Source organism: Ziziphus jujuba, chromosome 3, assembly GCF_031755915.1.
Source record: "Ziziphus jujuba cultivar Dongzao chromosome 3, ASM3175591v1".
Lineage (NCBI taxonomy): Eukaryota > Viridiplantae > Streptophyta > Magnoliopsida > Rosales > Rhamnaceae > Ziziphus > Ziziphus jujuba.
The window spans coordinates 21,553,363-21,690,888 of NC_083381.1; the positions used below are offsets into that span (position 1 = coordinate 21,553,363).

Below are 137,526 nucleotides of genomic sequence, written 5' to 3' on the forward strand. Positions count from 1 at the left end.
AATTTATATGAAAAAAAAATTATTATATCTAATTAAGGTTGTACATTTATATATTTATATATACAGGCAAAATATGGAAAATTTGTTGTGTACATCCACAAATTATATTAATATATAACTTTAAAAATAGCTTAAAATTAACTTAAAACATAGTATGCCATAAATAACAATTAATTAAAAATAAATATATTTTAATGGTACGCATAAGACAATTGAATTTTTTTGTCAACCCATAAATTACATTAATATATTGTTTCCAAAACCAATAATCCTGATTACAACTAAATATACAAATAAATATATTACTTCTATAGAAATGGTGAATATAACTATATATATATGAAGTGGCTGGACCATTTTTAGAATGTTTTTTTTTTATTGGAATATTTATTTGATTAATTACTTCTATAAAAAGTAATTATTATTTGTATTTGAATGAAGTGGCTAAATTTCTAATTTAATTGGAAGAATTACTTAAAAACCTTTTCGATTGATAAATTTTTTTCACATTCATCCATCTTTTTTGGATATGAAATGTAGTAATAAGGATAATTCACAATGTAGTAACATTAAGCTACCATCAATTATGGTTGGTAATTCATGAAAAGAACTTTGGAAAACTATTTTAATGGTTTTTAACTGATCTTGGTTGTTTTTTTTTTTAAGAACAGAGGTTTTTTTAAGAAAAAAAGAAACAGTAACAAAGCAACCAAACGGGCTTGTATATATCAAATACAAAATATTTATTACAAGCAAAAGGAACCAAAGGAACCAGATTTCAACAATTCCAATCATAGCCATGCAATATCAATTATAAGAAATAAATCCAAAATCTCAACATTTTATCAAATCTGTCAATCATATACATACTGTAATTACTTATTGTGAGAAGATGTCAATCATATACATACTTTAATTACTTATTCAATTCAACCAAATCAAAATCACTACTGCAATGATAAATCTCCAATAGATGTCAACGAGGAATAGATAGTGGTGGCTCCTATGTTTCAACCCAAGCAAACTGTAGTACATTATATATATATATATAAAAAAATAGTTCTAGATTTAATTAGTAGATTGTAGGACAATATTTCTATGTTTTGTTTCCGCTTCTCCAAGTGTAATTGTCATGTAATAGGTAATAATATAAACACATTCTACATTTGCCAAAAATTTATCACAATGGTAATTGTTATTTTACCTGTTCCTAAAAAGGCTTCAAGATTAAAGGTTTGAAAACAATTTTTTTTTTTTTTTCCCTAGAGATATGTTTTTGTTATAATAGTTTTCGACTGGATGATATCGGACAACAGTAAATTCCCAATTACATGTAATCCATATGAAAATTAATAAAAGATTGGATTGAATACATCTAGTATAAGAGAGTGGATAAATAGAAACAAATAGGAGAGTGATGGGCATGGACAAGGGAATTGAATAGAGGCTAAAAAACCGAAAAAAAAAAGGCAGCAATGCCCATATCCATCCCCAAAGCTGGATGGCAATAAGCCAAAACCAGCAATGGGATAAAAGAAAATGCAAATTAAGAGTGAAGACTCTCCATTTCATGTTTATCTTTAAGCCATGCTATGAAAGACTACAGCTCATAGCATGGATTTGATTCAAAGAGAAAAGAAAGTGAGAGACTGAGATGTCACATTAACTAGCCCCAATTTATGCACCAATTTACAACAAAATGAAGAAAAAAGAAGCAGACGAAGACAGATCGAAGAAGAAGAAGAAGAAAAAGAGTGTAGATGAAGAAGAAGAAGAAGAAGAAGCATGGAGAAGAAGAAGAAGAAAATTTTTTTTCCTAGAAATATATAATGCCAGATAGAAGAAGAAGATGAAATAAAATTGCAAAAAAAAAAGATATATGCCAGATCGAAGAAAAGGAATATGAGCAAATCTAAATCCTAAAAAAGAAATAAAATGAAAAACAAAAAAGAAGTAGACGAACAATGAAAAGAGGAAGAAGAAGAAGAAGGAAAACTCACGGATTTAAGAAGAAAAACACTACCCACGAGCTTGATCTGACCAAAGATATACAGGAGACACCAACAAGAGCATTCGATGAGTTTCGAACAGAAACTTAACCCAAGGGAGGGACAGGTCAACTTAATCCTCCTATAGACGTATTATTCTATTAGCGGTTAAGTTATTCACTTTTTTATTTACCTCTACCAAATACCAAATTGGGATACAATCCTATTCAAACCGATAAAACAAACACGCCCTACATGGTCAGGTTGGTCCTGATAATAGCATAGCTCTATATATATATATATATATATATATAAAATAAAAATCAATGTAAAATTTCCCACTTCAATCTTTGTTTTTCTTCCTTTCATTCGCTGTAGGAGTATAGGAGGAGAATTATTGGAAATGGAAGGGAGCTCATCCAAAGCAAGAATAACCAACCGTTTACAGGCCGTTAAGTGCTACTCCGGCAAGTCTTACAGTCAGATAGCGAAAGAAACCGGGCTCACAAACGTCTATGTAGCCCAGCTTCTTAGACGCCAAGCCCAGCTCAAGCCCGAAACCGCTCCCAAACTCCGAGCTTCATTGCCGGACCTCACTGATGAACTCGTCGACGAGATGTTGAAGCCTCCATTGAGGTCTTACGATCCCAATTTGATCCAAGAACCCTCTGTTTACAGGTGGGTCTTCTTCGTTTTCTGTTCCGAATTTGTTCTCTGATTTATTTTATTGAATTTATTTAGCAGTTTTTGTCAAATGGGTTTCTTTTAGTTCTTTACTTTGTCTCTTTCATTAAGTTAATTTGTGTGATTATGGTGATTCTCAAATGTTAATGTTAACAGTAATGGACTAAGAATCTCTTTTGTTAATTTAGATGACAACCTACTTTTGAATTTTGATGAATTCTGCTGTTTAGTTGGTTGTCTTCCAGTTTTGCTGATTGCTGCCAATTTTTGTAGGTTGAATGAAGCTGTTATGCATTTTGGTGAGAGCATCAAGGAAATTATCAATGAGGACTTTGGCGATGGCATGTACGTTTCAGTTCATGTACAAGATTTCCTGAATATATAACTAGAACTTTCACTTACCACTTTGAATTTGCATGCCAGTTTGTGATGGACTTTGCTTAGATTGCTTTGTACAGAAACAGTTTAGAGGTCTCGTGGGCATTGGTGTTGGTTTGTTGTTAGTTATGATCGAAAAATTGATGGATTTTGCTTTAGGATAGTGCCCTAGAAGGTGTAATGACGGGTTATATTGGTGAATTATGACCACCATTTTGTTTTTACTTAAGAATTGTGCGATACTTGTACTACTGTTAGGGTCAAAAATAAAGAATATAGTAGTCTTTGTAACTGTATCACCCTTGCTTTTTAAAATGCGAAGATAATCAAAACACCACCTTTAATCAGATAATGTCACTTTGCTGTCAGTAAAACATAAATTAATTGTACTAGAAAAGGATGAAGTTCAAGCAATTTGTTTTGTTTTGTCTTTTTTGTTTTTTAATTCAGCTTGTTCTCTGTCTTGTTTGTTATGTTCATGTTCAGCATGTCAGCTATAGATTTCTACTGCTCAGTCGACAAAGTCAAAGGTGCAGATGGGAAAGATCGTGTGGTTGTGACGTTTGATGGGAAATATTTGCCATATACTGAGCAGGTCAGTTGCCAATTTACTGCTTTTATTCTAATTGTAAGATGTTGAAAAATGTTTTAGTTAAGATTAAAGTTATTTTAGCCATGAACTGCAGCAAGGTGTAGTGATTAACAATGTAAACCAATTGCTCTGGTCTTAGAAAATCAGCTTGGTTTGTCTCCGTCAAATCAATTCGGACTTGGCAAATTAACGTGTTGTTAAATTTCCAACTTTGATTTTTGCCTAACATTTTCCATTTTGTTTTGGACAGAAATTGGAGCACATGGTTTCAAGGTTGCCAGGAAGTCAGTGAACAGCCTCATGCCCGGCAGTTGTTGTAAACTTCTTTTCCGTTTTATCAATGAACTCTCTACATTTTTACCTAATCTATGTGACAAGGATTCGTGCACAACATTTATAGGTCTATTGTTATAGTATCTTATAATATTTATATTTCCTTTTTCACTTTGAAGAGAACAATAACACACATCATTTGTAATGTGTGGCTATATCTGAAATAAGCTGTTCACCTGTGAATACTGCTATGCTCTTAGTTACAAATATAATAATAGCTAGGGAATTTATTCCCATCTTCAACTGAGCCAATTTAGCAAGTTTGGCATTAGCGAGCGGTGGTTTCTATAGGACAGATTGTTAAACCGGTATTATTAAGAATATAATTGTTAGAAATAAAAAATTACAAGAAGAAAAGATTATATTTGGCCTGTGGCTATGTTGTACAGAAATAACTACATGTCCATCGACATTGAGATGATTTATTCGAAAGCAAATGGATGAATCACTGAAACATTTTCTTGGAATAATCTTATATGCTGCCTCAGTTAGATGAACTTCATCCCAGAAAACATACAAATTCCTCTCACTGCAAGGATTTTCATATGGAATACATTGTCCTCCATTTTGTTTGATTACACAACATGGGTGTGTTGAATTCTTTAACCCTACAATCAAAGAATTCCGAGTTTTATACTGTTTGTATGAGCAAAGTCTATAGCATGCATTTTTAAATATTGTTTGGAGAAAAAAAGCCTTACCAAATCTGGTAGGATTTTCCACCATGTCGTATAGAAGCCTATAAGTTAGTGCAAGATAGAATGTCAACCCCTTTAGTGAGTTGGTCAAATCCATCAGCTTGAAATAAAGCTTGCCATTGAACATAGTCACCATTGAATTCACCACTTCTACACACTTATCATCTGGTTTCATCTTACTCACCACCAATGGGGTACAGCCAAGAGGGCCGATTTCAAACATTAGTATCTTCCTAGCCCCCAAATTGTATAGATTCTGCACAGTAATGCATCACAAACCAAGAACTTGTCAATGTTTTTCATGTTTACTTTAAACATTAGAAATGTGATTATCTTTCAATATTTCAAAATAAAACAGCATCCCTTGTTTGGCCATGTATTTCAAATTTTTTCTTTTCTTTTCGAGTTTCAAAACAACATTGTTGTTTAGAACATACAATTCTGTGTTTTTGAAATCAGAAACAGCTTTTTTGTATAAGGCAGAAGAACTTCTGCATACCTTCAATTGCTTTTCCAGATTGGATATGAGTAAGTTGGCAAATTCATCCCCATTGTATCTACCAGTTGCATTGTTATATTTTTTGTTAAGGTAATTGCCCAAATAGTCATTGCTGCCAATAAGAATTGCAAAAACTGAGTCAAGCACATATTGAGAAATCTCAGCTGTGTTTTTGAAGTGCTGTGGTAAGTACTCTTCCACAGTTTCTTTGAACAACATGATCTGTTTATCCAAGCTCATAGTCCCCTCCTGCAAAGATGACAATAAATCTGGCCTTATAATGAAGTTCTTAGATGATTATCATTGCTTGAAGTTCTTAGATGATTATCATTGCTTGAAGTTCTTAGATGATTATCACTGCTTTTCCTTTTTCAGACAATTTTGCTGCACTTTTTTATTTTATGCATTCAAGATTCAACATACCATTGAAACTTTTTTTCTCCTCCCCTAACAAAAAATGGTGGAAGGGATCAACCAATTCTAGCTATATTGCTGGGATTTTACTGAAACCATGGATATGAACTAGGAAACAAAGCACATATCAGAAGACAGATGTTGGCCATAATCTATTGTTGTAGAACTTGTTTGTTTCCAACAAAGATGCACATCTTCTAATTTGAAGAGGTATTTCACATAAGCTCCTATGCAATTAGGTTAACTAATAATACTGATTATCTTCCTTAACATGGAAAACCAGTTGCATTTATTGACCGCAAAGATGCATGTTGTGATCAACAAACTACAAACAGAATCTCAAGATACATGCTTTGAATGAAAAAAACACTTGAAGATTATGAAAAAGTCTTCCTTAAATGCTTCCAAGTTTTCATTCTAAATCCATCATGCTAAATTTTAAAAGAACAAAATGGAATGATTGTGTTAGAGAAGGTTTAAATGGATTCTTACCAATTCACTTCCCGTATCAGGAAGAATTCCAGCGGTGGCAGATGCATAGTTGAAGCCTTCTGTGATTTTAATTTTCTTGTCATCTCTAACGACTGAGTACGGAGTGGAGAGAGACAGGTTTAGATGCAAACCTGCCATTTCCAATATAACATATTAGAATTGTACCTGCATTAGACCAATAAACTCATGAAGATCAAATTTTTTTCCCTTTTTTTTTTTTTTTTTTTTTTTTTGGGTTTCCCTTACTCAAGAAATCTGCAATAGTACGGCCATTTGTGTATCTGCCAGAAGCTGGTACAGGAAAATCAATCCCATAAGGCAAATAATTAGCTTTAATGAAGGAATGGTCACTGTATTTATTTCCACAATCAAATATGGAATCTCCAAAAACGAACAGAGCAGGCACTTTCTCAGCAATATATGCCAACTGAGCCTCAGATTTCACCGAGACAATCAAATGAAAACAGAGAAATTGAAGGTATAGGGAAAGGGAGGACATTGATGTCTCTTCCCAATCTCTGGTTTTTGATCCTTTGATGAATGTAGGTTTAAAGTGACTTGTTTTGTCAATACAGTCATGGTAAAAAGTTTGTTTGGGAAGCAAGAAACCTTTTTCTTTTTCTGTTTCTAAGGCTAGTTATATTCGGATGGCAAAGGAAGAAACATATTTAAATGGGTAATGGAATAACAAACACAATGCTAATGTTGATTTTTTTTTTTTTTTCATTGGCCTAAAGAAAGGGGAAAAAAAAAGAAAAAGAAACAAAAAAAGAACAAAATCGTGTAATGGAATAACAGTTTTAAGACATATATTTTTTTAAAACAAATTTAAGACATATATATGATCTGTCAGAGAGACAAAGACAACAGATTGCTTTTGACATTTTCAAAGGTTTGCTAGAAATGGTTTTGGTAGTTTTCCCAAGTTGCTTAGAAATTACCTTTTCTACCGTGACCTTGCCCATATTTGACAGCCTTTATACCAATAATAATAATAATAACAAACAAACATAATATTAAGCGTCTCAGAAAAATTGATAGAATATAAAAAATATTGTTATATTTCAAAAAAAAAAAAAAAAAAAAGAATATTGTAATTTTGGCAAAATGACACGTGGAGTGTATATAGTTGAGTGTAATCCTCCCAAATAAACATCAAACGTATCTAAATACACCTTTCTACTTTTACAATCCCATACACCAAAGATAAAAGGAGTCCAAATTGTCATTTCTTAATGATATCACAATACAATTTTATCTTTTAGTTTTAAAAATATCATTAATTTTATTATATTTTAAAAAAAATTATATATTTTTTATTCATTATATGCTTTTTATTTTCAAAAGCCAAACTCTTAAAAATATGTTCAAATCATTCTTTATTATGACTTCTTAAAACAAAGAATGTGTACGGCTTTTAAATATAAAAAATTAAAATATATTTTTTATATTGAATATTATATAATTGAATCTAATATTAAAAAAAATTCTGTCATTATTATATTTTAATTACATTTTATTGCTTCATTCTATTGACATTTAACATCTCTTTGAATTATTAATAATGGAAAAAAAATAAGTAAAAAAAATTAAAAATAAACATAACAATAAATAACAACATAAAAATAAAAAGCATAATACACCCCTTTGTAGGGGGCGTTAATTGTAATTATTGCAACATCATGGATGGAGATGTGATATTCCATTGCCAACCCAACTACCCGAGAAAACTCTCTGGGCCGCTTCCACCGTACTAAAATCCACTGTTGCCTCCAAATCTACTGGCATAAATCAGCACCGTCCATCTCTTCGATTCCATAGAGGTTTAACCCTAAAGTCCATCTTGTCTCTCTTCTTCTTCTTCCTTGATCTTGGTTTATTTTTTATTTTTTATTTTTCCAATGTTATTTTTTATTTATTTTTATATTCCTATATATAAACCGATTGTTTACTTTTCGTGTCACATTTTCTTTCCAAAAAAAAAAAGAAAAAAAAAAGCAGTATTTGTTTGAGAAATTTATAAGCTGGGTTTGTTTGTTTTTTGTTTCTTTATTAATAACATTGTTATTGCTATAGCTGGGATGAAAAAGAAGGTGAAAGAGAGTGTGAAAGATAGGACTTTGTGAACTACTTGAAAAATGGAACTTTTTTTTTTTCAAATAACAAAAAAAAAAAAAAAAGCAAACTTCTGAAGTTCAATTATTTTTGCATGTGTAAAACCCTCTTTTTTGGTTCTAAAGTTTTGATTTTTCTTTTTTCTGAATTTTTTTTTATTTATCTTTATTTCAAAAAAAAAAAAAAAAAAAAAACAGAGTGTAATGGGTTTTTTTTGAGGTTGCTAAAATTTGCATTTTTGTTTTCCAGAAGAAGGAAAAATCTTTTTTATTTTGTTTTTTTGTTTTGTGGGTCTTCCTAGATACTTAGTGACATTCTGCATAATGTCTCATATTGTAGTAAAGTAATGGTTAAAGTGATTAGATTGTGACAAGGAGTTCAAAAGGGTTATGCTTGTGGTGGTTTTTATTAGATTTGCAGTTTGTATATGCTGTGTTGACATTTATTCATTGATTTTGTTAGTTGTTTAGCTGTGATGGAATGGAAGTGGCTTTTGTATACTCTTTGGAATGTAATTTATTTACTTACAAAAGATTTTGTTACTCTGGTGAAAGCCTGAAGCTAAAAAACCACTCTCTTAGAAGGGTAATTCAGCCTGAATTTTCAAATCCTGTTGGTGAGAGTACACTTCTATGGCGAAAGTGAACTCAAATCCTAGTAAAGCAGAAAACACTGCTAAATTATCTAATCAAAAGAAACGAAAGAGGTACCAACCTGGTTCTCTTAGACGGTCCGACCGGATTATGAACTTGCCTTCCGGCAACCAGGAAATACAACCTGTGGTTGAAGCGATAACTGTAATCGAAAGTGATAACGAAGATGAGGAACATACTAGTGTGGGAGATGAAGTACCTGAACTTAACAATGCTAATGTAGAGGAAGAACAACCAGAGCCAGCCTTAAACAATAAGAGTGTGGAAGAAAAAATTGACTATATTGCACAGCTATTGGAATCCCAACAAAATGTTAAAGTTAAGGTAATTGTTCCCCTCACATTTTCAAGATGCATGTATTGCCTTCACCCTTTTCTAATCATCAGCTTTTATCATTTGTGAATTGTAGTATCAATCTAGTTAGCTGACTCTTTTACATTAATTTTGTAATTAGGAGGAGTGCTTCCCAAGTGCCAGCCCAAATATGACATACAAAAGCTTGTATGTAGATGCTCAAAATAAGGTAGTTTCGTTTATTTTTATGTACCTTTTAGCGCCTTTCTGAGTATTGAAATGTTAAATCTTCCGGTATGCAGATTAAGGCTTTGACAAATGAGAACCATGAGCTTTCTCTGAAGTTGGAAGTTGCTCTTGCAAAACTTGAAGTGGTATGTTTCATGATACTTGTATTTTAATTATGCGGATTTCAATGGTTTGCTTCATTTATTCTTTTAATATTTGGATCGATGATTTCATTATCCATTCAAAATTACTTTTCTCCTTTTTTTTGGTTGTAGTATGAGAAAGGAAGTTCTGTTTTTTCTGAACTGATGGAGAAGATGAAGGATGTTATCGTTATGTCAAGTTTGATGAAAGCTACTGAAACAGCAGTCAACATATCATCTGAAGCAATACGCAAGGCTCTTTCTGCTCAGGGTGTTGTTCGAAAACCTGAAACTTCGGCTAAGAAAAATAAGAAGAAATGACGGAACCGAAGTTCATCTGATTGTCTACTTATTGTAAAAGTGTACCATGTAATATCTTCAATGTTAGAATGTGTTCTTTTAGTTATAACCTAGGCTTTTTTAGTTCTCTTTTCATAATCACTAAGTTTGCATGATCAAGATGATGTACCATTATTGCTTCTTGTTACCAGGAAGCGACTCTTGATCCAAATCATATTCATATCAGTTTGCACCATGAAAATTTGGGGTATTTTGCTACTTCATTATAACAGTTTGCGGCAATCAGATTTGCATTTTCATTTTCTAGCCTGGATTTCTTAGTCAGCAGTGCCTCCAATGGAAGCTTCACCTTTGAGGTAAAAAACAAAGACCAAAGGTAATAACATCCTTCTGATGTGGTTCTCACATGGCAGCAAATGTGGCAAAAATGAAGCAAATAAACCAGGAGCTACAAATCCCTCCAAGAGTTCCCCAGAAAACACGAATAAAAAAAAAAATTATTTTCTACATTGGTTTTGTTTTCATCGATATTTGTATAAACAATATTAATATTTTAAAAGCATACATATTGAATAAATAACTAAGAACTATAACATTTAAACCCCCAAAAAAAAAAAAAAAAAAAAAGGAAAAAGAATAACTCTTCACAAAACATGATAAATATGAGCAAAATAAGAAATACGATAGCCAAATTTGAGCAAGGAAAAAACATGGAAGAAAAAAAAAATCTAATGATTACCATATATGTGGAAGTGAAGAAGTATTGGAGTTTATGATCTGGGTTTTCCTCTCTGAGCTTTTCCCTGACCTCTGGTCCAGATCTTCTCCAAGATTTATATGCTTCTCACTTATCCTTGGTCTGGGTTTTATCTATCAACATCTTCCATTTGTGTGCTCACTCTTCTACTTCATCAATATATGACCACAACTCCTTAATTGAACAAGAGACTGAAAACATATATTCACTTTTAAGCCAAAGCTGTAAAACTTCAAAGGCTCACTGAGATGCAAAATTTGCCCTTGTCGATAATATTGTAACATCCCAATTATTCTAATGCCAAGTTATGCATTTCCACCAACTAAACAAGTTGTCCAGTTTTCCTTCAAATAAAAAGAAAGGAATTTTCCAGCTCCTCCAGATGCCAAAGCTTAATGAAAGAATGATGAGAAAAGATTGTCCAAAGTTTCAAAAATGAAATTGGACTTGTAAATAGCAACCAAAAAAAAAAAAAAAAAAAAAAAAAGAGAGAAGAAAAGAAAAAAAAAAAAAAAGCAGATTTCATTAAACAATATTTCAAAATCAAAACTGATGGAATTCTTATGACCACTGCCACATAAGTTGAATACCCATTCTAGGAAAATAAAACACAAAAGTATTTTGTCTCAAGTCCTAATTACCAATTTGGTTTCTTTGGAAAGTGTCTTTAAAAGCAAATTTTCCTGAAGAAAAAACATTTAAACCGCTCAAGTTTCTTCCAACTAATAAGAGGAGTTGGCGTTAGTGACAGTTCAATTCAATGTATCCTTATAGGGAAATATGTATGATATAAAAAATATATATATATATATATATATTTCAATAAAATAAGGAGGCAATCATATATTGGGTAAATTAGTAACTTGACATTGAAGTGGGTTTTTATAGAACTTACCACTCGACACAAAGTGCTAAGCCCAGTTGTAACCTCTAGGCCCCAACTAGAGCCCCAAATAGAAAAGGGCCTCGAATCCAACCCAAAATGACAACAATAAATACCCCTTTATGTCCCCAAAACCCTTCCAAATCTCATGATCGTGTTATCTTCTTCATCCCCAAAAACCCTCGTTCCTCTTCCTCACCTTCACTCACACTCCGCTCCACCAATGGCTCAAACCCTAGCTCGAGCCATAGCCACAGCCACGGCGCGTAAGCCAATGGCCTCAATCTTTCTCTCCAAGCGTCTTTTCTCCTCCACCACCACCACCTCCATTACCAAGCCTCCATCTGTCCCATCTCTTCTCTTCGGCCGTCGATCTGTAGCTCCTCTATACCACGCCGTCCAGTCACTTCCCAGTCCCACAACCCGGTTCACAACGATCCGATGCCGGGTCAACCGGTCCGGAAGCTACTCGCCGCTTAACTCCGACTCCAACTTCAGCGACAGGCCACCTACTGAGATGGCCCCTTTGTTTCCCGGATGCGATTACCAGCACTGGCTCATCGTCATGGACAAGCCCGGTGGCGAAGGTGCTACCAAAGACCAGATGATTAAGTGCTACATTGAAACCCTTGCTAAAGTTGTTGGGAGGTAATTTTTTTTTTTTTTTTTGGGGAACTCTCTGGAAATGGGGACTTTTGGAATTTTGGTTATCTGGGTCATTATTTTTGTTTGTTTTATTTTCTGGGTTCTGAAAAATTTGTGATTTTTTTTGGATGTCTGATTTATTGTTTTTGCGAAATGGTTGGGATTTTGTAATGGTTTTCTATGAAAAGTATGAACTGTGTGTTTTGTTATGGTGTTGTTTCAGCGAGGAGGAAGCTATTAAGAAGATTTACAATGTGTCATGCGAAAGGTATTTCGGTTTCGGTTGCGAGATAGATGAAGAGACTTCAAATAAGCTCGAAAGTATGTGTGATAGAGTTTAGTTCAGTTGGGCTTCTATAATTTTCCTGTGTTATCGATTATATTTATATATAATTAATGTTATTCTCTTCTTAATAGACATCCCGGGTGTTTTGTTTGTGCTTCCTGATTCCTACGTTGACCCTGAATACAAAGACTATGGTGGTAAGTTTTTATGCTTGCATAGTTTTATTTTAATTTCTTCCCGTTAGTCTTTTTTCTGGTTATTTTATTTTATTGTTTTGAAGTTAAGTTTTTGTAGTATTACTGGTGCTGATGGTTTTGCTAATTAGTTTTCATTATGTTCTTAGTCCATCTTGGCAAAGCTGAAGAGTCTTACGGACAATGTTTAGTTTTGAATGCTAATGGACTTATATCAAATGTCTCTCTTAACTGTTCTGTGCTTTGAATAATTGGTGGAGTTGCAGATCAGTAGAGATGAAACATTGTAAATTATTTTTCGAGTGCATGTTTTGGTTTGTATTTATCTTTACATTTGTATATCGTATGGAGTTCCTTATCTTGCTTTTATTGATGTTATTACCCGAGAGCAGCAGTTCTGGGAAGCTTGAGACTTTTATACTGTTTAGAGGATTGATTTGTTGTTCATTTAAGGATATTCAGTGATAAAGTACCATAAGTGAGTGTGTAAAATTTGTATTGGTAAAGAATCTAATGTTAGTGATGATTCACTTAATTAGTTTGAACATGTTCCTCGTCCATCTTGGCAAAGCTAAGAGTCTTAGGGGCAATGTTTAGCTTTGAATGCTAATGGACTTATATTGAATGTCTCTCTTAACTGTTCTGTGCTTTAAATAATTGGTGGAGTTGCAGATCAGTGGAGATGAAACATTAATTGTAGCTGCTTGCAGAATTGAGTGCAAGTGAAAGTGCATTCTGTTTGTGTTTGTTTTAGATTAAACTTCCATCTTCCTTATGAATTTAATTAAGTTTACGAAACTGAAATTTCAGCTTTCATAATGTTGTTTCGAGTTGTTTATTTATACTGCCCTGTAAAAAAAGGTAAAAACATATCCTGACAATTGACAATTTATCATTTGTGATTTTTTTTTCCTTCTCATCCTAGTCCATCTTGACAAAGCTATCAGCCTAGAATAGGCAATTTCTAGCTTTGAATGCTAATGGACATAGATAAATTCACCCATCCTGTTTCTGTTACTTCTTGTAATTTCGTGGAGTTGCGGAAGTATTAGAGGATACATTGGTTTTTATTCGTCCTCCCACAGGGCGTTTAGGTTGTCACAATAAGAACAGAATGTATCTTATAGTCCGATGCCGAAGTTACTTCTTATGTTTGAAGTTGTCAACTTCACTCCCTAATTGAGGAGGCCTGGCCAATCCCTGACTTAAAAATGGATTGTAGTCTCTAATTTAGCTTGAAAAGTTACATTGGAAAACCTGTTAATCATGCCCAATTTGATCTTTGCCGTACATTCTTTTATTGTTGCAGCTGAGTTGTTTGTGAACGGACAAATTGTTCAAAGGTCACCAGAAAGGCAGAGGAGGGTGGAACCGCAGCCGCAGAGAGCTCAGGACAGACCAAGATACAATGATAGAACTAGATATGTGAGGAGGAGGGAAAATGTGCAGTAAATTGGCAATTGGGAAAAGATTATCTATGTAGATATTTTTTCGGAAGAACATTTATGGTTTTGTCCTAGAACTCATAGTTGGACTTTGTAACCGTGAAATATATGAACCTAGAATTATTAAATTCCTAAGGTTTGTATTAGTTTGGTTACCCAGAAGAAGACTGTGTATTTGCTTAATGACACAAATTGAACGCTTCTTTATATTTATATTTGCCAGTAATTACCATTTCATCAGTAAGTGTTGGTTCATTTTACCAGTGGTAAAAACTACTATTTATTTGGGCAATTAGTTCATTTTATCAATGATAAAAATTATGGTTTTCTCGAGTTCAATCCCCCCAAACCCAATATTAACCCAAAAAAAAAAAATAATAATAATAATAATAAAAATCAACTGAAAAATAAAAGAAATGGGACTATAATTTTCAACTCAAAAATAAAAAATCAGTGTGTTATAACTTTTTATAAATTTTCTTTTTTGGTAAATCTGTGTGTTATAACTTGTTAATAAGAATTTCTATGACGAAGAAAAAACTCTCTTTAACAGAAGTGACATAATATTACCCAAAAAGAAAAAAAAAAGAAGGAAATAACATAAATTTTACATTAGAAAAAAAATTAAAAGACAAAAAGAAAAAAAGAAAAAAAGAAAAAAAAAAGCGGGTACAAGTGTCAAAATATTGGATAGGATGCATAGAGGAGATGATCGAGTGAGGGTTGCCTGAAATCGAATTAGTGCTTTTGGTTCACTGCACACACAGATAATAGTGGTACAGAGATAGACGAGGGTTTCTAGGTTTTCCCAAAATTCCCAAACCCAATTCCTAATTATTTTTATTATATTTTTTTGAAAGTCGCCCACTTTCACTTTCACACTAATCACTTCACTTCCGCTTTCCTTGGGTCCTTTCTTCCTGCTATATTTTCTTCGTTCGTCTGCGAAAGGTACAACCCTCATCTGCTTCAACCTAATGGGAACATAAAAAAGATTGTTCTTTTTCTATGAATTATTGCTTTCCGTGGCTTTTTTTTTGTTTAGCTGATATTAGATTTTACTGGGTTTTTAGTGGTTGGTCTCTCTTTATTGAGGGGTTTGTGGGGATGACTGGGTTTTATGCTGTGGTTGGTAGAGATTGATTCTGAATTTTTTTTTTTTTTCCTGGTTATATCTCAAGAGTGATTGTTAATTTTGTATCTTTTTAAGTTCTAGTGAATGAGAGATTGGACAAACATGTTGTATTATGCCCATCTATTATTGGTAGTTGTAGTTTATGTGAATTTAATACATTTATTGCTTTGATATTCAAAATCAAATGTTTCTTTTAATTTTATTTATTTTTTACATGGATGCAGAGATAGTTGCTTTAGAAACATCCTGAAAGCAGTCAATGCAACAACTCGCTTGTAGGAGAGGTTTATCTTAGTTAGATGTTCTTGATTCTGTATTGGGGCATCATAATATTGTTGGTGGTGGTGCAGTGAGTAGCAAGATGAACACATATAGCCGGCATAAAGAGAAGAATGGAAAAAGTAGCAGGGTTTCAGTGCCTGAGAATGATGAAGGAAGTGCTGCTCGAACAAGGCCTTTCAGCTTTGAAGAGATTATGCTTAGGAGGAAGAACAAGAACTTAACAGAAAATGTCAATGAGGGAGCTCTTGGAGGAGAAATTAGGTCAAGGGAAGACATCGTTGAGCATGTTTCTCGTGGATTTGAGTCTGAAAGAGACTACGGACACCTTAAAGATTCTTCCCCCATTGCTGAAAAGTATCCATCAGAAGAACCAGTGAAACAAAGTTCCAGAAACGAAGAGAAGAATACTTCCTTGAATGCTAATTCTAGAGGTGATTTTGATAGAGGGAAAGATAGTGGAAGTCATGGCATGGAAATCAAAGTGAAGGCAAGACTAAAAAGTATTGTAAATGAGGTTAAAGGAGGGTTAAATGACAGTCAAATATATGATAGGAGAAAAAATGAAGTAAATTCTAGAAAGGAAGAGAAGAATACTGGGTTAAATGACAATCAAATATATGATAGGAGAAAAAATGAAGTAAATTCTAGAAAGATAGAGAAGAATACTAACATAAAAGCTAAATATGAGGATGATTTTCATAAAGGGAAAGATAGCCGGAGTGGTGAGTTGGAAACCAAATTGAAGTCTAGACCGCACAAGATGGATAGTAAAGTCAAAGGAGGCAAATATGACAGAGAAACTTTTGGTAGGGGGAAATATGATAAGCTTTCAGCTAATAGTATCCCAAATAAAGCTGAAAAGAGGCATTCAAAGGATATGTCTGTAAAGGAGAGTCATGCTGACCAAAGTAAAGGTAATTCTGAAAGAGAAAGAAAGAGAAAATATGAAAACGGAGATGATGAGAAAGCTAAAGGCAGAATTTCTGCTAAGAAACATGATCCAGGTAGGCATCATGACTCAGATATTTCAGAGAGAAAGGATAGGAGAGAATGGTCAAAACTACATGTTGAAGAATCTAGGCTGAAAAGAAGACGGTCTAGGAGTAAAGAACATGAGGATAGAAATAGAAGGTCGACATCTCACTCCCCAAGGGCAAACAAGCATACATCTTCTTATAGGGGGGAGCATAAACAGCTTCCTACACATTCCCTGAAGGATAGGTCTGGAAGACTGCATTCTGACGTTGACAGGAGTAGAGTGTCAAATAATGGCTCAAGTAGTCAATATCTTCGAAACGATGACTTTGCAAGTGGAATTGGTGGCTACTCCCCGAGGAAGAGGAGAACTGAAGCTGCTGCTAGGACTCCTCCACCAGCTAGTCATTTGCCAGAGAAGAAAAGTGCCAAGTGGGATCTCCCACCTGCAGCAACTGACAACACATTATCTTCTTCAGTTCCTTCTAGTTTTGAGTCATCAGTCAATACTGTGTCCTCAAATGCACCTCAGTTGGCTAGTGCTATTCCTGTTACATCTACCACTATGAAGCCTATGTCTGGGGTTTTTGCCAATGCTTTATCAACTAAAAAGTTTGCCTCCTTTGACTCTGTTCAACTAACACAAGCTACCCGGCCTATGAGAAGGCTTTATGTCGAAAATGTACCTTCTTCGATATCTGAGAAAGCTTTAGTGGAATATATTAATGGTCTTTTGTTGTCATCAGGTGTTAATCATGTCCAAGGAACCCAACCATGCATTAGCTGTATTGTAAGTGTGTAGTTTTATGACCATGTACATTTTATGCTTCTCATTTATATAAGTGCAATTTCATATAGGTTTATGGATGCTTTACCTATGTACACTGCAGATTAACAATGAGAAGGGGCAAGCTCTTCTGGAGTTTCTTACACCTGAAGATGCCTCAGCAGCTCTTTCTTTTGATTGTAGTTCTATTTCTGGTTCCACTCTAAAACTTAGACGCCCGAAGGACTTTGTTGATGTGGCAGTAAGAATAATAACCTTTTGTTCTTATTTTTGTTACTGCCTTACTGTTTTTATTTGCTTGTTTGATTTTATCTCTGTGACATAGAATCTAGAAGGCATATGATCTTTGGATTGGATGTTCATTTAAGGTGAAATTTAGTTGGTCCATAATATCTCCACTGCTTGTTTGTTAATAATGCAATTGGTGTTTCCTATTTTTTTGATTTTGTTTATCTATTTAATTTTAATGACTTTTGGCTGATCATATGAACGTATAAGCTGTACAGGAGTTGACTTAAATATCTTTCTGCATGTTTATTTTTTGATTAGTCGAAGAACATTCTGTTTTAAGACTGTGGTCATCATTATAATGAGTTAAAACTCTGCGAATTTTCCAAACAGCCAAGTTCATCTGTAATTGATTTTCAGTATTAGCACTGGGATTTCTTGCTGTAGCATCACGAGCTTTCTGTTAAAGATGGAATGTTATATTGTATTGATATGTTAGATTTTTTTCTGACTGTCATGTTCAAATCTTTTAAATAGGGAGTTTGTGTTGGGTGTGTCGTAATTCACATTCAGGACGGTGATGAAGCTGACTCCTAATATGACGATTTTCAGGTGTAGTGACAAGTTTGATGTGCTTGCAGCTTTCTTCTTTTTTTTTTTTTTTTTTTTTTTTGGTCTTTTGGCGTTGGTTTTGACCATAGCTCTAGGCTATTAAACAAATGCCATACAGTTTTTGCTTTATTTAATTTTCAACTTTTAGGTTGCACGTGATGTCATGCTGTTAGGTTACCTAATAATAAATCTCTGTGGTATAGGATACTATCTGTTGCTTGAATTTTCTCTATGGCAGACCGTAAAATGTGAATAAGACTTACGTATTAGGGCCCGTTGTGTGCTGATATTTTCTTCTTACTCATAACGATTAGCATATAGTTGCAGTTACTTGTGTTTGTACATGTGGCTATTGTCTTTAATGCAATGCTTGTACACCAACTAACCACCTTGAGAGGGTTTTTGGTTTTTTTGGATGATCGCCTAGAGAGTTTTTGAACGATGAGTTTATAGCTAATAATGGATGAACTGCATTTATCCTTTTAGATATTTCCTTTGCGAAACTTTCTTACCTAGCCCTTAAGACATTGACTTTTATTTAGCTTCCTTAAGAAGGCGAAACATAATTTATAACTTTCAGTATTTTTTTAAGGCTGTTAATATTCTATTATATGAAGCTTATAGTTTGTTGAAGATGTTCTTAACTTTTAACGTGATTTTTGTTGTGGAAGTGTGAAGTTGATTTGTAGGTGTGCAAAATTTTAAATCATATAATTGCTGTCCACTTGCTGGCTTGTGTCTATACTGCTTCTAATTGATATTGGTTTGTTTCAATGAAATATCCCATACCATAGTTTATCAGTCATTAAAAAAATGTGTGCTCAGTCCTTTATTGATGAAAACATCGAGTCGAAGCTGGTTTTATTTATTTATTTTTTATTTTTATTTTTTCCGGCTTTTGGTTTTTAAGTGTGTAGGAAGCAAGTTGCATCACAATGTTTAATGCTAAGAAAATGTATCGATGATCTCATTGTACTGAGACTCTATTTAGGTTATTAAAAATCTAGAACTTTAATGAGGAGATATTTCATAATAAATGAGACATAACCTAGGTTCTTCTTTTTAAGTGGTTCAAGTGTGGTGTATGGAGTTAAAGTAGAATCCTTGGTCTTGAAGATTGAATCAATTGATGATATTTGAAATTGTGGTGTGTTCAATTAGGATGCTTAAATGATAACACTGCTAATTTTTATAGACTTCTGTATTTATGCTACTTTTATAAGAATCATATAATGAATGTTAAGACTTTTTAATTGAAAACAAGTAAAATTATAAGCTCGATTTCATGAAAACGTCTATAGGTTGATTTCCCATGATCTGGTTATGTTGTCCTAGACTGTAAGCAGAAGCTATTTTTGGCTGAATCTAGTAATTTCTAGTAGTGCTTTGCAGTTTTCTGAGGTATGTTGTGGTTACCATCCATGTAGCAGGTTTTCAGACAGTTGCTATTTTCATGCAGACTGGTGACCCAGATAAATCAATGACTGCAGTTGATACCATAAGTAATGTCGTGAAGGACTCACCTAACAAGGTATGTAAGCAAAAGCAACGTAATAATTGTAATACGTTTATTGTTGGAATTTAGATAACTAAATCTTAGTGTAAATATTTCTTGGCCTTAATTGCTTCTTTTTCTTAGAATTTTCTTTCATGCCCTTGCCTGCATGCTCTGGTATTCCTTTTTATAGTGTTGCACATCTTTAGTCATGAAATTTAGAGACTCAATGGGAATGAAGTTTCCAGTTTCCAGATGGAGCATGCCAGCTTTCCTTAGTTTTATACCTATGTTTTTGCAGTAACTAGGTGCTATCAATATTTGACTTTTGTAATTGGTGAATAAAGTCGTTTCCTGAGATTGATAGGTGGGACTTATTGTTCTCTTTGTGTGGATGTGTATAATATTATAATTATACTAAACCAAGTGTCTTTTCCATCATCATCACTATTTCCAGTATTGTGAAAGCATTTAAAAACTGAAATGTTGTTGGTTAACATAATAGTGCTGTATGTCATCTTGTCTGTTTGACTCTGTATTTGATGCTTGTGATCCATTACTTTTGTCGGTTGATGTGCTGTTTCTGTGTTTCTACAGGTTTTCATTGGTGGAATTTCAAAGTCTCTTTCATCAAAAATGGTAATATGTAATCTGATATATTTACAGTTTGTGATGCATTCCTTTCCCAACCAAAACCTGTATCTTCTTGATTTACTATTACCTCATTTCATCTATCTGAACATGACTATTTCTTTTTGCTTCTTTTCCAGCTTTTGGAGATTGTTAGTGCCTTTGGACCTTTGAAAGCATACCACTTTGAGATCAATGAAGATTTGAATGAACCATGTGCTTTTCTAGAGGTAGTTAAGCATGTTATAGTTCCACTTTGACATTTGTTTCTTGAAAAATCTGTGCAGGATGAAATCATTTATGTTTCTTTATCATCCCCTTTCTTTCTGGCATATGTTTTTCCTGGTCGAAATCATCTTGTTCATGCTGATAGTTTGTAATGCTATTTGTGAATTGTACCACTCCTAGTGTTTCTAATAATAGTATGTTTATTACATTTCAGAAACGTGTTCTAGCTAATCTATTCCCCATTGTACTTTTCTTTAGGTTTAGGCATATTGTCTTTACCTGTCTGGCTTTGACCAAAGCCAGATTTATCAATTTCCTTTTTCTCTGTGTTCAATGCTTGTAAATCAATTTTTTAACCTCATAACCTTAATGTTTTAATGCCTTCTATACACTATGTCAGTATGCGGATCAATCAGTTACCGTCAAAGCTTGTGCGGGTCTAAATGGAATGAAGTTGGGGGGCAAAGTGTTGACTGTTCTTCAGGCAGTTCATGGTGCAGCATCCTTGGTACAACTATATGTCATTCCTTAACAATTTTGAAATGAGATTCGTTGACAGCAATGCACCATTTTTTTTTATTTAGTGTTTCATTTTTAACCTTGTTTACTTCAAATGCAACATTTGATAGGAAAATACTGCTGGAAGTTCACTGTATAAGATCCCAGAGCATGCAAAGCCACTTCTTATGCAGCCTACCCAGATTATAAAGCTCAAAAATGTGGTATGTCCATTGTGGTTTTGTCATACATGTATGTGTAATTTGTGCGTGCGTGCGTGCGTGTGTGTGTGTGTGTGTGTGTGTGTGTGTGTGTGTGTGGTAATTCTTAAAAATGAAAAATCTTGCCACTAAAATGGATATTTTTCAAACCTAATCATCGGAAGATTTTTCACATGGTCATAGAAGGGTGGAGTATAAATAAAGAGAAGTTAACGGATAATACCAGCTGACAAATGGAAAAAAGGACTGTTGTGGCTAGTATCTTGGTTCAAACATATAAATTTCTACATCGGTTCAATTTAATTATCATTTTACTGATCTTTATATAAAATGTGGATTAGTTCAATGTAGAAGATCTCTCTTCACTGTCTGAACAAGAAGTTGAAGACATTGTTGAAGACATAAGATTGGAATGTTCCAGGTCCCAGAAAATTCTCCTTTTTCATTTTTCCATTTGTCTGTTGAAATGAATTGGAAATATATGTTTAATCCATCCGAATATGCAGGTTTGGGACTGTTAAATCTGTTAATGTTGTAAGAAAAGGAAATAGTCAAATTACGACATCAGGAGCATGTGAAATCATCAAGAATACAGAAACTACAGGGTTGGAGCAAAACTCAGGGTGTGAGATAAAAAATGTAGAGACAGACACTTTTGAAGCGCATAGGAATGGTGAGGTCAGTGGAAGTGACTCAGTAGATAACCTAAACAATGTCGAACTTAAAGAAGACGGTGTGGCAACAGGTGAAGATGATAAACCTGCCGACTGCATGAACACATCTAGTAGCATTCATGAAGAACTTTCCAACCGGTTGAACAGCCCAAAAGAGGTGTTGGAATGCTCCAATGACAAGGTTGCTGACACCATTTCGACGGATGACATTGGCTCGGAAAACAAGTTAGTGGTTGAAGAAGAGTCGTGTTTGGAGGAGGAAGTTGATGGTAAGGAGCAAAAACATGGTGGTCAATTGGATGGTAGTGTGGGAGCAGAATCACATGAAATGGGGAAGGTTGACATGGAGGATGATGATAGTGATGTGGGAAGTGTTTTTGTGGAATTTGGAAGAGTAGAAGCCTCTTGCACAGCAGCACATTGTTTGAATGGACGGCTTTATGATGACAGGATTGTAACTGTGGATTATGTTGCTCCTGATTATTACAGGAAAAGGTTTCCTAAATAAGCATCTTCGAGTCGTTGAGAGTAACTCTAGGTTATGTGTCCTTGGGCCAGAACCAAAAAAAAAAAAAAAAAAAAAAAAAAAAAATCTTTTTTTATGAAATAGTATTTTTACATAGGACTAATAATTAAATAGTATTATTTGTATGGCTACTATTAATTAATTTATATTAACACTATTTTTTAATTTAAATTACTCTTGCGTTTGATTTAAATATTGTTGAGGATGTTGTTTGACTCGGAAAATCTTACTTTATTTAAACGGACTTCTCTAATTTGGCATTTTTAAAAAAAAAAAAAAAATAGATATATATATATATATATAAAGACGGTGACATTGAAAGCTTTGACGTTTAGATAAATGATTTGCATAAATAATGGGGTGGCCGTGCAGATATACTTCGTTGGTGTGTATAGAGTATATCTGGAATGCGAAAAGAATGTCAAACGTGACACTGTTTATGAATTGGGTTGGGTCCTTCCATAAGCCCACTCGAAAGAAAATGAAGCCTAGTATATAGCTTAAATCAACATTGGTAGGTTGCACAGGCCCATTCTAAAGAAAGAGAGGCCCAGTAAGTAGCCCAAATCCAGACCTCAAACCCAATAACCCACACCAAACCCAAAAAAGCAGACCAAAACAAGAGGCTTCAAAGGAAACTTTTAAGATCATTATCTATTTGTGTTTTGAGAAACAGATAAGCAGAGGGAAGCAAAAAGCAAATGGCAGCATCGGCAACACTGGGAGTGTTTTTGGGAAACACGTCCAGCTTCCGAAAATCGGAGTCATGTAATAAACTCTGTCTCAAAAGAAATGCGGTCGCGGAGCTAGGATTCGTTACTTCGCAGCTCAGTGGCCTCAAAATCTCCTCCGACTTCTCCTATGAACCGGCCAGACCCATTGTTACTTCCTTCAAACCCGCTTTTCAACCTGTTGCCCGTAAATTCTTCCTCCTTTTTTGTCTTTTTTCTTTTTTGGATTCTTTATTTTTTGTGTTTTCAAATTCTGGGTTCTGTTTGGTTTTTGGAAAGGTTGAGCCAAATTCGGTGAAATTTTGACTGTCTTTGTTGATAAAAAATTTTAGCGGCATTTTATTATCCAGGAACCAAATGGTAGTTTTGATCATGGGTCATGGGTGTGAATCTGTTGCTCAGTTTCTTCTGTTGATTAATTTTTCTTGCATAGCTTTATAGCCCATCAAAAACAATGTAGCTAATCCTTAAAAAAAGGTGTGGGATTTGAGATTTGTATATATGAATGTTTTTTCGTAATTATGTATTAGATAGAGTTTGGTTTTTATTGTCTTTAAAGTCTTTAAATTCAAAGAAAGTTTTTTAATCCTAATGTTAGAAAGCTTCAGGGATGAAATTAATTAGTTGGGCAATGTTCTTAAGGTATGAAAATCAGTGTTCCCTGGTTAACTATAAAACTCAAAAATGATTATTTCCATTATCAGTTTTAGAGAGAATGATAGGAGATAGTGGATACAAATTTTTCATTTCGTTTTTTATGAAGTATTCTGATCTTCTACAGTCGGGAGGAGTTAATATCCTTGATGAAACTAAAAGTGATAGTCTTGGTTGTTATCTATGTTTATTTGGGAGAAAATTGTTATATGTGTTACAGCAGTTTTCTTTATCTTTCATTGGAGGTTGTGTTTGGAGCATTGTCATAACTTCATCCTTATAGCAATATTTTTGTTTAAACAAGGAAGCGGAGCAAATATGTACTTTTCATCTTAATTCTATTACTATGTTTCGGTGATTAAACTATAATATGTATTTGCTTCCTCTCTCTGTGATTGTTGTTGTTCATTTTCTTTAACTATGGCTTAGACCCTCTTGGCTTCCCTTTGTCACTGTACTAGGCATATCATTTTCAGAAAATCTAAGCAATTTGCTCATTGCAATAAATTTATAGCATAAATCTAGTGATAAGAAGATTTCTAATCGGTTGTTTTCGAAAGCTCATAAAATAGGAGCTAGATTACTCTACAGTTACCAACTAAGGGAAGGTGGAAAAAGCAAGGGGGTGGAACATGAGAGTGAAGAATATCATTTAGAAAAGAAGTTTAATCACTTTGGAATATGCAAAACAATAAATCATATAGTGTGTATTATCATGGCTAGAAAGGTATTGTCCTCCTTCATGTAGGCTATTGAATTGTCCTTTTCATTCAGCCTCAAATAGATAGTGTGTTATCAAGGATGTTGTTAGCAAGTAGAAAGAATACCTACGCGGTATTTATATTACCAATTGTAGATGGTGTATTATGTATCATTGTTAACAAGTATTTCTCATAAGACTGTAATATATTAGTCAATCATAGGCAGTTGATTTAGCTCTTGATTTTGCATACCTTTTTCAGGCAGAATTTGTCCCTTCACTGGGAAGAAAGCAAACAAGGCAAATAAGGTATCTTTCTCAAACCACAAGACAAAGAAGTTGCAGTTTGTGAACTTACAGTACAAAAAGGTTTGGTGGGAAGCTGGGAAACGCTATGTCAAACTCCGATTGTCGACCAAGGCATTAAAGACCATAGAGAAAAATGGACTGGATGCTGTTGCCAAAAAAGCTGGCATAGATCTTAGGAAAGAATGATGCAAATGCTTTGATTATCTACTCCTTTCGTTTCTGTTCAAAAAGGCATGCCTGATCTCTGTATTTTAATCAATTTGGCTTCTATGCAGTTGAATCATTTTAGTTTACATGTTACAGCCTAAAGTTGTGTATAACCCTTTCGGCCATATGTTTGTGATTGAGGGATTCATGATTTAACTAACATGTGTCTACCTTCTTCTTTGAGGATGACCAAAACAGGGAATGTGAAGAATGGAACAAAATTACACAAACAATGACCGACTTTCTGCAAACATGGTAGTACTTCTGTTCTTCATTATGAAGGCATTTTTTGCTATACATGGAAATTGCACAAGTACTTTCTACGTAAAAAATAAAAAAATAAAAAACATTTTCCAATTTAGAACCCCATTGGGATAAAGGATAGCACTAAGATATCCATTTCAGAGTTACTGGGACACCCATTACATATTTTTCTTTAACTCTGGAGTGGCTGCAATTATAAAAATATCAATGCTGACAAACAATTAAATTGTATGATTTCAAATACTAGAATCTCATAGTTTTTTTTAATGCATTTATAAGCAAAGAAATATAAACTATTACTGGTCTTATGGAACACAATTAATAAATAAACTCTTACGGCTTCCTGATACAATTACCCTCATGGAAACATGAGTCCCATGCTAAACACTTTAGCACATCATTTTTTGTTTTCAAAAGATATAAAATATATAATATACTCCTTACATATTCATAGAAAATTAAATACTAATGAGTATAATTTTTCATTTAAGATAATATTTAATATAAAAAGAATATAATATAAAATGCTTAATGGAAGCTAAGCCAATGGTTCGTTTCGAGTATGGGAGTTCGAGCTCTTATACGTTTTGTACTTCGGCACCCACTTTTCTTTCTCAAAACATCGTCGTATTGGCTCTCTCCGAATCGCCGGCGTCGATCTCACTGCACCGGCAGTTAACGGTAATCTCTCTCTGTCCCTCTAACTTGTTAGGAGGAGAATATGAAGGTTTGAATTTTTTTTATTTTTATTTTTTCTTTTGTTGGTGGGTTTAAGTGGGGTTTTACAGAACAATGAAAGGCTGGGCTTTGACGATTAAGAAAACTGTGAAATTTTAGAGTTTTGGGTCTGATGAGTAAAATGGCAGGCTTTTCGCATTGCTTTGTTAATGCATTTAACTTGGAGTTTGAGCATCAATCGTTGGTCCATGGTTTGCTGTTCCTGGCCATTAATGGCAAAATAAAAAATAAAAAGAGCAAAACGCTATTTTTATTTTCTTGAGCTGAATCAATGCCAATGAGTTTAGTAAACAGTTTGGCTGCATAAATTATTTAGTTATTACTGGAATAGATTGTTGGATGAAGGACTGGTTTTTTGTGTTTGGATTGGCACTACATAGCAAATCTGAGTCAGACATATATGCAAAAAGTTTATTTGGTTATTTTCATTTTTCATGAACAATGTATGGTCGAATAATCTTTTTATTTTTATTTTAAATGGTTTTTACAAATGCAATTGTATACAGTGATTTTGTACCCTAATGTCTGAGATATTAGCTAATCCAGGTAATTTGTAGAAATGGTGATGGAAGGCAAGGATGCAACCAATGTAGATAGAAATGCACAACAACTAGATGGGTCATCTGCTGCATCTGTTGATGATCCACATGCGATTGTTGTGTCTATGCATGCTAGTCTTGTACCAATTCCACCTCTGCTTAATCAACCCCCAAATTGGTGTTGAATATTACTTAATATAGCAGTGCTGAGGGTAATACTTACATAATTTTTCTTTTTGTTTTTTTTTTTTTTCTTATGTGGCATACTATCAGGTTTAAATGCTGCAGAGGAGGGTGCGTCAAGTAATAGTGACAACCAAGGACATGGTAAGGAATCTCAGAGCTACAATGACAGGAACAAGGAAATTCTTGATCTAGAAGTTATTTTATCTTTTGCATTTTTCTTTTCCTACTCAACTGATACATCATGAATTCAGTGTTTTTTTTTTTTTTTTTTTTTTTTTTTTTTTTTTTTTTTTTTTTGGGCTTTTGCAGCAGCATCATGACAACTGTAATCATGAAACCTGAAACTATAATAACCCCTGAAGCTGTCTGCCTTCTTAAGGTCCTCTTTCAACAGAGAATTAATGGGCACTGGACAACACTTGCCAAATACCCTGATACTGAATTAGATACACTGTTTGAACGTATCAAAGATTTGGGATTTGAATACACTTGTTCTAAGGAGGATTTATGTATAGTGATTTGAACATACTGTCTTTGTCTGGTATACTGATTGGATGAGCCAGATTAGAGAGGTATACAACTGCCAGAGAACATTATATTTATAGCCCGGAGAACATACCTCCAGCTGTGTGGAGACAGTTGGTTGATCAAGAGTGGAATGCAGCAAGATAGTTCCAACTGTCTTTTACTTTCACTTATCTGAAAAACTTTCGAGTGTTGTGCCGAAAGAGAAGTAGAAGCTAACTTTTGTCTCATTGATTATTCTGGAAGGCTCAATGTTTAGAAAAATGATGTGAACTGGGGCGTGAAGAAGGCAAAGAGAATCCATGTATGTCATATAATTGAAACTTACTTTTGAAGGAACAAAAAATTTCATTGAATTCCATTGCCTCAAGTCAACGCTCTGCACTAAATGAGTTGCCTCCTGACGTGATTATAGAATCTAGCGAGTGTAGCAACCATGATTGTCTGAGGCTGAGAGAAAATGTGGACCGGATAGCAGGAGAGATGAGTGAGCTTCGTTAGAAGATGATTAAGGTGCAGGATGATGTGTTTCAATTCATGTCCGGGCCACAACCATTACCTACTGAAAATCCACCAGTCATGGTATACTTTGCTTTAGCTTTGACTATTTGCTTGCCTTGTTTATTTAAATTGCATTATTATTTAATAAAAAATTGGTGGCTAATTTGCGAATCAAATGAAAATGTGGTAAATGGGTTTATGAATATGTGTGGCTGAGAGATCTTAAGGTGTTCCTTTGTTCGCAAAATTATTTGCCATTTCTCATTTTGTATATGGTCTTATATTTTGTACCCAATTTGGAAAAGTAAAGAGATGTAGGGCATGACATAAACAAGGATTTAGGAAAGGAGAGGACTGATGCTGGTATATAAACTGTGGTTTACATTATTTAGGGACCATATGAACTTTTTGTATATTCTTCTTTTAATATATACTTTAATTAGGAATTTATTTTATTATTGTTATATATTTTTTTTTGGTAAAACCTTCATTGGGAATATAAATGTGTTCACTCGTGAAATTTCAAAATTACAAAATGCAACTCTCAATGTTTATACTGCTCTTTGTTGGATGATTTATTTTGTATTGTCTTATGGACAGACACATGTGATAACAAGTTTTTCTCATGTTTTTAACGCGAAAAGATTGCTACACATTAAAAATAGTTCTCTTGCTACAAATCCTTGAAAAGTATATTGACAGTCTTCCTCCTCATTTCTTATCGATATTTTAGCATTGAAAAATTCACTCCAAAAGCATATCATGAAACTAATAAAATTCTGAATACTATACATCATTAAAAGCTGAACAAGTATAGAAACAAAGTTAAAAAGAGTAGAAAAACTGAATACATTTTCAAGTAGCCCAAAAAAAAAAAAAAAGACATTTTGCTATTCTCTTTCTTCCCTTTTTTGTGTCACAAAACTATATAAACGCTGAAAGAGTATACACTGACAAAAAAACACCTTATAAACTATCATACAAGAGGGTTTTACAAAAAGTATGCAGGTAAGAGTTAATCATCTGAAAGGTTCAATGGGTTCAGATTCTTCAAGAAGAGCTGCAGCCTCAAAGCATTCAATAGCTTCCAGCGCTGAAGCCCCTTCATCAGCTTTATAAATAAGTCCAAGATTGTACCAAGCACAAGAATTTGTCCGGTCAATTCGAAGTGCATCCATGAGAAAGCTTCTCACAACTGGCAATGATTGACCACCAAGCTGTCTGAGAATGCAGCCAGTGGATACCAAGCTTGGTACATGGGTAGGTTCAACATCTAATGCCTTTCTGAATGATTTTAGAGCTTCTTGATGGAGACCCTTGGCTTCATAGAGCAATCCTAGCAAAAGTTACAAGTTTTAAATCCCTCGAATGAGTGATTTAGACTTCATCTTGGATTATTTTTTATCGCTTAAAAATCATCTATGTAGCAAAAAATTGTGTAACCTTGCATTTATGAGAGTAAAATGTAAATGACATAAGGACACCACATATAATATTCTAAATCCTGTAGTTTTCTTAGACTAGAAATGCTTCTTTTAATGGTTATTGGACGCAATTCCTTATGCTGTTGAAAAGCCATCTTAATCTTCAACAAGCAAGGAAGCAATATTATTCATAAGCTTTGGAAGAATTGAGATTATTTATCTTTGTGAACTAATGAGTATTTGGAATAAGTATGAAACAGGGATATACCTGCGCAGTGCCATCTAGAAGCAGAGTGAGGATTGATAGCCTGGGATTTTGAAAGACAAACTTCAGCATCCCGCCATTGGGACAATCTTGTGTATAAACTAGCTAAATCATGCCATGTTTCCATTTCCAAACTTCTGTCATGGTTTCTGGTATTCTGTGAACATGTATGAAAAAGAAATTAAAATATCCTTCCATTTACAGAAGTAAATCTTGATATCTTTGTTCCACATGTTCAATTCTTCTAACACATTCAACCGGAAGAAAAGATCTAATGTGATTGCCAATCAAGCACATACCTTTAGAAGTCTCTTCTCGACACCTGCACTTTTACTTTTATTCCGAACTTGGAGAACTGCAAGAAGATGAGTGTATGTTTCTATGGCTTTCTTTATCTGGCCCTGCGCAATCTGGAGTTTTGCTTTGGTTCTCAATAGCTCTCCTTGATCCCATTTTCCAGTTTGATCTAAAGCAGCATTAATTACGGTCTCAGCATCAACAAAACGTTTTTGAGCTGACAATATACGTGCCAAAAGAGTGTACCCTTTTACACTGGATCCAGCCTCAATTTGTAAAAGCTGGTTTGCATAATTAAGTGCAATATCCAATTTCCTTTGCTCGGCATGTTCAAGACACAGATGAAACACAATGTATGGATTTCTCTCCTCCATTGTTCTTTCAGCAATTTCTAATGCCTGAAGTGCTTCAGATTGCTTCCGAACCCTCTCAGAATCAGAAGCAGATGATCTGGACTTAGCTGACAGTAGAGTACCAAGTAAGCAATTTGAAATGCTTACCATCTGACTACATTTTCCATCCATTTTTGAAAGTGCTTTGCAAGCATGATCAATTCCTTCATCAATATAAACTAAATTCTCGCTGCAAATCTTAGAAGCCAGTAATAGTTCCGGGATGCAGTCTGTACTCTGTTGATGATTATTCAATATGTTTCTCAGAAGATTCAAAGCAACCAAATGGTTACCTTCTCCATAATAACACAAAGCTGGAGTACAAAATCTTTCTTTTCTTTCAATAGTTCCTGGAGGCAACTCTTCAACCTGATGAGCTAATGCCATTAGTTCACCCGAAATAGATAATGCATAAGACAGGTGATCGATAATTGATGGGTCCCATGGAATTTTTCCCCTAACAAATTTTCTAAGTATAACCAGAAGCAGCAGGATTGCCTCTTCTAAATTGTTTCTTGGCACAAAAGAGCCATCCAACTGTGAACGAAGATTTGGAGGGCTTGCATCACAACCACTGTACAGAAGAAAAACTGCAAATTCCTTTTGAATCTTTGTAGCAGCTTCAGTGTCAAGATTCCAATGATAGAGGAGGGCTCGTCGATATGATAAGACGGCTTCATTCAAGGAACCAGAAAGTTTCCACAGCTCTGGAAGCAACTCAACTGCTTTGGTTAGAGTCTCTTGTAATTTACAATCCGAAGCAAAGCTTTCAGGCAACCCATCAGGTAATGCAGATTCAACAGTGTCCAAAATAACTTTACATGATTGAGCAGCTTCTGCGAAAGTTGGTCAAGAAAGGAGATTGGCCAGGTGGTGATGATTAAACTAAGTGTTCTATCACATAAGCTTAAATATTTGGACATTTAGTTTAAGTGAGAAATAAAGTCAGAGCTTTCATAAGATGACAAATCAATTTCGCAAACCGAAAAAAATACTAGAACAAAATCTTTCAATGTTACATTAAAATCTGACGTTAAAGGCTCCATACATGGAATGCAAAGTAGAAAACAGAGCAGGGAATACCTCCATACCGTCCAAGACCTTGCAATGATTTTGCTTTGAGAAAAATAGCTTCAAGGAGTAAACTAACAGCATGCATGGACATAGGCGGAACAGCATCACTTTGCGAACGGCGTCTATTATTATTTTCGCATTTTCTAGAAACGGACAGTTTCATCTTTGGAGTCACAGCTGCAATGTCTATTCCTTCAAATACATGAAGAGCAGCTTCTATGTTACCTTTCTGATACTCAAGCCTTCCTAGTAAAGCTCTTGCTTCCTGTTAAAGCAAAAGGTTACTAAGCTCCATCATTCTCATTAATTAAAGCCAATAATATTGTAAACTAAAAGTGACATTCCATATTTAGTCACTACCTGTGTCACAGCCTTAGAAGTTTCACTACCAACCAAGAAAATATTCCAACATATAGAATTAGAATTATAGAATTAGTCACTCAAGAAATGTCTCTACCACAAAAAACTTACAGGTAAAAAAACTACATATAATAAAATGATGAAATTCAAATTTGTTTAACTTTTGTTTAATAGAATCTGACATAGAAGAGTATAAACAAAAAGGAAAAAAAGAAAGACAAAAGTAAGGAAAGCAAAAAAGTTCAGATGCAAAAAACAAACCTCATAGTTGAGATAACCACTTTCACGAAGAGAAGACTCAGCTTCTTCAATATTGCTATTATCCATTTTTACTTCAACCTCACCTGCTCTAGATGAATACCCACTCGCTGAGTAGTCCCGAGTTGCGAGTGAGTCCGAAGAATGAGCTATTTCATCTGCTTTTAGTTGTTCACCTGAACGTATACACTTCATCATCTTGCTAAATCTTCCTCTAATTCCAAATACCTTCTTGTTCATCCAATTCTTAGTTCTCATTCCGGATCATCCAGATTCTTCTGTGTGTTAATATCAATCACATAAATATAGGAAAAAGAAAATTTAAAACAAAAAAATCAGAGCTGCCAAAATCACACATAATATAGGCAATAATATTATATTAGCTTCAAGATCATGAATAGAAATACTAGTACCTAACTTAGCCATTGAATTATAACTTTATAAGAGCATAAGATTCAGGACAATTGAAATACTGGGAAAAAAAATTTAAATAAAACCTTCCTAACTCATACATGTGAAACAGCTTGAGCAGATTCAACCTCCAAATTCAAAATTCCAGGTTCTAAGTTTTAAGAAGGAAAACCTACCAATGTTTTCAGCAAGCCCACATCATAAACTCAAGAAAATCCACCAAATTTAACGCACAGAACTCCCAATTTGATCACCATAAGATGGGAAAAAGTGAAAAACAAAAGAAGGAAAGTTCATAAAGACAGAAAATTTCAAATACATCCAGACGAAAAAAATAAAAGTTCAGTACAAATTGGACCTTAGTACAGGGTTAAAAAAAAGAAAAAAGAAAAAAGAAAAAAGAGAACCACTTTTGGAACTAATAGTTGAAGAACAAGCAAAACCCATTTACAGAAAAACAACAACAAATTAAATCAAAAATTTTTTTGAATGAAAGTACCTTTTGATCCTCATAAAGAATTGACCGAGCCCACAAAACATCAAGTCCAACTTTGCATATATCTCTCTAAAACATCCAAAGAAAAATAAAAAAGTTGCTTTTTTTTTTTTCTATCTTGCTAGCTAAGAATCCAAAGCTCCAACACCATTTGATTCTAACTTTTTCTCCATATGTACCTGTTTTTTTCCCAAAATGTAGCTTGTAGTTCAATACTAGCATTCAAACAGTTCTCGAACTCAAAGCATTTTTTTTTTTTTAAAAAAAATTTTGGGTTTGCAATAAATTATGAAATCTAACACTCTGATGCTCTTTCTTTTCAACGGTGTGAACACAGAGAAAGATTTCGTACTCCGAGTATGGTATGGGGGAAATGAATATACTATAACAAATTAAGTATTTGTTATTATTTTATAATTTCAATATTTTCCCGGGACCCATTTAAGATATTTGCACCTCTCTTCCTTCTCTCTGGTCAACTGCCGGCCACATCACTCTCTCTCTCTCTCTCTCTCTCTCTTCCTGTTCTTCTTCTTCTTCTTCTTCTTCTTCTTCTCCTCTCTTTCTCTCTCTCTCTCTCTCTCTCTCTCTCTCCAGGAGCATAAGCATGTTTAGAAAGTGGATTATGATATGATGGAGTCCTATTCCTTTTGTGCCTTTGTATATTCAATTACCTGCCAAATATGCTTGTTCTTTTTTCGGCGGTGGAGTGTAATCATGAATTAACCCACTGCCAAATTTTTTCCTTCCTTTTTTATTTATTTTTTTATTTTTAAGTTAATAATACATGGGTTCTTCTCAAAAAAAAAGAAAAAAAAAAGAGAAGAAAAGTTAACGTATGGATTATTATTAGCTCTCTTAGCCTTTAAACTATGTTTATAGTTGCAATTTAATCTTTATTTTATTTTAATTTTCTTTTACATTTTAACTTTTAATGTATTTTGATTTTTGAATTTTTGATATACTTTAATTTTTAATTTTTTTAACAATTTTAAAAAAATGCAGTGTATTTATTTATTTTATTTGTTCTGTACTGAAATAAAGGTACAGTGTACTTGGTACTTACACAAAATGAAAGAGTCTCGTAGAGTTGTTGTAATTTTGTTTTTTTCTTGTGTACTGCATATTTTAAAAATGTTAAAAAAATAGATTGAAAATAGCTTTCACGACCAAACTACAACCAAAATAAAATTACGAACTAAAATGCAAAAAATAAAAATAAAAAATTATAAAGATAAAAATGCAATTATGATCACAATTCAGGTTTTAACAAAGTCTTTAATATATACTACTGTTTCTTTCATTAAATAGATTATAGAACAGCAAATGGATTGACCCACAAGTTTTTTTATTATTATTATTTTTTTTTTTTATGTGAAAACTCAACTTTTCGTTTGATCGAAAAGAGAGAGAACTCTGTTTGTCGGTCGAATAAGTTAAATACTTTATTTTTATTATTTAATGTTTTTAATTGTAATATTTTTAAGATGTAATTGTTGGGATACTTAAGAAAAATTCAATTGTTGCAGCTTTGACTATGATGGTATTGACCTTTTTAACTCACATTAAAAAATTTCACCTACCCCCTTAACTGTGTACAATCTTCAGCTCCACGGCTGCATCGCGCTACTTACTCAAATTGAATGGTGGGACCCATTTTTAGGGCCCACCTACATATAATTACGGTGCATAGTTCTTGACTTACATTCATCCTTTAATACTTTTGAAGTTAAACATAGTGTTTTTTTTTTTTTTTTTTTAATTATTATAATTTAATAATCACAAGTAATTCTAATTTAAAAGGCTTCAACCTACAATCTTAAAGGAGGTGAGTATGAGGGCATATCCACACACAAACATATATATATATATATATATATATTTTTTACTAACCTAAAATTGAATGATAATAAATAAAATTTTAAAAGAATATATATATATATATATATATATATTTTAGGTTGATGAAAATAAAATACCAAAATTTCCCCTTTTATTTTCTGTACATATGTGCTGAAACAAGAAAAGAAGTTGGCCTTTAAAGGGGGGGGAAAAAAAAATCCTTGCTTTTATCTTCTTAAATTATAAAATGTGAAATGGTGACCTAATTTTCTTGTCAACTTATATTAAAAGTAGAAAATATATTAAAATTTTATTAAGTTAACGACCATTAATCCTAAAACTTAAAAATACTAGAAAGTGGGTTAATATAAATATATATATATATATGTCAATATTCCCTCTCACTTATAAATCATTTTAACTTTAAAAATGTTAATTATTTTTTAATGAGTGATAATGTGTATTTTAATCTAACTATCTATGATTTTAAGCTTTGAAATAATTGCTAAATTATCATATATTCTAAAAATTTAAACTATTAAAGATGAGTTTATTGTGTATATGGTACATAGCTATGTGAATAAAGTTTACCCATCAAAAAACAAAAAAAATAAAAAAATTTCAGCTAGGAGCTTCCAAAAATTAAGAGCCTCGTAGGAATAAGGTTTCTATTTAAATATCTTCAGTATAGTAAAATTTTTAAGATAAATAATTTTTACAAATTTACAATGGTGCACTAGTATGATTATTTATATAAATGGCCAGTGCTATAAGACATTATGAGTCTATGATAATCTTAAAATTAATATATATAAAAAATATTAATCATCTATTTCCTTGTGAATATTATTATTATTATTATTATTATTATTATTATTATTATTATTATTATTTTGCTGGAAAGGGATAGTTTTATAAACCAAAAAAACCACATATACAACCTGCAGAGGAGTTGGCTGAGGCCTCACTCCTGGCTTGCAAAAAAGGAAAAGGAACAGGGAAGAGTGTGCAAAGACAAAAAGCCACTGTGCCATTGTTGATGGCCCAGTTACTGACAAAATGAGCTAGAAAATTCTTATCCCTAGGTATTCAAAGCAGATGAGCTTCCTGAAACTCACCCTTAAGGTGGATGATATCCGATAAAATGCCAGCTGCTGCCCAGTGGCATGTTTGGTCACCCTGGGAGTTGATATTTGTGACAATGTTTCTGGCATCAGATTCACACCAAATATGTGTCCAACCTTCTTCTTTAGCTAGTTTCAATCCCTGCAATATACCAAAAGCTTCAGCTACTTCCGGCAAGTCTGAGAAGCACTTTACAGCTTGAATCTTCAGAATTTCCTTCTGCTGGTTTCTTGCAACAATTCCAATCATGCTCTCACCACCCTTGACTGCCGCATCAGTGTTTATCCTGATACATTGAGAAGGAGATTGTTGTCCTGTAGGAAAGTTTAGGCTCGAGATTGGGAACTCCATAGAATGCTTGCAAGCAGCATTTCTAGTTTCTTGGAATCTGGTTCGCATCTTGTCCATTGTGACTTGCAAGGAAAAGGTTGTATTTTCAAAGACTGCTTGATTTCTAATCTTCGAAATTTCGTCCAGCACAAGGGTTGCATATAAGAAAAATTCTTCCCTGTCATTGTTATGCACTGGAAGGACACCTTTAGGGTCGAATAGTAAGGCTAGCGTTTCCTCAAGGGGCATGTCTACGAGGTGGTCCCATTTGATGCTCCATGGAGTAGCAAACCAGATGGCCCTTGCAGTTTGACAATGGAAAAAGATGTAGTTATCCGTTTCCATACATCCGCAACCATGAATGCAATTGCTTTCAGGGATTTCGAAGTTTCGTTCTAATAATTTCCTTGTGGATATTTAATGTGAGGATTATCTTTTGGTGACTTTTCCCCCCCTTTTAATCAGATATTTTTTTGGTGAATGAATGTAAGAAATATTGGGACAAGTTATAATACGAGAATTAAATGCTCACTCTTACAGAGAGTACTACAGATATAATTTCAATTGGTCTATCACATTAATTATTATAGATATACTTAAACGTAAAAAGCTTTTATGAGCAGTGAGCCATGTGATTCAAGAAAAAAATATATATTCCAATCACGGTACGACCATATTAATTTTCTAATTAACAACCATTTCGAATTCAAATCTCCGCAAATTATAATATAAAAAAATAGAAAATAAACCTTCAAAATTTATCAATAGCAAATTGATTTTCCAAAAATATCCATTATTGTATTTTCTTTTAGTAGGAAATAAGTTTGAGTTAAATAAATTACGTTAAAAAAATTTATGGATAAGTAAATTTTGATAATGCACCAAAAGAAAAGAGAATTTGTTCCCATGGTTTGAGGAGGGAAAAATGTAGATTTTTTTTTTTTTTTCATGTTTGTTTATATTTTGTATTTTTTTTTTTAACAAATAGAGCATCATAATTCATAATTGGTCATATGGAAGGTTATAGTTAAGTTTTTTGGCTAAATGTTATAGTTAAGTTACTAACTAGTCAAACATATAGCTATATATTAGTTGGAATTCACAGCAACAGCATGCAAGGTTAAATAAAATGGAAAATGGAGAAACTTTCATTATGGTGCAACTTAGTAAATAGATTTTATTACCCAAAAAAAAAAGAACTAGTAAATAGATTTTGGATCACTCATTAATTAGATCATGAGGTAGCTAGCTATAAGTACATAGGCAGGAGTTACAGTACAAATTTAACTTCACCCCAACTCCCTCTCCCTAGTTTCCCATCGATCCAAACAAATTAACAAAAAAACACATAAACACATTGAATTCAATTTAGTGCATGTTTTCTTCAAATTCAGGAATCCTTACTACAAATGCCTGATTTCAAAGACCTAATTTTCAACAACATTTTTCATTATTATTATTTTTTTTAATCTAACTTTATCCTTGCTTTCTTCCAGCATGCATCTCATGGTGACATTGACCACTGCCAACGTACAACGTACGTGAAGCCCTTCTTAGTACTTTAGTGGCGTCCTCCTATGCCACCACCGCCGCCGCCACCACCACCGAATCCACCACCTCCGCCTGCCCCTCCACCGAATCCACCTCCAAATCCTCCCCCTGAACCTCCTCCTCCTCCTATGCCACCACCTTTTCCAAAACCACCGCCAAAGCCGCCTCCGCCTCCGCCTCCTTTTCCAATTCCACCACCAAATCCACCCCCTTTTCCAAAACCCCCACCAGCTCCGCCTCCAAGGCCACCACCTTTTCCAATGCCACCACCAATACCACCACCTTTTCCAATGCCGCCACCAAGACCACCACCCTTTCCAATGCCACCACCAAGGCCACCACCCTTACCATAGCCACCACCAAGACCACCACCCTTTCCAATGCCACCACCTAGGCCGCCGCCCTTTCCATAACCGCCACCAAGGCCGCCACCCTTTCCAATTCCTCCTCCAAGTCCACCACCCTTACCATGGCCACCACCAAGGCCGCCACCCTTACCATAGCCGCCACCAAGGCCGCCGCCCTTTCCAATTCCGCCTCCAAGTCCACCACCCTTACCGTGGCCACCGCCCTTTCCAAAACCACCTCCAACGCCACCACCCTTTCCAATGCCACCTCCAAGGCCGCCGCCCTTTCCATAGCCTCCACCAGCACCGCCTCCTAGACCACCTCCATGGCCAATGCCGCCACCAGCACCAGCACCACCTCCTACTCCGCCTCCATGGCCAATGCCTCCACCAATTCCACCACCCTTTCCAAAGCCACCACCAGCACCACCACCAAAACCTCCACCACCGCCACCTCCAAACCCGCCACCACCACCACCACCGGCTCCACCACCTCCACCAACACCACCTCCATATCCACCACCAGCTCCACCTCCGAACCCTGCTCCACCGCCACTTCCACCCCCAAATCCGCCACCAAAACCACCTCCCTTCCCGATACCTTTGAACTTCTCCTCTTCGTCATTTTTCACCAAATCTCTGCCTGCCACACTCACAACAAGAACTTGAAAGCAGACCAAAGATAGCAGAGCAACTCTCCATGTGTCACAACCCATTTTGGAGATTTTTTTTCTTTTTTTTTCTTTTTTTTTCTTTTTTTTTAACTTGATCTTCGTTGATGAGAAGCTAATGGCAATAAGGGTAGGTATTTATATCGAAGCAAAAATAATATACATCTCTTGCTTTTGCATTCATTAGGGTTCAACGACTACCTGCTTGCCACATTTAATGTATGAATGAAACCCCACAATTTATCACCAAACGTTTGGTGCAAGTTGTTTCTTATGGCTATAGGACTTCTTGTTTCACAGAAAAAAGATGAAAAAAAATAAAAATAAATCCCTAAACATGCAATTCATTAATATTGCAACACTTTTCATTCACATGGTTCTTCATATATATAGTACATCAAAGTTGTACATGAATAATATATATATATATATATTCACCGCCTAGCTACCAGCTAGCTTTCCTCTAGACAATTATTCAATAAAAGAATACCTAATTCGTCATGGTACAAAAGCTTATTAGTTATTACATATATATATATATGGCTTATATAAAGTGTATATTCATAGTCAATTTCTGTGTACATGTTATTATATATACAAATATATATTCATGTAAAATAAAAAGAGTATTATATATAAAGTTTTTCATATCACATACATAGTACATTGTAAATTTCGATTACTTGGTTACAAGGAATCAGTGTTAGGGAAATTAAAGAGAACAAAATAACATGTAAAAACATTTATTGTCATGTATTTTGGATAAGCAGCTAGTGACTTTCCGCAAGATGGACCATGCCTTGCATATATATATATATATATATATATGTAAGCTAGATGAGCTACCAAAATGCTGTATGAGGACCACAGTGATAATAGACACTACTTTTCGGAATAGTATTATCAGCAGTGTAGTGAGAAAATATAGAATAAACTATATATATATATATATATATATATATATTCGGACTTTTTCTGTTGAAAGGTATCTATGACATATGCGTCTCTTATGTCAGGCAGGAAACGAAGAGACACACATAGAAGTTGTTGCTGTAACAAATGCAGTAATTTCCATTCCCATATATGCAAACAAACTTTTTTTTTTTTAATGCATAATTCATCAATTTGCTATCATCTTGTACTCAATATCTTCAGGATGAAATCTCACTTTATCAAATTTTAAGCAATTTCATTCATTATTTAATGTATCATCTTTTTTTCAGTTTCTGTTTTAGTAGATAAATGATTTTATCGTGATTTATAGGGAAAGATGTATACATATAGGTCCTGTCTCTATCATTCAGTTAATCTGATGATATTTTATATGATCAAAACCTCCTTTATAAGCATTTGGAATATCACTTTAACAATTGAGATTTAAAAATGTATTAAAAATTTGAATCGGTGGTAAACTACTAAACTCCTTTGTTGGCAAAGTAAACCTCGTATGCAATCATATATACCACTAAGATATACTACTAATGCATTTTTAAATGCTGGTTTGTGAAACAATACAAGGGTTATTGTTAATGAAAATCATGTTGATCTATGTGATTATATTTATATATGTAAATGTATATATATTCCGACTTTAATAAAGTCTATATGCACGTTCCACTAATTTGGATCGTCAATCTTTCGGTAAAAAAGCTAATAATCTATTATGTGCATTCTCTCTCTTTATTAAAATCAAAGTATCTTAATGTAATTAGGATTATATATGTTGCATGTCTAGTACCTATTTATATATGATTTATGAAATATTTCATCCTAAATTATATGCATTCAAATGCCAATTGAATAGCATAAGCTGTCTAACATCACTCGGAAAAATAAAATTATACATATATATATATATATATATGCAAATTAAGGTCCACCACTTACTGCACACACATCGGACTTAAGAACTGAGATATCTATATACACATATATATGCTTCTGACATCTTAGAATGACAGTAGTTTCTTTGATGTTTCTAATGCCCAATGGTACCATGTCACTGCAAGATCTTGAATATTTATACGCACAATAGAGTACGTTATTTTACTCACAAATTCTGTCGGCACATGCACAATGTCTATTATCAATAGCTAGCTAGCATAAAAATAATTAAATCCAAATCTTTATGATCAGGAATTATGGTATATATGGGTCCAACCCCTACCTACAGATCAAGAAAATAGATCATGACACTTGATCTTTAGGGACTTATTCATGAACCTTTTTCAAAGAAAGTGGGGTTAATTCTTGAACCGTGCCATGTGCTAGGTAGATGAAGAATTTATTGAGAATGTTGAAATAAAAAATTGTTTCATTTTTCAGGGGATTAAAAAGCCTTCTATATATATATATACAGTTTTTGTAAGAAAATGTAATTAAGATCTACATATTCATAATGTACATGTATATATATATATATACATATAATATAATTTACATTCTTTTGTTGGGATTTTGTTATTGATTTTTCTCATAGTGTATACATCCGCGAAAATAATCATTGATGTGGAAGATAACTATATATATTGACAGTTTATTTTAAGGGATATGCTTAAAAGAAGTGGGCTCTGCCAATGATCGAGAAAAGGAAAAAAGTTGATTTTCTTGGCTTTATCAGTTTGGATCAACAAGTTATAAAGCTCTTGCTTTATTAAATTATATATGATCATCATCACTATTATCAGCATATGTAAGAAGTTTTTTTGTTTTTCCTAAATATGGCCTTGTCAAGAAACAGAGATGTTGCTCAAGAAAAAACAACAACAAAAAAAAAGCCAAAGAGAGATTGTTTGTTAGCTATTAGTTTGGAAGCTAGCACAAGTATTAATAGCTAAAACTTTTAGAATTAATATTAATTTAATATAGTATTAGAGTTTATAATTCTAAAAACTATTTAAAATTTTAAAATTAATATTAATTTAATATAGTATTAAAACTCACAAAGTTCAGTTTACACTACTATTACATTATCATATATTTAAAAGATTGTCATTTGATATAGCTTTATATACATAATAAATTAAAAAGAACATGCAAGAGCTTTTTCTCATACAGAAGGTCTCATTCATGCTGCCATAACTTAATTACATAACAAAAGGTATTAATGACACAATTCCCGCAACACAACATGCATAAGTCCCGGTCATCCTAAAAATTATTTGTTTCCAAAACTAATTAAAAGCAAATACAGATAATGAAAGAAAAATGCTATCTAATATCCATTTCACTAATTTCAATGAGATATATATATATATATATATATATAGAGAGAGAGAGAGAGAGAGAGGTTAGTTACAATGATCATTTCTCCGCTCCATAAATGGCGTTTCATATCAAATAACTGTGTTACTTAATGTCGTAGCTTCCCATCAAATTTTAGTAAACTTTTTACGTTATATGCTTATGCCGCAATTTAATTAGATAACATTATGTATTCACATTTACATAGATTTTTATTTTTAAAAAAATCTAAAAAATAAATAAATCCAATTAATTATAGTCAATGAGAAGATAGAGAGCTGGAAGTACCAGAGGGACAATTTTCTTATGCCTATCGACAATGGATTTACCAGTCTCAACTTGATCAATTTCCAGCTAGGCTAGCTAGCCTATATAATCATGATGAAATGATCGATGGGAAACTTTGTTCCTCTTATAGTTTTATTTATTTATATTTATTTTGTTTCTTGAATGAATGAAATGAATTGAGAATTTATGGTTTCAATTTAAGCCCACTACAAAATCACAGAAAAAAAAAAAAAAAAAAAAAAAAAGAAACCTACAAGTAGGGCCAAAAATAATTCACCACTAATAATTGATCATCCTAGCTAGGTAGTCTTTCAGCTCGAAAATGGCTCATTGTCTTATTTATTTGTTTTTTATTACGGCTCATTAATTACGTTAGTTAGCATAATAATTATGTGGATTGTACAATTAAAAGGTCTTGCTGGCCTATTAATTTGCCATGTAAATGACATTCGAGAAAAAAAAATACTTTTTTTTTTAACAAAATATTTGAGAAAAATACTTTAAAAAGCGAAACGTGATCGAATTTTGGTACATGAGACTTTTTTTTTTTTTTTGGATACATGAGGCTTGGTACTTATTTATTTATTTATGTAGGCAATTATCTTCGATAAACGGACCAATAATTATAAAATCGATCTGCTATTTCGAATTTCCCAAATTTACCAAAAAAAAGAAAAAAGAAAAAGAAATTCCCAAATTAAATTAATTATCCTAGTTGGATATTCAAGTTGGTTATTTAGAGCGAAAAATGTAATACTTTTATATTAATATGGTCATTGTACATTTGGGTTGGGGTTGAATAATCTCAAGACAAGTGTGTATGTATCAACTATTCTATAAAATGATAATATACATTTAAACATTTCACAAACAAATTGATATAAAATTTTTAAAAAAAAAAAAAAAAAAACCCATAAACTCGTACAATGTACTTATAAACTTTTTAAATACAACCTAATTTTTTTTGAGAGATAACACAACCTAATTAATTTAATTAAAATAAAAATAATGTGGAATGGGGAACAAGAAACCACAGGAAAAAAGATTTAGCAAAATGTGCTTTTAATTGCTTTTTGTGACATGAACAGAAAAAAAAATTAAAAAAAAAAACAAATTTGTAAAGAACAAAAATTGACATATGAAAGAAATTTTGAGTTTGGGCTCTGATTTGGAACATGCAAGTTGTAATACTTAACTTGGGCCTTCTAAACATCTGGCCCAGAGGCCTTATCCTTTAACTCGAAACCCAAATGGAAGTGCCGATCAACAAGTGAGGTGGGCCAGTGGCTCGGCCCATCTTGCCATGAAAATAATGTATATTATCTTCTTCTTCTTTTTTTTTTTTTTTTTTCTGAATGTATATTATCTATGTTTTCTTATACTAATCCATAATTATTTATTATCTTTCTTTTTTGTTATGATCTTGGAAGTAGGAGAATTCAAACTAGAAAATTAAGTTGTTTCCGCAAGAACTATATTATTTTTGGACATCATCGTATATATTTCCGTTGAATTTTAATTATTCAGTAGGAAAATGATAGAGAAATGGACTAGTTGGCCCCCAAAAAAAAAAACAGTTTGTGATGGAGCAAAAGCTGAAGAATAACAATAATAAATTATATCATAGGGCCAAAATCTAAAAACTAGTAATAAAAAAATGCAGCTTCCAGATTTTAGTTTACAGTTTTATACAAATAAGTAAAATGCTCAAATTTTTTATTTTTTTTCTACTTCATGAAGCTCTTATATGATTAATAAATAATAAAAGTTAGCACAAACAGCCAAATAAATTTGATAATTCAATAAGCTCATCCTAACCACTAACAAATTGAATTGTGGATTAATAGTGAAGATTTTCACCTAATTAAATCTCTGACTATTGACTAGGTTATAATTAATATTCTAATCTTACTAATTCAATTAAATACTTTTCCAAGCCATGGGTAAAAATTTTAATTGAAAGCATATAACTGAGAGGGTCCACTATTCCAAAAGTGGTCAAATAATCGTAAATATGGATAATAATAGTTGTTTTGGCCTTTGTGGGGGTCCCTACAACTTTTTGTAGGTCCCCATATTTCCATATGCGGATTCCTTAGCCACACAGTAAATCCACCAATTGCAGAACAATTTCAATGGGGCAATTAACATGGACCTACTTTTTCAAAACATAAATACATAACAAGACACATCAAGATGCTCGATGATTTAGCCTGTTTAATTTCCTTTCTAAAATACTAGCTCAGCCACAGTTTGTCCAAGTACAATTTGTTAAGAATCCTAAGTTTGCCTAGCTATACACTTTAAAATTAATATTTTCTTTTTTCTTTTTTCTTTTTTCTTTTTTCTTTTTTTAGTTTTAAAAGTCAAAAAAGTTATTGTTCTTAGTTATGAATAAATTTTTGTTTTTAAATTCATATGTAGCTTTTAGTGTATCGACAACAAAATTGTATTAAGTCTCAAAATTTATCTCTTTAATTATTTCCTAATTATAAGATGGCAAATATTATAAGTTATTACTTATTACATGTAAGTCATGTATCGAAGTAGTAATGCATAATTAATTATTTGGAGAAACTGAAATATGAAATCGATCTATAGCATCTTGGAAGAATAAAACTTCTTTGGAATTTTAAAATTTAGAAAAAGCAATTAAAATAACTAAAAGTAATGTATATATTTGGTATTTAAGAAGATACAAAAATGAATCTTTTTGTATGAATTCCCATTAAGTCAATTGATAAGTAGAGACCAAAGACATGAATCTGACTTTCTTTCGTAGTTTCCATTGTCTACTTCTTCCACTGTTTTGCAGCTAATTAATAATCTAATAAAACTTATCAAATTAATCAAAGTATTTGTATATATTCCTTGTTGGATGAAAAATTATGCTTTGGAACTCCATAGTTTGATAAGAAATTAAGGAAAAACTATATATGTACATGATTTATTTTTTCTTGAATTTATTATTGGTTACCTTCCATCAGCAACCAAAGAGAGTTAGCAGACCAACCATCAAACTTTTGCCTAGCCTGCTCAAAATCTTATAGAGATATGTTATCAGAAAAAAAATAAAAATAAAAATTAATTAAATCTAGTGTCTAATATTGGTGATATGAGCTAGCAAGCTAGATGAAAAAGTGACAAGTAGGTTTGCTATGATCATCACCTTTTAAAAGACCACTATACCAATTCTATATTATGACACACAGATGTACCTTGAAAAATCAAAGATTACTTTCTTGTACTAATATTTATAACTTAGCCAATTAAGTTGATGTCTCTTTGAGACTTTTTTTTTTTTTTTTTTTTTTTTTAGTTCCTTTTCATTTATTTTGGTCAAACATTCATCACAATTGATTTGATATGATTTCCCTCCTCTATCATGCAAAATTTTCAGCACCAGAGATAATTAAAATGCCAAAATATTCTTGGCAAAAGCAAAAGCCTTGCTTGTTTAAAAATATGGAAGCTTTGCCCTATGATTCTTTTCTTGAGCCATTCAAGTTTTAACACTCTAAATTTACATAGGCATAATATTTCCTCCTCCTAATCTTTCAACTCAATATTTGTCAGTTCCAATATAATTAAAATTATATCTAAAATTATAAATTGAAATTCATAAAAAAAAAATCAATTTTAAATTGAAATAAATTACTTAAAGATTAGCTGAGGCAAAATTTTCTCTTATAAATTATAATTGGTTCCATTATTTTTATAGAGGTATATATTCCTACCATTAGGGAAATGTCAAAATTAGTAGGAATTTGAAATTTTTTAAAAAAATTAAATTTTTATGTGTTTGGATGATTTTTATAAAGAGAAAATCCAGAATCCTATAGAAAAATAAATCTCAAAATATAGAAAAATAGAGTGGAAAAAATATGCTATTTTAAAATTCTTTTGGAAATTAATTTTATATATTTTATTAAAAATAATATTATTTTCAATTTTAAAGCATAAATTAATTAAATATTTGTAAGTTCTAAATATTTTAATATTAACCAAACACTTTAAAAAATAATTCCTAGAAAATAGATTTATAAAAAATTTATTTCTGAGAAATTATTTCTCGGCAATTAATTTCCTTTAAATTAAGAGACTATCCTTTTACTTTTGTCATCGTCTTTGTATTGGCCAAACAGAAGACTTAAAAAATAAAAAAAATTTGCATAATCCCTCTCCAAATTAAACAGAGAACCAATTGAATAGGTTATTGTATATGATATACAAAGCAGACCTATCGTCATCTCAAAGGACAATAAGATAAAATATTTAATAAAAATCAAAGGGACAATTTAGATAAAATAAATAATATATATCCATTGATCTTCAACCTATCTGCAGCCATAAAATATGAGAAATATAATATGTTATCAAGAAAAATTTTGCTGCAATATCGTCTCTATTCGTAATTGTCTTGTGGACAAATGTCTTCCTCGTGCTATAGAAATAGAAATGTTTGATGTTTCCAAGCGGAAAAGGCAAAAGAATATTGGTGGGCTTTAGAAGAAACCTGGGACCCCTTCAACGACGAATTAATTCAAGATATGTCATGCTATATCTATATATATATATATATATAGATATTAAATTATTATGAAATTTTTATTCGATTTGAAATGAAATGAGGTGATAGATGATATGAATAATACCTAATGAATTTGAAATTAGAAGTTAATGAAAATTGGGAATGCAGCAATATTAATTATCCATTTTAATGTGAAAGGTAGTTCCTAATAGATTAAATCTAATATATAGTTTTAGATCTTGAGCTCCAATGAGCTTGGGTTTTACTAAGCCAAACAGAAAAATACCAGCTAGGGTTTCCACTACATGTTATGTATATAAAAACAAATGCTGTCAACTCTACTTTCCACATGTTGATCCACTATCAAACTTATAACAAATTTTGTCAACCCTACTTTCCCCGTGTTTATCCACCATCAAACTTCTAACGTGTATAAATGAGCTTCAAGTTTACCAAAAATAAAAATAAAAATGCATAGATGTGCTTCGATATCTCGTTTTGTTTTTTTCAATTTAACAATCACTAGATTTATAGTAGTAGTAGTAGTAGTTGTTGTTGTTGTAAGATAAATGAGATTTTTATTCAAATCAAAATTTCAATACTAGATTTAGAGGTAGGTAAAATCATTTAGCCAAGCCTATGAATACTATTGCGGGAATAAAGATTATGATCTAGGATATGGAATCCTTTTTTTTTTTTTTTTTTTCAAACAGGGGATTATTTTATTCTATTTTATTTTTTGGTAATAAATTAGGGGTCAATTGGAAGTCAAAAGGGACTACATGTTTAAAAGGGATCATGACCTCAAGAATCCAATTGCTGTTTAGAGAATAGAATATATAGCTACATTAATTATATATATATATATATTCTAGACGTAACTCTAAAAACTGTTTCAGCCAAAAAAAAAAAAAAAAAAACTCTAAAAACTGTTTTGCATACGCAATATGCTCTTTTGTAATTTTGATTTAGAACAGTATTCTTTCAATCAAAAGTTGTTCATGATTTTTACTTTAATTCTATACTTCTCATTTTGTAGATACTTTTCTTGACTCATGGGTAAGGATCAAATCATGCAGCATGACCCAAATAGATCTTCTATGTGAGAAACCATATTTGCCCTTTCAGGATATGAAGTTTTCTTCTTTTCTTTTTTTTATTTATTTATTTTTAAATAAGTTCTTGGAGTTACTCGAACTTAAAATTGTATATATAAAAGATTGTGAACATTACCATTTAGGCTGCACTGCAAGGAATTCTAAGCATCTAGTGGAATGGTTTTTATCTTTGCCAATGATATTTTGAAAATATAGAGATATTTTTACAGACCTTTTTACCTGAACGAAGCATCTCGATCCATTATATATGTTTCTGAAGACATATAATATAGAACTAGGTTTTCAATAAAATGCTCATTTGCCATAAGAATGACACGTTTAAAAGAAGAAGAAGAAGAAGAAGAAGCGAATATTTGCTTATCCACAGTTGGATGAATCATAAAAGTAAATGGAAAACGTTTCGAAGTTGATGGTTTTATTCTATATATCTACCTGCTTGATTTCAATGATTTGGACGGGTGCCTTTCAATAAGTTAATTCAAGTCAACAAGAAATATCAAAATTTAGGAATTTCTTTTTATTAAAATGATCTAAATTCAACTTCGATCAGTTTCTAGCTACTTTGTAATATTGTTTTTATTATTTTGGTTTATTTGTAACGTAAAAAAAAAGAAGAAGCAAATATTAGATGGTAGTATAATTCATAATGGTCGATATTAGTTGTAATTAAACATTTTGTCTTATCACCGTGGCTCATAGCTATAGTGCAAGTAAATTAATCATATATATACCAAAAAAAAAAAAAAACGTATTGATATATATACTAAAGAAATTATTTACGCAAAAATAGCAATTCTTCTAGCTAGGTTCAAAGTAGATCCATTTTTTATTATATTCTAAAAAATACTTTATCGGGGCTAGCTGTGCATGTGAATCTGGAGAACTACAATCTTATCGGACAGCCCACACAATTGATGGTCACAGCAATAAAGAAATAATAATAAAATAAAATAAATTTTGCAACTTTATTTTTTTGTTTACTTATTTCGTTTAGTCACTGCGTTTTTCATGTGTCATTCTTGCTTCTTTACTTCAAATTCTCAGGAAAAAAATTTAGAGTAACGTTTTACCATTAGGTATCACAAATTAATTAATAAAAATCTCTTCCAAATAATTTTTAAAATCATACTCGTAGATGAAGTAAAATTAAGAATACACTTTTAAATTTTGAATTTGATCAGCTTTATATTAAATTTCATAATTTTTAATTCATAATATATTTGGTCCTTTAAAAAAAAATTAAAATCAAAGTCAATTTGTTTTTTAATCCATGTCCAAATGAGTTATAAGAATATCTTCAAGGATTTTTTGAATTACAATCTATATTGTATAAAATTTATTGATATGGGACTTATTTGATAGATATTTAATTTTAGAATAGACCTTTAACCATTCTATTCAATGATATATATATATATATATATATTTTAAATAAAATAAATAATTGATAATATTTATCTTTTTTTTAATTTAAAAAATAATATGTTTTAATAAATATTATTTATTAAATCATACCATCATAAATAACTAATTTTTTAATAATATCTAAGTCATTGGTTTTTTTTTTTAAGTAAATGTTGATATTTATGATTTATGATGTAACAGATATAATGAACAGTTAAAGATATTCTCGAAGGATTCAAAAAAACCAAAAAAAAAAAAAAAAAAATCTTGAGAGGAGGGGGGGGGGGGAATCAATCCCTGTTCTTAATTTTTGGGGTGTGGGAAGAAGGTTTGGTGGGGTCCACAGTCCATGTCAGCAATTCACATTCCAGATTCCAAGATTGCGTGGCATGCAGTGGTTGGTGATTGCAGATAGTGTAAGTGTCAGAGGAACCATGCTCTGATTCCTCCCTCAGTCCTCCCTCCCGATCAGTTGATCAAAGTACAGTTACTACAGTTGCCTAGTCAAACAGACAAAATGAGTCAAAACCCACGACACTCAAACAAGTCCAACATATCTGCTTCGCTGCAACTCGCGTGCAAAAAGAAGGTGGACAGCAACACGTGTCAGATTATAAGGCAGCAGAATATGGGCAACATTGGCCTCGTCATTTGCGCCATGATCAACGTACCTGTCTTCTCCATTTGATTCTCGCCACGTATCCACACAGAACATGGCGTACCAAACACCACGATAGTCACTATCTATAAATTTATTTTTTTATTATTTTCTGTCATTGGATATTTTTTTTAAAACAAATTTTCATGGTCATATATATCAATATATAAAACATTATAATACAATAAATGTTTTTTTTTTTTTTTTTTTTTGCTAAATGTTTTGCACGTTAGAGAACAATTCATAGTTGTATAAAAATTGTAATATCCATAAAATGTGGTTGAGTTAAAAAAATGAAAACTCGAAGCAATGTTTCACTTAATTTTCGGTACAAATGGAAATATTATTTTTTATGGAAAGAAGTATAATTTTTTTCTTTGGACTTAAGAAATATTATTATTTGAGGACATAAAAAATGAACACGTGAAATTGTAAATGCAAATGATACAACTAAAAATACTAATAATTACCATTATAGTATTATTATTATTTTTTTTCTTTTGGTAGAATAAGGGCTAAAAGCCAAAAGCTAAGAGCAAATTAACTATGTCTATGATAATCCATTAAGATTCCAATTTCTAAAAAAAATATGCTATAAAATGTTTAAATTTTATCTTTATTTTTTATTTTTTGTCAGAAAATCTCATCTTTATTGAAATGGAGGAATAATTATTATTTCATTTTTGAAAAATAAGTAACTATCTTTTAAAATTGAGGAATAATCATTTAGTCTACTTGAATAAAAGATCTATCAAATATAAGTGTAACAAATTTTAGAAAATAGTTATTTTCATTCCTTCTACAATTTTTTTTTTTTTTTTTTTTTTTTGGCGCTACCGTCCGCTTGGACACGGGACATAACAAGAATGGCTATTGCCACTTTAACTGCGACCTTGGCCACTCCTTCTACATAGTTTCTATACCAAGCATTCTAGAAATCTAATTATGTGCTAATCTTCTCCATTATAACAACAACAACAACAACAACAACAAAGAAAAAAGATTGTTGAAATGCATGTGGATAATCGAAACTTAAATTGAAGGCATAGCTAAAGCATTTGTCATATCAATGTATTGTTTTTTAAATTGTATTAATTTATTTGAATTCCCACGTTCTAACATTTGATGTAGCTCTTATTCAAACTAAAAAAAATAACAAAAAATGGACCACATCAGCTGTAGCTCTATAAACATTTTGTATATGTAATAGTAATAGGGATTATCGTTTATATATATATATATATATATTTTTTTTTTTTCTTTTTAAAATAGTAGTTTGCATTTTACTGATAAAAAAACAATGTCTTAAAAAGAAAAGAAGAAAATAGTTGCTTATTAATTTATGAACATAAAGGATGTTTCGGGAAGTAAATGTCAGAAAAAACAATTCACTAGGAACAAGTCGGCTTTTGAAATATAAAGTTAGCCCAATGTGAAGTTCCTTACATCCATGCTTTTGAGGATCTTGAGGTTGTCGATTTGAATCCTACTGTCCTTCGTTTTAGTTTATGAAATATTGTAATTTTGTTTAAAAAAATAAAAAAAAAAATTCTCAAAATTCTTGAAAAATCTCACATGTTTTCTATATCACCAAAACAATATTAAGCTTCAAAGGCTGGTATGGAAAATTGTTGATGATTTTTTAGCAGGATTGTTCTAGTCTAAGTATTCCTTTATATTTATGATTTTGAACAACAATTTTTAGTTTTATATATAGATTTAAAAAAAAAAAAAAAACTAGTTAGAACTGAAATATATGGTCAAATTTTGAATTGGTTTTGAAATTTAGACAGGTAAGATAGAATAGTCTCCATCAGTTGGGACCAGACTGGTTTTCCAAAAACGATGCCTAACATGTTATACGCGTGGTCTTAGCATGTGATTGGTATGCGTTTCCAGAACGGGGTCTGCCCAACTGTTTCATTTTTTTCTTTTTTCTTTTTCCTTTCCACTTAAATTGGATTATTATTATTATTTTTTTTTTTTTTAGTTTCTTAACCAAATTTAGATCCATTCTCAAATAATATATATAGGAAAATTACTGAAATATTTCCCATCTTTAAACAATTATTTTTGTCATTATGTTTTTCCTAGGTTACTAATTACTATTTTTTACATGAAAATACATTGTCGTCTATAGATTTCTATTTAATTTTCACTAGTTATATTCCAATATCCAAATATTATTTGAACTATATATTATTCCACTGATTTAAAAGAAGAAACGCAAAAAACTGTTTTTAGACATAATGGGAACCATAGACAAAAGTAAGTGAGACCTAATATACCCAAAAAAAAAAAAAAAAAAAAAAGAGTAGTTTTTTTTATTCGATTCATGAGAGAATCATATATATGAACATTTATAACTTCGTAATCACAATTTTCTTCTTCAATTCCAATACTTCTTTGTCATATTTTTTTTCAGTCACAGATATTAATTGGTCAGTTTCCAAAGGAATCAATATAATTGCCACATGAATAATGATAGACATAGTTTTTAAGGACAACAACTCTTTGGGTCCCTCCCAAAAATATTAATAGATCATTCTATTTATTACTTACAAACCATGTATTTCAAAAAATATATATAATTGATTTATCATCCAAATCAAACTCGATTAATAATAAATTTTAATATTAATTAATTAAAATTTCAAATTAATATATAGAATCTATATTCAATCATTGATAAATATAATTTTTCTCTCATTACATACAAGTATCTAATACTTTTTCTTTTTTTTCTTTGGGTCCCTCCCAAAAATATTAATAGATCATTCTATTTATTACTTACAAACCATGTATTTCAAAAAATATATATAATTGATTTATCAACCAAATCAAACTCGATTAATAATAAATTTTAATATTAATTAATTAAAATTTCAAATTAATATATAGAATCTATATTCAATCATTGATAAATATAATTTTTCTCTCATTACATACAAGTATCTAATACTTTTTTTTTTTTTTTTGAAATAGTTAGTAATCCAGGGAATTTGATGAGAACTATTTTTATAAATGAATTGTTCTAATTAGCCCCCCCCCCCCCCCAAAAAAAAAAATCGTCAACATTTAAAAATCACTTAATTGAATTTTTTTCCAAATGGCATAATTATTGATACACAGATGTGACAATTAATTTGTGTTCATAATTTTATGGTCAAGTTAATGATCTTCTTTCTTTAAAAAAAAAAACAAAAAAAAAAAAGGTTGGTCGAAAATGATAATAAAAAAATTATCTTAAAAAAGTCCCATTGATCCCGGATTCAATTGTAGCATGCAAGCATTGGAACAACAATTGATAATGACTAATTACAAATCATTTAAGTACAGGTATGTTAATTAAAATTGTCAATATATATATATTATAACAACATTTTAATTTAACCAATCATATCCTCGTCTACTTAAAAATAAAAAATAAAAAATTAGATTGTCCATGAAAGCACATTTGCAAATATCAATAGGGATTTCTTTTAGTAAATTATTTTGAGTAGTAGTGTAAATATTTAACACCGAAGCAGCATTATAACTTATATTTTGATTATTTTTTTTGTTATAATTTTTATTTAGTTCTGATAGTTGAGCATCTGTGTCCATAAAAATATAAGTTTGAATTACACATAATACAGTGAAATTTCGAATAGATTATAAATTAGGTACTTTATTAAAAAAAATGTCATAAATTTTTTTTTTTAAAAAACTCTTATTTACCACACATAATTAAGTTAGAGAGAAACAGGAAAAAAAGAAAAAAAGAAAGAAACATTTAACCCTTCAGGCTCTTGCATTCAAAATATAATATGATTTAACCTTTAGTTAATTAAATTTGGCGGTTGCACCTCGACTCATTGGTTTTACTGTCGATAAACAATCCAATAGATTGACAGGTTCACGAGCCCAAATAATTATTTTAATGGCACTCAAAAAATAATATATATAAACAATGTGATCCATAATTCGGCCTTAGCCAAAACATAAATATATAAATATTTTGCCTCAACCTTCTCTCTCTTTTTTTTTTAAAAAAAATTATTTATTTATTTATTTATTATTATTATTATTATTATTATTGATAATGTGATTTTGCCTCTAATTTTTGCTTAATTCAAATCTAAATAAAATTTGGCTGAAATAAAAAGAATAAATATTGATGAATCACCTCAGATCGATTATTGGGCTCACCTTACATTTGTTTTCCACCTTTTTTTTTCCAAAAAAAAAAAAAATTAAATATGTGTAAAAGTAGAACTTTTGAAACTATTGATTCCCTTTAACTTTTCTTAGAGACGAATAATCCATTTTCTTTATTGCTTCAACCTATCAGATATTAACATTTTTTTCCCATTTGTAGCAGACAGTGAAATTATAACAAAGAGGAAAATTATGTAGCTTATTGAAATTTCGTTTTCTTTTGGGTTTTTGAAGACTGCACCTCACAAAATTAATCAAATAGTTACATAGTTCGAATTGTTTTTAAATTTAAAAAAAAAAAAAATGGGGACTCCGAAATGACCGTTCACGTCCATGTCGGATGCCCACCTAAAAGATAAGCATCAGAGGCTATTATGGTAATTCCATGTTTCACATAAATAACAATCGCAACATTCAAAGATCAAAAGGAAATTACTAAAAGGTCGTGATACAGTACGGCAGGTTTCCAAATTTTGGTTAAATTTTCGAATGGCATGTTCTTTGTTGGATAATTAAATTGAAAGTTACAATTTATCCTTCAACAATATTCTAAATTTGATCCAATGAGTCTAACACGGAACAACAAGAAGTAGTAGCAAAGTTCATTTTTTCTTTTTTTAGACAGAGATGGAGTTCGAATCCCCTGTTTTCAAAATTAAAAAAATAAAATAAAATTTGGACCAATAGTTATATTGTTTCACTAAATAGTTAAGGTAAATTGAAATAGAAACAAAGTTTACATTTAAGGGGCAATTGTAATTTCAAGAACTAGGAATAGTTACAAGAAGGAGTGCAAAATAGGAGGGTCTATTTTGAAATTTACCCTAAAGTTATTTTAGTTCTTCTATAGGTATTAATCGTTTAGTTAAATTACAAATATAATTTTAATATTAAAGACATTATATAAACGACCCATAGAGAAATTGAAAATATTTATTTAATACAAAATTTTATTATTCGATATGAGAATACACAATTTATATAAAATGGGAATTTTTTTTTTTAAAAAGAACAAATAAAAAAGGGCATACTTTTTATATAAACAAAAAAGTTTCAACCTATGAGAACCTTAAGAGTGTCACTTAAGTCTTCTATTCTTGACATTGTCATTACAATATGGTTTTTCCAATAAATAGAAAATTTCTCAATTGAATTCCAACTAGATTCACATGTGATGTTTTTTTGGAAGAATTTATTAAAAACTAGATGATTCACTTGTTTTAGTTTATTAGTTTTATAATAAAAGAAATTTTATTTTTGGATTTAAAAATTATATATATATATATATTCATATATGTTACTGTAACTGTAAATAAATCTGGTATTACGTAATAATGACAACTATTTACAATAATTTATCCTATCTAATAATTATAAATCACTAACCTCATCAAATGTTGGACAAATTGCCCCCTAATTAACATTTTCGTGTATATATATATATATATATATGTAGCTCATATCACACCTATTGTATGAAAATATCTGAAAGAGTAGTTCAGAATCCGCTCAAAAATAATCCTCCTACCCTCCCTTTCTTCTGTAAAAGGTGAAATGGGGTACCTCCCAAGGCCAAAAAAGAAAGGGCAATTATGTAATTCCACAAAAGGAATGGCATTGAAGAAATTTAAGTGATTAAGATGGGCGGAATAAAAGGAAGATCAGATATAAATGAGAGAACCACGCCGCTCAGTCATTTCTTTTTCTTTGCTCTCTATATATTCATTTTCTGTGTGTATCTCTCTCTCTTTCTCTCTCTCTTCTCTTCTCCGACCCCATCTATCTACATCTCTGCGAGAAATTTCTTCAATCTGAACCCCTCTCTCACCCTCTCTTTTCTCTATCCCACTCCTCCGGCGCAGCCTCTTCCACTGCCGTCCGTAGACCGGATCGGTCACAGGCGAGTTTTGCCGGCGACCGGTTTCTGGATCCCGATTTCACATATTCGACCTAACCCCCCCATCCCCAATCCCACACATCCCAACCTTTCTTTTTTATTTTTTATTTTCTTTTATTTTTTATTTTTTAAAATTTCTGTGTCTCTCTTTTGTGTCGTGTGTTTTTTTAAAAACGTCCTTTTTGCGAATTTACTTTTTTAGCCCTACCAAATTCGGTTGGAATATATAATTTTTTTTTTTAACTGTTCTACTTACGTACTGTACCAGCAGAAGGTTATTCTCAATTTTTTACCCACCCCCACCTTCCATTTTCATCTCTATTATCGATGAACCTGATTTGACAGTTTTATCCCCGATAAAAGGACGATTTTACCCTCACGAAAACAAAAGTCCATAATTACGTTCTTATCCCTCCTTCCTCAGGTTGAAAACATTTTTTGTGGTGCTGACGTGGCATGAATTTAAGGCCTTAAGATGAGTAATCATCCGCGTCGGATTTTGACACCTGGAGCCTCAACCTCAAGAAAGCGAAAAGAAAGAGAGGCCCACTATTCCTTAAAACCGTCGATTCAATCGGCTTCATCGGCCGCCGCCGCCAAGGAGCCGGCGGCGTCGAATCGGCTTCTAGCCGGCTACATGGCCTACGAATTCCTAACAAAAGGGACGCTGCTGGGTCAGAAGTTCGATCCGGGTCGGGCCGAAGCGGTGCCGGTGGGTAGCCACGGCGGCGGAGAATGGAGGAAGACGACGACGACAAAAATGGAAGTGAAGACGGAGGCAAGCTTGAGCATGAAGAAGGAGCACGAGAGTTACGGTGAGGTGGCGAGCATACTGAAGGCGGACGGGGTCCATATACCGGGGATTGTCAACCCTACGCAACTGGCTCGGTGGATTCAGATGTAGACATGCGAGGAGGGCGTGTTTGTACGTAAACCCACACACACACATACACACACACAAAAATGGGTATGGTGTGAAGAAAGAAAGATTAGAAAGATGAGAGAGAGAGAGAGAGAGAGAGAGAGGGGGGGGGGTTTGGGTTTTGTGGGGTTAATGGAAATGGAGACGTGGCATTCTCCTATTGGGTTGTGGGTTTCACCACCCTCACCAGAGAAAGTTCTTTAACCTCTCTCCCTCTCTCTCGATCTCTCGAGAAGCCAAACCCAACAATACTGAGTTGATGCATGAAAGCTCACTCATAACCCCGACCCTCTTCTTTTATTTTTAATTTTCCCCCTTTTTTTTTTTTTTTTTTTTTTTTCTATTAGAATGCTTTTCCGTCACTTTCTCGGGAATGTTACATACCAGCTATGGTTCTCTCTCTTTCTCTCTCTCTATCTGTGAATGTGAATCTGCTTTGTGTTTTGTGTTAACGATTTCAAGAATCACCAAAATGCATGCATTATTTTCGGTTTTTTGGTATTCCAATGCTAGCTGTTTGTTGTTTATGATGATGATGATGTGCATGTATGTTTGTGCGTGAGGATATATGGCGGTGGTGATTTCAGGTTTAAGCATGATGCATGCATGGATATCTATCTATCTAGCTATCTATCTATATATATATATATATATATATATAATATGTATATGGATAATATTGTTTCTCAGTTTATTTGTCTTTGTTGAGTTTGTCTATACATAATGTATGCATATATAAAGAATTGTACTGCGGCAGCCTAGCTTATAGTAGGGGATGACAATCCGACCATATACAATAATAATGATAATGATAACGCGATGATCAAATGGTTGTATAGTGAACGGACTCAATATATATGAGGCCGTCTCTGGTGTGCGGACGCGGACCTGCAATATATACTATCACATAGAATCAACTGTCACGGGCCGAATGGTGGGCATGTGTGCTTGAGACTTTTTGAGTGTGTGTATGAGATGTTTTGCGTGTGACTAAGAAACTGCATGCGTCTTACCATTATATACTTTGGACTAGTTTATGCTATGATGAGATATAATATCCACACGTAATTCAAATATATACTACTTAAAGAGTTATGTGTTCTTTGTTTTTCGTTTTGTTTATGCTCAATATATATATGTTTATATATTCATGCTGCTTTCTGTCGAGGATAATCCGTTTTGTTTGTTCCATTGAGAACTGTACAATGATAATTACTATTGGTTTTAGCTTTAAGATCTTTGGGTATGATAAGGTCTTGAATAACATGTCCGAAAAAAGAAAAACGCATTAGTTATCTAGTTTTTTATTTTATTTATTTATTTTGTGCTTTTAGAAAGACTTAGATATTAGCGGAATGACCAATATTTCAACACGTTAAAACGACGGATGAAGAATTTTATAAGCATGCTTTAAGGTTTTTCAAAATCAGGCTTTATCTAATATTTTCATAATTTTATGGTGAGGAAGGTTCGCATGAAAACTGCAGTATTAGTGACGATTTTTCATAGTATTAACGATGGTTTTTTAGAAAATCGTCATTAATACTATGAAAAACTATCACCAATACTGTGGTTTGCATAAGGACTGTCCGTACCAGACGGACGGTATATATATATATATATAGGAATAGTTCTATGGTGTGGATCGGTCCGCATCTAAACCGATGTTTTTTGAAACAAAGCGTGACTTTTGCTGTGTATACTATATACATACACATTAAAAGTCAATGTTGCATGCAGATTGGTCCATACAATATAATTTTTCTCTCTATATATATATATATATATATTTACTATAATAAGATGATTTTTAAGTTGAAATGTGTATCTAATTAGTTCTTTTTTTTCTTCCTCCATTTACGGGGATATACTAGCTACATAGTATATTAATTTTCTAATCCTAATTAGGATAAGCTTTTGGTTTTGGTATAATTATTTCAATCTTTTTGGAGAAACAACCAAAGAATAAATACCGTACATATATATTTTTTTTGGTGATCACCAGTGAGACGGTGAATCAACGGTTTAATAATTCCAAAAGTACCTAAAAAAAAATATATTATTAGTTTCGAAAAAACTATAAATCAAAATGAGGTTGGGAAATTTCGGTGCTCTCTCTTCCTCTTCCTATTTTGGAAACGGACAAATTTGGTAACTTCCATTCTGTAGTGTGTGACGGGGCTATAATAATTTAGAAAAACTCAAGCGCACTACGTCGTTTTACGTACTTATTTACCCAAATACCCTTACTATCTTTTTTATTTGACAATAATGCCATCGTTGTGCCAACATTACATATATATTTATATATATATATCTTTATATATTTTCTTGTACGGATTAAAAGTTATTTGTTTTCTAGTAAAATATTCGATGAATAGAGCTTCATGCGTGGTAGGCAATAAATTTTTTTATTAATTTAATTTTTTTAAAATAATATATCTACTACTATGTTATCGATAATACATTAACAATTATTGCTCATCCCCTTGCTTCCACAGGGTTAAAAGAAACCCCTCTTTTATCAGTATCCTTGAGAGTACCAAATGCACTCTTTTCCATTTCTGGTAAAAAAAAAAAATTACAAAAAGAGCAAACAAGGTGGGGTATGTTTGTAATTTTAGATATTGAGCTGCTTTATTTGTCAAGGGTCCCACAGCTTTACTTTTCATTTTTTAATGAAGGTGATTTTTCACCAACTTTTTTTTTTCCTTTTTTTTTTTTGGGCATCTTCTCGAGAAAAACTGTTGTGGAAGTTAATAGGAAAAAAAAAATTTAATATATATATATATATATTTTTTGTTGGGGTCGTTAAAACTATTGTATTATTGTTTGCTAAATTCTAAAATCCAACAATATATGTTTGTCCCAACTCCAACAAACACGTTATCTATGGCTTTTACTGCCACCCTATTGATTTCCTTTATCATTTCACTATGTCATCAATTTTGACATTATTTCTATTGCAAAACAAATTTCGTTTTAAATGGTCGGTGTAGTTTATTTTTTTCCCCCACAAATAAACTCAATTTTATCCCAATTACTTGAGAAGAAGAAGTATCAAGTAACAAACTATGTTTCCTAGAAAGAAAAAATAAAAAATAAAAAAATTGAGCTGGTAAATAATTTATCTAATTTGAATTGGATTATTTGCATCTCATAAACAATTTTTAAGCACCACATAAAGGTAGCGACTGGTGACGAACGGTGAGGTTGAAGCACCAAAAAAGTGCTTTAGTTTGTCATGTGGAGGATGTTCAAAATTGTTACTTCATTCCCTTCTTGATTATAAAGGGATAATGTACAGCTATTAATGTTTTTTTTTTTTTTTTTTTTTTTTGTGATATACATATTAATGTTGATTATAATTAACAAAAGTTACATGTTTCCATTTGGAAAAAAAAGAAAATAAAAAATTTAGAGCATCAAGCTGATCCAAAGAGAGAAAAAAGTCATAACCACTATTAACTTTCTCCAACTCTGTATTTATTATTGCTTCATAAATAATCCCTATTTATTCAATTTTTTCTTTTACCTATTGTAATAATATCAATAATAATAATTGTTATTATTATTATCATTATGATTAGGCTCTCTTTTGTCCTGTAAAGAAGCGAAAGATTCTATACCAAAAAGGGATTCTATGACAGCTACATGAACCCATAACCAAGCCCATCTGTAGCTTAATTATGATTGGAGCTCCATAACTGGTAAAGCCACTCTAATTAGCTAATCTATGACTCCCTCCTACTTCTTTACCAGTTAGTGGGTTTCTTGTGAAATTTTATTCTGCGGTAACAAAATTTTAATGAACCAAATTAACCAATATTTTCCCCCCTAATTTATATATTCCTCTTTTCTTTGTCACTTTCCTTTTCTATAATTCGGAGTTGGGGTAAATTCCATGCCCTTACAACAATAAGTGACATTAATGAACTTATTATTATTCTTATTATTATTTTCTAGAGCTTTGAGAAAAACAAATAATCTGGATTGAGGTTGAAACAAGTCAATATAACATTTGGAGCCACCACAGTCCCTGAGGAGAACCAAAAAGGGATGTTACTTTGCTCCATCGGAAAAATTCAGTCAATTAATTAACGTAAATATTCCTAAGTTTACCATTTAATTAAGGTTTTGATGGTTCTTTGGAAACTTTACTAATATTACTAATTAAAGTCTAGAATTATATATAATTTTGTTATTTCAGACAATGAGTCAAGTACTTCAAATATGGAAATATGAGGATCTGTTTGACCATCTATTTTGAAAATAGTTTTCTGTTCTGTTCTGTAGAACAGAAAACTGTTTTTAAAATAAAAAATTATCTATTTAGCCATCAATTTTTAAAAACAGTTTTAGAAAACAAATGGGAAAAAAAAATTTAGAAAATAATAAAATGATGTTTTCACATGTTTTGAAAATAATAAAACACATATTATTTTAATTTGTTTTATTTATCATTTTTTTTTAGTCTGAGTTTCTCTATCTTACAGAGAGAAAGTTGTAGAGAAAAAATATTATTTTAATTTTTTTGAATATCTTAGAGAGAGAAAATTGTATAGAGAAAAATAGAATATTATATCTTGATAAATGTATCTAATTAAATTTTTTTATTTTCTTATTTTATCTTTTTTTTTTAATATAACAACTTAAAAAAAAAACTATTCCTCTTTTTTTATTTTTAATCTTTTGTAAGTTACATCAATTATTTTTTATTTTCCTTTCTTTCGTTGTATACCTACTAGTTTTTTATTTTTTATTTTTTTTTATCTTACTTCTTTTATCATTTTTTTGGGACAAATATTTTTTATATCAATTATTTATTTTTCTATTTTGTTTTTTTTCCTGATTTTTTGTTTTTGTTGCCTTATCAAATATTCTCTCTCTCTCTCTCTCTCTCTCTCTCTCTTCTATTTAGTTCTTTTTCCTAATTTTTCATTTTTCTTTTATTCCATTATTTTTTTTCTTATTTTCCATTTCTATCAGTTTTTTTTTTCAATTTTTACTTTTTCTTTCTCATTGTTTTTCTGTTTTTCATAAGTTATTCTTTTTTTTTTTTTTTTGCTTATCTCTATTTTTTATTTCCCCTTATCTCTCATTGTATTTATTTTTTTTTCCTTTTTATTATTTATTTTGTTTTTACCTTTTTCTCTGCAACAATGTCAAGAAGGTCTAAATATGTGGCTTGACTATGTTGGTAATATATAAAAGTTAGTAATTTTATTATTATGCTAATATGAGATTTTATGGATGTTTATAATTGGAAATATTATGTTAGACATGTAGAATTTAATTTTTTAATTAATGAAACTATAATCTTCATTTTTATTTCCTATTATTTCGTTCATATCCTTCGAAATAATTTCATCTACATCTCCTATAATAGTCCCAGTTATAATTTTCAAAATCTAAAAGGTCAAATTGAAATTAATGCAAACATGTGAGTTTAGATGAAATATTCCCAAAAATATATATTGCTATAAATATTATATATAATGTTAATCAATTAACAATAATTAAAAAAAAAAGTTCAACAGAAAATAAATATTACATTATATTTTGATATATATTTTATATATATAATTCATTAATATGTGAATGCATTAATATATATATATATATATATTATAGCTATATATATTATATATAAAGGTTCCTTGTATGTAAAAAAACAAAAAAAATAAAAATAAAAAAGTTCATTTTATGTTAAAAAAAAATAAAAAAAAGTAGAAAAAATGAAAACTTAAAAAAAACAAAATAAAAATTGTTTAGCCAAACATCTTTTTTGTTTTTTAGTTTGAAAATTGTTTTCAAGTATTAATGGCCAAACGCTCATTGTTTCATTAAACAGTAAAAAATAATTTTCTATTCTCTATTTTAAAAACAATGTTTCGAAAACAGAAAACAGAAAACATGACCAAACAGGTCCTAAGTAATTTTCTCGGATCTGAAAAGTCAAGCCCATCTCTGTTACATAAGGTGAAATATTCATAATCACAATGATCAAAATCAATTTGAATTTGCTATGCATGCATTATGAAATTTGTATTTTTCTTGCATAATGCACTAAAGATTGGCACTCTCGTGATTTAATTGTTGGACAGATTAATGTAATTATGAAACTATGGATTAGTATATATGTGGACTATGTAAGGTTATAGAAGCTTAATGGGTTTGATGGATATGGACATATATACGACGTCCATGGATAGGTAGAGTGGAAGTACTTTGAGACAATTAGAAGCATCCAATTCCTCTATTATTCATTGCAATTTTCCTTCGTCCTTTTCAATCTCTTTTTCAGCATCTTTCTTTATAGCTGCTTTTTTACTTGGAATCTAGGAAAAAAATCTGTCCCCAAAATTCCATATATTAATCTACTTTAAAAGATTTAAAATTTCTAATGGTTTTTGTAATTTCACTCACATGCCTAAAAGGAAACTTAAATTTAAAGCAATCTTTCTCTCTACCTCATATTCAGAGAGCCACACGCTTAAGTCTCATTTTGGGACAACACTATTTGGTTTATTCTATCGTACAAGTTTTATTCAGACATATATACTTTTGCATCATTTACAATTAAAAAAAAAAAAAACTTATATTAGTATAGAGCACAATACATACATATATATATATATATGTACGTATGTATGTATATTGTGCATGCTTTTTCTCAAAAGAGAGTACAAGTATAATTGTTTTCTAATCTGTTTCTACATGTGGAAGAAGAATTTTTTTTTCTTTTTTTATTTTTTTCCTTTTATATCTATCCAAACAGTTTTTATTTTTTTCCTTTTATATCTATCCAAACAGTTTTTTTTTTTTTTTTTCTGGGGATAAATTATCTATCCAAACAGTTCTTCTTAGAAGGGCAGGAAAATTATAACTGTGCAAGAAAAGACATATAATTTATCACTTGATGCTTTGCAAGAATGCAATAGAGATAGCCACCAAATAGCAATTACACAAATTTGGAGAAGTTCAAATATTGTTATGGGTGTTTTTAGAAAAGGGCTTGTTTGTATTTGATCATTTGAAAGAAAATGAAATGCAGTAATCATTGAATTTGGAAAGACTTTAAGCATTTTTTTTAAGATAATAAATTATATTGGATTGAATTGTACTATTTTAAATCTTTATTGACGTAAACTTTTACTATTTCTAGGATCCAAAACGAAGAGAAAATCTTGCATGCAGCGGTGGTACCAGATCAGCTGGTACCACTTCAACTCCTTTCATGCCACGTTTTAAAAGTATCATATCTGATCAATTTATCATCGCATTATCATCTTAATTAATTTTTTTAAGGATGAAATCTTTTTGCACGCGCCGGTTTATCTTCCTCACCCTTCCCTTCCAGGACTTACAGATCTCATTTATCTGCACATTTCAGCCTAAGCTGCAAATCCTTTAAAAGAATTAAAAGTTAAAAAAAATAAAGAAAAATAGTATTATTAATCTTCTTTGGTGTGCCTTTGTTTGATTGTTTGTCTTTTTTTTTTTTTTCCCATAAAAAAGGCTTCACTTTTCTATCTTTTTATTACCATTTTTTGTTTTTATGAAGCTTCACAGCTTAACTTTCTCTATCTCTCTCTCTGTATTTCTCTATCTTTTCTGTTCCTCATTTTTTTTTTTTGGCTTTTTTAAAGTTTATATTAAAAAAAAAAAAAAAGCGCAAAAAGAAAGGGTTTGGTTGAGGTTTAGATCTAGTGAAGCTAAAGTTGTTTGAAGCCATGGAGACATCCAATCTGTATTCGTTTTTTGGCCTCTCAGATTTAGATAAACAAAATCCATTTTCTTTTTTGTCCTTTTCATTTGAGCTTTGTTTTTGGAACCTTTGGTTGAATATTGTATTTTCTTAGTTTTTTTGTTCTTCAAAAACCTACCATTACCATAAGCCCCTAACAATTTGGTGTTCTTCAATTTCTTAAGAAATCGACCAGGAGAGGAAGAGAGATCTATAAAAGATGTTAGCTGTAGGAGCCATACGGATGGAAGAAAGAAGTAGTAAAGCACGTGCAAAAGTTGTACATTTTCCAAAAAAAAAATTAATTGAGCTGATGAACAGGTATGACATGGCATTTTCTTACATATGGCATAAAATTATTTGAAGTGGTACTAAGTGAGCTGGTACCGCCGCTGCATGCAAGATTTTCTCCAAAACGAGGCCAAGAAGTCAGGGCAAATTGTCGGCCTAGATGACTTGTTTCGATTAATTGTCGTCTTGTGCTCTTTTGCTATGGAGCGATCACCCAGCTGGCCAGCTCTGGTGGTGTCACTTATCACGCCGCTTACATGTTTGATTGAAATTCTGTGAACAATTTATTGTAAATCTGTACCTGTTATATATTTTGCTAGACTTTAAAAATAAAAGCTTTTGGATTAAAAAAAAAAAAATGTGATTGGTTACATAGTAAATCAAAATATTTCGTTGACTTTGACTTGTATGTTGACTTTTTTCGGATAATAAATATACATGGACTCGTTCTCAGTTAAAAAAATAAATAAAAAAAGATAAAGTAATTATTATAATTGTTAATAATAATTACAGTGGATCTTATGAATTATTATTATGATAAGAAAGGGTTGCCATCAGCTGGGGTAGTTAAAGCTCATAACCATTGAAAGCTTCTAGGGCAGTGGTCCAAATCCAGTGGAGGTCCTATCACAGTCTTTATTAGCAAGATGCACAGTCTCAAAACTGGGGAAGGTTATCCAACTCAAAGTCTCATATGGAGAAATTGATATATCTATATATATATATATATATATATAGTCACGTTTGGTATGTATTTTCATATACTATCCAACGATTTATACCATGAGATGATCTGTTATCTGACAGATTTTGTACTAAAAGTACATCTGGTTCCTTTTATTTATTTATTATTTTTAGTTAGTTTATTTATTTATTTATTTATTTTTAATCTTTTGAGAAGGAAAAATGAAGTTTGAAACAGTCACTTGGGGTCGATATGGATTGATCGCTGCATGGTGGGTGGAAATGGGCTGCGTTCTAATTGTAAATTGAGTGTCACTGTGTCAGGTGGATATAACTGCATATATACATACATATATATATAAATAGAATAATATTTATTATATTTTTCCATTTTTCATTCATATTGTCAAAACCCACTTGGTCCTCCAATTGGTTTGTATGTTTTGAAGATAAACTAAGATATTGAACACTTGGATCCATCATAGTGGTATTTTGTACATGTTGTTCGAATATGTGCTTAATCTTCTCTATTTTATTCTTTAATTAAGTCAACGAAAATCGTAATGGAAACTCGCTGGAAATTAATACATATTTTAAACAATTAGGAAAAGAAAAGAAAATATAATAATGTCGGTCATTGAATTAATTGTATGAATAATAAAGGGATTTCAATAGAAAAGGACAATTTATGATGTCGTTCGGCTAATTGGTTTTTAGTTTCCGTTTTTTATTTTTATTTCTTTTATGTAATCGTATGCAATTTGTTTATGCTAAATATTGATTAGTGATAGCTAGAGTTGATTAGACATCACATCTAAAAATTTTAAAGAAATAAAAAAAAAAATTCAAAAAACCAACATAATTTAAAATTATGTTCAATTTTATTTTTTTCTTCTTTAATTTTATAATTATTTTAGATGCCTAACAAATTCTAACTTCCACTAATCAATATTTGATATAAACAAATTACATACAATTGGTAGAGAAAAATAAAAAAACAAAAACTAATCTAACTATGTTAGCAAATGAAATTTTAATGCCTTATATTTTGTTTTTGATTTGTTAAACCTAAATGTTTTAATATTAGTTAAAATTTATTTGATGTCTGAATTTAAAGGTTAAAAAAAAAAAAAAACAAATATACCAAATCAAATACTATTTTAAACTCTTTTGCTTCCCCTTCCCCTTCCCCTTTCTTCTTAAAGGAGTGTGTCGATCTTTCGTTTTTGTTATTATTATTTTCCTTCAATTTTATAATGATTTGAGATGTTAAACTCTAATATCTACTAATACTTACAAATATTTAAAATAAAAAAAATTATATACAATAAGATCGAAAGAACCAAAAAAACAAAAATAAAACCTAATAAGATACGAAACAATTTCAATATAACCATGAAGATTAGTTAGAAGCTGAAGCTGTATAAAACAATTTATCCAATTGCTGTAATGCTGTCTACATTAATTTCTATTACAAATATGTATTATAATATATATATATACTTAAGTAAGCAATAAGACGATCGTGATGGATCTTAGCCAAAAACAGTTGATCATGATGTATGTAGACCTTTTGTATTTTTTTTTTTTAGTAGAACATTAACAGGAGCCAACAGCAACATTAATGTCAAACGAAAAGTCTCATCAGTTTCCGAGATCTTTCTTTCTTCTTTTTTCTCAACCAAAAAATAAATTTTTTTCCTTTTTTAATTTTTCTAATACTTTCTTTCATTTTCTATTCGTCTCATACACCGAAATATCATAATGATCTCTACAATATTACGTATATACATCAAAATTATTTGTTCATTTCGTTATTCAATACTAAAATTTTCCCTGATTTATATAATGTATTTGTGATACACAATTAAATAAATGAGATCTATTGGCGGTATGTGGCTGAAAAATCTCTTTTTTTTTTTTTTTTTCTTTTCCCTTAAGCTTTATGTCTAAAAACGAAAAAAATCAAATAAAGGTTTAGTTGCACCAATAGAGCTCTTGTACAATTGGGGTTGTTGCATTTCGATCTTTATGCTTCAAAGTTGGCCAGAGTACCGTCCGAACTTTCATAAATATGTAATAGTTAACATATTTGTTTTTTATTGTTAAGAGTCACATGCCACTCATAAGAGTAAGGAGAAGAGGGGGCAATATTGTCATTTAACTTTGTTTTTGGAACCAATGCCACATCAATTATGTCCAAAGTTACAAATTGTTCTTTAAAGCCAAAAAAAGAGAAAAAAAAAAAAAACAATTGATACTCTCAAAACAAATTTTCAATCCTTAGAAAATTTTGAAATCCCTAGAAATTTTTTTAAAGCTCCAAAAAGTTGTCTCCAAAAAAATTTTATGAAGCTTCGTAAAAATTGGAGAAGTTCTAGACAATTTTTTCATGTCCTAAAAAATTATGGAGATTTACAAAATTTCAATAAGCCTAAAAAAATATGAACATAGATATTTTTCAAAGCCTTAAAAAAAAAAGAAAAAAAAAAAACTAGAGGCTCCTAAATAAACAATAAAAAAAATTTGGAGGTCCTAGAAAAGTTTTTTTAAGATCTAAAAATATTCAAAAAGAAATATTAGAAAAATCTTTAAAGGACGTTATCAAATTTATACTGTAGTACAAAAAATATTTTGTGGCTTATCAAATTTTTCTTGACCCTTCATTATATTTTCTATGGTTTAGAAAAATCTTTTTGAGACTTTTTGAATTTTTTTGGAACTTGTTTTTTCTTTTCGGCTTCTTAAAATTTTCTGAAGTATCTAAAACATTTATGAGTCCCTAAAAATATTTATGAAGTTTAAAAAGCTTTTTAAGGCTTCTTAAATTATTTAAAGCCTTCAGACTTTTCAGGGGCTTTATAAATTTTTTTGGAGCATTTGAATTTTTATGGGACTTAAAATTTTTTTTTTAAGGACTTCTTGAATTTTTCTATTTGAAATATTTTTTTTTTGATTTCCAGTGTTTTTCTTGGGCATGAAAATGTTTTTGTGATATTTCTCAAATCTTTTATGCCCTGTTTGGATAATGGTAAATTTAATAGAAATTTATTTTTTTTTTTGAAAAGATGATGATTTTATTTTGTTTAGATATTTATTATGAAGTAGAAAGATAGAAAAATTGTTCCATTTATAATAATGTCAGTTTGAGAATATGAGACAAAATAGTTTTTAAATTTTTATAAAATACATATTTACCTTTAATGTATTATATAATATTAAATTTAATTACTTACAAATTTTAACTTTTCTATTACTTATCAAATATAAAGGGCAATTTGCATCTTGGGAATATTTTATGAATATTGATGTAAACATTTTTTAACATGAGAATATCGTCCTTCTTACCACTAGCCATGTGAGTGGGATATGGTATACAAACAAGAAACGGTGTTAACTATATTTAATTATGATGCATGTTTTTGAAAATTTAGAAGGTATTACTGTCAATTTTAAAACATAGAAGGCAAAATGCATCAACTACAAGAGCTTAGGAGAAAATCGGTATAAATTAGCTTTAAATAAATGATGAGGTTCACATAATTAAAAATATATATATATATATATATATATTTTATATATATGGATTATATAGGAATTGGAATTTTGGTCATCATTATCCGATAAAAATATCTTCCAATAATGTGAAATCTTAATACTTCCAATGAAAAAAAATAACATTTTCTAGGACTATTATTATTAGTATTATTAAAAATAATTTTTTTTTTATTTTTAGAAAAAGAGATACTCTTCTAGAAAAAAAAGAAAAAAAAGGTCCCGTATAAAATCTCAGGTGGTATGTAGATCGGTATGAATACGCAGAATAAATAATAAGAAGTGACGAAACAGAAAACTGATCGTTCGTATAAGTCAAATTAGGACTTGGGAGTTAGATTTCACATCGAAGGGTTTCTTTCTTTGTGATACCCATTTATCATTAAGCCAGTAGTCTATCTTCCATATAACCAAATTTTTGGGGCCACATTTATGGTTGAAGCAAGTTGAAGATGGGTAGTTGAATGTGTTTTAATTTCAAAGAAAAAATAAATTATTCAATCATGCATCCCATTTGTATATATTTTAGTATTCTCACACACACCCCCCTCAAATTTAAACATCCATAAATGATTAATTTACAGTTCACTTCCTGCCAATAGAATTGAGACTTGAATTGGTAATCAATTTATGGATGTGTACTATTTTTGTTTTTTAAATATTTTTCATCATATGTATTATAATTGCTCTATATTTTCATAAATTATATAAATTTTCATGTTATTTTTGTTGTAGATCTCTCTTTTGTGTGCGTTGTTTTTAAATATTTCATAGAAATACAATCAATTAAACTATAATATATGCATTTTGTAAACTCAATTTTAAGAAATTTTTAACAAAATAAACTGCAAATGGTTGTTTTTGTAATTTTGAAAAATATAAAATCATTTACGCAAATTTTGTATTCTCTGATTTTGACGTCGGCTGGTTAGACAAATATGAGTCCCTGCATTCCATTTATCTTGAAACCAAGAAAGAGTTTTCAGATTTCTACCAAAAAAAGAAAGATTTTGCAGATTCTCTATCTAATTAAGAGCTGGTGTGGTGTGGGTACTACTGTAAATGCATATTGGTCCTCAACTAAGTAAAATGTGACACATGGGTGGCCCATATTATGGAAAGTGTAGTCCATTTTCAATGTTGGTTTTATTAGGTCCTTGTGTTTTTAACTTTAATTAATTATTATTATTGTTTTTGTTTCGGTAGTTGATGATCCATCTTTTTTTCGCAATATGCATCATTCACGAGACTTCTTCACTCTTCTCTTTGCACAAATGAATGTATTGTACATGTTTTAACATGTCAACAAAAAAATTTATATCATTGATTTGGTGTTGGTGGATATTATAGGTGTTCAATCATGTTTAATAATTAAGGACCTTTAGTAATAAATTAATCATATGCTGAAAAATGTGCTATTTCCTTCTTTAATTTTTGGAGATTTGATTTTGTTGCAGTTGAAATATGGTTGGAATATGGTTGATTAAATCCATATCTATCTAATTATTTAAGACAATATATTTAATTAAATACAAGGTGTTAAAACTTGAAATTTTTATTTTTATTTTTGGAATAATAAGAAAATAATTGTTTAATTTAATGTTCTCGGCAGATCTAGAGGTAAATCCACAGGTTTTTCTGGACAATGATTTAATCCCTATATCCCTAATATATATAATATAAAAATTAAAACTAAATTATGTGTTTGTGTAATATTTAAGGAGTTTTTTTTAGTTAATAATCACTTTTTAAGGAGTTAGAATAATTGCTTATTCTTTATTAAATAATGTTGAATAATAGGGGTATGCAAAAGAAATTGATTAATCAACTAAACATGTCAATTCAATCTAATGTGTGGATCGATTATTTTATAATAGGATTGAATAAATTTCAAAATTCAAAATTGATAGTTATTTCGGTTTGAATCAATTTCAAAAGCCAAAAACCAATTAAATCGACTAAAATCAAACCAATTAAAAATGTAAATAATTAATAATAATAATAATAATAATAAGTAAATTATTATTATTTTTATTTTATTTAATATTTATATTGATTTAAATTTTTTAATTAAAAAATTAGTTGTATATATTATTTTAACTATTTTTTAAAATTTATTCTATTCTAAAAATAAATATTTTTATTTTTCAAATTGTTAGGAGATTTTAATAAATTTTTTTTAGCTATTTTACATAAGTAAAAAAGACCATAATTTAAAGTTTCAACTCCCTAATATTTAAAATTTTAAAATCAAAAGTTTACAAGTCGAAATCCAAACCCAATTCTAAACTGACCATCATCGGATTAGATCAAATTAGATTTTATATCGAAATTGGTTTATATTATTGGATTGAAAATTTTCAACAAGTTAGTAATTGGATCTGATTAGTTATTGCCAAAATATGTTAGTTTTCAATCGATGAACACCCTATTGAATAAATGCTTTTTGTTTATTGAATAATGTTAAAGATTCCAACGAATTTACTAACATTTATATTAAATTATATTTATCTCTTTAATGATTTATTTATTTAGAAAAAATGAACATTGCAAGGATTTAAAGAACCATAAATATATTTTTAAATTTCATATTTTGAAACGATTCAGTGATTTATAAAAAAAGTCTTCAATCTAATATGAGTTTGTTTTATGTATCATTTTAATCTAATGAACTAATTAAGTCATCTTATATGCATGAGATGAATGTGGTACAATACTAAATAAGGTTCAAAAGTAAAATGCATAGAAATTTTAAAAATCCAGTGTGATTTCCACACCAAAGATGACTGTACTAGAAAATAATATTGCCATTTATGTTTTGCAAATCACAAATTCTACCTATAGCCTACAATAAAATAATCCAGATAGTCCATTAAAATCACAACTATATATATATATATATAACTAATTCATAAGAAATTCATGTACATGGCTCATTTATGTGAAAGGCGTCGGGAAGAATTCCGTTTCTAGAAAAAGGGCAAAGAAACTTAAAATCCAAAGATAAGAGATTAATTGATGACCAAAACCCAGAAAAACTGGTAACAAGAAAAACAAACATCGAGATCGTTCCACACTCACCATGTACCCAGATAATAGGCAAATATTGTCTCAACTCTCAACCACATGGTTAAAGAAAAAAAGAAACCCATCTCAACCATACAAAGAAACTACTCTACCATTATGAGCGTGCAAAATCGGGTGGGTTTTTAATTTAACTTTCAATTGCTTATGATAGGATTAGGTTAGCAACAGTTTTAATTGCCGTGTGAGTGGGACAATCTAAATTGTGACTTTTAGAATTGGCACGCATTCTTGAGCCTCCATGACTTGCTCTATTAAAGTTACGTGGTGGAATTAGTACATAGTTATTGTTATTATTATTATTATTATTTGATAGTGGAAGTGTGTGGAATCAAATTTGGGATATGGTTCTTCGATTTTTTTTTTTTTGGGGGTAATATGGGATGGTTCATCTACCGTTTCTTTGTCCCTGCAAGGAAATTAAGATAGTTATATTATGATTATTATTAGTATTATTAGAGGTTAATGGAGACGGAGAAGCACGTAGTTGTTATATATGTAGTTTTTCTTTTTTTCTTTTTTTCTTTTTTTTTTAAGTCAAAGGACGCGGAAAAGACAATGGAACAGTAAAATATGTATAAAATTAATTTGATTTTATTTCTTCATAGTATCTAGTGGAATTGGGATCCTTCCAGTATCCCATGGGTCCTAATTTCTTTTATAAATGCTATATGGCCCTTTCAAAAAAATTATAATAATAAAAAATAAATAAATGCTATATGGCTGTGACTTTGATTATTATTATAATAGGACTCCAAGCAACTCTCTCTCTCTCTCTTTCTCTCTCTCAGTTCTTTATTTCCACCCTATAAAAGGACTCCTTCAGTCCTTCTTCAAGGTATAGTTGCTTGTGTACTCGAGGAGAGAGCCAGAGAGAGAGAGAAAAAAAAAAAAATGGCAAGAGAATGGCATCCATTGTTGAAAGGAAGAGGAGAAAGCAAATACAGTCATGGGTTTTCCAAAGCAGAAATGAGGTCAATGCAAAGTATATGTGAAGCTGTATTGCCTCCTCTGCCTTTCAATTCTAATTTGGAAGGGAAAGAAGAGCAACCCAGCAAAGCCCTTCAATTCTTCTACAAAGCTTCTGGGGCTCAATCTCCAACCCCAGATGAGGTAAATTTTTAATTTTAATTTAATTTTATTGTTATTTTTTTCTTAAGTTTGTTTTGGGGATTGGCTATTCCAGTAGCAAAGTTCATTGGCCATTCCGGTAGCAAAGTTCATCTTCTCTAATTTTGATGACAAAGTTTCCCTTTTCTCAGCTAGAAATTCTTAGTTTGAAGAGGGGGTGAGGGGGGGTGGAGGAGGAAAAAAGAAAAAAAAGAAGAAGAAAAACTGTAGCTATATATTCAATTAAGAAAACCATTATTAATTAAAATTAATGTACGTTATGATCATGCCACTTATTTTGACTTTAATCTTTGGTGGGTCTTATACCCTTTTATTTTATTTTATTTTTATTAGAAAAGAAAAGAAACTATTGGACGTGCATGTATCTTATCTTACTATGACACCAGCAACACATTGACCAAATGAATTAGCTTTTATTATTATTATTATTTTTGTATTATTTAAAAAAAAAATCGAGGGGACGTTATTATTAAATTACCGTGTTTAATAAATGAATAATGCAGGTTGCACAACTGGTGGCGAAGAGGGGCTTAAAAGAAGCACTAATATTGGTGAGAGTGGTTCTATGGATACTCTCCACCAGATTGGGAACCTTACTTCTTTGTGGCTCTCTTTGTTTTGGTGAAAAATGGCCTTTCATTAACAACTTTTCAAGCATGTCTTTGGAGAAAAGAGAGAAAGTGATTCAAAAGTGGTTTAAGCACAAGTTTCTTACACCTATTAGGCTTGCTTTTGTTTATATCCAACTCCTTTGTCTCTATGTCTTCTTCTCCAAGGTAATCTCTCCCTCTCTCTCTCTCTCTCTCTCATTATTATTTTTTAATTATTATTATTATTTTTTTATTTGTCATCTTCTCAATTTGATTTGATGAGTTGGTTTACATGTCAGATAATGAACTTAAATATTAGTGTGTACAGGCTTCTTTGATTAATCAAGTTCAGATTCTATATTAATTTCTATAAGCTTCTTTGACTAATCAAGTTCAAATTCTATATTAATTTCTATGGGCTTCTTTGACTAATCGAGTTCAGATTCTACATATTAAGCATGCTAATTTACTCTCTCTCTCTCTTTTTTTTTTTTTTTTTTTTTGGTTAGTTAAGCATGCTGATTTCAATTTATCGGAACTAAAGTTTTTTTAACTGATAGGTTTAACAACTGTGTCACACAATTATTATTAAATTATATTAAATTTTAAATTACAAAATACTAAAATATATATTTTAAAACTAGTTTTAAAATAAATGTTTTAGTATTTTGTAATTTAAAATTTGATATTGTTTAATGTTATTTAGGTAACCTACATCATTTTCTTTTTTGAAAAATAATAGGTATCAAAGTGTAACATTTTAAAATAATTTTAATATTTTACATTGTAGCATATTATTGTTTGAAAATTAAAATAGTTTAATAGCAATCATGTAAGACGTAATTAAATTCTATAGTCAAAAGTCAAGTAAAGCTTAATTTATAAAAAAATAAAAAATGGAGAGTTTAATTGCCAAGTTAAAAGGATGAGCACGTAAATCGCAAAAATTTAAAAATTGAAACTAGTAAAATACAGTTAACCTATTAACTATGTCATTAAGTAATCCAAAACTAGTGAAGAAGTAATTTTTAATAAAACTGATCAACCAATTATACCGGGTTTTCATAAACTAGCAAATGGAAGATAACATACAAACAATTATGGGAGGTTGAAACATCATCATCCTCATTAATAGTAAATACTATTTCATCTATTTTATATCTTTTTTAGTCTTTGTACTATGCATCTTTTCTTTAATGTTGAACAATGTACAAGTTATGGTTCAATGAACTGATCAATATAGCCCAGCTAATTGAGTCTGTAGCTACCTCCTCTGGTGTTACATAACATATGTACCATGTACAATCTTTTGGCCTTGAATCAACTTCTGTACTAAAACCAACCCAATTCACACAAAAACAATACCATTTATTTCCCACCCCACAACTTATTGCTCAACCTATTTCATCGACTTGTCAAAATTTGGTAGTAAATAGCCTTTCTTTTTTTTCTTTTTTTTTTTTTTTTTTGGTTTTTTTCCTAACTATGAAAAGCCTGGTTGAAGTTATATATCAGAATCATTTTTCATAATTTTATTCTAGAGAAAAAAAAAAAAAGAAGATTCCTTCTTTCCATTTAAAACGAAATGAAAATTGTTAGGTGGAAAGGAATTCTTTACCCATCAAACTTGGGTTACTTATGATTAATCTCTAGGAATGCAACGATGTGTACTTTTGAGCAATATCCCATTTATATTCTTTTTTAGTAATCAAGTTAAACAAAATTTAAAATTTTAAGACCATTTTTAGAAAGGTTTATATCTCTCTACTTTTGGAATTTAATATTGCGTATGGAAGTGAAGTATTGAGATTAAGAAATGAAAAGGAAAAATCTACCGTCTAATGACCAATATGCCCTCTTCCCCTTCTTCAGACACCAGAAAGTAGAATTCTAACCTTTACTATACATTTTACATCTCATTGGCATATCAAGAATCTTACCATTTTCCAATGTTTCTTTCTCCTTATGCAATTACAATAGAAATAGGATTCAAATTCACTGAAACTGAAATCTTTTTATTACTTAATTTTTGGACCTAATTTTGTATGAATAAATGCTAACAATGACCATAATGTACAAATTATTTGTTAACCAAACAAGTTTTTGTGCAAATTTTACCAGGTGGATGAAAATGGAGAAAACCCAGCATGGGAAGCCATTGGATACAAAGTAGACAAAGAAGAAACAATATTGCCAGAAGTCCACCATGAGAGACCACTTGAAAAGGGAATCATAGAAACAATGTACGAAACAGATTCAACCCTTTTAGAATCTCTAACTCAGAAAGGTCTAAGAGCCACAAAAGATTCAAACCAAAACCTTTACAAGATTGAATGTGATGTTGTGGTGGTTGGTTCTGGTTGTGGTGGAGGTGTTGCAGCAGCAAACCTAGCAAGCTCAGGCCAGAGAGTGATTGTTCTTGAGAAAGGAAACTATTTCACTCCTTCAGATTACTCTTCCTTAGAAGGCCCTTCAAGTGATCAACTATATGAATGTGGTGGTGTTTTTGCAACCCAAGATGGGAAAGTGTTCTTAATGGCTGGTTCCACAGTTGGTGGAGGCTCTGCTGTTAACTGGTCGGCTTCTATACGAACGCCCGAATCTGTACTTAAAGAATGGAGTAAGGAACATAAGCTTCCTATGTTTGGGAACTCTGAATATGTCTCTGCTATGGACTCTGTGTGTACGAGAATTGGTGTCACAGAAAAATGTGTAAAAGAGGGATTCCAAAATCAAGTTCTTCGAAAAGGTTGCGAAAACCTTGGTGTCGGTGTTGAGTACGCGCCACGAAACTCTTCCGAGTCTCATTACTGTGGTTCCTGCGGTTATGGCTGCAGAAGAGGTGATAAGAAAGGTACTGATTCAACATGGCTGGTTGATGCTGTTGAAAATGGTGCTGTGATCTTAACGGGATGCAAAGCCGAGAAGTTCATATTGGAGAAGAACAAGCATGGAAGTAGGAGAAACAAGAAGTGCTTGGGAGTGATAGCAGTGACTCTAAACAATAACATCACAAATAGACTTAAAATTGAGGCCAAAGTGACAATCTCTGCTTGTGGAGCTCTATTGACACCTCCATTGATGATCTCTAGCGGATTGAAGAATCCCAACATTGGTAGGAATCTTCATCTTCATCCTGTTCTAATGGCATGGGGATACTTTCCTGAATCAAACTCGGAATTCCAAGGCAAAATCTTCGAGGGTGGTATCATCACCTCGGTTCACAAGGTGGTGTCAGGAGAAGACTCAGAGGTACAAGCGATCATAGAAACACCTGCATTGGGGCCTGCGGCGTTTTCCATTTTACATCCTTGGACTTCTGGACATGACATCAAGGATAGAATGCTCAAGTACTCAAGAACCGCGCATTTTATAACGATCATCCGGGACAAAGGGTCCGGAGAAGTGAAGGTTGAAGGCAGGGTTAGCTATGAGTTGGATGAATCGGATCGAGAGAAATTGAAGGCCGGGTTGAGACAGGGGCTGAGGATACTGATTGCAGCAGGAGCTGTTGAAGTTGGAACACATAGAAGTGACGGGCAGAGATTGAAATGCCAAGGGGTTGGAGAGAAGGAAATTGAGGAGTTTTTGGACACAGTTTATGCAGTTGGAGGTCCACAATCAATGAAGGAGAAATGGGTGAACTATTGCACCGCTCATCAAATGGGAAGCTGCAGGATGGGGTGGAATGAAGAAGAAGGCGCGGTGGATGAGAATGGCGAGAGCTGGGAAGCTGAAGGCCTGTTTGTTTGCGATGCTAGTGTTCTTCCTACTGCTGTTGGTGTCAATCCCATGATCACCATCCAATCAACTGCCTACTGTCTTTCTAAGAAAATTGCGGAGTCTTTGAGAAGTTGATGTAATTGTGTAAAGCTAAACAAATTATTGATTTTACTTGTATTGTTTTTACTTATATATACGTGTGCATGCCGCGGAAATACACAATATATGTACATATAATCCGCAGGTTTCAAAATCTTAATGGTAGTTTTAAAATAAGTATCCGCATGTAATAGTGTGTCCTAAATAATATATATATATATATATATAAAGTGTATTTAGTGTGTCCTAAATAATATATATATATATATATATATAACGTGTATTTAGTGAATGATCCATAGCATTTCTTTCAAACAAACAATATTGATTCTTTGTGCATAATATTATGAATCATGTATGAAGAAAAGTGAGAAGACAAAGAAATGGCTATATAGAAAAAAGATGTACATGATACATTTCCATGAGCAAACCCATGATGGAATTTTGCAAATGTACAGAACAGAGAATGTCTTTGGAAAGGCCCTTTCTTTGTTACAATTGGCACCTTACACCATTGATATTTTGAATTTCATATGTTATGATGTGAGGGGTCATAGCAAAATGTGAATCCCCTCTTTTACTTTTGCCCCTATATCAGCTTTTCTTGGGGGTGTTTTGTTGTACTTATAGAATAACAATTCTCAGTCATCAGAGTCTGTCTCTCGGAATGGTAAAGGAACATTCTTCACTGCTCTGAAATTTCCCACATTGTTTAGATGCTCATTCTCTAACCTGTTTAATGCAAAAGAAGAAGAAGAAGAAGAAGAAGACTGAGCTTTCCTTATCCATTAACAGCAACAAGATTATTACTTATCAAGCATCTAGTTTTTATAGTTTTCGGTCAAATAGTTTCGATATAATTGCAGCAATGAGAAATCTTCTGTCATTTTATTATGGCTTTTACTGATTTGGAGATAAAAAAAAAAAAAAAAAAAAAGAGAAATAGAGTTTCTAGTATGATGTGAGACTGAAAAAAGGACCTGTAAAAATTCCAATGGCCTCGACGGATTACTTCCAAAGAAGCCAAAAGAAAATCAATCAACCGGGACTCAACAGCTCCAATTCTATGGAACCGCATCACTGTTTCCACCCAAGCAACTCTTAGAACTGCATTCAAGGCCTACAAAATCCATTTTTCACTATTATGTCACAACTTGTTATCCAAATTGGGATACACAAAGTCATAATCAGAAACAGAGAAAATGATTGTGGATACTTACAATGGAAATATAATATATACTTTTGCTCTTTAGAATCAGATCATCTCTAAGCCATAGGTTTTTGGATTTTGGGTTGAAAAGACCCCAATCCTTGACAAAATCCCAATATAATTGATAAACTGTAGCTACCACAGAAGTGATCAAGACTATAGAAAACCATAAATGGTTGTTCTGCCTGGCATAAGTTAACCTGGCACCGGCTGCCACCATGGCAGAAACATACTTCCCCATGTTAGCCAAATGGTTTGGATCACATTCATCGAACCATCGTCTGGCACACTGCAATTGCATTGAAATATTACATATTAATTGCAATACAGAAACTAGGCTTTTGCACTTTGCAAAGTCCAAAAATTTTGTTCATTATTTGTTTAGAATTTGTGGATTCAAGCTTAAGTAAATCAATTCTTGATTGAAATGTTGTTGAACAACTAATAAAAATGTATGTATATTTATATATATGTGGTAATCTGCAAAACAATTGAGGGATGTAACCTGCATGGCACGCCAGTAATACGGCAAAAATGAGATAACATAGGCAAGTTCTCTGAAAACCCTTCCCTTTTGGCAGGTTTCGTATCGGTGAGTTCTAAAATTGCCAGCAAGGAAGTAGCAGGCTGTGGATTCCATGTGCCTCAGCAAGGGAATCTATGGACAGAAAGACATTTGGTCATTGTCGTTTACTAGTCAAAGTTTCACCGTGAATCCATGAAGTACAGAAGCTGAATCTTTTGCTTTCACTAGACCATAACATAAGAGTACTAAGCAGGCACAGAGTAATTACCTGGCTAGTAAGTTGGTCAGCCATAAAAAAGTCCACCATCAAAACCTGCATTAGATCCACAAAAGAAAAAAAAAAAAAAAAAAAAAAAAAAAAAAAAAAAGGACTTTTAGTGCTAGTTTTAGGATATAGGTTACAAAATTCATCTGCCATGGTGGAAAAGGGATAGAAAAAGCAAAATGTACCTTATAAAATGGTGAGCATACTATGTTACGAATCACACGAATGAAACAATATCGTGTTGGGCGATAGAAGATGTCAAATGGGCATATAAGCAGGGCTATAAAAACCTGAAAATGCAACTCAAAGTTAAGAAAATTGCTGTAACTCCTATATTTCAAGTAATGCAAGGTAAACTACAGTATTCTCTCCCTCGCAAAACAATAAGAAACTTTAAACCTTATTACGTATCCAAACTTTTAATATTAATAATGGAAGTAGTAATAAGACTAACCAGAACAAGAATTCCAGGAATGGCATCAACTTGGCTTGGTGAAAAACCACTGGCTCTCAAGATAAGATGGACAACCATTGCCCCAACTACAGCAGTCATAAAAGTTGTACATACCAGGAAGGCATCGCGGTACTTGAGAGAAGAACTTGGTGAGAATTCGAATATGAAGTTATAGTTTATCCTTGTATTCTTCCACATAAAAAGATTGCATCCATACATGAACAAGTGCAAGCTTAGCAAGGCAAACACACTGTACAAATTCCAAAAAACCCACCCTAATTAGCTAATGAATTAGGCTATCTTAAGATTAAAAAAACTGAAATTTTGGCTTAGTTGTATTTGTATTAAGGGACAAAGTAAAAAACACATGATAATTCAGTTTAGAATGCAAGACTGAATTGGGCCAGACTATTTTGTATCCCAAGCATTAAAAATATGGGGTAAAATTTGAGATGGGAATTGGAGACAAAATGGAAAGAGTACCTGAAAACAGGGTAGACAGTTTCCATGTAGGCAACTTCTGTGCTGGGTGAGAAAATACCAGACAAATGTGCTAGTATTGCGTATACACTAAACAATGATACAAAACAACCTGTAAACAACCCTGCAAAGAGAAAAAAAGAAAAAAAAAGAAAAAAAAGAAAAAAAAAATTATAATAAATAAAATAAAATAAACAGAAAATTATTTAAAAAAAAAAAGGTTCATCAAATAGTGACTCAACTTTATACTAAAATATTGGCCTCATTCTTTTGAGGGCCCCAAAAACCCAACTTCATGGTCATTGAACACTCAACCTTTTAGAAACCCACTGTTTCAAATTAGTGGCCAGTAGGTTATAACCATTAAATGGAAAATAAAGAAATAAACATACTGGGTTAGTCATGGTTTTGCAACGACTAATCACATCATGTTGCAATTGCAAAATCTCTAACTGATACTTTTAACAGGAAAAAGAAAAAAGAAGGGGTTTTCGGTAATTATATTGTTTTACTTTTTGTCGCCATATTGTGGCAAAATTAATGCCTTTTGTAGCAGTTTTTATCAGTCAGTCACTATGAGTCTATGAGTACTATAACCATTTTGGAAGTATTAAAAGGTAGAAAGTAGTCCCGTGGGGACAACAATCTAAGACAATTATTCCTAATTTGAATCCTCAGGTTTTTAATATTAAAATAAATAAAAAATTAGAACTTAGGAAGTGTGATTTGAATTTGGTGATTTATGGAGAGAGAGAAAGAGAGAGATATTACCAACAAAGAAGGTGACCATGTGAGACTCTTTGTTCTGTTGGGGTCTCAAGAACTTCATTGCCTTTTTCCTGTCGTTGTTGGCGAAGTGCTGTGTGAATATGGACTCCACTTCGTCCATTAGTCTTACAACCTTTTCAGAATCAAAATATAAATAATAACTTAACCAATATATATATATATATATATATATATTCACCAATATGTATATAAATAATAAACATAACCCCTACTATAGAAAAAGTAAATCCCACAAAAACCAATTTTGAGAAAAAGACAATTATGGTATACCCTGTAGTTAATTCTTTTTCTATAGACCTAAAATTTCTGTAAACTTTCACAAGATTTTTGTTTTGCTAATTAAAAGACTAGTGCATAGGTGAGAAATCAGTATGAGATAGACCTTGCTTTTATTTACAACCGAGAACTAGCATGATTTTAATAAATATGATCAGTTTGCATTTCAAAATTCAACGATTTTCAGATTATAGACTTTTTTTTTTTTTTTTCCCCCACAATATTTCCTACTAAATCTGCTTTTCGTACACAAGCTCAAGACATGAAAGCTTAACAATTTTTTAGAACTAATTACCTTATCAGAACTAATGAAGTATGCTCCCTTCACTACTTTTAGATAACTTGCTGATGCCTGCTGGTTAGACACCTGTTTTTAGCAAAAAGAAAAAAAAATGACAAACCCGTTAGTCTAACTAGCTCAAGGTAATCTTAATTTTTTTTGTTGATTGGAAGGTTATCTTAATTGTGCATATAGTAAAAATGGATGTTCATATAACATTCAATTTTCTTCTCTTAGAGTTTATACTATAAAATTCAAGTCGTGTCCTTGTAAGTTAAAAGAAAAAAATTAAAAAAAAAAAAAAGAAGGATGAAATTTCCAAACTCATGGAAAAGTTAGAGAACGATACTTGAGATGTCCAAAAGGTTCCAAATACTCCATTTAAGAAATGGGTCATGAGGCAGACGGTTTGCATACGCAGTTTAGGCATCTCCTTTTTTAGGAATTGATGAAAAATAAAACATAGTTTGTTAGGGTTTTCACACTATCCATGTGACAACATATATTTTTAAGTAACAAGATTTTCTGAGGTCCTGCCAATTTTCCTGGAAAGTGCAAGCATTTCTTGGAAAACAGTTAAGACCCTTTTCATGTTTATATGAGACCCTTGATTTTGATGTCACCCAATATACATATGAACAGGATTGGCACCCAAGAGGGAAACGGTCGCTTAGCAAAATTGTTGCTTAAAAAAAGTGACCAAAATATCTTTTGCAATTCCTCTTTCATCTATCCTTCTATTTCATGTGAAAATGGACAACAAAAAATATTTGTATTTTGCTCAAATTAATCTTAAAAATTTCATGACCAAGTTTACTTACCTTGTCGAACTTCTTTAGTATCTTTGTAAATGCCACCATATTCAATGAGCTGCAAAAAATTATATATAGCTAATTAGATTAATTATAACTAGTTCATGAATTTAGAGAAATTAAACATGTTCATAGAAAGATAGCAACTAAAAAAGAAAAAAAGAGGGGAAAAAAAAAAAAACCTTCGAACAAAATTCTAATTATATCTACACACCTTTTTTTTTTTTGGTTGCTTTTTTTTGTTCCTAATAAGATAGTTTGGTAATAAATTCATACCCTCTTGCATATATGTAAAATCTTAGTTTCACTAATTAGATAAAAATAAATAAATAAATGAATTTTTGATTCTCCCCTTATGTTATATGTCTATTACTTGCTGTTCAGGATTTTTTTTTTTTTTTTAGTTACTCAACTTATTTAAATAAAGTTATGATGGATATATATAACCCGTGTTTTGCAGTTACAGGGTGATGATGCAAAGTATATATAGCTGAAATTTATATTTTTCCTCTCCCTGCAATTAAAAATACGGATGACACAATTAACAATCATATTGAAAATTGGAATTTTTTTTTAAAGAAAAATATTTTTCTTGAAAAGATGTATTAAAAGCTCGTAGATATTTTTAGAACACATGCGTATTTCTCAAAATATTTTTGTCCAGAATCTTAAAAGGATCTAAATAGTGGTCCATTGTCATGGAAAGTGTAGGTGGACATTCCTTTCAAAAAACAATCGATTTAACCAACTTTCATAGATATTAAATTGTTCTAGATCTGAAAATAATTTTTGTTGGTCCAAAAATCGAATTACGTATAATTTTGCAAATAAAAATTAATAATATATTCCAAGGAAAATGTTTTAAAACAAAAGAAAAAGAAAAAAAAAAACCCATTAAACTAGGTGTTATTAAAAATTGTATGCTAAACTCAAAATATTGAAATAGTAATGATAAATTTAAAGAAAAATTAAATGGAGCAATAAATAACCTGTAGGTCTTGATTAAATTAAGGCCTTTGTAGAGCTCAACAAAAGCTCCTCTAATCATCTTCTCAGCACACTGAATCTTTTTCTTGTTGATAAATTCACCATGGCCATCTTTCTTAGGATTGTTAATTAAATCTTCCCAAAGCATTGAAGTAACAGCTGAGATTGTTCTTGTTGGTGTTGTTGCTGGAATATCAATCCTCATTGCCATCTTTGGCTTGCCTTTCTTTGTCTTCCCCATTGTTGCTGCATTTATGAAACTCAATCCATTTCTCTCCAATGCTGCTATTGCTTCCTCTGTTTGTGATGTTTCTGTTGGTGGACTCTCACTTAGCTCTGCTGGACTCTCTGCTTTAATTATAATTTACAATTATCATCTAATTACTTAATTGTATTAATCATCCTTGGATTTTCATCTCCATATATATAATAATTAGTATATAATAGATTTTCCGTAAAAATTATAACATGTTCAAAAACAAATATCTTTCATGTAAACTAATTTGTGCAATCTAAAAAAATTAATTAGACAAATAACAACTTTTAACATTTTTCTACTTTAGTACTATTTTTAATATAAAATGGGAATATATTTCCAATATATCAAAATTAAGAAAAGAATCATTTTCCAGCTTATTTCAAATGATATATTGACCTAACAAATATTATTGTTGACATCAAAATATCTTTGAATATAAAATGGAAGATAATTCCTTAAAACATCAAATTTATATTATATAATTTTGCTATGATCAGCTTTACTCTAAATTTATATTGGATGTTTGACATATATCCTACAGATATAATCAGAAGCCAGGCACCAGACAACGCTGTCCATCGTAACAAGGAAATATACATACATACATACATACATATATATATATATATATAGATATAATATAAGTACTAGTTCCTTTATAAATTGCAATTAATTAAAGTGTGGGAAGAAGGCAGCTGTCAATTTTTATAGATTTTCTCCATCAATTTCTGTTCACACAAACAAGAAGATATTTCCTTTTTTGGTAGTGAGCAAGAAGATATATGTAAACCCCCTAGTAGATGATATAATAGTTTGAAAGCATTTACATCTGCGGCGAAATTGCACTTTCTCAAGCTTGACTTTTTGAGACTTTAAAGCATATTAGTGGCAGGCACAGACCGCATGAAATCTCCTTCACGCGTAGGTTAACCAAAAATGAAAATGATCTTCATCATCTCCACATATATTATCTTTATCTATCTAACCTAAACTCTGACAAAGTAGAGTTTATCAATTTGGATCCATCAAAATACATGACAAAGTTGGAAAAGCAAAACAAAAATTATTTACTTATTATTATTATTATTATTTTTTAAAAGCAAAAGAAATGGACAAAAGGGAAGTGGAAGATATAGAAAAAACTAGTTAAACAAAAATGTTTTAGGTATACTTTGTAAAAAATTGGTTGATTATAATTAAGTATTACCCAAATTGTGCAATTTTTATCTTTCCATTTATGGATAATACCTGAATATGCCCAAATTGCTTTTTTCTCCATAGCTCTTAAATAAAATCAGCGTCATATATTGGATATTATTGTTTTTCGTTGATCCCTAATTATCATGTGCCATGTCTCATAACTCTAAATTGAGTTATGATGATGCCCAAGCTACCAAATCCTTGAATCATATATTTACCATATCCAACAGAGACCCGGAAATTTATACTATTATTATTTAAAATTTTAAACTGAATTTGTTAAAATTTTTATAAAAAAAAAAGATATAATACTGATCATCAAAGTTCATCACGATGTGAAAACTTAAATTATAATATTATATCCACCAATCAATTCCATATACACAGAGCAGCAACAGAGACAGGGGGGTTTGACCAAAAAATATAATAAAATATATTTTTTATTTTTTATTTTTATCGAAAGCCGCAGACTCTTGCAACGACCAATGACATCATCCAAATAATTATAAAAAAAAAAACAAAAAAAACAAAAATCATCTTGTTGACTATAACATCTTCAGATTCAAGAATAATTGACCATATCATACCTAAATAGAAAATAGTAAACACTTTTTTTTTTTTTTCTAATTTTATTTTTATGTTTTAATGAAATGGAAAGGAAAAGTTAATTACCAGAATAGTCAGAGGTCCTAGGGGAAGATGACCATGAGCAAGGAACACTACCGGAGTTGATCTTCGCCGGAGAATTCTTCCATCGCCGGTCGTTAAGAATCTGCTTCAAGTCCAGCAATATCTGAAGCTGCTTGTTTAGAATCTCTCCTCTCTCAAGAAACTCACTCTCTTTGGTTATGTAAAATTGGTTCACTTTGTTAAGCTCCTCATCCAATCTCTCAAAAAACACCCTTACCTATACAAATTAATCAAGTTCACAAATAAGGTTTAGTTTAATATAATATATATATATATATATACAGAGCATATAATTATATGTATAAATATATAATACATATCATATGTACCCCATCTTCCTCAGAAAATAATTGAGCAAGCTCTGTTTCATAAATTGATCCTTCTTCTCCATTTGCCATGATTTTACTCTTTACCTGTTTCAAAATCGACAAATATAAAGTGAACAAAATTTAAAAAAAAAAAAAAAAAGAAAACTGATGTATATTCATTGGAATTGCTTTCTTTGTTTTTTAGTGTCTTTTTCATTTGGTACTGTTATATTTCTGATCACGATGGCTTCGTGACACAATAAGTTTATGTACAACCGTTTCTAATTATTTGGCTTTCGTAAAGGAATAAGAAAACCCTTTTTCTTAAAAAGTTGAATGAAAATTAAAAACCATGAAAAAAGAAGCACTATAACTTGCACATTATTTTCCGGGCTAGCTAGTGCTTTTTCTTATATTATTTTGATGAAAACAACCTTTTCACTTTTTATCTTTCATTCATTTATTTATTGTTCTCTCTAAAAAAAGATAAAATAAACCCATTAATTAGATCCAAACAAAATTTGCAGGCAAAAGATCTTCAAAGAGAAAACAAATTTAAATATAAACCGAAAGTCCTCTGTGGGTCAATTGCCAAATGTCCAATGTCAAAATGATCCACTTTCCCCTTTTTTTATTTGGGATTTCTTTGTGGCACTGAAAGCTTCCAATGGCCATTTCATGAAAAGAAAAACTAGTTCAAGTGCGTTATTTGATCACTATCTTTATTTCTGGGCCATAGAAATATATATATCCATATATATATATATATATATTTGACTATCTATAATATAAAACAGAGGCAAAGTGGGAACAAATATGGGATCCACGCAGCAAAGAGCTCTTAAAAAATAAATCATTCACGGCTCAAATGATTGTAATGAAGGATACATATACAAGAAATCACAACTTCATCTTCATTAAAGTGGAGCTTAAATATGGGTGACACCGGGACCCAATTTAGATTCTGAACTAACGGCAGCAATTTTACCAAAATTAAAAGACCAATTTGGACACAAAGAACAAGGCCAGAACAGAGAAAACAGAGACTTGCACGTAAGAAAAACCTTATTATGAGGAAAAAAAATTTAATTAATAAAGAGAGTAACAGTAAAAAAAATATATATATATATATACCATGATTCTTGTATCACCAAAGCAAAATTCGCAAACTTTTTTTTTTTCTTTTGTTTTTTTTGCCGGAAAATGACATCACTCTCCTTCAAATATTATCACACACGCACACACCCACAAAAAATGACAAAATCCAAAAAGTCGGCTCTTTTATTCATTTTTGTTGAAAAAAAAGAAAAGAAAAAGAAAGTAGCTTCAACTACGAAAAAAAGTTTCACAAGTTTTCAGACTCAGCTTAGTCGCCGGTGACTTAAGAAAGTTGCCGGAATATGCAGAATAAGTTTAACCAATATAGAAAAAGTACCCGGAAGTTCAAAATCTCATTAACACGTATGCAAACATAATATTTATGAAAAAAAATTATACGTAGACACACACGTAAATTCATACGTGTGTGTGTGTATGTGTGTTTGTGACGCATTACCGATTAATATAACGTAAATGTTGACCAAAAATTAGGCACTGTAACAAAACTGTAAACAGGTGGTCCAATTTTTGATAACAAAACATAAATGCCTATGAAAAAACTGAACGATTTTTGCCTACTATAGCAGAGTTGTATATAAATACCTTAATTATCTCAGTTGTGGTAGCCGATGAATGGAAAAGCTTGTCGGAAACATTTTTGGCAAGAGAGCTAATGGGGTCGAAAATGGAGAACCCAAAGTCTGTGCTAGAGCAACCTTGGGGATGGTTTTTGGGAATATTAATCCTTGAAAGTTTGATCTTCTTGATGTATTTCTTGAGTTGCCAGTAGTTCACGAAAGCTTCCTTCCATTCTGGTATTAACTGAGCTTCTAGCTCCTTTGAGAACTTCACCATTTTTATTCTTTTTTCTTTTTTGAAAAGCTTTGTGTGAAGCTAAAGGAAAGCCAAGAAGAAGAAGAGGGAGCTTGGAGGAGTTTCAGAGGGATTGGAGAGGTTTATATATATATATATATAGAGAGAGAGAGAGAGAGAGAGAGAGAGAAGAAATTGAGGGTGGCTAAAGGAGAGAGATACGCGTTTTAAATAAAAATGAAAGCTAGGATTTTTGCTTTTTTACACACAAACAAAAAAACAAAAATTAAAATAATATAATAGTGGTGATATTGAAATTATACATGAGATGGGGGATGTTTTTGAAAATGTGGAGTTTCCTTGTCACAGTTTGCAAGAAAATTTATTAAATTCAACTTGGGAGATCAGTGTTTACAAGCACAAATATTACTAGTTGGAAAAAAAAAAAAAAAATAATTAAAAAGATGTATTCACATATTTTTAGAAAAGGATTATTGTAATAATTTGACTTCTAAGAATGTCCCAATTCAAAACTCACGTGTGAGTTTTTTTTTTTTTGTTTTTTGGAATAATTTACTTACAAATTATTCAAAAATTTTCTTTTACATAATTTAAATTCATATTCTTATAGACACAAATTGATATATTATACTACTGGAACTATCTATTTTGTCAAGTCACATGTGAGTTGGTGACCGTTATTTTCTTTATAGAAAATTATTATTGTTAATTAAATGTCTTATTACAGTTGATTAAAAAAAAAAGGACCCCCACCATGTTTAAAAAACACTGCATATTAAGAATTAATTTTGCCAAATCATTTTCAACATTCTTTATTAAGATTTTTTAAAAGTTGAGAAAAACAAGTTTACAAGGGGATTGGTATATATCCGAAACTTTGTCTGGACCAGTTTTTCATATGTTTCCCAATCATATGAGATTATATGTTTATATATAATATTTCCGCCAAAACATAGGTATGCAAATAATATGATTACCATTTGAGTATCGAATTTATTTAATTTTATGTTTATTTTTTTCTTCCAATAATTCATGTTTCGGCATCTAAAATTGATTAAATGAGATTAATTGATTAAAGAAAACCATTTCCTTCCCACATCTCAGTTAATCTCCTAACTATTATCTGTCAGAAAAAAAAGAGGAAAATCAAAATGAAAAGATTAATTAATAACCTTTTTGTACAATTAATTAGCCATGTGATTGGCTTCTTATAACTAAATTGTTTCATAAATATTTCTCTACATGGATTAATTTTGAATTTGGATTATCTTAGCATAACTTATTAGATTTACATTTATATATATATATATATATATATATATATATATATATATATATATATATATATATATAATATTGTATTCGATTAAAATTTTAGTTAACTTTTACTGCAATTAAAAGCTAGGTGTAATCAATAAAAAATTTTGAAAACTTATAAAAATGTATTTAATAATGATTTAAATTTTTTTTTAACAAGTCAATAAAAACCATAGGCTATTCAATCTAAATTTTTAGAAATCTTAAAAAGATACATAAAAGATATAAAGTATTTAAATTGTTAATAACTTGTATAAACCTCAATAAATCATGAATTTTAGTTGACTTTTTAAATCAAATATGGAAATTTATGGGTCAAAATTCTCTACACATTTATTTGGAAACTTTTAAAGACTTTTGAAAAGTTCGGAATGACAGAATATTTTTTAAAGCCCTTCCTCGTCCCTCTCCTTCTCCTCCTGTCTCTACCCCTCTCTTTACCATATGCAAAATATATAAAATAAAAATTTCTCCATTTTTTTAATAAGAATCACATTCTCTTTTTCAATTCATCATTTTTATTTTATTTTAATTTTTTTTTATATCTATGGGCTTGACTTTAAAATATTGTTTAATACAAAATACAACAATTGATTTTTAAAAAATATATATATATACAGTATACCAAAATGAAATAAACTTGTGGTTTTCTTGAGAAAATAATTTTTTTTTTGGCTTAATACCAACAGTAAAATATATCATATATTTTTACTTTTAATAATAAAAAAAATTATAAAACCATTAAGAATTTTCACAATTATTTTTTGTAAATAAATTTACTTCTTAGGTGACGCATTACTTTTTATTCTCTTAAAAATATTTTTATTGACATGGAAAATATAATTTTGTTCTTATAAAGTCTATTATATTTAAAAATTAGTGAAAATCTATTAAAATATTTTAAAATGAAAATTTATAAAAATATATAAGTCATTAACAATTCTATAAAAATCTATATAAATCATTTATAATTCTATCAACTTTCTAAAAGATCTATAAAAGTTAACAAAATTCTTTTAAAATCCAAATTGAATATATTAGATTATACAAAAATTAACGTCACATATCTTTATACTTTAATGATATTAATAAATTAATTAAAAATTACGAATTATTATGTTGGTTAATACAATTGATTTTTACCTCAAAAATGAAAAGTTAAAACTTTTTATGGGCGAAAGGGCCTTTTAACAATACAATTAATGTGGAAAGCATTGGGGTTTTTAACTTTTAGGCTACCAAACAAAGGAAGAAGAGAAAAGGCCTATGCGATCTTCGCTTCTTATTACGCGCCGGCCCTGCATGGCTGCAACCAATCACATTTCTTCAAGCCCAGCCCTTTTGCTCACTTGCTTTTTTTATTTATTTTTTTAAAGTAATTCATAAATAAATAAAAACATCTAAATTGGAAATGCCGAAAGAATATATGAAAAAGGAGAGATCCACCAGCTTAATTTTGTTTTTCTTTGTATATTGATTGTAAAATTAAGATTCAAACTTTGAGACACAGCTGGGGTCAACACGGAAAGAGAGGGTTAAAAAGGTGATGTAATAATGTCGTCCATTATCCATCTGTCAATGGACCATCACTGTAACACATTAATTGATTAGGGTTTTTTCGATAAATAGACACCTTACAACTCCATTTTAGAAAAATAGTAAAATTTTTTTTTTTAAAAAAAACTAGCCACCTTGAGACAAAAATACTCTTGATAAAATTGAAAATTACGCAAAAAGTTTTTTTTTTTACCATTTCCTTTCTTCCTCTACACAGCCGTTCGTAGGGTTTCTATATAGCCATTCGTGGGGTTTCTCTAAGGTCACTCTTTGCATCTCATCGCCTCTCACTCTCATTTTTTTGTATTTTCTCATATCTCAAACTAAAATCAGGTAAAAATTTTATCTTTTTTCTTATTAGATGAAAATAAAGAAATATGTGTTTTTTTGTTTTTTCTCTTTCTTTTTTTTCTTGTAAGTTTTATTAGTATAGGGTTTTTTAAGCTTTTTATTTGATATGGGTATGCAAGAAATTAATTTATGAGATGTTATATGTGATTTTAAAGATACTTAGGTGGCATATGGTTTGAAAATGGGAGAAATTTTGTGTAAAACTAAAAAATCGCAAAAAACAGTAAAAAAGGAGGAAATTTGGCGAAAAAGATGAACTTCCGTCAATTTCCTCCAGTTTGTCAGTTTTCGCAAAATTTCCGCCAATTTTCCTTTTTTCCGCCAGTTTTCCGCCAATTTTCCGCCATTTTTCTGCCAGTTCGTGGAAAATGGCGCTGCTTCTAAAGGAAAAGGGAAAATGGCGCTACTGGTGTGCTTCTAAAGGGAAAAGAAAAATGGCGCTGCTTCTAAAGGGAAAGGAAAAATGGCGCTGCTGGTGTGCTTCTAAAGGGAAAGAGAAAAGGCGCTGTTGGTGTGTTTTTTGCTTGAAGTCAAAATGGCGCTGCTGGTGTGTTTCTAAAGGGAAATGGAAAGCTTTGTTTTTATGCCCTAGTTCTGTTTCGAAAGGAAAAGGGGATGGAGGAAAAAAAAAAAAAAACCAAAAACAACAAACTAAAACAAAGTTGCATTTCGGTAGAGAAAATAGACCCAAAAAAAAAGTACAAAAGGGTATTTTGGTCCTGATGTACTAAAATGTGGTTATTTTTAAAAAAAAATTTTTTTTTTGCTATTTTTCTAAAATGAAGTTGTAAAGTGGTTATTTTTCGAAAAAACCCAATTGATTGATTATTCCCATTTTAATATATCTAGGCACCGATTTGTTTCTGAAGTGTTTATATGTTTTAATTAGCATAAACAATGATAAATTTCAAAGTAGCTCAATGCATTCCTTTTGTTTTGTTTTGTTTTTTTTTTTTTTTGGGGAATAACTATAGTTTTATATTTTGGAGATTTACAATATAGTTCTCCCATATATATATATATATATATATATATTTTCCCTATTCTAGCTTTTTTCTTTTTCTTTTTTTTGGGTTTCAGTATTGTACAATTTTTTATATTTTGTAAACTAATATAGACTCCATATTTCATTTGTATTTCAATGTGTGTTTTATTAGTGTTGTTGAGCTAAAATATTTCGCAAAATATTAAAAAGTGCTTTTTACATAAAATAAAAAAAAATAAAAATAAGCACTCTAGGTGCTTCTAAGGAAAGCATTAAGGTTAAATACTTCTTCAAATAAGTGCTTTTAGGATGGTAAAATAATAGGCATTTGAATGCATTAATTAAAATATAAAAATATCGAATACAAATTTTTAAAGTGCTTTTTATTGTATATAATCAAGCATTTACCATTTATTTTATGAAGCATTTATTAATAAAAGTACTACAAAAAATAAATGCTATAAAAATAAGTATTTACAAAAAAACACTTCCAATCACACAACATTTTAATGTTATTTTTTAGTTAAAATACATTACTTAATTTTTTATCCTCAAATTGGCAATTTTAATATTTTTTTTTTCTTCATCATGCAAAACAGCTCATTCACTATTTTATCACCATAAAAGTGGGTTGTTTGACCATCAAAATATTATTAGTTAGGTCATTTTTAAAAGCTTATTCATCTGAAAAGAGCTGATTGTGGTCTTACTAGCTATAAGCCATTATATATCTATGCTGAAATTTTATATAATAATTGTTATAACTTTTTAATACATGTTATGCATATATATATATATATATATATATGTAAGTTAATTAATGTCAAGAACAAAACCTACGCCGTGAATTTCTTGTCATTTCTTTTCATTGTTAGTGGATATCCAAAAGGGGATTATACCTTAATGGTATAAAGTATCAATTTCAGGGAATATTCCCAGATAAAGAAATGTAATAAGAAAGCACATATGGGTTAAGCTAATAAGGAAATAAACTAAACTAACATGGTATAAAATTAGAACCTTGCACATATATATGACATATGCATGCACGTCCGACTCATTATCGCAATTAAATATATATATATATATATATATAGAGTAAGGAATTCTGTTTAGTGCTAACTCTCATCCTCCACAAATTGGCATTCATAAGTGGTAAAATTAACATTTAGAAAAGACCAATCATACGTAGACAACTTTGAGCTTAGTGAAACGGTTGGTTGGTGTTCTAAACTTTGAACGTATATAAATATAATTAATTTCTTATTATTGAAAATTATATATATTCAGGCCTACATATACATCTAGTGTAAATGTTGTGTGGTAACATATGGAGTGGTAGTGTTTGATTTTTCCATTGCTTTCAGATTAATGGTCGGTTTCTTCGTTCGGCCGACAACTTTTTGTGGTCGCTGGCCTGGCGCGGCGCCGCGGCGTGCTGCTGCTGCTTGGTGATTAATAACTTCTCGAGGCAAGTGGTCGGTGCGAAGAAAGAAACCCATAAACGGAATTTCAGTACAATATGTTTCTAGTTTAAATAATTATGTTAAAGATCCAGAGTTCGAATTTAAAATAAACCAAGCTACCAAATTTGGCCTTTGGGCTATGAAATTTTGCATGCCGTAAGTGACTAAAGTAATGGTAAAATTACAAGGTCATAATTCATGAAAGTTAGCTTGAAAAGATTAAGGACCAATTGAATCAACCTGCCAGGTATGATAAAATATGTTACAGCCAATTGTATTGATGGGATCAATGTGAAGTAATTTTTTTTGTTTGGATTACAATAATTTATAATCTAAAGAAAATAGAAGATGTAGCGTTTTAAACACAATATTTTATAATATAGATATTAGAGATTTACCATTAAATCAATTTCACTTGACTAATTAGAAGTAATTAAGTTTGTTTATTTAAATTTGGTGTGGATCAAAGAAATTATAATTTTTATTTTGTATTTTTTAATTTTTATATTAAAAATGTGAGGATTTGAATTTGGGAACTTAGTTATTATTTAAGATATATATAGTGATATAGGATTAATTTAATCAAAATTTTCTAATGTCTGGCTGAACAGTTTATGATTTAATATTCAGACTATGAAACAATGAATTATTGTTAAGATCAACTGCAACATTATTACTGAAATAGGTCCCGAGGAATCTCAAGTAGTCTTAATATATTCTAGTGGAACAAAAAGTTGCTTTTGAAGAAAAACCATAAACATCTCTAGGGAATGATGTTGATATCGGGAAAGTTCAAACTATAGAAAGAAATTTCTGAGTTTCATTTGATCATAAATAATTATTACACTATAAGAAAAACAAGTTTAGTGGGAAGTCCGATTCCCACTCAACCATAATCAAGCTTATGATTGCCTTTGGGTAGATCCATAATTCCTAGAACATTTGAACATTTCAATTCCTTCCTCAAAGAGAGAAATGGCTACTAAAAGCCAAGCAACCCAGTAAAAAACTTCTTGAATTTATATAATTTGTTCAATTAATTTAAAACTTTTTTTCATGTGAAGGTGTTGGATTTGGTCGCACAGCATGCAAAAAATACTTTCAAACTCAATCTCTTAATGGCTGCATGTCAACATATTGATGCTGGTGTTGGAAATTAGGCATCCGACAACTCAAACTTGTAAATCTACAGCTGGTTATTAGGTTTAATTTTCACCAAACATAGTGTATTTAAGAAAAAAACTCTTTTTTAATTCTTTTGATTGGCCGTTTCCAAATGATAGTGGGAAAAATTGGAATCCACTTGCACATCCAAAGCCTTTTTTTCATATTTGGAAGTAACATGGATTAAATTTGTAATTAGAGAGATCTAAGTTAGTTAATAGAAACTAATTGATCAAGTACTTTAATTATTAGTTAAGTTTTTATGAATCTGGCGCTCTCTTTTTTCCTTACTTACCATCTAATGTTAGAAAAGAACTTGTGTAGAATTGATTATTATACCGATATATGATGTAACGGATCATTTATGAACGAACATTTACTATTAGTTTAGCAGCTAAGGCCAATATACTTTCTTTTGACATGGCAATGTTTAGATCATTGAGTTAATAGACATTGTATGGGGTTACATAATATCCCCACCGTTGTATCCAAGTTTTTCTCCTAATGTTGGTGGCTCAATCTTTTCGTGCGTTGAAACACGTATATAGATTCTCTGCCAGTGCGTTGAAACACGTGTATAGATTCTCTGCCAGAATACACACTGAGTTTTTAGTTTGCCAATTGGGAAAACTTTGGGGGCTCTAGGACTGTAGGGAAGTTGTATTGAATAGGGCAAGAGACAAAGACACTAGTTTTGGTGGGTTTTGTTGATTTAATGGGTATGGAGCAAATTTATCCAATATTTTTCTTTTATTATTTTTATCCGAGTGTGTATGACGTTGGAACATTGTAAAACCCCCTTTTTGTGTTCCTCCACTAAGTTGAAGTCCACAGACAGTTTTATTTAACATAATGGGGGACTAAACTGGTTACCCTTTGGCCCAAAGAAAATAGCTTTGGGGCTTTCACAAGGCCAAAAGTTGCCAATCACCAATATTGTATTGGGATAGTGCCTTTTAACGGGTTTTTCCCATAAATAACCACCTTACAACTCCATTTTAGAAAAATAGTAAAAAATTTTTTTTTTTAAAAACTAGCCACCTTGGGACAAAAATACCCTTGATAAAATTGAAAATTACACAAAAGCTTTCCTTTCTTCTACACAGCCGTTCGTTCGTGGGGGTGGAGTTTATACAAAACTGTTCGTGGGGTTTCTCTAAACTCTTTGCATCTCATCGCCTCTCACTTTCATTTTTTTGTATTTTCTCAGATCTCAAACTAAAATCAGGTAAAAATTTTATCTTTTTTCTTATTAGATGAAAGTAAGGAAATATGTATTTTTTTTGTTTTTTCTCTTTCTATTTTTTCTTGTAAGTTTTATTAGTTTAGGATTTTTTAAGCTTTTTATTTGATATGGGTATGCAAGAAATTGATTTATGAGATGTTCTATGTGATTTTAAAGATACTTTAGGTGGCATATGGTTTGAAAATGGAAGAAATTTTGTGTAAAACTGAAAAATCGCGAAAAACAGTAAAAACGGAGGAAATTTGGCGAAAAAGATGAATTTCCGCCAATTTCCTCCAGTTTGTCAGTTTTCGTAAATTTCCGCCAATTTTCCACCAATTTTCCGCCAGTTTTCCTCCAGTAGGAAAAAGCTATATTTGGCCCGAAAAAAAAAACAGAATCAACTTTTTTAATACAGTTAATATGTTTGTTTAATATTATTCAAAATTTTATATATTTATTGATTTAGTTTAACGTTATTCATTTAATTTTGTAGTCAAATGGAAGATGATGACATTGTAATTGCGGTTTTATACAATGGAACATTGGTACAAAATGATAGTGGTGATTGGGAATATCGAAATGGTAAAAATGTAATGGTTTCCGTCGGCAAGAGATACACAAAATCAGAGTTAGAGGATGAGATTTTCAATTCTATTGAGATAGATCGAAATGAATATTTGCTAAAGCTAAAATGGATATATGGACGATGTGCAGAAAAGTTGGATCCTACAGAAATACGATGTGATAGGGATGTGAAATGCTTTCTTCAAGAAGTGAGGAATGGAGGGATGACAATGATGCGGCCTCCATTGTATGTTGAGGTGATTTCAAAAGTTGAACATGTATGTAGAAATGTTCATCAAACAGCATTTGCTTCGGATAGTGGGAGTAATCTTCATTCTTTTTCTTGTCCTCCAATTGGCGGTCGTCTACCACAAGCTTCCGGTACTGAACCAATTCAGGCTACATCTCAGGAAATTATGGTTCAAGAAACTCAGTTTAGAGATCAAGTTGATGTTCGTGGGGGGGCCTGGACATCATTTAACATTCACGAAGGAGTTGATGTTGGAGGTGACTATGCTGAACGGTTTCCTAACGACGAGGAGTATGAGCAGTTGCATCATATTGATCATGATGAGAATTACAATGCAGCAGGGGATGATGTTGGTCATAATGATGTAGATTTTGATCATGAGTTGCCGGATAATGATAATGATATGCATCCTGAAATGAACAATGAAGGAGTTGATGATGTTAGGGTTCATCGTGCTACAAGTGACCACATATCATCGAGCAACAGAAGTGGTTCTATGGCCATATTTTCGTCAAAGTTCACTGGCTGTGAGAGCATAGTAGTTGGACAATTATTTCGCAACAAACGTGACCTACAGAATATATCCTTTGGCTTTCGGCATTGGAGATGGAGAGAACGAGCAAGCATATACATGGTTTTTCCAAAACCTGAAGGATGCCATCGGAGATTTTCCAGATTTGGTGTTTGTGAGTGATAGACACCCCGCTATTGAAAGGGCATTACGCAAAGTTTTTCCCAATGCATACCATGCGTTGTGCACGTACCATATAAGCAGAAATATTAAAGCAAATGGACATGCGAAAGATGAATCAATAATACAATGTTTCATGCTCGCAGCTAGTGCATATTTGGTTGAAGATTTTGAGTTTTATATGGGGCAAATTGAGGCAAAAAACAGTAGAGCTGCCCAGTACATTCGATCATGTGACCCTACAAGGTGGGCACGTTCTCTTTGTCCATGTAGAAGGTACACTATCATGACCACCAATATTGCAGAAAGCTTGAATGGCATTCTGCTAGATGCTAGAGAGATGCCAATAGTAGCATTAATAGAGCACATACGGGATTTACTGCAAAGGTGGTTTTATGAGCGACGTACTGCAGGTGCAAAATTGACAAAGCCTGTGACTGACTATATGGAAGAGCAACTCAAACTACGAAATTTGGAGTCCATCGGACTACGTGTGAAAGCCATTAATATGCATGAATTTCTTGTGGAAGGTGGGAGTTTGAGGGGTACAGTTAATCTCCAATAAAAAACATGCTCATGCAAAGTCTTCGATCTTGATCAATATCCTTGTGATCATTGTATTGCCGCTTGCAGAGACCGAAAAATTGCTCCTTATGGCATGTGTTCTCATTACTACACCGCGGATGCATATCGTGCAGCTTATGCTGAGTCCATTTATCCTTTGTTAGATGAAAAACAGTGGCATGTCCCGGATGACGTGGCAAGTCGCATTGTTCTTCCACCAAGATGGACACGTAGGCGAGCCGGTAGACCAAGGATGCAACGCATATCATCCGAAGGTGAAGATGTTATTGGACGTAGATGTAGCCGATGCGGTGGTGTTGGACATTATAGGCAGAGATGTACGAATCCATTGTCTTATGCTTCGAATTAGAAAGTTTTAATTTAGTGTTATGGTTTAATATGTTTTGATAATTATTTCATATCTTTTTTTTTTTTTGAATTTAATCCTAAATGAAAAGATGCTTTCTGGAATTGATTTTCAATCTTTAGTTTACATATCATTTTATGAAATGTCCAAATGATTTTGAAAATAAAAATAAACATATATCAATTTTATTTTTATTTAAAATGGTTATTGATTTTAAATGTCACTACATTTTTTGTTAATTCCATCTTCATCTTATATAATATTTGTCTCCACTCCCAATTTTTTTTACCCTACTATTAACTTATATAATCTATTAGAAATTGATTTTCCAAGTGGAGGAAATTAGTTTCTAATAGGAGTAAAAATTATTCAACGATTTCCGCTTGGAGGAAATGTTTTCCAACAGGAGGAAAACTATTTCCGCTTGGAGGAAAATTTTTCCACCTGGCGGAAATTTATCAAGAGGCTTCAATTTTTCTTCATATGGGATTTCCGACTGGAGGAACGTTTTTCCTCCATTTTTCCTCCAGTAGGAAAATTTTTCGGCCTATTGGAAATATTTCCGACAAGCGGAAAATTTTTTAAAATTTGCAATTGAGCTCTTAAGGCGTTTGTGCATAACGAAATTCTAATAAATAAACATGGCACATTTCCTATAAGGTCAATTACTTATCATTACATCAATACCACATTGTTATCTTTGTTAAATGAACATTATAAGCCACCATTATATTTACAATTAAAAGTCAAATATAATAAATAATATGCATCTATAAACATGAAAAAAGGAAAGAAAAAAGCATCACCACGCAGCTCATATGCTAAGTTCTTTGTTGTAAACCTCATATGCATACTTCTTCCTAAAGAACTCCATGTTATCTTGTGTGAATGTCAATGGTAATCTAGCATGTAAGAATTCGATGGTCTTGAGTGTAAATATGCCACAGTCCTCTAACTCTGATTTTGTGCATCTCTTGCCGACGGAAACCATTACATTTTTACCATTTCGATATTCCCAATCACCACTATCATTTTGTACCAATGTTCCATTGTATAAAACCGCAATTACAATGTCATCATCTTCCATTTGACTACAAAATTAAATGAATAACGTTAAACTAAATCAATAAATATATAAAATTTTGAATAATATTAAACAAACATATTAACTGTATTAAAAAAGTTGATTCTGTTTTTTTTTTGGGGCCAAATATAGCTTTTTCCTACTGGCGGAAAACTGGCGGAAAAGTGGCGGAAAACTGATGGAAAACTGGCGGAAAAATGGCGGAAAACTAGCGGAAAATTGGCGGAAATTTGCGAAAACTGACAAACTGGAGGAAATTGGCGGAAATTCATCTTTTTCGCCAAATTTCCTCCGTTTTTACTGTTTTTCGCGATTTTTCAGTTTTACACAAAATTTCTCCCATTTTCAAACCATATGCCACCTAAAGTATCTTTAAAATCACATAGAACATCTCATAAATCAATTTCTTGCATACCCATATCAAATAAAAAGCTTAAAAAACCCTAAACTAATAAAACTTACAAGAAAAAATAGAAAGAGAAAAAACAAAAAAAATACATATTTCCTTACTTTCATCTAATAAGAAAAAAGATAAAATTTTTACCTGATTTTAGTTTGAGATCTGAGAAAATACAAAAAAATGAGAGTGAGAGGCGATGAGATGCAAAGAGTTTAGAGAAACCCCACGAACAGTTTTGTATAAACCCCACCCCCACGAACGAACGGCTGTGTAGAAGAAAGGAAAGCTTTTGTAGATAAGGGTACTTTAGTCCAAACGGGTAAAATATTGGTTAGTTTTTAAAAAAATAAAAAAATTTGCTATTTTTCTAAAATGCAATTGTAAAGTGGCTAGTTATCGAAAAAACCCGCCTTTTAACCCCCTCTAGTTCAAGGTCAGTTTTCGGTTTTCAACAAGGTTCGCCCCAAAAATTGGCTGACACATGAGGTCAAAGTGTTTTCTAACAAAGGCTTTTGTCTTAATGCCACTTCAATATTGAAAAAGTGAAATGGGAATATTGATAAAATCTTTGTGGAGATATACAATTAAGCCTTTTTTTTTATTAGTTTAAGTTTTTTATCAGAATATGTTAGTTTAAAATAACTAAAACACTAAAAAATAAAAATAATTTTGTATGGACTTATAAATTTCAAATTCAATTTTAGATATTTTTTGTTGAAGTAAAGATTGATAAGGAAACCTCTAATAGTTGTCTATTTGAATGGTTCTGATTCAAGAATTAATATTAAATACCATATGTATAAAAGTCTCTTATGATAATAATCTTGTTGAATTTGTTTGGCTTTGTTTAATTGAGTTGGATATATATGTTAGTTGATTTTATATGTTTTCAATATAATATTATCAGATTAATCTAATAAGAAATTGATGGTGTGTATATATAGATATATAAATTACATCTATATTCTAACAGTTCAAGCTTTTAAAAATATAGAAGTTAAGGATGCATTGAAAAGAGAATACGTAGGAGGATAAGGTTTAGCCAAACAAATAAAATGAACATGTTTATGTAGAGAACAAAATGGTTACATGTCCTCTATTTGTGGACAAGTCAATAGGAGACTCAGAACTAAATATTGCTAAGATTCCTCCTTCTTCTTTTTTTTTTTTCTTTTTTTTTTTTGGTTATTTTTTTAATATATATATATTTTTTAATAATAATTGCTGAGATGCCTCTTGAATTGGATAGATAATTTTGATTTTAATTTTGAGCCAATCCACAACTTAAGAGGCAGAATCTGTGGTATCCACCTTCTCAAACTGAATTCAGATCGTAAAAATAATATTTTCTAGACTCTAAGTTGGTCTGGCCGAGTGTTCACTTTTCACCAAAGCAGGAATGTCCAATGTGGAATTTTTGCAACAGAGCCTTTTCTAACTCACCTGCACATTGAAAAATGTTTACTTCAATTAATTAATGAAAATTAAATATCCCAAAAACTCTAATGCATTCTCCACTAATGCTCTTATATATTCTTCGTTTTTTTTATTCAATATTGATCTGGTTTATAAGGTGGAGATATTCAATCTTTAATTTTTTTTTTCTTTTTCTTTTTTGTTAATTCCTTTTGTTCATCTTAGCTTTTTGTGGGTTTTTACTTTAGTCCTTAATTGATTAATGCTACAGGTTGATTTTTGTCACTACATGGATGTGTACTCCATTATGTATGTATCATAAAAGCCTGCAACGATTTGATTTCGTGGGTTATCAAATTCTCTTTCTTTCTTTAATCAACTGGTTGACAACCAAAATTCCACAAACTTCATAGCTAGAAGAAGAATATTTTGTGCTTGAATTTCGTCGCGAAGTGGGTTAGATGGAGTTGCATATTAGATTGAATTTTTACTGAGAAAAACAGAGATGTAAAATTTCTGTACGTATCGTCTTTTTAAAACATATTAAATTAATTAATATTGCATGCGTGCGTGAATGTCAATCCTACTTCTCTGGCATATTAAGTTACATACATACAATATAAATATCGATTAGTAATATATTCTCCAAAGGGTACTCAATTATTGATCTATATGTTTATCCCAAAAAAAAAGAAAAATTGTTGATTCTATATGACTTGTTTTGGTTCCATTTTTTTTTTTCACAAGTTAATTATTTATAGACCCAACTCAAAATTTCAATTATATACTTTTTATGTCCAAAATAATAATAATAATAAATAAATAATAAGACTTTTTTTTTTTTTCTTTTGCAGTATACAAATAATATTTGACCAAATGCTGAATCAGAGGTTAGAGATTAGATAGAGCAAAAGTGAAGATGATCTTAATTTGGTAAAATTTTAAATTAATAAGGTAAACTTTCGGTGTTTTGTAATTAAATAGTAATTTAATTTCGTTAAGACTGCAACAGCCATCATTTTAATTGAATCTACATCTGCCTCCTACCAATCACAATACACAAGGTCAAGCAACATGGTATAGTGCGATACACCACATTCATACGTGTGCATAATATAATATAATTTACTCATACATGTTTTAATTTAGGAATAATTGCACTTAAATGTCTTCTAATTTGAAACAACTGCACGTTTTTCTTTTTAAGTCGTCGTAAATTAGGCTATCCATTTACTTGTTGGTTTAACAGTTTTCTTGAATTTTTTGATTAATTTATTGATTTGACAAAAGAAAGCATCTGGTTCGGTAATTCAGAGTCAAATTCTAACCGTTAGTCATTTAAAATGTTATAATTCTGAATTTGTTATCTATTTGTTAGCAGAAATATACATGTCAATTGTCATATTAATTCTGCATTAGCAAATATTCATAGAATTTCATTAATGTCCATGTGCGAGCTAAAAATTGAAGTTTTTGGTGAAATTTTCGTGAAATTTTTATTTTTGTGAAATATGAGAAAGAAGTTTAGGTCATATGAAAATAAATATATTTTTTATAAAATCTATTAAAATTTTTATAAATTTTTTTTATCAAAATATCCATATAAAATTATTAAAAATTCCATAATTTTCATGAAATTTTTTAAAATTTTTTTAGAAATTTTAGATATATCTATAAAATTTAATTTTCATAATTTTTTATAAAAATATTTTTAAATGTTATTGATCCTTAGTAAAAGTTTTTAGCAAATTAACTTTAGTTATAAGTTTTTTTTTTTTTTTAGCATTTTAATTGATTTCCAAACATTCAGTGATATAAAACAAAGTAAACTGAATTAAATAACTTTGATAGATTTTATTAATTAATAAACTATATATATATATATTTTTTTTTTCCTGTACATATTTTGTATAAAGGAGATTTATTAGAATTCCATAATTATTGATTAATAGTAGATTATACAAGAATTAAAAATAATAATGTGAAAATAAAATATTATGAAGAATCGGTATTGATATTATTTTTACTAATATCATATAATGATTATCATTGTAGACAATAACATTTAATACAAAATCCATATAGTTTATTAATAATTATATGCAAAATTAGCAACAAAATTTATCTTTAATAATTACTTATCATAATTCATATCTCAAAATAAAAATAAGAAAAAAAACTAATAATTTTCAACCATCTAAAAGTTCTATGTGGTATCAAGATGACATTATGAATCATAATATAATTGTAGTAATAATGTTTTTATGCATCTTAATTAATAAATAATTTTATTAAATATCTATTTTTTTGCATATTTTATTTATAATTATTAATACTTATTATAAATTAATTTATTTAGAGAAATATAATCTTCATTTAATGTTTTAATAATTTTTATAGTTAATTTAATAAAAAATTGATTAAATAAGTTAATCTTAAAATTTAAATAAAAATTTTTATTTTTTAAAATAATAAATGTCCATAATATTTTTATAAATTTTTATTGTATTTAATCATTTTTAATATTTTTATATTTTAAACCTTCAATAGTTATATCCATATTGAGCCATATTGAGCTTTTAAGCCTTATACATAATAACATAGAGGATGCTTTCAAGCTCCTAAAATATATATATATATATATATAGTTTTGATAGGAAATTAAAATGATAACGAAGGACTAGTGAAAGTAAGTTATAATGATGATGACCCTACCATTATCTATTCTATTTATTTGTTATCATGATAATGCACTCGTAAAGTACCTTTATTTTCACAGAAAGAAAAATAAATTTCCTATTTATTTAGTGGAAAAATCTTTTTGCCATAAATGTACTCTCTAAAACAAGTCATCCATGTATATAAAAGAAGTACAAAAACAAAAAAATAATTATGTAGTACATCAATTTGATAAGATACTCATAAAATATCTTGAATTTATTAAAAAAAAAAAAGAAGAAAAAAGTAAAAATCCACAACTGCCATTGAAATACACTGCCATTTGGTTAGCATACACTGCCATTTGGGTCGCATAGTAACAAAATATGTTATATAAAAATTGTTTTTGAAAAAAGGCCAATTTTATTAAATAATCTTTCTTTTAAAAAAAATTAATTTTAACTTTTACACATAGAAGATCAATTTTCTTATGTTTAATTGACTAAGCAATAAAAAGATAAGGCTTAAAAACAAGAGTGGAAAAAAAGAAGTGTAAAAAGAGGGTTAGGAAGAAAACATGAAAAGCATGATAATACAAAATGATTTTTAATCACAATAACAATACGATCATTAAAAAAATATGACCATTTATGGTCAGACACTATATTTGTTTTCTTGGACTCCAGCCACAAACATTACAGAATTGTGGACAGTAAATACAAAACGTGGACCTGGAAGGATGACAAAAATTCTCATTAAAGGCAAAGTTTATAAAAATTTATTATCCTACAAACATAACATAAACCATATCTATACTTTGTTATATACCAATTTCCCATAACATGTTTCATGTGCCAAATATCATATGCTTCCATATCTTTCTCTTCTAATTTCTATACTAGTTATCTTCCAAAGTATTATTTTAGTACATGGGTTTTTGTAGAAGATGGCAAAATGCACATTTTGTATGGATGGCAAAGGTTTTATTCTCTGTGAACCAAATATTTTGCTACCGAGGCAAAGAGGAATGTGAAAAATGAGTTTTAAGATTGAGATTATTTTAGCCTACTCTATTCACAGAAGCAATGGCTTTAAATGGATCTAAGCAGTTGGAAAATATTTAAATTATCTAAAAAGAGCAACCCACTGACATAGCAAACTAGAAGCTGTTTAACAATAAATATTCATTCAAAATCATTATCTAAGGCAGCGTAATTAGCACTAAAAGCTTTTAAGAAGTATTTTTAAGATCTGTACTCTGCTTCCCCTGTATCCTATCAACCAGGACAATACATTGGACCATACATGCTAGCCCTTGAAAGGGCATAATTTGAACATAAATTAGCCATCAGTAAAAAAAAAAAATTTGAGGAAAACTATAAGCATATATTTTCCTCTTCTGTGACCAAGAACCAATTGACACCAGTATATAGGAAATGCCTAATTTCAATTCCTTTCATTGTTGATAAAGACCCTTGAGTTTTTCACCATTATAATTTATATTTCTTATTGGTTTGTTTCTGTCAAGCATGCACGGCAGTACCTGGTGGCCTAATTTCAATTATTTTTAGTCAACTTATATCCCAAGCAACATGTAGACAAAGACACAAATCAAATATAAAAAAAAATCCATGTCAGATGAAATTTTGACACTAAGAAAATATTGTTCATCTTTTTTTTTTTTTTTTTAAGATACAAAAGGGTATGAATGGACTTCATTTTGTTGCTGTTGTACAAGGATCAACCATTTTGTGTTATACCGACAACTAAGAAATGAAGAAGCAATTGTGATGATACAAATTGGATCGTCAAGTATAAACGAATCGACTATACGTTGCTAGTGCTATCATCAGTGCAGAGAAATCAATATGCAGAACAAACTGTAGCAATTGCCAAATTGTTTGGGAAAAAAAATGGATGAAATCAAAAGGAGGCCACAGAGTTGAGTGAGGAACATCCAACTTGCATCAATGAATTAGGACTAATTATGATAAAAGAGGACCACTTTAGTGTATGTATTAGTGGAGGATACATTAAAAAAAAAAAAAAAAATACTGAAAAATAGACAATAGCACTAAACCAAGTGAACAAAAATAAGAAAATGAAAATGATGGGTGTTAAACAGTTTCTTTTGAGGCCCATTCTGTTTGTGGGTCTTTTGCAAAAGACCAATAAGCTTTCAGAAGTACCTAACTCCATTTCTCAACCGAGTATCTTTTTTTAAAAAAAAAAAAAAAAAACAAACTTTAACATGGTAAAGTCTCCATGATTTGGAATGTTTCAACCAATTACTCGATGCAGAATTGAAGCTGATGTCACGGAATTTTATTGTTTAACAAAAATCGTTTGCTTTAGTAACACCATGATTGAGTGGTTGTAATACATACTGAAATCCCATTACTAGAGTACTTCACAGTGTAACCACTAAAACCATGTGGGATGAAATGATGAATAAAGGTAAAACGATTCGTATTTGCATAAGAGATACTAATAATTGTTACGTGATCAACAAGTGAATGCATCTTTTGGACAAGTTACCCGAGTTGCATAGTCACTAAAAACATGGAGGAGAAAAGCTTGTAATTTGTAATAATAGTGAGAATAATAATGCTTAAACAATATTATACCAGATGAAGTAGTGGCACTGGTTTGCAGCTATGGTTTATAATATGTAATCCTACCATATAAAGATTGACATGATAATTATGTGACCGTGATGTAATCGTCTTTGCGGACCTAATAATTTCACATAAAGTTCTAACCATATGGAAATGACATCATGTTTTTCAGTTTTTCATATATAGAAGAATTTTTTTTTTTTTTCGTTTTGTTTTGTTTTGTTTAGTTGGGTTTTTAGTTTAATAACAGATTGACATTATGGAACATTCACGTAGCCACTTGTTTAGTAGATTTACACAATAAAGAAATGAAGCACTGAAGCATCAAGATAAGCTAATGGAAATGGAAATCCAGCTGGTGTTATGTAAAAAATTGATGAAATATGTTGTTACGGATGGAATCAGCATATAGCATAGAATATTCTTGTAGCTAAATAAGTTCATCTAACAAATCTTTTCTCTGAAGAATTTGGCTGAAAGTTTATCTTGTTCAAGATTCTATAGGTAGAAATGCAAACATTTACGTGATCATTCTAGGAACAAAATGTGGCAGCATAACAAATGAACAATTTCTATCCCTTTTCCAGTATAATCCATTGCTGTTATTGTCCAAAAATAGCATATTGATTGCACAAATGACCTTAAAATAGCTTTCCATTTATGGAGTATAGATAAGGTGGAAACTTTTTTTCGAGATAGGATGCAGCGTTTCTAGATGAGGAGAATGACAATAGAAAGTTCATTCATTAGAATTTCCAATACAAGGAAGAATGAAAAGCAGCTTTTACTAACTTTTCAAGGTTAACAATTAAACTCATGTTCAACCAAAAAAGTGTGTATAGCAAATCTCAAGACAACTATGGGGTGCAATTGAGGATGAAATGGAGCTATTCCAAAATTCTTTACCATCTGGGATTAAGAAGACAACAAAATTATCAGTTTGCTTATATATTTTGTTATTAGTGCCTCTCAGGATTTGTTTTTTCAAGGCCTATATTTGGATTGTTTATGCATTAATATGAAGTGGTTTGGTGTAAAGTATTTGAATGCTAGAGTATTCCAATACTTCCAAATTATTTCTATATATGCTAATGACTAAAACTGGGATTTTCAACCTGCAGTTATACAGTTTATGCAGGATAGCTTGAAAAAATTGGCCTTAAAAAATATGGCTATCAAATGTTAAGGAAAAGATTTGGAATTTACTTTTGGCAGTACAAAATCATGAGCTTCTGGCAGCATCTATAACTCATTTTCAGTTCGCTACTTGTCAGTGATTCTAAAAGTTGAAGTTTTTTGCGCAAGTTACTGGTTACACATCAGAATTAACTTAAATAAAGATTCATTTATATTAATATAAAAGGAGACTGTAAGGGCTTAAATTAAGGTTTAAGATGGCTATGTTGTCAATAATACTTGCCATAAAATATAAGACAGAGAGACAGAGAGACAGAGGCAGGGTAAAGCATTGCAGAACAACATTCAATTTCTGGTGCTCTGCGTAGGAATGTCCATGACTCTCTTTGGTGATAGAATAAACAACTAAGTCAGCTTAGGTTTAGTGATTTAATTAATGGCCATTGATTAGTAATAACATTTCCAAATTCTGGGATTTCCGACAACCTCATCATCTATACCTTGATGATAAGATGAAGAGCAATGTCATCGAAATTCACCATTGTTAAATCTTAGATATTTATCTGTATGAGACAAATTATTGAGACATTTTCTTATCAGTTTATAATGCTCAAAACCAAAAAAAAAAAAAGGACCAAAAAAAAAAGAAAAATCAGAAACTTTGTAAAAAGAAAGAGTCTGTAATCCTGTGCTTCATTACAAACTGTATTCCTAACTTATTATTTTGGCGACTTATGTTCAAAAGCAAAGCTAGCTAAATCCTTATAAGTTAACTTCCCAAAAAAAAAAAAAAAAAAAAAAAAAAAAAATCAACTTGCAAATTCTAAGATCATGTAATTTCAATGTTTTACCACTGTATAAAGGTAAACTGGTGTTTGATACTGCCATTAAAAGGTTGTTCCGGGATAACAAATAGTACATTACAATGTTTCTAAAAAGCAAGGAACATTGTACTATGAAGCCAAATTTGGAAATTTATAAGGGTATTCTGATTCAAAAGTTATGACATTAGGCCAAATTTGGTGTGTGCATTTTTATAAACAATAACACATAGCATATTAAAATATCCTTGTTCAAAAAATAGTACAAAGAAAAGATAGCTCTCGTACTTCATTGCCATAGATTGAACCTTGCTCTAGACAAGCACCAAAAGATTAATAATCTCTATTTTTGGTGCTTAGAGCAGACAGCAAAAAGGGCCATCATGTTTTCCAATCGACATTGATCTTTATCGCCGTGATTTTGAGCGCCATTGGCGTCTCAAGTTTATGCTTGGCAATGCTTGATCAGAGTTCATATATTATGGTCAACTAACTTAATCCAAGCATGGTAGAGACTAATGAATAAAGTTGAAACATTTTTTGTCCAAGCAACTGAAACTGAGGAAAAAAAAAAGTTTTCAAACTTTTTCTAGAAATGAAAACAAAATATTGCATTCTGGACCACATAATGCAAATCATCAAAAAAAATAATAATAATAAAAAATAAAAAATACAGCTAGACATTGCAACTGAAAGTTCAGAACCTGGCCATTCTTGAAAACCCTTTTTCCAACCTAACCCAAACAATGACAAAGGGAGAGTTTACAAATAATAGATAATAATAATAATTGTGGGGTAAAATGACAAATATACACTAATTATGAGTGAGTTAATGGAGGAGTATAGAATTATTAGTATTTTACTGATGCTATGTTTCATCAGCAATGAAAAAAAAAAAAAAAGAAAAAGAAAATAAAAATTGCACAAGCTGGAGCCAATCAGGATTGAACAAAAATGGAAAACAAATTGAGGCTTCTCAACCGTTTTGAGTGGGTAACCATGAAATAATGCTTTAATGTGTTATGACTAATTGGTAAAAGTAAAGGACCATTTTAAACTATTTCTAGTGGAGAATACAAAAAATAAAAAAAATAAAAATTTGATAGGGACAGTACCACCAAACCAACCAAGAAAAACGAAGGAAAAATAGTATATATGTGTCACAGCCGCATTTGTCACCTTCTTTGGATAAGAATTCTGTTAATTGTAAAATGTTAAAAAAATAATAATAATAATTTCCAAGAAATAATTTTATTTGAATTAGATATTGTGATGTCATTAAAAATAATTAATGTAACAAATGATCAATTTTTCCATGAAATCATAATTGACGCATGTAATGAATATTACTAACACAATGGAAACCCAATATGGACTACTTTCACAGTATTAAGCACCAAGAAAAAGAATCATCAGAGATGACATGGAAAAAAAAGAAAAAAGAAAAATCATAAATATATAAATAAAAAGGTGGATATATAACTTGAATCTCTGTCCAGAGAAATTGGTCAAAAAAGAGGCTAAGACAAGTGTACGTGTATATGATTATATATATATATATAAAAGAAAAATGCATGGTAATAATTAAGTTGAACAGTCATAATTCTGTGTATCAAACTTATTAGAGAGTTTGTGCAGAACATGGTCAAATGGACAAGTAGACTAAGAAACTGACATTTTCAGCCCAGAATCATGACAGATGAATGAACCTTGCGCTTCATTCTCAGTGCATTTTTCTTTTTTATATATATATTTTTATTATTGTACTCTGATTTGCTAAAAAGTTGGAAGAAACAAAACAAAGAACCCACTATGATCTGCATGGCAGATAGCTTGTATCCACACGACTTTCTTTGTTGATGACTCATTCTCTTTATTGTGCAAGCAAATTGAAACCTTGTTTATAATGGCAAAAGCATGACAAATCCTCTCTTTTTTTAAAAAAGAAAAAAGAAAAAAAAAGTAAATAAAAAGTTCAGATTATTTTAAAATTTAATATTGAATTAAACGGGTATTAATTACTAGTTCTTACTGGAAAGAGAAATCTAATCACGATCATAATTCGAGTATATAAGTTTGAAGCTATAAGGCAACCATTATTATTGTTATTATTATTGTCATCGATGGAAGTTGAGTTAGTTAATAAACCACTTACATTTCTATATATATATATATACAGAAAATTAATATTATTATTATTTGATGAAGGAAGCAACTGATATTTATCTTGGAATGTTCTTTTTATCCCCTTGGGCAAAATAGTATTATTTCAATTTTCACCACCTTTTTATGTTTGGACATTTTTTTTTTTTTCAACACATCTGATCTTTTTTTATTAAAAAAAAAAAAACTTTGGTCGTTGAAGAAATCATTAATATGATAGTGATAACATAAGCTTTTTTTTTTTTAAAAAAAAAGAAAAAAAATCTAGAAATATAAGCTTAAGTACACTAATTGTAATTGAGGCTTAAAAATTATAGTACAAAACAGAATAGATTGGCCCTCGCAATCCTCCTCAAATGTTAGTTTCGTGGGCCATTAAGTGCCTTTCTTGTATAAGTCAAAATAAACTCTATATACACTCCTTTAAGTTAAAGAGAAGATTTGGGCTCCTTCAACTTTCAAAAGTTTTTACAGGAAGAATGTGTATAAAGTCCAAATGTCCAATTTCAAATCACCAAATTAACAAATATTTTAATCTTGCAGCATGCAAATGAAAGGTGGTTCTTTTTCTTTTTCTTCTTCTTCTTCTTCTTCTTTTTTTTTTTTTTTTTTTTTTTTTTTTCTCTGTGAATATATGGAAAAGTGGCTTGTATTGTGTAATGGGCCTCTTTTATTTGGGACTGTTAAAAAAAAAAAAAAAAAAAAAACAACCATGCACGAAATATAAATCTCCCACAAGAATATTCATATTTATAACTTTTCTTTTATGTATTTATTTATTTATTTTATATATATGCCTCAAATAGGTTGGTATGGCCCACCCACCGCTCCTCATACGGTTCCTCCATCCATGTCCAAAGGATCTCATCCAATCAAGGTTTTTCTATCCGTTAATTTATTATTTGTTTGGGTGTGAAAATAAAATTTTTCAGAAATAAATGTTGTAATTTGACTGAAGTTTGGTGCTGGATTTTTATTTATTTATTTTATTATTATTTGATTTGGAGAAAAAATAATGCCGAGTAATTAATGTACTTGCTTGGCCAATAAGGATGTCCATTCTAGGACATTTGGAAATTATAGTATAACATTATCTTAAATTGTTTGAATTATTTCCTATTTATCGTCAAAATTCTTCAGAATCATTATAATATGTTTGCCCAGAATCAGTAGCTCTTCTACACCCTGTTTTATTTTGTGTTATTTTATTTTACAGTTGTATTATTTATTTATTTATTTTTGTAGTTCTTATTAAAACATTTAAATTTGAGACAATTAACCTCACATTCAATTTGTGTTTAAAAAAAAAAAAAAAAGCCAACATATTCTCGTCTTCCCCCAACACTAATCCGTGCTATTGTTACATTCAATCTTAATATTTTATTCATTCTTTATCCATTTTAAATAGTTAGGGTTAATTGTAATTAGGTAATAGTGTAAGCGAATTTTATTTATTTCACCCTAAAAAATATAAAACGTTGAAATAATAAAGAGACCCATATATATATAGATATAATGGGATAATAATAATAATATATTTGTAGACTTGGAGTTGACTAACCGTGTATTTTTGGATCTGATATTATCGGCTTTGGGAGAACAGATTAACAAGAAAAAATCGAATATGCTTTATCCAAGAGGAATCGATTATTTGGGATTATATTGAGCCAAAAAAAAAAAAAAGAATTAATACGTTTTTAACGTCCATTTGGCAATCCTATCAAATATTTTTGGAATTTGCATTAAAATTATACTGAAAATGACAAAAGTATAGAAACAAAAGTGAGTTAATTAATTCGAAGGTTTTGAAATATGGAATGGCCTGCTCTATAAGAGACTATGTGTTAATTTAAAAAATATAGCTAATATAGTTATGATTTACAGATTATGTGTTAACTTAAAAAAATGTAGCTAATATAGTTGTGATTTAGTGGGTTAAATTTTATGGTTGATTATTTAAGATAGGAATGATAAATCAATGATAATATAATTTTCATTGTTTTGTTTATTTTTAATAATAAAAATTGAATTTTTCAACAGTGGCCAATTGAATTATTAAATGGTATGTAAATTACATTGGATTTTTCTTTTAAAAAATAAAATTTTATACATTTTTTCCCATTAATATTATACCATTATCATGCACTATAAAATGAGAGATATGTAGCCTATTAATGTAAAACATTATATTTTATATATTATATGTATTATATATATTATATAGTGTCATCATTTTTGTGGGTGAAGTTTACGAAGACTATAGTTTGGAATTTTCGCTATAAATCTTAGGATATAACCTCGTAATTGATCATAAGCTAGCATAACTTATATATGTATATATATATATCTGAATCTATAAATATATAGGCTTTCCATTCCAAAGAGCTTATAGATTAAATTGAAGTTCTGGAAAAATGGATATCGATCATCGTCATCGGCCACAGCAACACACATGGAATAATGGTCTTTGTAATTGTGGAGAGGATGTCAGCACCTGTAAGATTTATACATTCTTTCTCCTTTTTTTCATTTGAATTTTCACATTATCACCATGCACGATGAATTTTCACATTATCACCATGCATCATCATATTAATGGATCATGTATGTATGTACAATCAGATTAACTTCTTGATTTACCATAGAATTAATTTTCTTTTAGTAATTTATTCATAATTAATGAAGGAAATTTTGATAGTATGCATGTTCTATTGATTTGGTGTAAGCATATATTTGTATAGTGAAAGGCTCAAATTTGGACGATCTGATAATTTTAATGTCAGATTTTTTATCAGATCACATCAAAAAATAAGATTTAAAATTTAAAAATAGTAAAACATAGATTTATTAACATATTAAAAATTATAATTTTAAATTTCAGATTTAACATAATACAGAGTTATAAAATGGGTCTTGATATTAGTCATAATATTAAAGACTTGATTTGAGCCTAATTATATATATATATATACATAAAATATAATCAAGCTCAAATCAAGTTTTTAATATTATTATTAAAGTTAGAAGTTTCTTTTTCAGCTTTTGGATCATATAAAAAATTGAAATTTAAAATTATATTTATTAATTATCGGATCCCAATATAATTTATTTTCCATAAATAGAATTTTGATATGTAATTAAATTTATATTTGACAACTATTTGAATTTTAAATTTAGCTATTAATGTGATCCAAAAGTTAATAAATAAAGATATAATGTTAAAATTATTAAATTATTTTAATATAAATTTCTCTCTCTCTCTCTCTCTCTCTCTCTCTCTCTCTCTCTCTCTCTCTCTCTCTCTCTCTCTCTCTCTCTCTCTCTCTCTCTCTCTCTCTCTCTCTCTCTCTCTCTCTCTCTCTCTCTCTCTCTCTCTCTCTCTCTCTCTCTCTCTCTCTCTCTCTCTCTCTCTCTCACACACACACACACACACACACACACACACACACACACACACACATGTATAGAGAAGCTTACGTAGAGAAACTATCAGAAATAGCATTCAATTGCATCAAATCTGCATAATCTTCATTAATTGTTTAATAACTATAGATGATTATTTCTCATAGTCCATCTTTATAAATTTTTTACTATATCAAACACATATATAAAAGAGATAATAACAAGTATGCTTAAATTAATTAATATGTATGATAATTTCTATTTTTCTTTTTTCTTTTTTTTTTAAAAAAGAAAAATGTTATAATTGATAAGGCTTAATTAAGCTTGCAAAATATGTGGTAGGTTTCGTAACGTGCCTCCTTCCATGCGTTACATTTGGCCAAATTGCAGAAGTTGTGGATGAAGGGAAAAGTTGTAAGTGTGTATATATATATATATATATATACAAATCAAATTTCAGTCTATATAGTCACTCGTAATTAATTAATTAATTATTATTTAATTCGTTTGAATATTTAATTAATATGTTGGTGTTTGGTTTGTGGGAAAATTAGCATGCGTAGGACAAGGTATAATATACGGGTTGGCGATGATGATACAGTGCCACTGGCTGTGCTCATGCATGTACAGAGAGAAACTGCGATCCAAATTTGGATTACGAGGAGATGCTTGCGGTGATTGTTGTATTCATTGCTGCTGCGAACCCTGTGCTCTTTGCCAAGAACATGCCGAGCTCAAATCCAGAGGCTACAACCCCTCCATAGGTATTCTTACTTAATTAAATAATTTAATTTAATTTTTTGTACTAATTATCACTTAAGTATCTTTATCAAAACCTTATTATATTTTTAACTAATTATTCAACCACAAACAGGTTGGATTGGACCCCCTAATGCTCCTCCAGTACAGATGATGCCTCCCTCCATGAATAAATGATATCATCCACATTGCTTCAAAGGAAACAAAATCCATCCCATATACATCCGTCAACTTAATTTTTCTTCATATTTTTTGGTTTTTTTTTTGGGTTTTAAGAAAAATTACCAATTGATGTTAATTGGTTTTTGGAGGTGAAATCACCATGAGAAAAAAAATTGGTTTTGGTGATAAGTCTCAACTAATATTTGTATACTTATGCTAATTTTTTTATGAGGATATTTCGTTATAATTTTGGTACTATACAAATTGGACAAATAATATGTTGGGCCAGAGCAGTGTGTGCTAAGGAGGAATCATATGGCGATACGCCAGCCTAAGCTGGTGGACACCCCACATGCAGAGAGGCCTGGTCATGTCTAATTATTTCCTATTATCCCATGAATGTAATTCACATGCCAAATAGGCCGAAGTAATATCCCATTGCTTTGTTGCCCCCACATTGGGTTACATGCTTGCATTACCAATCACGGCTATACAATTTTAGTTTTCTCCAATTATAAACATCATATCAATACTTTGTTTTTGCAATGTAGGATAATTTATTTCACTTAACATTTAACCATGATATCTGTAATCTGCTTATGGAGAAAACCTAGCTGCATCAATGGTACCATGCGATCTTATACAACCTTTATTAATCAAGTACAATATATAAACTAAACTCCATGATTTATAATTAAGTACAATTTCATACATCAAAATAAAATATGTGGATTCTATACAAAAGAAAAAAAAAATTACCCATTTTATAATTATAAATAATGGGAAAAAAAATCCATTTTATAATTATAAATGACTCTTCCCATCACGTAATTCATAAAAATGTTTGTTAGTATGCTTGGAAAACATGAAATTGCAATTTTGCATATGGAGATGGAGATTTCTCGACTTCCATGAAATTACAAGTTTGCATACGGAGATGGACAATTCTTGGCTTAATGTTTTAAAAGTTGTCTCCTCTTTCAATGGATGGAGCAAAAAGTTGAATTCTAGGGACAGGGTTTGATGTTGAATTAATTTTAGGAATGCTAATCAGTCTTCTTTCTGTATTTATTTTTGTGCTTCGTTGAGGTACAGTATGCAAAACTACTTTACATCTGTCATCTCAGTAGATTAATGCTAAAAATGTTTATAATTTTTTTTCATTGAAATAAATAATCGATTTCCAAGCCATTAAAAACTTATTAAATTATTACATTACATGAATTAATTCAAACTAATCAATGCATACTTAATTTAATGCATGTTGACCAATTCATGTTATGAACATTACCATTTTTTATTTTTATTTTTAATAGCAAAGATGGAAGAATTTAAATACGGAATTGTTGTCCAATAGTTACTCTAGTTGTATCAAAAGGGTGTCTACCCTTTTATTTTAAGAAGGAATTTCGCAAATTGAGCTATACTATGAATATCTCAGACTTCGTAAATTAGAATGTTAAATATAAACCTCAACCATTGTTATTTTCTGATTTATCTGGTTATATGCCCCTTAACAATATTATTTCTCTTTGCTATCAAGAAAAAAAAAAAAATTGCATCCGATCTTTGATCACAACTTAATTTATAACATTTAATTACTTGATTGATAAACTTTAATTAAAACTTAAGAATAACACATGGAGTTAATTACAATTTAGAAATAGATCCTTTCTTCTATGTGTAATTTGACATATAGGCATTACACCGAGCCCTTTCTTCTCCACCCAACACGCATACTCTTTAAAGGCGGAAAATATGAGGAAGGAGGAGAAAACAAAAATGGAAAGGAAGATGGAGTGGAAGAGAGCCCTTTCTTCTCCACCCAACACGCATACTCTTTAAAGGCGGAAAATATGAGGAAGGAGGAGAAAACAAAAATGGAAAGGAAGATGGAGTGGAAGAGTTTGGTTTCCAACTTATTCCACAAAAAAATGTGAGGGGAACATGCAAGCATTCCTATACAGATTATTAATTTATTACCAATCCTTCAGTTGTAAATTAAATTAAATAATAAAAACATTCAATTTTCGGCAATATATTAGAAAGCAAAATAAAATATGAAACATAGAAAAAAGTAAAGGAAATATAAAGGATGAAGGCCAGAAATGGATTTGCAGAAGACATAGGCTGAAATACACCAACTTTACTTTCTCTCTTTACTTAGAGACTTTACTTTCTCTCTTTACTTAGAAAAAGGATAAAATAGAGAAATGAAGAACAAAAAACGCAAAATAGGGAATTGAAGAACATAACCCGTGGAAGAACAAAATCTCCTCGTAGCAATGGGGCCATATAAACAAAGTATCATATAAACAAACTATCAATCAAATTATAAAAAATATCTAATCTAATTAATCATTTATAATAAAATATCATGCAAATTTGATAGGATATTACATTTGTATTTTTGTTTTATTTAAATAAAAACAATCAAAATTATATCCCATGAATATAATCCACATACCAATTGACTGCACTAATATCTCCCATTATTTTATTGCCCCCACATTGGGTCACACGCTTGCATCATTAAGCATGGCGATACAATGTTAATTTTCTCCAATTATAAATATCAATTCTTTGTTTTTATGAGGTGGGATAATTTATTTCACTACTACACCTTTTTAATGTGTAATCATGACATCTGTAATCTGCTTATTGGGAAATACCAAAGTATATTGATAGTACCATGACAATCTCATTCAACGTTCATTAATCAAGTACTATATAGACTCCGTGATTGCATGTTTTCTAATTACATACAACATTATACTCTATCAAAATAAAACATATGGATTCTATTAAAAAATTATTATTTATTTATAATTATAAACGAGTATTTGAATCATATTATTCATATAACAGTTTGTTTATATATTTGAAAAATATAAAATTACAATTTTACATACAGACACGGAGATAAAAAGCTAAATATTTTAAAAGTTGTCTCCTGTTTGCATGGATGGAGCAAAAAGTTGAATTTTAGGGAAAGAGTTTTGTAACATCCCGTCCCAAAGTACGTCGGAATTTTTGCATATTGACTGATGTTGATCATTGACCGAGAAGGTTAAAATTTTGACTTTTTGTTTTGGGTGGAATTTTGTGTTGACCAAGGCATCATTTCAAAGTACGTATCGTCCCGAGTTCGTAGACTAGTAGCACATAAAAAACGGAGTTACCGTTTGAAAGTTACAAGCAAAATAAATTGAGGTCCAAACTGTCCAAAGAGTGCTGGAGTTGACTCTTTATTCATGCAAAGTTAAACTTTGACTCATGCATGGTTGTGAAGTATTCGTCGATACGAGTTCATAGACTAGTGGTATGTCCGATTTGGACATGTGGTTTGAAAGTTATGGACATGCAAAGTTTTCCAAATACCATAATATTTTAATATATTTTGACTTGAGTGAACAGTATGTACCACGTGCTGTATTTTCAGCCAATCCCGTGAGTGAATAGTATCACCCACGGGTGGCTTTTATTTTGGCCAAAACACGTGAGCCAAGGGAAGAGAGAGAAAGAGGGGAGGAGAGAGAGAGAGAAACCCAAAGGGCCACCGCCGATTTGCCATTTTTCGGTGACCCTTTCCGTACACGTGCCACCCTACCTTGCAGTCCACTTGAAAATCGGCTGACCAGCCAAAAATCACGGCCAACCGACCGTCGACGTGTCAGGATCAAGACTTTTTCTGTCGGCAGCGCCGATTTCTTTAAACCCAAATTTCTCCCTGTTCCAGCCTCCGTTTGCCTCACCGCCAGTCCCGTTGAGTCACCTAGTCCCTGATCTACCTTCCTACCAAAAATCACGACTAGTGGCTACCGGAGCCAACGGTGACGGGTTTTGGTGACCACGACGGCTCGGTGGGAAATCAACTTTCCGGCGAGTTTCCAATTGCACCGTCCATTTTTTCCCACTAATTCCGACCCTCTGAACCCAAATCCGGTGTCCACTTTCCTCAATTCTTAACGGATTGTGAGAATCAAAGGCCTAAAATCTGAGAGCTTTTCGGCATCTGAGAGCTTTTCGGCGAGATTCTGACCACCTTGGGTCCGATCTCTGGAAAGTAAGACCAGATTCGTAATTCTCATTTCATAAGCTTCGATTCGGTATATTACTCGTAAATTTTGGTTGTCGTTTTTGTTCGCACCCTGGGTACCCATTTGGAAGTTACCCGATTAAAATATTAGAATAATTAGTTTTGTGTATTGTAGATATTTTAGGTGCATGTGTGGGTAGTGGAGTTGATCCAGTAGAAGATCTCGATTGATACACGTGCTTGAGGTGAGTGATCCACCTTTAAAACTATTTTGGAGTGATTAATTATATTTATTTTGTGTTAATTTAATATTTAGAAATATGCTCATGTGGTGGAATTTAAATATAATTGTGGTAAAAATTTTATTATATATATATACATATATATATATATATATATATGCTTATTGATGCTAAATGAAAGTTTGGTTTATTAAGGAATTCTTCGTTATTATTATTGTGATTTAATTGTATTTATTATGCATGAGCAATGTGTTTTCATTTAATTAATTGTATTTGGATTTTAATATTATTTTTGGGCATGATTTGATTTTAAATATTTCAAGAAAAATATTAGTTTAAGTTTGGTAGTTTCAAATTATATAATTATGTCCTTAAAATATTATTTGATTGATTTTATAATTTGGGAAAAAATTATTTGTATATTATTATTGGTGGATTTATGCTGGAGATATTAAAGAGAAATGTGGGAATGTGAGTTTGAAAAATGGTATAATTTTCACGGTAAATTTTGGAAAAAAATTGCGTATTTTAATAATAAATTTGGTTATTTGTTTTAGATATACTCATACAATATTGGTGTTCTGTACTGTATATGTGGATGAGTGCGCAAGTTATGATGTCTCCCGCGAGTTGCCATTGGACAGAGGGCAGGCAAGTTTTATATAGTGCACATAAGCTGCCCACCTCCATGGCTGGGATGACGGTTTAAGCAGCGGCGTTGTCGGGACGCCGAAATGACCGTAGGCAAGTTTTTCTCTTTAACCTCCCGCCGTACGGTGGTTGGGATGCTGGGTATTGTAGGGCATCACTGGTATATAGTGGGGTGCGTCAAGTATTATTTTTCTAATATAAATTTCAAATCCTATAGATTTAAAATTGTATTTAAATTAAATGTATTTAATTTGTTTTATCATCTAATTTCAATTAGTATTTTTCTAAAATGTATTCATTCATATTTTATGACCCTTATTTTAAATTAATGTTTTTAAAATGTATGTTGTCATATTTTTATTATATAGATTGATTGAACATTTCAAAATGAATTTTATAATATATTTCTATCACTTATTTTACATGATTGAATATAATTATTTAATTTATATTTTTGGTGCCGTTTATTTTAGTTTATTAAATCAAATTGTACGAATTATATATTGAATTTCAATTTTATGTTATATTTCTTTAATGCAAGTATTTTAAATTTATTTTATTATATTTTATTGTATTTTATTCGTATTTGGAATATTTAATTATTTATTAAATTAATTATTCCTTGATTTTTGGGGCATAAAAAATTGGGTTTTGCAAAAATGTTTTAAAAAGGAACCTTTCCAACGGAATGAATGGTAAGAGTTTTGAGAGAAAATATTATTTTCAACTAATTATTATTTATTTACTTATTTATTCTTAATTAATCAAATATACTATAATTATCGTTACTATTATAATTGTATAGTAGATAGGGTCACTCACTGAGATGATTAGCATATCATATTTTTAAATTTTGTTCCCGTAGACGTTCGTTCGGAGCGAGCTTAATCTTTGTTGCTGTCGTCTTTTGAGGAGTTCTCTTTATTTTCATTTATTTCTATTGTAATATTTCTTTCATCATTGTTGTATAATTTCTATATTTAATTGTATTCTATGAAGCTTTGTATACTGTTTTGGACATTTATTTATTAATTATGCATTGATTTCCTATTATTCATTTGAAGTGCTGTAAATTTGTGGAATTAAATTTTAGTAATGTAGAAGGAATAAAGTGGTGTATATAGCAGTGTGCTATCAGTGCAGGAAATTTGTGGTAAGTCCAACCCTTAGGGGAGGTTCTATCGGATTTTCCATTATAAGGTCCGATAGAGTTTCTCAGGGATCACGATTTGTCTAGGATTCCAGTGAGAAATCTTGAACGGATCCTGACAGGTTTAGTGTCAAATTAGGAGTGCTAAACGGTTTTCTTTCTGTACTTTGTTGAGTTACAGCAGACAAACTACTTTACATTTGTCATTTAGATAGATCAATGCTAAAAAAATTGTTAACAAATTCTTTCCATTGAAACAAATAATCGATATCCAAACCATTAAAAACTTATTAAATTATCACACAGGATAATTAGCCAAAAAAAAAAAACTGATTACATAATTATTTTTCACTCCAAACTCTCTAAAGAGATTTTAGAGTGGCAATCTCATAAGTTTTTTAGACAGAATTTGATATATAAGTTTTTTCTTGAAAGGAAATAGTTAAATATGTTAATATTACTCAAGGGATAGGGGAAACAAATAAATAAATAAATAAAAACACCCTTTCTATTTGATGTATTGGACGTACGGCACATATACGGTGAGATTTGTTTGTTTGGACTATTAGTCCGGCCAATGTTCCAATCCCATTTGTTTGATATTACGAAGTCCATTTTGTCTTTACCTTTGGCATGATGTTGGCCTGCTCAATAATAACAAACCTTATTAGCTTCATCAAAGTTCATACTATAGCAAGGCGAATTTCTCAAAGGCTAGTGTCTTTCATTATGATTACACGTATGTACAGTGCTATAAATACTCTTAAGGATCAATAGGCTCTCATAACTGAATTTGTAACTACAATTTTTATAACCTCTGTTCCTTAAACCATATCGAATATGAACATTTTTCGTCGTATGAGTCCCAAATGGTCTACTGGACTTTGTGGGTGTGGAAATGATTGTGGTACATGTAAGATAATGAGCTTTGTCTCACTTCTCTCTTCTAATTCTATGTCCCATTTAAATAATTAAACCCTAAATTTTAATTTTATCGATTGCATTATTAATTGTAGGTTGCTTGACATGCTGTTGCCCATGTGTTACAATGCAGAGGTTTTAGACGAAGGACGACATTGTAAGTATTTAAACATAATAAAAAATACTCTTATTTTTTGTTATTTATCATTATTGATGATTACGATTTAAATTAATTTAATTTTATAATAATGGATTAATTTGTAGCATGCTTTTTCCTGGGATTGGGATATTGCTTATTGATGTGGGTTCAATTCCATTGGATTTGGTCATGCATTTATAGAGAAAAATTACGAGCAAAATTTGGTTTGCCGGCTGAACCTTGCTGTGATTGCTGTGTTCATTTCTGTTGTGATGCCTGTGCTCTTTGCCAAGAACATGCTGAGCTCAAATCTAGAGGCCTCGACCCTGCTAAAGGTACTTTAATTCGATTAAAGGGTTAATTGATGGAATTTAATGTCTGCTAATTTGCGAAAATTATATTTTGGATTGGAATTATACTTGATCAATTGATTACCCTTTAATCCTAATTGTATATCTAGTTAATTAATAATGTTATATATGATTAATTACTTTTTAATAATATTATAGGTTATGCTGCAACAAGGGTGTTTCCTCCAAGGGTGACTGGATCCATGTTTAGATGATCATGATCAATTAGATCTCCAATATTTTTATACAAAATCCTGTGCCTCTCTATACATCATCGATATGTCAGTTTTTATTAGTGTTTTTTTTTTTTGGGACAAATTTTTTTTATTAGATTTTGCTTATTGTAATTTCTAAAGAAAAATAATTATTAATGGAAATATACCATAATCAATTGTCAATTCCGATCAGGACTATGTTATATAAACAATTGATCACTCTTTTATTATAAACAAAAGACTATCATCACAATCCTTAAATATTTTTAATCGGACGAAGTTTATTTTTTAAAAACAAATTTCAAATGTTAATATAGCATTTTTTTCCCCCATATAATACATATAGCATATCTTTAGTTTAAAACTGTTTGACGAATGATTCACTAATTATATATATTTTACTCAACTTATATTGGTTATTATCAAAAAAAAAAAAAAAAACTCAATTTATATTATGGTCATAATTTTATTTATTAATTTTTAAATTATTTTAAAAATTAAAAATTAAAAATGTATTAATCAATTTTCTAATTGTGTAGGTTGTGATCTTATTCAATCGATTAGATGTGAATTTGATTCCCATTTTATATATATATATATATATATTTATATACCAATCAATGTGTAATACTCATTGTTGGTGTACTTTATTTATTTATTTTAGTAAAACACCAATAATGTGCTGTACTTGTTTCGGTCAAAAGAAAGAAAGAAAAAATAAAAAAAGGAAGGCAGCGAATTGACCAATTAATAAGTCTATGAATACCTTATTATATAAAATTGGAAAATGATATTATTGGCTTTGTCAAAGTTTTTAGTAGTAATTTATTAATATCGGTTTGGCTGTCAAAGTTTACTCTAAAGCACGAAATGAACTTAAAAAGGCGATTGCATGTGCATACTTTGCTTTTTAAATTTTTAATAATTTGGTTTATAAAGTCTTTGAGAACTCTAGCAAGCTACTCAGCTGCATGATAAATTGACCATTTTGTTTGACCCTGCCTCCGCGGCTCATATAGCCGTTGACAATCTTAGTCGGCTCTTTGACGGCTCGGTCAAAGTTACAGTCAGGACCAAGATAATAAATATATATGTCATTATTATCGAAGAAAAAAAGATGGCGCAAAGTTTTATTGCCTTTTATTTTATTTTTAATATTTCTCCCATTAAATATGGTATTTAACGAGACCATAACTGTTCTTCCTAAAAATTATATACTAAGATTTTAAAGTGTAATCAATTAGCATCAATTAATCATAAGAAATATATATATATATATATATATATATATGAATATATATATTCCAAACTCTTTCAGCCATTTTATTTATTTAGAGAAAAAAATGCAACAAATATTTTAAAATTTTTGGTCAATTGTTACGTGCCACTTGCCCAGTTGCACTTAACTCCTCCATTTTTTTTTTATTTTAAAATTTTGAATTCCAAGCTGATTATAGTTATATAAAATTAATAAATATTATACACAATCCACAAGCAACTAGTGACAAGTAGCAAAAAACCAAAATGTAAAACATAAATTAAAAGGATGAAAAAGAAAGAAGGGAAAAAAAGAAAAAAAAAAACATATTTTTATATGCCTCAAATGTGAAAGATGGCATTTTTGAAGATAAATCTTTGACTTTGAGTTTTATGAGAGAAAAGGATGTGGACTAATAAACTCATTAGACTTTTAATTTTTATATCTATTTTTATTTGCATTTTTTTATTTTTATATTTGGGTACGTTTTTTGATACCTTTGTTGGTTGTTATGAACATCGTCCTACCTAACTCCCACTTATAGTTTTACAAAAAAAAAACTACAAGTATAAATGAACATAGCCTTTGGCTTCCAAATCTCGCGCTCTGAATCTTTTTTCAAAGATTGAGACCCAAAACTCTCCTGCAATAGTGGAAGAACAGAAAAGAGAGTTTAGAAGTTGAATCTCATAACCATGTCTGATATTGTCAACGTGGTTTCTAAAAAATATCTTGAGCAACTTCAACTCCATCCTCTCAGAACCAAGGTCTTCTTCATAATTTCTTTCATTCATTCATACCCAGTTTGCTTTTCATTTCTATTTTTCTATAAATTTCATTTTCATGATTCATGGTTTGGTTTGCTTTATGGCATAGTTTTTTTGTGATGGGTTTGATTTTATTTGATTTTTTTGGTTTTTTGATAGGCAATTACTGCTGCGGTTCTAATTGGGTTTAATGATACACTAGCCCAGAAGCTCTCTGGGGTCAAGAAGCTTCAATTAAGAAGATTACTTCTTATGATGGTATGCTTAATTCTCATGTTCTTCCTTATTCATACTCCAAAATCTACTTCGTGGTAAATTGGATTTTATGTTGCCTTCTTTTTTCTTTTGTTCAGGGATTGAAAGGTCAAAAAAAATAAAAAATAAAAAATAAGTCAAAATATCCACTTTTCAGAAACTTTTCTTAGTTATCAAATCAAAATTTTTTTTTGATACTTTGATGGGGTCTGTATCTAATTTGTCCTGGGTAATTAATTTTGTTTGAAGTGTTGGAAATTTAAAAACGACATAGTTTTTTGCAGCTTTATGGATTTAACTATGCTGGACCATTTGGCCACTTCCTCCATAAGTTGATGGACAAACTATTCAAAGGGCAGACAGGGAAATATACTGTTGCTAAGAAGGTAAAACCTTTTATAGGGACTTTTTTTTTTTTTTGTTATTTTTTGGGTCGTCTTTTAGCTTTACTCTCTCAAATGTAAAGTTATTGTTTTCTCGGATAATATTCCAAACGTTTACTTTCTTGTACAGACCATAGTCTCTAGTACTGACAAATAAATTTTATTTATTAGGTGGTGTTGGAACAATTAACTGCTTCTCCTTGGAATAACTTGCTTTTCATGATATACTATGGCATGGTGATTGAAGGTATAACTTACTTTTTTATTTGGGTTTTCTTAAATGTCAAAAAACTCATCTTAGAATTGGCATTATTTTGACTCCGTAACATGTGAATTCCATTGGAGATAAATCAGGCACCTAACTTCATCTTAGCTCTTTCTTTTATTTTCTATTTGCCGCAATCTCAGTTGGATTAAAATTTCGGGTACTTTGTCATCACGAATTCATGAGGGTCTAGATTCAGATTCAGATCCTGTACATATAGAAATAACCAATAAGTTTTTTATTTTTTTATTTTTATTTTTTGTTTTTTTTGTTTTTGGGGTTCTAGTTTGAAACCGCAATCCTTGTGTTCCCTTGTTGTGATGTGGTACTTGTAATATTATTGAATATATCAGAAGAAATATCAAATATCACCTAGTTTATTACCTACTATGGAAGGATTTTTCCTTAATGAAATGTTTGGTTTGAGGGGCCATGACATGTACACTATATTGGAAAAATCAACTCTGAATTTTATGATCAGAAACCTTTTCAATATAAGCTGAGCATACCAGTATCCTCTGGCTTGGTGTTACCAGGAAGAAGGCATGTTTTGAACAATGTTTACTTTTGCAGTAAAAAAATCCCCAAAAGTTCATATCATTTCTTGTTGGAGAAAAGAAAAAGACCATATAATTTGCTTGAGAATCTTGAAAAGATTTTGGTTTTAGTCTGTATTATGTTGAACTGTCTAATTAGATAATCAAAGTATTTTTTCTGTGTTATAAAATAGTGTTCAGGCAAACAAATAAATAATTTATATTAGCTTTTGGGTCATTATTCTATTTATTTTCCTGTTATGCTTATTCGAAAACTTACCTTTTACCTCTCCTTTTTTCGCTTGTTTCTTTTGGCATTCCCCTCATGAATTTTCATATCATTTTGATGTTCACAAGGATGCTTATGCAACTAGATTTGGAGATATGTTTATTTCTATGCTTTAGAATTTTCTATATCATTTTGAGACCAAAAACTATATTATGTATTTACAGGAAGACCATGGAGTTTTGTCAAGAATAAAATTCGTAGGGACTACCCTTCAGTTCAGTTGGCTGCATGGAGAGTATGTAATTGAACCATCTTTTGTCATTTCACATCTAGTTTGTTCTTAGAAACTAGCAATGCTAAAACTATGTAGTGATACTTTATGGTTGCAGTTTTGGCCAATAGTTAGTTGGGTGAATTACCAGTATATGCCTCAACAATTCCGCGTTCTGTTTCAAAGCCTTGTTGCCTCATGCTGGTGCGCTCCTATACCTCTTTTAACTTCGATTGTTTCATTAAAGAAATCTCTAACTATGAGAATTTTTACTTGATAATTATATTGGTTCTTTGATTAGTCCTTGTGGTATTGTTTAACAAATCGCATTCATAAAGAAAATTTGGAGTAAATGCACCTAAGTTTCTGATGAAAATAATCTAAAAGCCCCTTCATAGCAAGCAACTTTGCTTTAGCCATATCCATCTAGAACTAATAGCAGTAAAACTACTAAGCATTGTTATTCTGCTTCCTTACTGCAGGGCAATCTTTTTGAACCTGAAGGCAGGATCTGTAGCAATCAAGAAGTCGTAGAATGAAGAAACTCATTTGAATTGAACTTGAAGTTCCTTATTTTGTAGACCAAAAAATAAAATGGATTTCCAAATTATTTTAGTGCTTTATCTGTAAAAGTCTCTGTCTGTGCAAGTTTTCCTTGGTATGTAACTTTATAAGTTTTTTTTTTTTTTTTTTTTTTTTTTTTTTTTTTTTTTTTGGGTTTTTATTCTTTGCATGAAATGGTGCTTCAAACAGTTGAGAATTTATCCCTCCCACTAATGTTTGTTTTGACAAGGAGACAACAACTTCAACAGACTCCAGAAATAGCGGAGTTAGACATTATTTTGTATTTTGAAAGTGGATTGAAGCTTTATTTTATCTTATACATTTTGATTTTTACAATGGATATCGATTTCATGCACTAAATTTTAAATCTATCAAATTATATGTTTTTGTTCGTTAATATATATATATATATATATATATATAACACTTCAAATATCCACAAATACAATTAAATTTGGATCACTTTGCTTTTTATAATGGAATTAGAAGCCCATATACCATCGTTACTTTATACACTACAAAGTGGAATTTTCAAATTCACTATTTGTTTTGATGGTCATGACTCATGTGTGGTGTATTTCTATTCAATTTTAAGATTTTATTTTTAAATTTAAAAAAATATAAAATGTCATAATTATTCCACTGCAAAAATTTAAAATTTGAGATTATTGCATAAAATCTGACTATTCCCTTTTATTTTATTATACTATACATATATATATATATATATATATTTTTTTTTTTTGGTTTTGAAAATGGCAACTTGTCTCTGGTATCTGAAAATTGACAACGTGGTGGTCTGGTCTGTGTTTTGTGTAATAAGACAACTACACAAACAATACAAACAGAAAAGAAGTGCAGGATGAGAATGCATCTTAGCCTTCCATTTTGTGGGACCCAATACACGATTGTTCCAGATTTAGACCCTTGACTTTGATTTTGAAAGAATAAAGAAAAAGATTCTTTTGCATCAAAAACTCCCAAAATGACCATCTTATCCTATCCTATCTGATTAAATCCCATCATGCCACACAAACTTTGCACTCTCTCTCTTCTCCTTCCTCTTCTTCTTCTTGACAGACAGTTTTAGTTTGCAGTCTGAGAAGAAGCAAAGCAAAATCCATGGCGACTTGTCTAAGTCTGACCTATCTTCCTCAGTTTCCAAACTCAGTTTCTCACTCTTTCCCATTTTCTTCTTCTTCAATCAGATGCCTTTCTTCAACCAAAATTCACACTGTCAGGAACCCAAAAGCTCGCACTTTCCACTCATTGATACGACACCGTTCGAGTTTGAGGAATACCCATCATAGGAAAAGCTTTACTTTGAGGTCTGCTGTGGATGATGTCTCTGTTATTGACCCTCCTCCGCCACCACCTCCTTCATCGCCTCCCAATCCTGAGCTTGTAGCCTCGTTGAAGCTCAAGCTATTTGTGAGTCTTTGAATTATACCTTTACCCATATGGAGTTTGTTGGGTGCTTTTTGATTCTTGTATCATCGTGCTCTTCTTTATGTTTATCTTTCCACCGCTTTTTGTTGATACAAACCCATTAACCCATTTGTTGTGGTTGAAGATTTTATAGGGATTTTTTCATTTATTTTATTGTGGGAATGTTTGAATGGTTACTTCTTTGTATGTTTCTTTTGTTTAATGCTATTTTAATGCTTTTTGAATATACTTTGGTTAAATAATTCTATTCCCTGTCACCATAGGAGGCTGACCATCTGAACGGGTCCATTTTTACATCTTTCCCTCTTGTAACTCTTATGGATTGTTTCCTTTTCTCTTATGGATGTAAAATATGTAGCTGGTAAGTTCATCATAATTTGTGGGAAGGCAAAAGAGAGTACTGTTTCGGTAGGTCTAGTTTATTTTTGGGTCCAGAAGTTCTTTGTTCAGAGCGGACGAAGATAGATTTTATAAAAGGAAAAAGAAAAAAAGTAAAAGAAGCAAAGCCCCTAGGTTGTACCTAGTTATTGGAACTTAAGCTTATATACCATAAGACTCATTGCTCTTAATGTTATGTTGGGGGACTCTCATCTTGTTCAAAATTTTAACTTGTTTTGATTGCTTAAGATGTTTAATGGCTTAAGGTCTATTTTCATTTGGCGGTCATGAAATAGTGACTGTAGAAATACATTTTTATCATCAGGAACATTAAAAAGGCTGTATGTGAGTGTGTTTCTTGGTGTCCATTTATCGGTCATCAGTTTTGCTTATGGATAGGGCAGGTACACAGATTATGTTTTCACCAAAAACTACATAAATTAAGGGTTGTACTGTTAGACATAAGAATTATTGAAATAAAACATTAGAGTTTATTAGATATTGGGTCATAAATTTGAACTTAAAGATATAACAATAAATTACAGACCAAATGTGGAATGGAAGAATGAAGTCTTTGAAGGAGTGCTGCTAGAAATTATGAAAATGAGATATCCAGCCGTCAGTCTAAATTTGTGGGCGTTCTTCAGTTTCCTGGATTTGATTATATTTGGACTCCGCTCTCTTGAAAACCTTGCTATAATTGAGGAACTTTTACTGTATACATCTTTTTGGAAAGCAATTCCAAATCTATTGTAATATGAAGAAATTATTTGGTGAATCTAGAATAGGGAAGGCTCTGATTCCAAACTCAAAGCCCAACTTAGATGTAATAAAGCTCATATAATTAGAGTTGGTCTGTTATAAATTGAACCACTTCGAGTCTAGACTTGGTTACAAATGAATTTTGGGAATTGATATATGAAATAAGTGCAGTGTTAGTACATTAAGTAAACCCTGTGGAAAGGCTTAGAATGCTTGACATATTAGGCAATACATAATTGATGTGTAGGATTCTTTGTCTGGCATTGGTGGAATTGCTATCTAGTATCTATCTCTAATTGGATTCCAAGCTCTCCATAGCCAACCATATTTATTTCTTTTGGAATCTTGATCAGTTCATGCTCCACAAGACTGAGCTCTTTCATATCAGTTTGCCATTTTAAATATTCTGGATGCAGGTTTTGACGTAGTTGCATATAAGTGATCATGAATTTATGTGGGAAATCATATTGATTGTGTCTTTATGCTACTGATACCGACATGGGGTGATCTGCTGCAGAGTGCTGTTTCCGGACTAAATAGAGGTCTTGCAGCAAGCGAAGATGATGTACGAAAGGCAGAGGCCGCTGCCAAGGAGGTTGAAGAAGTTGGAGGACGAGTTGATCTCTCAACTGATCTTGACCAACTGCAAGGAAGATGGAAACTGATATACAGCAGTGCATTTTCAGGTAAAACATTAGGTGGGAGCCGTCCTGGACCTCCCACTGGAAGGTTACTCCCTATAACTCTTGGCCAGGTACGCTAAAAGCTTGTCAGATATAGTCCATATTTTACTTTCTCCAACATCATGGACAAAATACACTGATTATAGATTACTGATTCAATTATGTATTTTGCTACCATCTGTGTTTAGGTATTTCAACGGATCGACATTGTAAGCAAGGATTTTGATAACATAGTGGAGCTTGAATTAGGTACTCCATGGCCACTTCCACAGATTGAAGTGACTGCTACCTTAGCCCACAAATTTGAACTCATAGGTTGGTTTTTCAAACTCATAACATGTGTTTTTGGTTCTATACAAATGAATAATTCTCCTAATACAAATTTGCATCCTAATAATATTAGGACTGGCAACTATTAAAATATCGTTCGAAAAAACCACTGTAAAGACTACTGGGAACTTATCACAACTTCCACCGCTAGAACTACCCCGACTCCCTGATGGATTAAGGCCTCCATCCGATACAAGAAGTGGTGAATTTGAAGTTACATATATTGACAGCGATACCCGCATCACAAGAGGAGATAGAGGAGAGCTAAGGGTTTTTGTGATTTCCTGATTCTTCTTGGTATTGTATAGATTTTCTTTCTGAAAGTTCACTGTTCCATCAGAAAGTTCTAGTGTCAATTTTTTCTGTCCTTTGCTGTTGCTTCAATGTTATATTGGTTTCCATCTTTTTTTTTCTTTTTGGTAAATATATTGGTTTTCCATCTTGTTATAACCTAGAGATGGAAAGGGAACTGTGTACGAAACATGATGTCCATTGATAGAACAAGATTTGTATACTTGTAAATTTTCAATGCATATACTGAATATTCTATCACTTCCACTTTAGCAGGGCTTGCGAAAATAAAACAAACCTAACAGTCAAAACCCCGCAATTTTTAAGAGACCGACTATTTCTGAAAAGGTTATTTGTCCAAATTTTGAACCCCTAATTAAAAATTACCCATATTTCTGAGTAGTTAAAATATTATCCATCGTTTACTTGAATTATCTATTTTACTCTTATAATTTCTTTAATCGATTTCATTTTTTAATAAATTGATACCCTCACAATTTCTTTGAGGCAAAGAAGATAATCGAAGCGGCATGTCCATGTTGATTGTATTGATAATGAAACTGATATGAGTGATAGTCCTCTAATCCCAATTTTTTTAGTCAAATTTTAGATATTAATGATGATAATATACATTAAATACAACAAAAAAATTAGATATTGAATAATGTGAGGGCATATTAATACTAAAGAAAAAAAAAATACACAAAAGTATGTATAATTAAATGAATGTGAATCCAAAATATGTGATTCTAGCATTAGAAGAAACTTTGCTTTAACAGTAGTATGTTTAATTCATCAAAACTGAGTTCAGATTAACTTTCTGTTTTCATTCACTCCTGGATAATTATAAGAGCCGTAGAAATTAATATAATAAATCTCAAGCAAAAAATAATATAAAAAATATATTAATTTTTGAGCACCTATATATATATATATAAGTCAATATAAAAGTCAAATCACCGAGTTTATTTGTTCGGATCGCCGAGTTGAGTTGAGTGAAAATTGAAAAAAGTACCTATTCGACTCAAAATGATGCAAAAACTAGTCGTTAGAATTTGTAACGGCTAGATTTTTATTTTAAACTTTGAAAACCCATTTTTTGAATTCTTCTCATTTTCTTTCCGTTTCAAGAACGCTCTGAATTCTTCTCTAGCTTAGCTCTCTTTCTCTCTCATCGTCCTCAATTGAAAGTCAATATAATCTCTCTCTCACTCTCTTTCTCTGTTTCTCTCTCTGTATTTGAATCTTGAAGTTTTTCAGTAAATGGCTCCGACACCGTCGTCTTCGTCGAAATCCAATCAAAACCACATGACCCAGATCAAAACCCCACAGTCCAAGCACCGACTTCAATTCCACGCATCAAAAACATGCCCATCTCCGAATCCCCACTCAACGGCCAAAGATCCCCCAACTGAGCACCCAGTCGAAGTAATCGCTCGAATCCGAGACTATCCAGATCGAAAAGACCAACAGCAACCCATCTCCACCCTCCAGATTAAACCTCAAAAACAGAGCATTCGGGTTCGTGCCGATTTCGGGTACCGGGATTTCACTCTAGATGGGGTTTCTTTATCAGAAGAAGAAGATCTTGGTGGGTTCTATTGTAAATTCGTTCAGTCGAGGATGAACAGGGTCAAACTGGGTGATAAATGCACCATTATGATGTACGGTCCGACGGGTTCGGGCAAGAGTCACACCATGTTTGGGTGCTCTAAGGAGCCGGGGATAGTATATAGGTCACTCAAGGATATTCTTGGGGATGGGGAAGAAGAAGACGATAAAAATGGAGAGATTGGGGTTGGGACTTTTGTTCAGGTGAGTATTTTAGAGATTTACAATGAAGAAATTTATGATCTGTTGAGCAATGGTGGTGGAGGAGGATTTGGTCTTGGTTGGCCGAAGGGCAACGGCTCAAATTCTAAGGTACTACCTTTTTTTTTTTCTTTTTAATTTTTATTTTTATTTTTGAAATTTGGTAACTTTTTTTGATATTGAAAATTTGGTTTTGATTCTGATAATGGGGTGCGTTTCTTTATGTTGTTTGATTCTGACAATTTGCCTTAAACATAAAACGTGTAATAAGGTTGGTATTAGATATGGGTTTTCTAAGTGTATATTATGTGTATAGATTCATTTACATCATAGCAGAACTGTTCTAATTTTTGTAAACTGTGAAACTGTTAAATTACTTCAGTCTATCAGAACTTTACCTTAATCTTAAAATGTGTAATAAGGTTGGTATTAGGTATGGGTTTCCTAAGTGTATATTATGTGTATAGATTCATTTATATCGTAGCAGAACTATTCTAGTCTTTACAAACTGTGAAAATGTCATATTACTTCAGTGTATCGGAACTTTACCTTGGTCATAAAATGTGTAATTAAGGTTGATGTTAGACATGGGTTTCCTAAGTGTATATTATGTGTATAGATTCATTTACTTCATAGCAGAACTATTCTAGTCTCTCGAAACTTTGAAACTGTCATATTACTTCAATGTATCAGAACTCTACCTTAATCATAGAAAATGTGTAATAAGGTTGGTATTAGGTATGGGTTTTCTAAGTGTAAATTATGTGTATAGATTACATCTGCACCATAGCAGAACTATTCTAGTCTTTGCAAACTGCATAACTGTCATATTTACTTCAGTGTATCAGAAGTTTTATCAACTGTGAGAAAAATGCTTTTTCTTACCGAACCTGGTTGATTTTTGTATTTCGCCTTTGTAGGTAAAGCTTGAAGTGATGGGAAAAAAGGCAAAGAATGCTTCATTTATATCTGGACATGAAGCTGGAAAGATTTCAAAGGAGATTCAGAAAGTGGAGAAGCGAAGAATAGTCAAAAGCACTCTTTGCAATGATAGAAGTTCCCGGAGCCATTGCATGGTACAACTCTTGATAGCTAACTTTTAAAATTATATCTTCCAAGTCTTATATTACTATGGCTTAAACTGGCTTTTCCTAATCTGTGTAGGTTATCCTCGATGTCCCAACTGTAGGAGGACGTCTGATGCTTGTCGATATGGCTGGTTCTGAAAATATTGATCAAGCTGGTCAAGTTGGGTTTGAGGCGAAAATGCAGGTAAAGTTTATAAAGAGTATCGTGAGAAAACATATTGTCAGCATAATTTGCACCTTTGCTATGTTTTCTTGGTGTTGATATTCACTGCTAGTTTACTGATAATGCATTGAAAACTAATGTTGGTATAATTATCTTCATTTGATAATGCAGACAGCAAAGATCAACCAAGGAAATATAGCGCTGAAGAGGGTGGTTGAATCAATTGCTAATGGTGATTCCCATGTACCCTTCAGAGACAGCAAACTTACTATGCTTCTGCAGGTAACTTTGATTTTATTAATGTCAATTTTGGGGGTTTAGATGGATGATTTAAAGTTTGATTAATGAGGTTTATGTGTTCAGGATTCTTTCGAGGATGACAAGTCAAAGATTCTGATGATTTTATGTGCAAGCCCTGATCCTAAGGAAATACACAAGACGATTTGCACACTTGAATACGGAGCGAAAGCAAAGTGTATTGTTCGAGGTCCTCTCACACCAACTAAGGATAAAATCGGGGCTGAAGATTCTTCTTCTGCAGTTATTTTAGGATCAAGGCTTGCAGCCATGGATGAATTTATCCTTAAGCTGCAAAGGGAAAACAAGCTCAGAGAGAAAGAAAAAATTGAAGCACACAAGGAGCTAATGAAGAAAGAAGAGGAGGTTTCTGCATTGAGGGCTAGGCTGAAGCTCTTGGAAGAAAGAGGTCCTGGGATAAATGAGGAAGAGATTAATGTGAAGGTCAAAGAAAGAACCCAGATTGTAAAATGCGAGTTGGAAAGGAAGCTGGAAGAATGCCAGAGAATGGCAAACGAGAGGATACTGCAGCAGCAACAGGAAGTCGAAATGCTAAGACTGCGGTTGGAAGAAATAGAATTTGAGCTACGCACAGGAGATGGAAACAACAGGGAAAGCATATCAAAGGAGAATGATGTATGTGGAATTGCAAAAAGGTTGTTAGGGATCTATGCCAATGAAGATCCAGGAATGGTGAAGTCCATGGATTTGGACATGGATGACCAAAGTGAGTTGAAATTTGTAGGTGGGGTCATTCATCAAAACGACGAGAGTGGCATCCAAGCTGTGAATCAGCCCAACCTCAACACTCTGAATACTGTACTGGAGAATGGCATTTTTGCACCAAAGTTTGGAGACAAAGTTTCTTTGAGTACTGTGTTTGAGGAGGAAGAAGAAGAGCAAAATATGGAAGATGAAGAAGAAGAAAAAGAAGTGATAGAGGAAAAGAGGATATTGGTAGATGGATCTACCCCTAACACCAATATCGAATCTTTGGCATATTTAAAAGGAGAAGATGATTACTATAAAGGAAGATCAGAGGACAGGCTTGTGGATCTGGATTCTTCTAAACGTTTAAAAAGAATCCAGAATATCTTTTCACTTTGTGGGAACCACAGAGAGCTCTCCCATCATATCAGGAAGCAGTCAGAAAATATAGATCCGAAATCATATCCGGAGATGGTGACAGCTGGGGATGATACCATTTTGAAGCCGTTCAGCAAAGAAATCTCGGAGGTCCAGAAATTTGTTCCTGCAGCTGAGGTATGTTATGCTTCTTGCTTATTAAATTTACATGCTTTGCTATGGTTATCTAATTCTTAGGTTTTTTTTATTTATTTTTTATTTTTTTTATTTTTTTATAATTTTTATAATTTTATTTATTTATTTATTTTTTTCTGGGGTAAAAAAGGTACAAAGTTTTTGTATTTTCATACTGTCTTTTTTTTGTAAATGCAGGATGTTAAGGACTTGCCAGCAGTGACAAAGGGAACACAATGCCAAAATCTTCCATTGAGTCCTCTCCCATTGAGGCCTCTGGAGAACATACTACCAGCTACACCAAATTCCTGCTTCTTGCACAAAGATGGTCTCTCACCTAAAGTATCACCAAACTTAGGTTCTACTCCGTTTATTACTGTTAGAAAACATTAAGTGGTTGTGGTTCTGCTTGTACCAATGATTTAAAGGAGTTTCATTTTGAGAAAGTCTTGCAACTTCTGTATAAATTTGCACACACTATGTAATATATTCTTTGTGGATTAATTGTCCTTTCTAAAATGATTGTTTTACCAAATTTCTCATTCCCTTTCCTTCGGAGATTCTTTCAATGTGATAAGGATTGTTTTGACTTACTAGGCAAACTAATAATTGTTTGACTCACTAGGCAAACTATGTATCTTTTATTTAGTGCCTGAGGTGTATGTATTTCATTTCATAACAATGCTTTCGTTTTAGACATTTTCAAGAACCACTGTCTCTGTCTCTTTTTGCCTTTTCGAGTTCAACGAAGAAAAACAAGTCAGATGTGAGAATGGAAATCTAGTTGGCCCATTGAACCTGTGCCTGCCTTCTTCATTGAACTTGAAGCCAATGGAAATCTCATGGTTCATAACCTGGGAAAATCCATTAAGTACCTAGCTAGAGACAATTAAACCTTTGGTATCTTTCTTTAATACTGGGCAGGAAATCTCCGTTAGGGAAGAGTTTTCTTCTGATATTGCAGATAAAGATAAAAAAATGGGGATAAACTGGATCGCAGATAACCTGTTCCGTTGACTTGTATGGTTGCTATATTTTTTAGCTAGAAGTTGCTGTTTCTCACTGATCAACACTTTTGAACTAGTTTATTATAAGTTAATTACAACTTGATGAAAAAGGTCAATAATTACCCATTTTTTTTTTTTTTCAAAGAAAGAACAGGTTAATTTGTCAAACTAGCTCTTCTAAACATTACACAAGAAAATAGTAATTTTGCTACTTGTCTCCTAAGGAGACGCCTTACCATATTTACTTTTGTATTTTATACTTACTTTACCAAGTAATAAAAGGTTCATTTTCCGTTTCATAGTGAACTCCTCTTTTTAATCATTAATGGTAGAATCAGTTGGTTTTAAAATACTGAGATTGGTTTAAATTGGGCTAAATTTAAAATATAATATAATCTAATTGGACTAGACAAAAGACGTATAACTTATTATGTTTGGTGCCGGTTATAGTGAGAAAACATCTCTATGCTAGATGCAGGAATTTGGCGCAACTGCAAGCATG

At 31.1% G+C, this 137,526-nt stretch overlaps 16 protein-coding genes and 1 long non-coding RNA gene across 25 annotated transcripts; 12 read left to right on the forward strand and 5 right to left on the reverse strand.

The window, feature by feature from the left end:
• The first annotated feature begins 2,110 nt into the window (after positions 1 to 2,110).
• On the forward strand, positions 2,111 to 4,222 carry LOC107411884 (cyanate hydratase). Its single transcript, XM_016019554.4, has 5 exons — positions 2,111 to 2,251; positions 2,367 to 2,666; positions 2,946 to 3,017; positions 3,537 to 3,645; positions 3,893 to 4,222. The coding sequence occupies exons 1-5, from the start codon at positions 2,244 to 2,246 to the stop codon at positions 3,932 to 3,934; spliced, it is 531 nt and encodes a 176-aa protein (XP_015875040.1). The 5' UTR covers positions 2,111 to 2,243; the 3' UTR covers positions 3,935 to 4,222.
• Positions 4,223 to 4,270: 48 nt separating this feature from the next.
• Positions 4,271 to 6,932, reverse strand: LOC107411821 (GDSL esterase/lipase 7). Its single transcript, XM_025071273.3, has 5 exons — positions 6,325 to 6,932; positions 6,079 to 6,209; positions 5,173 to 5,421; positions 4,677 to 4,929; positions 4,271 to 4,583 (listed from the first exon to the last, which is right to left on the reverse strand). The coding sequence occupies exons 1-5, from the start codon at positions 6,575 to 6,577 to the stop codon at positions 4,276 to 4,278; spliced, it is 1,194 nt and encodes a 397-aa protein (XP_024927041.1). The 5' UTR covers positions 6,578 to 6,932; the 3' UTR covers positions 4,271 to 4,275.
• Positions 6,933 to 7,740: 808 nt separating this feature from the next.
• LOC107411896 (uncharacterized) lies at positions 7,741 to 10,110 on the forward strand. 2 transcript variants are annotated; one of them, XM_016019570.4, is made up of 5 exons: positions 7,741 to 7,901; positions 8,748 to 9,170; positions 9,301 to 9,369; positions 9,443 to 9,514; positions 9,644 to 10,110. In XM_016019570.4, exons 2-5 carry the CDS (start codon positions 8,826 to 8,828, stop codon positions 9,830 to 9,832), a joined length of 675 nt encoding a protein of 224 aa, XP_015875056.3. In that variant the 5' UTR covers positions 7,741 to 7,901; positions 8,748 to 8,825; the 3' UTR covers positions 9,833 to 10,110. The 2 variants fall into 2 exon arrangements, with proteins under 2 accessions (XP_015875056.3, XP_024926265.3); XM_025070497.3 differs by having other exon boundaries at positions 7,743 to 7,901; positions 8,656 to 9,170.
• A 1,470-nt stretch (positions 10,111 to 11,580) lies between these two features.
• LOC107411920 (multiple organellar RNA editing factor 2, chloroplastic) lies at positions 11,581 to 14,234 on the forward strand. Its single transcript, XM_016019596.4, has 4 exons — positions 11,581 to 12,099; positions 12,320 to 12,417; positions 12,514 to 12,579; positions 13,886 to 14,234. The coding sequence occupies exons 1-4, from the start codon at positions 11,600 to 11,602 to the stop codon at positions 14,026 to 14,028; spliced, it is 807 nt and encodes a 268-aa protein (XP_015875082.1). The 5' UTR covers positions 11,581 to 11,599; the 3' UTR covers positions 14,029 to 14,234.
• Positions 14,235 to 14,707: 473 nt separating this feature from the next.
• Positions 14,708 to 22,483, forward strand: LOC107411919 (splicing factor U2af large subunit B). Its single transcript, XM_016019595.4, has 10 exons — positions 14,708 to 14,972; positions 15,381 to 17,203; positions 17,304 to 17,441; positions 19,500 to 19,571; positions 20,133 to 20,174; positions 20,306 to 20,395; positions 20,794 to 20,901; positions 21,023 to 21,115; positions 21,454 to 21,533; positions 21,619 to 22,483. The coding sequence occupies exons 2-10, from the start codon at positions 15,518 to 15,520 to the stop codon at positions 22,292 to 22,294; spliced, it is 2,985 nt and encodes a 994-aa protein (XP_015875081.1). The 5' UTR covers positions 14,708 to 14,972; positions 15,381 to 15,517; the 3' UTR covers positions 22,295 to 22,483.
• A 482-nt stretch (positions 22,484 to 22,965) lies between these two features.
• Positions 22,966 to 24,999, forward strand: LOC107411886 (large ribosomal subunit protein bL28c). The gene is made up of 2 exons (XM_016019556.4): positions 22,966 to 23,230; positions 24,660 to 24,999. The coding sequence occupies exons 1-2, from the start codon at positions 23,014 to 23,016 to the stop codon at positions 24,890 to 24,892; spliced, it is 450 nt and encodes a 149-aa protein (XP_015875042.1). The 5' UTR covers positions 22,966 to 23,013; the 3' UTR covers positions 24,893 to 24,999.
• A 3,425-nt stretch (positions 25,000 to 28,424) lies between these two features.
• On the reverse strand, positions 28,425 to 33,261 carry LOC107411929 (protein NPGR2). 7 transcript variants are annotated; one of them, XM_060815555.1, is made up of 6 exons: positions 32,823 to 33,261; positions 31,740 to 32,014; positions 31,128 to 31,383; positions 29,655 to 30,880; positions 29,359 to 29,512; positions 28,425 to 29,002 (listed from the first exon to the last, which is right to left on the reverse strand). In XM_060815555.1, the coding sequence occupies exons 2-6, from the start codon at positions 31,992 to 31,994 to the stop codon at positions 28,686 to 28,688; spliced, it is 2,208 nt and encodes a 735-aa protein (XP_060671538.1). In that variant the 5' UTR covers positions 31,995 to 32,014; positions 32,823 to 33,261; the 3' UTR covers positions 28,425 to 28,685. The 7 variants fall into 7 exon arrangements, with proteins under 7 accessions (XP_060671538.1, XP_048333138.1, XP_024926261.1 ...); XM_048477181.2 differs by having other exon boundaries at positions 31,740 to 32,011; positions 32,647 to 33,261; XM_025070493.3 differs by having other exon boundaries at positions 32,647 to 33,261.
• Positions 33,262 to 37,140: 3,879 nt separating this feature from the next.
• LOC107411889 (glycine-rich cell wall structural protein) lies at positions 37,141 to 38,631 on the reverse strand. Its single transcript, XM_016019560.4, has one exon. It carries the CDS (start codon positions 38,552 to 38,554, stop codon positions 37,502 to 37,504), a length of 1,053 nt encoding a protein of 350 aa, XP_015875046.1. The 5' UTR covers positions 38,555 to 38,631; the 3' UTR covers positions 37,141 to 37,501.
• A 16,991-nt stretch (positions 38,632 to 55,622) lies between these two features.
• LOC107411873 (uncharacterized) lies at positions 55,623 to 57,271 on the forward strand. The gene has a single exon (XM_016019539.4). It carries the CDS (start codon positions 56,324 to 56,326, stop codon positions 56,750 to 56,752), a length of 429 nt encoding a protein of 142 aa, XP_015875025.1. The 5' UTR covers positions 55,623 to 56,323; the 3' UTR covers positions 56,753 to 57,271.
• Positions 57,272 to 72,846: 15,575 nt separating this feature from the next.
• Positions 72,847 to 77,912, forward strand: LOC107404108 (long-chain-alcohol oxidase FAO1). Its single transcript, XM_016011055.4, has 3 exons — positions 72,847 to 73,247; positions 73,769 to 74,041; positions 75,977 to 77,912. The coding sequence occupies exons 1-3, from the start codon at positions 73,029 to 73,031 to the stop codon at positions 77,711 to 77,713; spliced, it is 2,229 nt and encodes a 742-aa protein (XP_015866541.3). The 5' UTR covers positions 72,847 to 73,028; the 3' UTR covers positions 77,714 to 77,912.
• A 135-nt stretch (positions 77,913 to 78,047) lies between these two features.
• LOC107404109 (phosphate transporter PHO1) lies at positions 78,048 to 88,327 on the reverse strand. Of its 2 annotated transcripts, none has more exons than XM_048477486.2 (15): positions 87,915 to 88,327; positions 86,235 to 86,318; positions 85,888 to 86,122; positions 83,759 to 84,107; positions 82,779 to 82,827; positions 81,973 to 82,044; positions 81,384 to 81,513; positions 80,616 to 80,736; positions 80,133 to 80,382; positions 79,864 to 79,968; positions 79,682 to 79,726; positions 79,393 to 79,545; positions 78,898 to 79,176; positions 78,658 to 78,797; positions 78,048 to 78,409 (listed from the first exon to the last, which is right to left on the reverse strand). In XM_048477486.2, exons 1-15 carry the CDS (start codon positions 88,164 to 88,166, stop codon positions 78,319 to 78,321), a joined length of 2,355 nt encoding a protein of 784 aa, XP_048333443.1. In that variant the 5' UTR covers positions 88,167 to 88,327; the 3' UTR covers positions 78,048 to 78,318. The 2 variants fall into 2 exon arrangements, with proteins under 2 accessions (XP_048333443.1, XP_048333444.1); XM_048477487.2 differs by having other exon boundaries at positions 83,759 to 84,104; positions 87,915 to 88,325.
• A 7,714-nt stretch (positions 88,328 to 96,041) lies between these two features.
• LOC132803308 (uncharacterized) lies at positions 96,042 to 98,029 on the forward strand. The gene is made up of 2 exons (XM_060815982.1): positions 96,042 to 96,213; positions 96,707 to 98,029. Exon 2 carries the CDS (start codon positions 96,711 to 96,713, stop codon positions 97,719 to 97,721), a length of 1,011 nt encoding a protein of 336 aa, XP_060671965.1. The 5' UTR covers positions 96,042 to 96,213; positions 96,707 to 96,710; the 3' UTR covers positions 97,722 to 98,029.
• A 1,252-nt stretch (positions 98,030 to 99,281) lies between these two features.
• Positions 99,282 to 100,536, reverse strand: LOC132803309 (uncharacterized). Its single transcript, XR_009638398.1, has 2 exons — positions 100,278 to 100,536; positions 99,282 to 99,740 (listed from the first exon to the last, which is right to left on the reverse strand). It is a non-coding gene; the product is annotated as an uncharacterized LOC132803309 (long non-coding RNA).
• A 12,824-nt stretch (positions 100,537 to 113,360) lies between these two features.
• Positions 113,361 to 115,284, forward strand: LOC112489663 (cell number regulator 2-like). The gene is made up of 4 exons (XM_025068515.3): positions 113,361 to 113,442; positions 114,691 to 114,762; positions 114,903 to 115,112; positions 115,223 to 115,284. The coding sequence occupies exons 1-4, from the start codon at positions 113,361 to 113,363 to the stop codon at positions 115,282 to 115,284; spliced, it is 426 nt and encodes a 141-aa protein (XP_024924283.3).
• A 9,475-nt stretch (positions 115,285 to 124,759) lies between these two features.
• Positions 124,760 to 127,823, forward strand: LOC107404114 (peroxisomal membrane protein PMP22). The gene is made up of 7 exons (XM_016011060.4): positions 124,760 to 125,001; positions 125,161 to 125,259; positions 125,541 to 125,642; positions 125,811 to 125,886; positions 126,894 to 126,964; positions 127,059 to 127,144; positions 127,423 to 127,823. Exons 1-7 carry the CDS (start codon positions 124,930 to 124,932, stop codon positions 127,472 to 127,474), a joined length of 558 nt encoding a protein of 185 aa, XP_015866546.3. The 5' UTR covers positions 124,760 to 124,929; the 3' UTR covers positions 127,475 to 127,823.
• A 699-nt stretch (positions 127,824 to 128,522) lies between these two features.
• Positions 128,523 to 131,658, forward strand: LOC107404110 (plastid-lipid-associated protein 6, chloroplastic). Its single transcript, XM_016011057.4, has 4 exons — positions 128,523 to 128,935; positions 130,611 to 130,847; positions 130,965 to 131,091; positions 131,180 to 131,658. Exons 1-4 carry the CDS (start codon positions 128,627 to 128,629, stop codon positions 131,392 to 131,394), a joined length of 888 nt encoding a protein of 295 aa, XP_015866543.3. The 5' UTR covers positions 128,523 to 128,626; the 3' UTR covers positions 131,395 to 131,658.
• An 840-nt stretch (positions 131,659 to 132,498) lies between these two features.
• Positions 132,499 to 136,729, forward strand: LOC107404111 (kinesin-like protein KIN-10A). The gene is made up of 6 exons (XM_016011058.4): positions 132,499 to 133,320; positions 134,130 to 134,285; positions 134,374 to 134,481; positions 134,632 to 134,742; positions 134,824 to 136,020; positions 136,216 to 136,729. Exons 1-6 carry the CDS (start codon positions 132,661 to 132,663, stop codon positions 136,408 to 136,410), a joined length of 2,427 nt encoding a protein of 808 aa, XP_015866544.3. The 5' UTR covers positions 132,499 to 132,660; the 3' UTR covers positions 136,411 to 136,729.
• The last annotated feature ends 797 nt before the right edge of the window (positions 136,730 to 137,526 follow it).

Bases quoted from the DNA above. Each gene is read 5' to 3' on its own strand.
- LOC107411884 (XM_016019554.4), top strand. The intron at 2,667-2,945 runs GTGGGTCTTCTT...CAATTTTTGTAG, and splicing joins CAAGAACCCTCTGTTTACAG to GTTGAATGAAGCTGTTATGC. The intron at 3,646-3,892 runs GTCAGTTGCCAA...TGTTTTGGACAG, and splicing joins ATTTGCCATATACTGAGCAG to AAATTGGAGCACATGGTTTC.
- LOC107411821 (XM_025071273.3), bottom strand. From the start codon at position 6,577: ATGTCCTCCCTTTCCCTATACCTTCAATTTCTCTGTTTTCATTTGATT. The intron at 4,930-5,172 runs GTATGCAGAAGT...ATTACTGTGCAG, and splicing joins ATCTGGAAAAGCAATTGAAG to AATCTATACAATTTGGGGGC. The intron at 4,584-4,676 runs GTAAGGCTTTTT...CTTTGATTGTAG, and splicing joins GGAAAATCCTACCAGATTTG to GGTTAAAGAATTCAACACAC.
- LOC107411896 (XM_016019570.4), top strand. From the start codon at position 8,826: ATGGCGAAAGTGAACTCAAATCCTAGTAAAGCAGAAAACACTGCTAAA. The intron at 9,171-9,300 runs GTAATTGTTCCC...TTTTGTAATTAG, and splicing joins AACAAAATGTTAAAGTTAAG to GAGGAGTGCTTCCCAAGTGC. The intron at 9,370-9,442 runs GTAGTTTCGTTT...TCCGGTATGCAG, and splicing joins ATGTAGATGCTCAAAATAAG to ATTAAGGCTTTGACAAATGA.
- LOC107411920 (XM_016019596.4), top strand. From the start codon at position 11,600: ATGATCGTGTTATCTTCTTCATCCCCAAAAACCCTCGTTCCTCTTCCT. The intron at 12,100-12,319 runs GTAATTTTTTTT...GTGTTGTTTCAG, and splicing joins CTTGCTAAAGTTGTTGGGAG to CGAGGAGGAAGCTATTAAGA. The intron at 12,580-13,885 runs GTAAGTTTTTAT...TTATTGTTGCAG, and splicing joins TGAATACAAAGACTATGGTG to CTGAGTTGTTTGTGAACGGA.
- LOC107411919 (XM_016019595.4), top strand. From the start codon at position 15,518: ATGAACACATATAGCCGGCATAAAGAGAAGAATGGAAAAAGTAGCAGG. The intron at 20,175-20,305 runs GTAATATGTAAT...CTTCTTTTCCAG, and splicing joins AGTCTCTTTCATCAAAAATG to CTTTTGGAGATTGTTAGTGC. The intron at 20,902-21,022 runs GTACAACTATAT...AACATTTGATAG, and splicing joins TTCATGGTGCAGCATCCTTG to GAAAATACTGCTGGAAGTTC.
- LOC107411886 (XM_016019556.4), top strand. From the start codon at position 23,014: ATGGCAGCATCGGCAACACTGGGAGTGTTTTTGGGAAACACGTCCAGC. The intron at 23,231-24,659 runs GTAAATTCTTCC...TACCTTTTTCAG, and splicing joins CGCTTTTCAACCTGTTGCCC to GCAGAATTTGTCCCTTCACT.
- LOC107411929 (XM_060815555.1), bottom strand. From the start codon at position 31,994: ATGAGAACTAAGAATTGGATGAACAAGAAGGTATTTGGAATTAGAGGA. The intron at 29,513-29,654 runs GTATGTGCTTGA...ACATGTTCACAG, and splicing joins TCGAGAAGAGACTTCTAAAG to AATACCAGAAACCATGACAG. The intron at 29,003-29,358 runs GTATATCCCTGT...AACTTTTGCTAG, and splicing joins TTCTAGATGGCACTGCGCAG to GATTGCTCTATGAAGCCAAG.
- LOC107411889 (XM_016019560.4), bottom strand. From the start codon at position 38,554: ATGGGTTGTGACACATGGAGAGTTGCTCTGCTATCTTTGGTCTGCTTT.
- LOC107411873 (XM_016019539.4), top strand. From the start codon at position 56,324: ATGAGTAATCATCCGCGTCGGATTTTGACACCTGGAGCCTCAACCTCA.
- LOC107404108 (XM_016011055.4), top strand. From the start codon at position 73,029: ATGGCAAGAGAATGGCATCCATTGTTGAAAGGAAGAGGAGAAAGCAAA. The intron at 73,248-73,768 runs GTAAATTTTTAA...TGAATAATGCAG, and splicing joins AATCTCCAACCCCAGATGAG to GTTGCACAACTGGTGGCGAA. The intron at 74,042-75,976 runs GTAATCTCTCCC...AAATTTTACCAG, and splicing joins TCTATGTCTTCTTCTCCAAG to GTGGATGAAAATGGAGAAAA.
- LOC107404109 (XM_048477486.2), bottom strand. From the start codon at position 88,166: ATGGTGAAGTTCTCAAAGGAGCTAGAAGCTCAGTTAATACCAGAATGG. The intron at 84,108-85,887 runs GTAATTAACTTT...TTATAATTAAAG, and splicing joins TAGGACCTCTGACTATTCTG to CAGAGAGTCCAGCAGAGCTA. The intron at 80,383-80,615 runs GTACTCTTTCCA...GAATTTGTACAG, and splicing joins ACTGTCTACCCTGTTTTCAG to TGTGTTTGCCTTGCTAAGCT.
- LOC132803308 (XM_060815982.1), top strand. From the start codon at position 96,711: ATGGAAGATGATGACATTGTAATTGCGGTTTTATACAATGGAACATTG.
- LOC112489663 (XM_025068515.3), top strand. From the start codon at position 113,361: ATGGATATCGATCATCGTCATCGGCCACAGCAACACACATGGAATAAT. The intron at 113,443-114,690 runs GTAAGATTTATA...AATATGTGGTAG, and splicing joins TGGAGAGGATGTCAGCACCT to GTTTCGTAACGTGCCTCCTT. The intron at 115,113-115,222 runs GTATTCTTACTT...AACCACAAACAG, and splicing joins AGGCTACAACCCCTCCATAG to GTTGGATTGGACCCCCTAAT.
- LOC107404114 (XM_016011060.4), top strand. From the start codon at position 124,930: ATGTCTGATATTGTCAACGTGGTTTCTAAAAAATATCTTGAGCAACTT. The intron at 125,260-125,540 runs GTATGCTTAATT...AGTTTTTTGCAG, and splicing joins GAAGATTACTTCTTATGATG to CTTTATGGATTTAACTATGC. The intron at 125,887-126,893 runs GTATAACTTACT...ATGTATTTACAG, and splicing joins CTATGGCATGGTGATTGAAG to GAAGACCATGGAGTTTTGTC.
- LOC107404110 (XM_016011057.4), top strand. From the start codon at position 128,627: ATGGCGACTTGTCTAAGTCTGACCTATCTTCCTCAGTTTCCAAACTCA. The intron at 128,936-130,610 runs GTGAGTCTTTGA...GATCTGCTGCAG, and splicing joins CGTTGAAGCTCAAGCTATTT to AGTGCTGTTTCCGGACTAAA. The intron at 130,848-130,964 runs GTACGCTAAAAG...ATCTGTGTTTAG, and splicing joins TCCCTATAACTCTTGGCCAG to GTATTTCAACGGATCGACAT.
- LOC107404111 (XM_016011058.4), top strand. From the start codon at position 132,661: ATGGCTCCGACACCGTCGTCTTCGTCGAAATCCAATCAAAACCACATG. The intron at 134,743-134,823 runs GTAACTTTGATT...TTATGTGTTCAG, and splicing joins AACTTACTATGCTTCTGCAG to GATTCTTTCGAGGATGACAA. The intron at 136,021-136,215 runs GTATGTTATGCT...TTGTAAATGCAG, and splicing joins AATTTGTTCCTGCAGCTGAG to GATGTTAAGGACTTGCCAGC.